Source organism: Diadema antillarum, unplaced genomic scaffold (assembly GCF_040938485.1).
Source record: "Diadema antillarum isolate AM-2024a unplaced genomic scaffold, OU_Dant_1.0 seq00000678_RagTag, whole genome shotgun sequence".
Taxonomy (NCBI): domain Eukaryota; kingdom Metazoa; phylum Echinodermata; class Echinoidea; order Diadematoida; family Diadematidae; genus Diadema; species Diadema antillarum.
In genome coordinates, this window is record NW_027271583.1 from 691164 (window position 1) to 833447 (window position 142284).

At 38.2% G+C, this 142284-nt stretch overlaps 3 protein-coding genes across 3 annotated transcripts in view; 1 reads left to right on the forward strand and 2 right to left on the reverse strand.

Moving 5' to 3' along the window:
• The window catches only part of LOC139737050 (uncharacterized), a 9832-nt gene extending 2663 nt beyond the window's left edge, over positions 1-7169 (reverse strand). The window contains exons 1-3 of the mRNA XM_071647728.1: positions 5175-7169; positions 2623-2686; positions 1-1038 (exon numbers count right to left, since the gene is read on the reverse strand). The exon at positions 1-1038 is cut by the window's left edge and continues 1736 nt beyond it. Of these exons, the coding sequence (XP_071503829.1) occupies positions 1-1038; positions 2623-2686; positions 5175-7169 (3097 nt within the window). The remainder of the gene's footprint in view (positions 1039-2622; positions 2687-5174) is intronic.
• Positions 7170-15576: 8407 nt separating this feature from the next.
• On the forward strand, positions 15577-121573 carry LOC139737045 (multiple C2 and transmembrane domain-containing protein 1-like). Its single transcript, XM_071647722.1, has 22 exons — positions 15577-15918; positions 42351-42931; positions 76087-76510; positions 77037-77259; positions 82799-82907; positions 98916-99104; positions 100628-100758; positions 101828-102014; positions 104045-104099; positions 106754-106792; positions 107818-107920; positions 108707-108809; positions 110038-110139; positions 110861-110935; positions 111876-111995; positions 113016-113141; positions 113956-114006; positions 114827-114844; positions 117850-117956; positions 119543-119652; positions 120801-120898; positions 121265-121573. The coding sequence occupies exons 2-22, from the start codon at positions 42368-42370 to the stop codon at positions 121325-121327; spliced, it is 2997 nt and encodes a 998-aa protein (XP_071503823.1). The 5' UTR covers positions 15577-15918; positions 42351-42367; the 3' UTR covers positions 121328-121573.
• Positions 121574-132093: 10520 nt separating this feature from the next.
• LOC139737068 (large ribosomal subunit protein eL36-like) lies at positions 132094-137314 on the reverse strand. Its single transcript, XM_071647745.1, has 4 exons — positions 137286-137314; positions 134877-134968; positions 133264-133395; positions 132094-132471 (listed from the first exon to the last, which is right to left on the reverse strand). The coding sequence occupies exons 2-4, from the start codon at positions 134964-134966 to the stop codon at positions 132352-132354; spliced, it is 342 nt and encodes a 113-aa protein (XP_071503846.1). The 5' UTR covers positions 134967-134968; positions 137286-137314; the 3' UTR covers positions 132094-132351.
• Between the last annotated feature and the right edge of the window lie 4970 nt (positions 137315-142284).

Below are 142284 nucleotides of genomic sequence, written 5' to 3' on the forward strand. Positions count from 1 at the left end.
CTAACATAGATGATTTCTCAGAAACCTCATGACATGGTGACAAAATTCTCTTCCTAGACTTTGACATTCCTGAGCGTTCAAGCACCTTGGGCATACAATCTGAGCACAATTTATATGATTTATTTGATTTGGCATGACTTTGAATCAATTCCACTGAATGCCTTCCCCAAATCTGGCAGTTCTCCTGTGATGTTGCTACAATGTTCTCTGGTAGGTCTGTAACTTTCTCCAGCACTGATGACCTTTTTTTCTTCTTAATTTTCTTATGCTTACGTTTTGGAGCAGCTGAATGTTCTAAATGCTTACACTTCATTTTTCCGAAACTTACAGATGGCCCATTAATTTTTTTCTGAGATACTTTTAATTTGTGTTCCTCCACCATCTGCGTGTCCTTCCAATCAGAAGGGCATACCTCTGCATGTCTTGCCAACTCCTTAAAAGTGTAAAATTTCTGCTTGCACTTTCCGCACATCTCCGTATGACCCTTACACCTAGCCCTGTGTCTCATCATCTTGTGCAAGTCCAGCTTGATGCATCTACACTTTGCGCAACGATATTTGAACACTTTGTGACGCTTCTTGCCAAAGCAGCGCTGCTGGTGCAGGTCAAGCAATGTGCTGAAGAAGACGTTGCACTTGGAGCAGTGGACAGGGTACTTCTTGTGCATCATTTCATGGTACGGCCCCATTGTCGGGTCGGGAAATGTCCGTTCGCAGATGCTGCACCTCGAGGCTTCACTGTTTGCATTTGGTTCACTGTCGACACTTTGAGAATCCTCCCGAACACACCCTTGAGGCTCTGGTGAGCACGTCTCCTGCATCTTCTGAGCATTACGAGCCAGTACTTCATGGATGCTGAGGTGAATGGTAAGATCCTCCTTCTTGTAGAAGTCAACCCCACACTCAGGACATGTACAGGTTGCTTCCACAAAGCCGGTGTCAAGATCACTGCTCTGTGTGCAGGTGAGCTTGTGCTCTTCCATCCTACAGGTGCATGTCAGTTTCTTACAATCTGGACATCGGACAGCAGCACAGAATTCTGTATGAAAAGAGGATGCGCACACAAAATACATCAGTCTAAAAAAATACTGTTTGTAAAGCATATTTGCAAATACTGAACATCAAGGTCTCACCATTTTGAGACAATTTTGCACTTTTTTTTTTACTGGATTTTAGTCAAAGCTTTATTCACGTGTGATTTGATTGTAACAGAATCGCAATCCACAATCTGCTGGAAAAATCTCAGGATTGAAACTACCTGCCCAGATAACTTGGCTGCCGCTTCCAGTTCTTTGCAATCAAAAGTGTTTCACTCCAGCCACACACAATTAAATATGTTCTTTCAGTGAGATCTTCTAAGAGATAGGCCACTTCACTTCTTTCCTGCAGTCTCTTCTTGTACTGTACATCTGTTTGACTTGGTTTTTCCTCTACATGTACCTCTTCACCACTATGACCCATTCATGACGATATTGTTACATGATTTAAAAGGTAATTACAAGAAAATGCCCCCCCCCAATACAATGATTAAGAACTGAAGCACTACTTAATACTACACAAATTCTCACATTTATTTTAGTCACATATGTAAGTACGTAGTAACACTCAGATACATGAGATCAGCGTTAATGACATTTCAACTACCTAGCTGAATTTGACAGATTATGGGCAAAGAGAGTGCTAAAAACTGCACAATGTTGAATCGCAACAGGCTTCATACTCCACACATTTCAAAATTCATTCCCATTGCCTTCAAAATGTTCTGCAAAAGATACAACTAGTGCTAGGCTGCATAAAGTCTATGTGTTTTTTCAGTGTGTCTCATTAAACATCTCAGTCTCTCTGCCAGCAGCATGAAGTTTGTCTATGAAACTGCTTCAACTTCTTCTTTTCAAACCATCAGCAAAGTATAATATGAGCGGACATAACATGCTGTGGAACTTGTACACGATACATTGTGCGCCATATATTTCGCGGGTCTAAATTTTCATGAATCGGGACTTCCCAACGATTTTGCCAGTGGTTAACCCGTTGAGGACGATTTGATTTTGCTACAACACGCATTTCCCATAGACGCTTGCCCGAGTATACGCGGGACTCGTCCTCAACGGGTTAAATTCCCGATCGTGGAGTCCTGTATTAAACAGAGAAGTGTACACGCATTCGTCACATTCACATTATTGGGATCATCAGAGTCAATATTTTCATGTGTCTTTAATTTCGCGAATAGCACCTGACCCGCAAAATTTGCAAAATAAAACCTCGCGAAATATTCAGCGTATACAGTACTAATTGTTTAAAATTTCAAGAAGTCACATAAGTTACACCATGTGCAAATGAGGTAATTATTTTCTTAAGCACAAGAATAGTCTTTAACTTTGTGTTTTCCAACATCAATGCATTCTATTTGTGTGTAAATCAGTTTGATTTTTCAACAGAACACAGTATGGAAACTTTCTTGTGGTAATTTGCCTCTGTGTTGGCCTACATGTCTGCTAAAAATTCAAAATATGTCTACGGTAATCTTTTGGTATGGGTAACTTTCAAATTATGATGACACGGCACTGATACTGAAGTAGAATTCTCACAAACCAACAAAACACGCAAACCCAAATAATCTTACTTTTACCACAAGAAATCCCATCATCACTCTCATCTCTCTGCAGTGTTGAAGTTGTGCTTTTTTCCTGGAAGCAGAAAAACAAACAAACAGAGGCATCCTGCTTTATTCCTGAAGGGCAAATGTTGCACTTTAAACATGTCTTTGACCAATAATGCTGAATCAGGTTGAGGTGATGTACATTTGTCTCTAAATTTGAGACGATTAAATGATTTTTAAAACAATTTCCTTCAAACGTAAATCAAATTACCACTCAGTTTCTAGAGTATATGAGGACAATTAACTTAAAAGATACTTATTATCAAATTGCTCTGTTCCTTCTCTGTGGATGGAAAGGATTGTACAGACTATTAACTCGTTGAGGACGGACTGATTTTGCTACAACACGCATTTCCCATAGACACCTGCCCGAGTATACTCGGGACTTGTCCTCAACGGGTTAAAATACAAATTTTGTACTTGAGCAAACTGTATTTATTTATTATGTGAGGATTCCATTGGGGTAAATATGATACAGGGAGGAAGAGATACAAGTTAAATTTGAGAAACAATGTCTACATAAAGGACAAATTCCAGTCACCAGTATAGATATTTCTGGCATATCATATTCATAAGTCATAAAAATGAGCGCATGATGAAAGAGTATGATCAAGGGGTATTCTAAAACTTTTAATATCTTAAAACAGTACTGAGTAAATGTACAATGTATTATGGTATATTTTTTCCCATTATGGAAACAGTATACAAACTTGCTCAGGGTCTTTGCAAAAGACTATCAGGAGTTTATAAGTTCAGAAGTATTGTTAAAGCTACACTTCAATTAATTGGTGCTAGAAGGGGTGAGTAAGGGTTTAAATTTGTCTGTTCATTGGTAAGTGATGGCTGACAAACATTTCATGGTGCTCATGATGAGTTACAAAAAAAAAACAAGGCAATCGCCAAATTGTGTCTCGCCCATTCGCGCACAAGGAATTAATATTTTTATAACTCCCAGAAGTTAATTGACCTGCTTATGACCTTTGACCTTGTGGTGACCTTCAACACCCTAAGGGACATTTACCATCCAAGTTTGGTCACAAACGGACAAAGGGATCAAAAGTAACGAGCCATAAGCGAAACGCGCCATTAAAAACTTAACATTGGTCCCTAAAAATATGTTGACCCCCTTTCTGTGACCTTTGACCTTGTGATGACCTTCAACTTCCCAAGGGACATCTACCGTCCAAGTTTGGTCACAAACGGACATAGGGATCAAAAGTTATGAGCCACAATCAAAACGCGCCCTAAAAACATAACATTGGGCCCTTAAAGTTTGTTGACCCTTGTCTGTGACCTTTGACCTTGTGACGACCTTCACCTCCCCAAGGGGCATGTATCTTCCATCCAAGTTTGGTCACAAACGGACAAAGGGATCAAAAGTCATGAGCCATAAACGAAATGCGCCCTAAAAACTTAACATTGGGCCCTAAAAGTTCGTTGACCCCCGTCTGTCACCTTTGACCTTGTGGTTACCTTCAACTTCCCAAGAGACATCTACCATCACCCAAGTTTGATTGCCATTGTAGCAACACGTGCTGAGTTACGTGTGATAAGAGTCTTGCAAGTAAACTTTAACGTATGACCTCAAATGACCTTTGACCTTATCATGTGACCTCTTACGGCACCATAACATGAAGGTACCCCCAGTGCATCCATCACCCAAGTTTGATTGCCATTGTAGCAACATGTGTGGAGTTTCATGTGATAAGAGAGTCTTGCAAGTAAACTTTAACGTATGACCTCAAATGACCTTTGACCTTATCCTGTGATCTCCAACAGCACCATAACATGAAGGTACCCCCAGTTCATCTATGACCCAAGTTAGGTTGTAATCCAAGCAACTTATGTGAAGTTATTTGTCAAAAGAGAATCTTGCAGGTAAACTTTAACATAGAAAAGAGAGTCTTGCACATACTCTTTAATATATGACCTCAAATGACCTTTGACATCATCACATGACCTCTGACAACACCATAACATGAAGATACCCCTAGTGCTTCTATCACCCAAGTGTGGCTGCCATTGCTGTAACAGTTGCCAAGTTATGCATCATAAGAGAGTCTTGCAGGTAAACTTTAACATTTGTGACGGACGACGGACGGACGACGGACGACGGACGACGGACGGACGCCATTTGGATCCCTTAGTCTCGCCTTCACCTCCGGTGGGCGAGACAAAAAGGATTGTACACCAAAGTAAAACTTGAAGTCCCAAAATCATTATCTTAAAACCTGTAAAATTCCTTTTGGATATAACAAAATTTCAATTAAAAAAAAAAACTGTTCCTCCAAAAGATTATTATAACTGAAGTTGCCTGCAATTCGACTTCCTACCCATAAGTACAGATGCATATTGGCTTATGTTTCACCTTCCTCGGAGTGAAATCATAATCTTTTGATTCTAATGTTTCAATTGGACATTTCCCATTTCTTTAACTCTGGCGCATATTGCTTTCAGGGTAGCAGTCTAGTCCCAATTTGATAATGAAGTTAAGCATATACTGACAGCTCACTTACCTGTCCATCGTCAGAGCCAAGTTGCCATCCTTCACTGTCATATTCGCAGCTGGATTGGCCATCAGTGGCAGCTTCCCTCTCCATGGAACCTGGAATCAAACTGCTCCCACTACTGTCTGTTTCAGGGGAGAACAAAGTCCCTGCCTTGTCCGCACCAGTTTGTGAAAGGTCCGAGTCGGTCCTCTCTGGACTTTGTTGCAATGCAGGGCCTCCAAAGGACTGGGAACCTTCCGCAGTCTCAGCTGAAGGAGCTTCTACTTTCAGATGTCTTTGAATGTGGATGAGGTCCATGTCAGCATGCTTCTCATCATTTCCTCTGGTGTTGCTGCAATAGAAGGAATCCTCTTCATCGCTAACTGGTTCGTCTTTGATGTACTTGCAGGTGCCGTTGGCGAACTTAACCATGGTACACATATGTGTCTCATGCCCCAACTCTATATCAGTTCTCAGTGTTCCTGAATATTTGTCACACTTCTCATCTGTGTGGCCATCATGTTGACTGTTTGTATGAGCAGCTCCTTTTTCTCCCTCAAATTGCACACTTCCCTTTTCATCCTTCTTCAGATGCCCATCCAGTCCTACCTCCATTTCAACTTGTGTTGTCTCTTCCGTTTCCTTGACTTGACTCTGACTGAAGTCTATCTCATTTTCTGCTCCTTTTTGTGACACGTATGGAGAATTCTCAGTGTCTATCTCACAACCGACTTGACTGCCTACGTTTCCTGAGCGGTCATGAGAATGCTCTGAATTCATCCTCCCTTTAGTCCTCTCAATTTCACCTGTCTGCTTGATAACAGTATCCCCTACTGAATGTTCAGATTCATTTGCGCTTTTGACAAGCCCCTCTCCTGCTAATGTCTCTTCATAATACTCCCCAAGTGCTGCTCCTGATGCAAATTTTTCAGCAGACACATTTTCAACTGCTCCTTCATCATTATTCCTGGGGAGACTCATGGTCCCTTTACTTGGTAGAGCACCCTCAATGTGCTGGCTCTCGAATGCTGGTGACCTTTCTGCTGCACTATCTCTGACAACTTGATCCAGACACCTGGTTTGTACTACTTTTGTAATTGTGGGATCTGTCTTTTTCTGCTCATTGGTATGGGTTTCTTCACTGGGAATAGCAAGATATGGAAAATCTTTGTGGCGAGTGGTACCAATGCCCTCATCTACAATACAATGATCAGAAGTTCTCTCTCTTGTCACATCACTAGAGGTACCCATGGGGTCAGGTATTTTAAGATGCTCCTTAACAGCTCGAGAAGATAGTGGTTCACAAGGTTGTAATCCTCCCCACACTGACTGCTCCACTAAGTCTGCTATTGTACAGGCACTCTCTACGTCACTGCATCGGTTTGATCCATAAATGGCCGAGAATGAGTCTGAAATAAGAGAATTGCTACTGCTGGCAGTTCTTTGACTATCAAGTGGAGGAAGATTGTTGCTTTGATGATGACCTGATTGCCCCTGGTCTTCTGACAAGACCAAACTCCCATCATTAAAATTCTCAGTTGACTTCATAGACATTGGTTCCAGTTGGCAAAGAGGTTGTTGTCCAGTGTCATCACTTTGTGGTGAGTTCATCCCTGGAGATGAGGAGCATGCATCACTGATGCCAGACAAGAATCTTGAGCCTTGTCTTGAATGTTCTGTGACCACATGGCTTGCCTGCATTGAAGTTGGTTTCTCAGACTCATCTGCCAGGGTAGGAGTGTCACAAATGTTGGAGAAGCCTACTTCGGTGGCACCCTCTGGTTGCTGTTCATCACTTGGTTCCAAGACCCTGTTTGAGCCATCACTTGACTTTGGGGGATCACAGCCACAGCTGTTCTGGTACTGGTGGTCATCAAAATTTGAGACCCCATTACGGTACAAGTTCCCAACTGCTACTCCATCTCCAATTCCTTTCAGCTCTGGCCTACATTGCTGTAATGATGAGCGACAATCCTGGCTTTGGCAGCTATTTATTTCCGTCATGATGACAGAGTCCCCCATGTCAGCAGTAGGTTGGGTATCTGTCACTCAAGAGTAAGGACGCATAATGATGTAGATCACTCCGTTGAGGAGCCAAGAATAGCTCATCCCTAAAACCTTCCATGGCAGGCTGAAATTTCTCGGCCTCTTGTCTGCTCACACATGTACCCGGACTAAAATTATCAGTGTCAAGGAGACAGGAAACTTGAATGTACAAGGGATGTCAACGGTATGTGTTCGTCAAAACTATTCTGACAGTTAGAAGCAAGCCCAAGTCTCATTTGCAGATTGCCTGTTCCATTTTGCTCAAGTATGGGTAGTAGATTGTGTCACGTTAATAGTAAACATGTAGACTCACACTGCAGCTGAACTTACATCAGTACAGCAATGAACCTAACAGTTCTGCAGATCGGCCTGAAAATCCATGGCTGTTACCGGTTAAAAAAAAGTATACAGACGTCAAATATGGTCACTGTTCCGAGTAACGTTCACGGCAGTGCACTGGTTGTGTCTCAGTTATAGGGAGCAGCATTCACTACTCGCAGGCCTAGAGAAAAACAAAACAATAAAGACAAACACCTCCAGTAAGTTATGTGTATGGATTACAGGTTAGCATTATCTCATTGACTTCATATTTTCATATTATTTTCAGAAAGTCTCATGCAATGTACTGTGAAGTGCTCAAAAGTTTAGCAGAATATTTTTCCTCCTCTTCCTCTCTCTCTCTCTCTCTCTCTCTTTGGGATGGGAGCAGCTACATGTAGAAAAGGCTTAATAACAGTTAATTTGCCCAATGCTCTGCTTGGTAAACAAGCCTCCAGGGTGATTTGCTCAAATACCAAAGTGCATGCACCCATATTCTTTGTTGTGTTTTTTTGGCAAAGTACTGACAATGGGATAATTAATATCCTTTGTGTTATAATCATTCATATATTGACCCGGTCACTTTGAAGGGGAAACATGTTGCAGTACCTACATCATAAACCACCAAAGGTTTTGAAATCATACATCAGTGCATTCAAAAGAAATTAGCAGTAATAACATCATTGCTTGACTATTCTTATTGTTCCTCAAAAATCACAGACAAACCATACAATAACAAAACTCTCTTTGTTTTAGCTTCAAAGTAACTTTTTTTTTCACTTTGTCTGTTTGAAAGAATTCATCAAAGTTCAATGGTTAAACTGCATTCTTTCTGTCAATTTCAATAGCATCAGATGAACAGGCATTCATTTAATATATTGACCTTGGAGCGATATGACATGTACTCCTATATTCACAGGTTAAGTGGGGTGTGGGGGAGGTGCTCCTTGAAAAAGAAAAATCATCTTGTCTTCTAATTTTGTGGACAATTAGAGCAAATATGAGACCACATAATTATTTTTGTCTTGATCCACTGGGGTTGGGTCCAGTTCATACATAATGTATGAACTGGACCCAAATGCATCTACTATACATGCAGCATAAATATGAATATGTGGGACTACAATTTTTTTCTAACAGACAAGAATGGTCCAAAAGGGCAGTGATATGGCTCAGTCGGTAGTGCGTCTGCATTCCTATTCGATTGACCTGGGTTTGATTTCCAAGTCTCAATGTTGTGTGGAATCATACCGTCCCATCTAAAGAGGCAAAAACAGTGTCCCTCGGATATGACAAAAAATGGAGGTCCCATGTGTGAGAGAGTCACAAACTATGCACGTAAAAGATCACACTTTATTCATTCATAATTGCAGAGCAGGCCGGGTTAACCCAGTGAATGGAGTGGCCAACACCTGCCCACACAAAAACAGTGTTGTTTTATTAATTTCTTTGATAAACTATGAGGCCTGCTTCGAAAAAATAATGAAAGAAGAATCAAAGAATTGTGCAGTATCTTCTTAATCTTTTGCTGTGGGATCCCAGCATTGTGTGCATGTGTGTTGGTGTTTGAACAAAGTTATACCTAACTTTAGTCAAATGTGGTGATGTCATCGTCTCATACTCCTTCCGGCATACAACAAATCTTGTACCGGTACCTAGAATCTATTTCCAGGGTGTCGGAGAGTCATGAATAATAATTTGAACTTCAGATTATTATAACAATGCAAAGTCTGAATTCACAGTTGTATTATATTATACAGAACCTAACGCTATCATAGCTAGTTCAGCCTAGGTTGTACTGTTGTAAGTAGGGGTTGAATTGCAATTGGAAACAATGATGTTAGAAGCTACATGAATGGTTATTTTGATGAGATCTCATCTCATCTGGCTCAGCTGAACATTTTCCTGAAAACTCAAAATAAATTAATTCGATATGTCACAGCTATGAGCATACAACAAAGGAAGAGCTGAGACAGCCATTTCAGTGTGTGGTACAGGTTTGTCATTGTAGCCAAGATCCTACAGTGTGTAGGATCTTGACTTTGGATTGAGTGTACTGTATACTACTATCTATATCGACAGCTAGCTAGCTAGCTAGCTCCACAGCCGCTGCCTTTTCCTTTCGTACGTGTTGTGACCGTGGCAGTGTGTAGGTAAGCGGCTACAGACAGCAACAAGGCTGTGTATGCGACGTGCTCTCTGAGAAACCTTTCAAAATATAATGCACTTAGAATTAATCATGGATACTAGTACTCCCTAACAATGTTTGCATCTCATGAAGAAATAACTCTGCCAAATCTCCCCCGTAAAATACTCACCTGATGACCCGATATGCCTGCCTAGCCATGTAAACAAAGAATGTCCGCATCAACAGACGAGCCACAGCACAGCTCAGCTAGCGAGCTAGCTAGCGGGGTCAGCAGACAACACGGATTCAATGCATAAAGAGCAGCTCGCAAATGACCTACTAGTATCCTGAGCAGTCTACTACTACTACTAGAAATAGTAGTGTACTACCGGTAGTACTTTGCGCTGCGCAATATTTATGAGTACATTGTCCATATCTCAAGTAAAGACTCAATCATATAAACAGTCATATAAATAATCAACTTTGTATTGTGGATGAGAAAATAGTACACTGTATTTAACTTAGTAAGTTTTTGTCACGTTCAGTGGGGCAATCACAGCCACAACTTTACTTCACTTGGATTCGACTAATTTTATATCGAGTATTAAAATTATGTTGTACTGCTTTCTAATAGTCATATCAGTCACAGGGCTGATCTTAACTTGTGTTTTGTTTTTCCAACATTTCAAAAATAACTGTTTTGTTGATGTGTGTGTGTGTGTGGAAGGGGGGGGGGAGAGCAAATGTACTTGTACCAGTCATCGCAACCTTCCCCGTTTATATCATGAAATTGGTGAGAGATGGTGTAGAGACCCTGTATGGGCCGGAAAATCGTCAGATACCTCTTTTTGTTTTGTCTATCAATCCGCATCCTGCATTGATCTCAATCCATCATCAAACAGGTATAATTAGAGGGTTTTTTTTTCTCTCAGAAAGCTAAACCTTCTCTAATTTTGTATCTTCGTGATCTGTGTAACTTTCTGGTTCACTAGGGTGCATGATACGTCACACTCAGCTGGAATGTCTTTATTTATATTTTGGATCAAAAATTTATCCTCCAGTGATTTTAAGACCTTCATGTGATACAGTAATAGGTATTTTCAACTTGAATTGTCAGTGTTGGTATGTTTGACACTCCATGAAGTACTATATTTGCAAAACTAGAGAATCACTCTGAGAGCGCGGCATCAGACCTCCAAGCTCCAAGCAGCTCATTTTCGACACGATCTTGTTCTCCCATATAGGCCTAGAAAAGTAGTTTTCTCCCATACGTAGGCCTATGCATGCTGAAAATCGCCCGATTTCACAATGTACTTCAGTAGTTCAAGCCTTTTGTTACGTCATCAACTTCCGCTGGGCGGCGCGCCTCACCTTTTCAGAAACTAGAGCACGCACTTTAGTGCGCGTATGCAAACCTCAAAAAATGCGCAGATTGAACTCCGAATTTCATTGACCCCTACCTGCCAAAACATAAAAACTCCGTGATAAAATCCATAAAAATTCCCGTATCACTACAAAAGAAATTATAATCTTTTCCTTGTGTCATTCTTAATCTTTCCTGTAAGTTTCATCCAAATCCGTTCACAACTTTTTGAGTTATTTCGCACACAAACAAACCAACGCCGATGAAAACAAAACCTCCTCCCTTGGCGGAGGAAATGATGTCACAAAGCAATCAGGAAATGATGTCACAAAGCAATCAGCAAATTTTGGCGCAGCTTTGTACCGTCACTCTCTGAAATGTAACATTTTTCTTTTCTTTTTCTTTTTTTTTTTTTGTAAACAAAACAATTGTGACATCACAAAGCAATTCTGACATCGGGCACTGCACGTACCGTCACTCTGTGAAAATGTAACAATAAATTTCTCACAAACAATTGTGACGCCACAAAGCAATTTTGACATTTCGCACAACTTCGTATCGTCACTCTGCGAAATGTGTATAATTTTCTAACAAAACAGTTGTGACCTCATAAAGCAATTCTGGCATGTCTGGCATTGCTCACTGGTTCGCACCGTCACTCTGTACTGTGAAATGTACTACGAAGTAGTAACATTTATGAACAAAATGATTGTAACATCACAAAGCAGTTCTGACATCGTGTGCTGCTTCTGACCCTTTACAACCCGTATCGCATCCATTACATGACTTCTCGCCTCATATATTTCTTTTCCATTTCCCCCTTTTTTCTAATCTTTTGATCTAAAATATGAAACAAATAGACTTTGCCTAATTTTAAGCCTCTGGTTAAAACTATGTATAGGCCTCGGTTCCTCTAAAATAACTATTCATTTCGAGGCTACGCTCCCGTTGGTGAACAGTTCTTTTGGAGTTCCTTCTGCCCATAGTTTTAGCCAGAAACTCTCAGGGCAAAGTATAATTGTATACTAATATATGCTTTGTTTGTCTGTCAGGCAATCCATCCATGAATCAATTAAACAATCTCTCCTCTATATTTCTTTAGTAATCCATTAATTTTTCATCAAGTAATTAATTAATACATTCATTCATTTTATTTTATTTTATGCATGGTGATTTCAAATCTTTCCATGAATACATCAACCAATAGGCATCTTGCAACGTTGTAATGTTCTCGATCTCTACAGAGAGCGAGGGATTATTTGGTCCAAATAGTTCACGGAAACCGTCTCCTTCAGAAAAATAAAGGAGCAAAAGATATTTCCCTCTAATGTTAGTTTTCCCCTTCCCTCTCTCTCTCCTTGCATGTTATTGAAGAAAGAGAAACCATGGCACACACAATAAGAACAATTTGGTTATTCTTTCTTTTTTGCATAGTATTTGGAATACATAGGGTCTTTCGGAGCTTCAACTTTTTTTTTTTTTACCCCGGAAGTGGTACCAGAAAAATGTGGGTAAGCTCTTAAAGGGACTGTACAGTACTGGTTGAGGTAGGGATTCATGTTTTGAACATTCCTAAGCGAGATAATGAAAAGCCTCTTATGAAATATGAAAGAGCATGTAAGTTTAAGAAGGATTCAACGTTTATTTGATGAAAATTGGTTTTCAAATGGCTGAGATATCCAAAAAAGTGCTAATAATAAAAGGCGACATGCCCCAACTTTATTAGTATCTCTTTGTTTCACCTTGTTTTTGGATATCTCAGCCATTTCAAAACCGATTTTCATCGAATAAAATTTTGATACCCCTTAGAACCGCATGCTCTTTGACATCTCATAGAGTGGTTTCTGAATATCTCACAAAACTTTAAAAGCTAAATCTTCACCTCGACCAGAACTGTACACACCCTTTAAACTTTTTCTGTTTTTGCTTGTGATCTGATTACTGTACCATCGGAAGTTGTATATACGAGAAAATTGCGCTCAGCTGATGAAACCCAGAAATGGCACCAAAAATATAAACTCCCCCACCCCCACAACCAACACACACACACACACACACACACACACACACACACACACACACACACACACACACACACACACACACACACACACACACACACACACACACACACACACACACACATACACACTTATGAATATGCAGCACCGGCCCTGAATTATGTAAAATGTTGATAATTTGACAATGACAAATACGATCATGTTTAACATCAATAATGTTTCCACAATCGACAGTTGCAACCGTTGGAACGTGAACCCTAGTATGGGTGTAGGATCCGTGGTTGGATTTACTGAATCTGTCAGTACCCCATCTATGGCCAGTGACAGAAAGACGACCACCTTGACAAGCACTGTTTACCGTCGGATCGTCAAATACCTGAATGTATAAATTTGTGGTGACTCTCTCTCTTAGTGTTATGTTTTGAACATGGAATGTGTATGCATTATATGTTCTTATCAATGACTAACCCTTTGTCATAGCATGCGTTTTTGTTTCGATCATAGTTAGCTTTAGGTCATTATCATGATTGGAATGAACGGTTGGAAAAACGGCGGCGCTTAGTATTTGAGGAATTTCCGAGTAGAAATAAAAGCAACGCCACAATCAAAACCAAACAATCAGTATAATTTTATGAAGGCCCTAGACTCAAAAGGAGAGGGTCAGTTGAACGTAAAGTTTCGATTTGCTGACATGGTGTCTGGTTTCCGCCAATAAAGACTTTCTTTACAGATATCGAGTATACTTTTCTAGTTATGATTTACTGAGTATAGGTCGATGCCATATGATTTTGCTAGCAAATGAAAATGATTGACATTAATGGTTTTATTTTGTGCTACATGACTTACGAGGTCTAAAAGTTTTCTCAACAGTTTATGAACTGTATGCAAAATGATTGCACAACACTACATGTTAAATTTTTATTATGTGATGTATACGACAACATGAAATCGCAACTCTGATAGTATCACATTGAATAAGGATCTGGTTGGTGAGGAATGAGGCCACTAATTGAAGAGTGAAGCAAGGTTAATCTGGTGCACAATTCTGGTGGAATCTTCGGAAAACTTTCAATCAGGGAAGTGAGAAAAATAGATCCGTTTTATGTGAGCAATAAAAATAGTTTTTAAAGCGCTCACGCCCGCCGCACTGGCATCTATATAGGCGCACGCTTACTGTGTGTCCAGGAGGTATACATAGAATCCTTCCACCCCCCCCCCCCATGTGCCATTATATAAGATCATATCTTGTAATGCTAGTAATAATACGAACAGTTCTAAGGCGTAATAACGACAATAGAAGTAAAGATTTCATGTTTTACCCCATCGCCTATAAGTCTCCTGTTAAACGTTGAAAGACATCATCCCACGCAGAGGCAGAAAAAACGATTGTTATTAGGGCTCAGAAATATGGGGAAAAAAAGACAAGGTAACGGCGATGATGTGATGATGATGTTAAAGTAGAAGATACAAACTGTAGTAATGATAATGATGATGATGATGATGATGATGATGATGATGATAAAACAATGATAATAACAAAATAATAATAACAATAATAATAATAACAATGATAATAATAATAATAACAATAATAACAATAATAACAATGATAATGATAAATTAATAACTATAAATATAATAATGATAAGCAGGAGAAGAAGTGTTTACACACTGGCATACAAAAATAATACTTAAAAAATTGTCTCCCCGAAACGGGGGGGGGGGGGGGATGTTTGTACATGCCATTCCCCATCTTGTGATAATGTAAGCTGGGACATAGAGATGCATCCACCACCCCCTACTCCTCCCTCCCACCCCCAGTTTACGCCCCTGGGACGACACATCAGGCATTGTATGAGGGCAGTCAACCATTACCTGGCACACGTACACAGGTGTGAAGGAATAATCGCAAATCACTGCAAAATGGGTGATGAACCTTGAGCCCTAATGATGGTAATTAACGCTTCATGTGCGATGTGGCTGTTGCCGTTTGCCTGGCCAAGAGCCCTGTTGATGTTGGGGTGCACACTACTACATGTCAGATCCGATAAGTGTTATTTACGTCATTGTACCTGTATTTCAATCTAAATGTGTATATTTACGAAGCTTTTTCATCATACATCAGGTACTCATCGTTGAAGGGAAGGGAAGCAAGCGCAAAGAGCCGCTCTGTCACTAGTGTCAGGGATGAACAATAAAGAGACAACAACAACACAAAAACACACAAAACAGCCGGGTTTGTTTGTTTTTCTGTTTGTGGGTTTTAAAAGTTATTTTGTGCCGCTGCACTGACACTGTGAGGCCTGGCTTTAGCCATATGACTGTAAAATTGGTTAGGAAGAGGAGGAAAGAAGACGACGATCCTCTCCCTTTCACCTCCCTACCAGTACCTCCATAAAACTGTCCATTCACCATCATCCATCAGTCACCAGCCGTCGCCGTGTGTCCAAACACCCTTGCCCTTGGATTACTCAGTACAACACTCGTGTACACGCTCGATCGCTCCCCTCCGATCCGGCAGCAGGTGCTCTGTATAGGGCCCCGACGACCCTGTCAATAGTCCGGTACGTGCACAATCGGTGGGGTAAACGAGGTACACGGACGTTGAGCGGAAGATGGGTGCATCGCAACAGCAATAACCTACCACGAGCTACTTGTAATCTGCACAGCGAGTATCGGCACTTCCGACCTACCGTAATCTAGACCTACTCTGCTAAAAAGTTTCCATTCAACAATTGGATTACTAGGCCAACGAGTGAGTGTAGATATCCAACCAACTGATTCTCAACTGACGCAAGCAGTGATGATACTAGCGGGATCAACAAAGACAGTTTCGTAGACGTTTTGTCTGTGGGCGTTCCCAAGATCAGATCCATCTTTCACCGCAGAATCGAGGTAAATACACTTTGTTTTGTTATTTATATTATTAAACTACTGGCTGCTGCAGTAGCCACTTGTTTCGAGATCGACAACGGAATAAAATACTATATTTTACAGGGACTTCGCGACGGGTTAAACAAAAGCAAATCATCGACTCCGAGGGCGATCGCCGAGGTGATCAGTCCGCGAGATGTCTATCACTCAGGCCGAGCCGAAGGCGAGGGCTGATATTCATAGACACCTCAAGGATCCCCTAAGCGATGTTAGACCATTGCCCGAAACAGTCATAGGAGATGATTATTTGCTTTAGTTTATTTCCCACATCAATTTACAAACTTGAGATTTGATAAAAATGTATTCCATCAACTATGCAGATATTTATTTTATAATCTAGCTGAACGTTTACAACAGGGATTACAGTCTGTAGATCTATTTCTGCCTTCCTAGTTATTTCAGGATTGCATCAATCAATATTTACTGGTAGATTATCTAGAAATAACTTATTCTAACCCGTTGAGGGTGGGCTGATTTTGCTACAAGTACAACATACATTTCCCATAGACACTTGCCCGTGTATACTTTGGATACGTCCTCAACGGGTTAAACCTCTGCGTGCCACCTTCATTACCTATTCATAGATTTGATTTGATTCATGAATGGATTTGTGTGCAATATTTGTGAACATTTAGCACAGAAAGGTTTAATAGACTCACTTGCTCTCAGATACATGTACCTCTTCATACACTGATTAAAGTAAACTCTGCTATTGATGTGATACCCAAATCATGCAGAACAGCCCAAAAATTATTTATTTGTGCAGTGTGGAATTAATTTTCCACCAGACAGGTTTAGGTTTTATCCCATTGAGGACGGGCTGGTTTTGTAACAACATGCATTTCCCATAAAACTCTTGCCCGAGTAGTCTGGACTCATCCTCAACGGGTTAATGTGACAATACAGTTGTCTAGCACAACAAAGATAATATTTCAGAGTACAGCTAAGAAATGAATTGAAATGTCATGAAATGTTATGTAATTTTTTGCCGTGCTTCCATTTTCTCCAAAGCTACTAAAAAGTTGGCACACTGTATGCAGATGCGAGGCTTTGTGTATATGTACAATCAACTACACAGTGCAGTTTAAAGGGATGGTATTGATGGAGATGAGGATTGAGCTTTTAACTTTTTTGCAGGATGCCAGAAACTATAGAATAGTACAGAACATGCCATGCCCATTCTATAAGGGGAATTCAAAGTTTAATTGATGAAATCGTTTACGGAATGACTGAGACATGTTAACAACGAAGTAAAGCAAAGTGATCGTGATAAAAAGGGGGTCCTAAATTTTATTAGGATCAGTTTGTTTTGGATATCTCAACCATTTCATAACTAATTTTCATCAAATAAAAGTTGAATTCCTCTGGAAATCACATGCTCTTTCATATTTCAGAGGAGGTTTCTTATCTCATTAAAAAATGTTAGAAACATGAAGTAAGGCCTAAGGTCACAACCAAAACTATGCAATCCCTTAATAACCAGCCCAAACAGCTCCCACACTGTGATTGTGTACAAAGGAGCACCCTGGGGTTAAGTCAGGGAGGTGGGAAGGTTTCCCACCTCCCTGGTTAAGTGCAGTTATAACTTAATTAAACAGGAAGATCACAAAATTCATTAAAAAAAAACAAAAAACAAAAAACGAGCACAGTTGTAGAGAAATTCAAAGTGCCAAGCTTTGCTATGATGTGCAATTGTAAATGGTATGACAAATCTATGATTATATCATTGTCCGCATCTTGGAGGCATGACTTTCTCATACACAATCATGGCAAAAAAAATCTAAACGAGATATGAAACTCGTCACACTGAAGACGAGTTAGGTGATACGCTTGGGGTCATCAGATGTCGGTCATCCGTGATCGACAAAAAAAAAGAATGTAATATAGCACCTTGAAATTATAATGAAATACTTAGTTGAACTTTCTTGGGCCTACATTATTCAGATCACATTTGTTTTTCTGTCACACAAACTAAGTGGAAATTCTGTGCGTGTGCGACTAAGTCGATTTACGGACTTTTTGAGTACGTACAGTGCATAAACTTAGACCCCGTTTACGGTGCGGGGCTGGGCCGAGCCGCGGCCGAGCTGCGGCCAAGGCCAACCTCAATTGCGAGGCCGAGCCCCGCAATTTAGTCCGTTTACACTGCCAGGCTCGGCCGCGCTTTTGATTCAAGCCTTTCAATATTTTGTCGTAGTGGCGCTCTACTTGTAAACAAACGCAATTTGGTATTGTCTGGTTTTCAGATTGTCTGGTTTTCAGATCCTTTGCCAACTGAATTCCGTGGCGACGAAGTCGCCGTTCGGGCAAAGGCCTATGCCGAAGGAGAAAATCCTTTGCAGGACAAAACCACCTTAAACTATACTAGTTTTCGACGTTGAAGTGGTTAATATCCTGAATAGCGAAATAGTACAGGCGAGGGTTTGGAAGCCAGACTAAAATTGGCCGCGCATTTAGCCCAGTTTGCGTTTACACTGAGAAAAAGGCCGGGCGCGACCGCGGCTCGGCCGCGACCGAGACCACCTCCAGAGCGTGGCCTAATGCGAAGCCAATTTTGGCCCCGCATTTGGCCTTTTGCGCGTTTACACCGAAATGAAGGTGGGCTCGGCGCGGCCCAGCCGAGGCCGAGCCTCGCACTGTAAACGGGGTCCAAGTGATCCTCGGCACGTACAAATAAAACATGACAATTAAGTGTTTATAACCATCCTGGCTTTAACAGTGGCCTTTTAAAACATGACCTTTGACCATTATTTACATAACCAATATGACTCCCTCTAATCTCGCTATAACAATGATCAGTTCAGAGAGCTCTTACAGCTATATACAAGCTTGTGAGATTTACCAGCAGTAAAACCAATGAAGCCTCCGATACAAAACAAAGGATATAGAGCAAGTGAGTCTGTTTACATGAGAATGTGATTTATCCTGGACGAAAGTGATACCTCAATTAAAGAGAAAAGGGCAAAAGAAAAACGGGCCAAACGTACGGCTCTAGCGAAAGAGACATCACCTTTAACCATGTAACTATAGGTCTCCTCCAACTAAGAGTACACTTTGAACGTAAGCGTATACGTGAATGATAATTTATGACGATCTCACGTGAATGATAATTTATGACAATCTCACGTGATCGACACACATTCAAAGGGGACAGTTAGAAGTGGAAAGAGTGCTTAATCGTGTCATTAATTCCTAATCAATGACACCGCTACTATAGGCATATCATAATTTCTCATCTAAAATCAATGGCCTATAGGACTCATGCACCATTACTTGTATCGTGCATAAACTTTGTTTTTTAAGCTTTGAGTGAAACGTGTCATAATATAATTCTGTAATTCCATCAACAGTGATTGATATAATAAAGAAGAAAGATATATCACCGTATTGAACGCTTAGAACCTAACGGGGGGGGGGGGGGGGGGGGGGGGGTATTATAGCATGATACTCGGTTCTTTACTGCCCAGATGCCAACAACACCCATCACCCACGGCTACGAATAGAGAAACAGCCATGGTGAAAATAAAACTTTGCTTTCTCGTAGGCAGAATGACACAGAATCCCGTCAAACACACTTTTATTGGCAGGGATGGACATGAAAAAGTTCATTACTAATACTAAACAGCGTATGCATTCTATTCATGTGGCGCGAGATACCTCTATAGCAACATAAAGCCTGTCTTCAACTCCGTTGGTCGAACAATGACAACCTGAAATTTCAAAGAGATGAGCGAGACGCTGTATACACCTGGCCTAGAGTTAATTTATTCAGTTCTCATTCCTACTTCAAGTTGGGTTATGTTATTGTAATCATTCCCATCTGCAGTATAACAAAACCAAAGTGAGGGAAAAGGGGAGAGAAAAACGAGAGGTGGCAAAAGGAAAACTGCATGCACAACTGCAATCCATATCATTGCATGTGACAAGTGAAGCAAATGTATTAGTTGTTATAGCAGTGTTTTATGAGCATAAACAGGCAAATAGACAGACAATGTCAAATATAAAAACCATCAATTTAATGTCAGAGAAGATGGTAAACAAGATGCATTGAAACTGTAACTAAATCGCTGCTCTTCTACTCGGTCACGGAATGTCCAACTTTATATTCAACAACAACAAAAAAATGTTAGGGGAAAGAAACAAATTTAGATATAACATTCTTAAATTAAAAACAAGAAAAAGGAAATGTCCACGTCAGGATTTAAAAAAAAAACGCCGCAGGAACATGCATTATATTCTAGATGGGAATACGGTCTTGATGCAAAGGTCCAATGATTGTCCAATAGATTACTTTAAAAGCAATCTATGGTTCCCTTACCATCACCAGTACGACACCACAATGACGTCTCTAAAATCAATGGTAGCACATTTATCATTGCATCGTGCATTAACTCCCTTTTCCTAAACTACCAGTGGAACGTGTCATATTATAATCATTGTGTATTTCGATGAGTAGTAATTGACTTTAAAGAAGAAAGATAATGCAAAAAATTGAACGCTTACCACATTGCTTATAGGGCTATTCCAGTTTGGTACTGATCTGTTCTATTCTCCCAGATGCCAGCAACATATATCACCTATGGCTAACTAGTGAAACAGCCATGACAAAAATAAACGACAGAGAACCCCGTCATAATCACTACACTTGGAAAGGTGTTGCCCGAAATTCCTCATTATGAAGCAATATCAAGTCACTTCCTTCCCTGCCTGTCTTTAACTCCGTTATTTGGTCAAACAATAACAACCTGGAATTCCAAAGAGATAAGCGAGACGCCATGCACCTGGACTAGACTAGTTAATTAATTCAGTTCCCATTCCTGTTAGTTATGTAAACGTACACGCTCCTAAATATCCTGCTACAGTATAACAAGAACACTATGAAGAGAAAGGGAAAGAGAAAACGAATGGTGGCAAGCGGGGTACTGTTTCAAGGGGCAATTTACAACATTACGTGTGACAAAATTAATGAAGCAAACCCAACCTCCAAACTCCAATACAAAACAAGGGAAATAGAGTAGCTTTGTTCATGACATCAGAGTGAAGCTGAACTGCAGAAAAAAAGAAAAAAGAAATAAAAGGAAAAAGTCCTGCGGGACTCGATTAACTTCTCTCCTTCCGGTAGGGCATTATAAACACGCAGCGTGCTAAGCGATTCTGCCACACGGAAGATCCGAAGATCTTGTGCGAAACTTAAATCTATCTATGTATGCTATACACAACACAAATTTACATTGATATTCAGTAGGGATATTGTGTGTGTGTGTGTGTGTGTGTGTGTGTGCCTGTGTGTGCCTGTGTGTGTGTACGTTTACATGAAAACGTGATTTCTACATGGACGAAGGTGAATACTCCATAAAACAAAAAAAGCAAAAGATATTTTGTTTCGTGCTCTCATGGGGTTCGAACCCGTACGTGTGCAACCTCACGTCTTTTGTGACGTCGCCTTTATCCTCTCGGCCATGTACGTCTTGACGAGAAAATATGAGGAACGTAAGCTTATATGTGAAAGATGATTCAGGAATCGTTTGGTCCACATTCCATTCTCATTTTCAGTTTTTAGCTGCAAAATTATCAACCTGATGAGGAGATTTGAAAAAAATAAAATGCATGATTACTGCAGCTTATTGTCTGAGCTACCACATACTTAAGTTTCAGAGGAAATGGAGCAAAATCAGCTGAGATAAATGTGCTTAAACGTTGTCAAGTCAATGCATGGTTTAAAAAAACAATCACCTTCCATAGACATAACACGTCAACTTGTCTGATTTTGAGTCTTTACCTTTAATCACAATTTGAAGTATGATGGTAAGAGTGTGGAACGGAAGCTTCTACGTGAAAGATGAATCATGACGATCAACCGTGACTGACACATCTTCAAAGGGATCAGTTATTACAGGTGGAAGCCCTCGTGCCAAGATATTGTCTCAGCAATTCCAAAGCAATGATACCCTTACATTTAGGTATACCATAATTTCCCTCTGAAATCATTGGTATTATTCATGTACAATTGCTTGCCTTGTCCATAAACTTTGCTTTACAAACTTTCAGTGAAACGTGTCATAACATAATTCTGTAACTCCATTAGCAGTGATTAACTACATAAATAAAGATATATCAAATTGAACGCTTAGCGCGTATAACTAAGGGGGATTTTAGCCTGATGCTGTGTTATTCACTGCTCAGATACCAACAACACTCATCACCTACAGTTACGTATAGAGAAATAGCCATGACGAAAATAAGGTTTTCCTTTTCTTTGGCAGATAGACACACAACCCCTTTGAACACACTATAATTGACATGGAGGGACATGAAAAAGTTCATTACTACTACTAAACAGTGATGCCTTCTACTCATGTGGCACAAGATACCTCTATAGCAACATAAAACCTGTCTACAATTCCGTTATTGGGTCAAACAATAACAACCTGGAATTTCAAAGAGACGAGCGAGACGCCATACACCTGGCCTAGAGTTAATTTATTCAGTTGCCATTCCTGCTCCAGTTGAGTTATGTAAATTATTTTCCGACCTGTCTTGTGCAGTGTAACAGGAACAAACGTAGAGAAAAGGAAAGAGGAAACGAAAGGTGGCAAGCGGGGCACTGTATACCAAGGGCAATTTACAACATTACGTATGATAAATTTAGCAAATTCAACCTCCAGCCTCCGACAAAAAAAAGGGGGGAACTTGAGTGTCTGTGTGTCGTGGGGTAATGACATCGGAATGAAGCTGAACTGCCAAAAGAAAAACAAAGAAAGAGAGGGAGAGAAAAAAAATAATAGCGTCCTGCGGGTCCCGAACATCTCGTCCTAAGGTAGTGCATAATGACCATGCAGCGCGCCAAGCGACTATAAAGCCACACGGCTGTCCCGAAGATTGGATGTGAAATTTATATCTTTATACCATAATAATATATACAACATGAAAAAGTTCATTACTACTACTAAACAGTGATGCCTTCCACTCATGTGGCACAAGATACCTCTAGAGCAACATAAAACCTGTCTACAACTCCGTTATTGGGTCAAACAATAACAACCTGGAATTTCAAAGAGATGAGCGAGACGCCATACACCTGGACTAGAGTTAATCAATTCAGCTCCCATTCCTGCAAGTTATCTAAACGTACATGTTCCTACCTATCCTGTTACAATATAACAAGAACCAATGAAGAGAAAAGGAAAGAGCAAACGAAAGGTGGCAAGCGGGACACTGTAACAAGGGGCAATTTACAACATTAAGTGTGACAAAATTAATGAAGCAAACCCAATCTCCAAACTCCAATAAAAAACAAGGGAAATAGAGCAGCCGTGTTCACGGGTTACGTATACTTGATAAAATAATACGATAAATGACATCGGAGTAAAGCTGAACTGCCGATAAAAAAAAGAAAAAGAAAGAAAGAGAAAACTCCTGCGGGAGTCGAACTTCTCGCCTTCCGGTATGGCGTTATGAACACCCAGCGCGCTAAGCGATTACGCCACACGGCTGTCCTGAAGATCCTATGCGAAACTTAAATGTATGATAAAACTATCGTCACAGTGCTGACTGAGATGGCGCTATTCAACTTCCCACAAGTGGCCGCGTGGATTCGACCAATATACAGTTGCAAAGAACAATCGGGAATCGTTCCGTACAGATTGCATTCTCATTTTCAGTTTTTAACTACAAAATTGTCGACCTAATGAGGAGATTTGAAAATATAAAATGCATGATTACTGCAGCTTATTGTCTGAGCTACAACATACTTAAGTTTCAGAGGAAATGGAGCAAAATCAGCTGAGATAAAGGTGCTTAAACGTTGTCAAGTCAATGTATGGTTTAAGAGAAAATCACCTCCCATAGACATTACACGTAAACTTGTCCGATTTTGAGTCTTTACCTGTAATCACAATTTAAAGTATGATGACGTCATCAAATTCCAAAACCATGACATGGACTTGAAAGGCAAATGTTCAAATTACAACATATCCGAATTTGGGATAATATTGAGCTTAAACAACAGAGATACGAGCAAATGAATGTCAGAAACAGTACCTCAAAAAAATCAATTCCACTTTTTTTATTTAAAATGACGATATGATCACGTCATCGAGTTTTCCTGGCAATATTGATACTTGGAATGTTATTTACAATTCATATGCTTTTGTAATATGCAATAGAAATATAGGGTCAATGGACGATTTAAAGAGCTATGCCGAAATAAACAAAGACATGTTTTTTCACTATATTTGCAGAAAGACGCGCGCGCGGAATTTCAACTTTGACGCCAGTGCATTTCTTTGTTATAGGTCAACATCGATCGGAAATCAATGGATATTGTTACTCAAAGTATCAGGAACCCAAATCAGTCAAAAAAAAATGCATTTTCATGTTGCTTACGCCCTCTGCGCGCGAAATTGCGCGGACGGACGCGCACGCGAGAAAATGTTTGAAACGCTTAAAATTGTCTGAAACTTCGAGATTTCCCATTGGGAAGTCGTTTTGAGCCTTTTAAAATTTTGACGCGCGCAAACGCGCGCGTAATGAAGACCTGGGTAACTAGCGTTAAAAAGTAAGATAGAGCGTGACCTGAACTTTATGTCCACCGAAAATGATACAGAAATGATATCCAGTTATGAAGTTATGATCGATCATGTGACAAGGTCCGAAAATCACAAAATGGCGCCTAGATGACGTCATAGATATGTTACTGTCATGAAAACCTTATTGTGGCTAGATTTTGTCATGAGACATGTTGACTGAAAATGTCATGTTATTCCGTAATGTCATTGTTGAGATATTGACGACACAAAATGTGGCAGAAAGAAAGAAGAATAAAAAACGAGACATGAAAACTCGTCACATTGAGGACGAGTTAGGTGATACGCTTGTGGTCATCAGATGACGGTCATCTGTGATGGACAAGAAAAGAATGTGATATAGGCACCTTGAAATTATATTGAGCGTGCATGCGAAACCGTTTCTCTAACCACTCGGCCACGGGTCATCCACGGAAATGGTAAGACAAAAAAAAACAACAACAATGTATAGATGTAACAGGGGGAAAGTCAATGCCCACTCAACCAACGTGGCCGTGTGAACATCTATTGCATTGCTAGACGGAAAAGCGGCCTTGTAACGACTGAGGTCGCTATGCCATTTCTGGCAACTTGGGAAAAATACGTCCCGCAGACATAAAACCTATAATCGGCTGGTTTTGATACCTTGCCTTTAATCACAATTTTCAGTGTAATGACGTCATCAAATTACAAAACAATGACATCGTCTTGAAAGACAATTGTTCAAAGTACAACACCTCAGTCGTCGTCATTACATACTATGATCGGTTTGACAAAGTCAGCCTGCAAAATTGTGCTGCAGTCGAAGCAATGTGGTCTCCAACACACAAAAAGAGGGATATGGCGTGTGTGTGTGTGTCTGTGTGTGTGTATAGGTGCGTTTATATACGTACGTGATTTCTACATGGACGAATATGTAATAAAAAATTGAAGAAAAAAAAGTAAAATAGCTAAGTATTTTGTTTCGTGATCTTGTGGGGTTCCAACCCGCAACCTTACGTCTCTGAGACGTCGCCTTTAGCCACTCGGCCATACGTCTCGACGAGAAAATATGGGGAACGTAAACTTATGTATGTGAAAGATACATGAGGAATCGTTTTGTCCACATTCCATTTTCATTTTCAGTTTTAAACTGCAAAATTGTCAATCTGATGAGGAGATTTCAAAGAATAAAATGCATGATTACTGCAGCTTATTGTCTCAGCTACAACGTACTAAAGTTTCAGAGGAAATGAAGCAAAATCAGCTGAGATAGAGGTGCTTAAACGTTGTCAAGTCAATGCATGGTTTAAAAAAAAATCACCTCCCATAGACATAACACGTATACTTGTCCGATTTTGTGTCTTTACTTTTATCACAATTTAAAGTATGATGACGTCATCAAACTAGAAAACATCGATATGGATTTGAAAGACAGTTGTTTAATGTATAATATATTAATCGTACGTTGTCAGTTTGCTATTGACATGACGATCAATCACATGAATATGAGGCAGCTATTAGTACCTGTATGAAATTATTATAGGCATGGTTATCAAATTCCCTTAAAATTTCCTTATTATTGCTTTATTTTTACACACAGTTAAGCTATCTCTTTAAACTCGTCACAGTTTAATGAGAATCATGAACATCATACATTAGTACCATATTCAGTTCCATAGCTGATCGCGTGTGCTAATTAATTAAGATTTATTGTCTAGAATGTGCCATATGGCCAACCTGTATACACACGTGGACACACAAACACAATGCTAAATGTATGTATCAAACCTCTGTAACACAACTTTGAACTAACTGTAGAAAGTATCGCTGCACTTATCATACATACTTTTTATCATTATCTGAAACTCCACAAAAACCACTAATTGACAAATAATCATCAATACAGAAGGCTGACTTAAAGGAACAATTCAAATACCTTTTTTTACAATGTATAGCTTCTTACATGTATAAAATCAGCACAAAGTAACCACGACTACATTGTGTTACTGAATTGATATGAACAAATTTCATTTTGTTACAATATACCATGATCAGCTTGAAAAGCCCAGCCTGCAACATTTTGCAGCAGTAGAAGCAATGCAGTCTCCAACGATAAACAAAGGGATACTGTGTGAGTGTGTGCGTATAGGTGTGTTTACAAGCGAACGTGACTTCTACATGGACGAAGGTGTAGTACTCCATTGAAGAAAAAAAGTAAAAAAAAAATTATTATTTTCTTTCGTGCTCTTGTGAGGTTCGAACCCGTACGTGTGCAACCTCACGTTTCTGTGACGACACCTCTAACCACTCGGCCATACGTCTTGACGAGAAAATTAGAGGAACGTAAACTTATGTACGTGAAAGATGAATCAGGAATCGTTTCGTCCGCATTCCATTCTCATTTTCAGTTTTAAATTGCAAAATTGTCAACCTGATGAGGAGATTTCAAAGAATAAAATGCATGATTACTGCAGCTTATTGTCACAGCTACAACATACTTAATTTTCAGAGGAAATGAAGCAAAATCATCTGAGATAAAGGTGCTTAAACGTTGTCAAGTCAATGTATGGTTTTTAAAAAAATCACCTCCCATAGACATAACACGTAAACTTGTCCGATTTTGCGTCTTTACCTTTAATCACAATTTAAAGTATGATGACGTCATCAAATTTCAAAACCATGACATGGACTTGAAAGGCAAATGTTCAAAGTAAAACATATCTGAATTTGGGGTGATATTCAGCTTAAACAATAGAGATACGAGTAAATGAATGTCAGAAAGAGTACCTCAAAAAAATTAATTCCACTTTTTTGATTTCAGATGATGATATGATGACGTCATGAGTTTTCCTGGCAATATTGGTACTTGAAACGTTATTTCCAATTCATATGCTTTTGTAATATGCAATAGAAATATAGGGTCAATGGACGATTTAAAGAGCTATGGCGACATAAACAAAAACATGTTTTTTCACTATATTTGCAGAAAGACGCGCGCGCGGAATTTCAACTTTGACGCCAGTGCATTCCTTTGTTATAGGTCAAAATCGATCGGAAATCAATGGATATTGTTACTCAAAGTATCAGAAATCCAAATCAGTCAAAAAAATTGCATTTTCATGTTGGTTACGCCCTCTGCGCGCGAAATTGCGCGGACGGACGCGCACGCGAGAAAATGTTTGAAACGCTTAGAATTGTCTGAAACTTCGAGATTTCCCATTGGGAAGTCGTTTTGAGCCTTTTAAAATTTTGACGCGCGCAAACGCGCGCGTAATGATGACCTTGGTAACTAGCGTTAAAACGTAAGATAGAGCCTGACCTGAACTTTATGTCCACCGAAAATGATACAGAAATGATATCTAGTTATGAAGTTATGATCGATCATGTGACAAGGTCCGAAAATCACAAAATGGCGCCTAGATGACGTCATAGATATGTTACTGTCATGAAAACCTTATTGTGGCTAGATATTGTTATGAGACATGTTGACTGAAAATGTTATGTTATTCCGTAATGTCATTGTTGAGATATTGACGACACAAAATGTGGCAGAAAGAAAGAAGAATAAAAAAAAAGAGAAATTTTGGCAATCACAATAGGTGATACGCTGATAGCGTATCACCTAAAAAGAGAAATTTTGACAATCACAATAGGTGATACGCTGATAGCGTATCACCTAAAAAAAACAACCAAACAAACTCTAGGCAACACTGCGTGACATTCTATCACCGTGCAATGTGAGAGTAACAGAATTGCAAGCGAAGCTGTCATTGTTCTTTAGCATTTGGCGATTTATCAGTCAGTTTTGGCGGGTTTGTGTGTTTGGACAAAATATATGCAAACGTGGCACACCGTCGTCTGAGTCAGGCATTTAAAAAGAGTTAGTCAATATTCAACTGCTGGTGCGTTGACTTTTAAGAAATAAGTTGTAAAAGAAAACGCAAGCACCATGACAGAAGTGAATAAAGGAGCTATGTAAGTAACTGTAACTCCTCCATCATGCAGTAGAAAAAACTGCTATTAAATCCTAATTAAATCAGAAGATGCCAAGTAGCAATCAGAACCTGATCATGCAATGCACCTGATTATGATTGGTCCTACATGATTCTAGAGCACATTGTGGGAGAAACGACCTTCAAGTGGTTTTCATTTCATACTTGCAAAAATTACTCAACAAGAGCTCATTGCAAGTTTTGGAGTGTGAAGAGTGAGTGTATCATAAATTCAGTGAATGATGTGTGAACGAAAGTGACAGTGATACTGGTAATGCTAAGGAAATGCTCAAGGATGTGGACTTTGTTTGTGGCAGTTATCTCTATGCTGATTTTCAACAGATATGATAAACTGTGTGAAGGTATTGTCAAATGCTTTGTGGTTTTAGTACCATTGGGGGTTATTTTTTATTCGATTAAAGATTAAAGTGATTCATAAAATGAAGTTTACACTGTATTAACAGGCAGTTTCTTTATAGACAGTGATATGGACATTTGTTGCCTGCCTTGCAGCATTTGCATCAAAATTCTCTCTCTCTCTCTCTCACCCATGCACTTACAGCTCAGAGTTTTGTGAGGGAAGCACTTTATAAAAAGAACCCATAGAAGAAAACCTTGCCTCTATATCTTTGGTTGGAAAGCCTTTAAAGTTGTGATGTATGCATCTTTTGTTATTCCAAACTGAAGGAGTTTCATGGCCCAAGTAGCAGAGACAAGCTGCAAACAAGATGAATGGCCACAGAGGAATGCATGTGTGTTAGTATGAATTGAGGTAACTTTAGCAGGGAAGAGCTACAAGGTATTCTCAGGTGAAAAAGAGCAAGAACAAGCATTAGAAACTAAACCAAATCTGTCTGTAAGGATTTGTCATGAAAGGATGTACAATTGTAGATGATGTTTTTATTTTCAGCCGTAGTTCTTAGTCTTCAATTAATATACTATGTATGGATAAAAGGGAATTTTCATCCAGCACTGTTACGTAGTACTGTGTTTAGGGTCACCAAGGAGGTACATGTATGAGCTCTCATACCTCCTTGGGGTCACTCAATGATTTTGATTCTAAACTCGCTGTGGAAAATGTATACAATGTAAAAGCTGATGGATTAAAGCTGCATTAATAAAGTTTCCACTTTGCAAACAAGGTAGGGTATGTTCTGTCATTGACATTGGCCATTTGAGGTACAATGTAGATTCTGTGTCAGCATCATAAATGTTTGCTGCTGCTGTTGGAGCTGCATAAAACAACATTTAGGTAACGCTCTGAATAAGATTCATATTCCACCTGTTCAATCTGACCTATTTACATGAAGGAACAAGGTCACTCTAAAACCTAGCCATATTGTGGTGTCTGCAGTTACGAGATTGTGAAATCATCTCTGTTAACACTCTTCATTTTGTATTCATACAAAATCTGTCGTACCTTTGCTTTCTGAGGATCTGTTCATGTAATTAATGGGCTTGAATACCACCAAATGAGGAACAAGACTAAAAACCTCAAGTCCGGTTGATCTTGAAATTTACCAGGTATAACTTCCAGTGTCACTGCGAAGTACATTGACACAAAAGGGTTATCCTTGTACAAATTATTGCCCTACAGTTGTACAATGCAGTTCCTGTGCACTCAGAACATGATATACTGTATACGCTGAATATTTCACAAGGCTTTTATTTTCGCAAAATCTCGCAAGTCAGCTGCTATTCACGAAATTAAAGACATGCGAAAATATTGACTCTAATTCCGATATGAGTGTGACGTACGCGTATTCTCCGTTCAGTACAGGACTCCACGTTCGCGAATTTAACCTCTCGTGATATTGTCGGGAAGTCCCGATTCGTGAAAATTTAGACTCGTGAAATATATGGCGTATACAGTAGTCCTACAGTGGAAACTTTTCCACCATAAATTATAACAGTTCACTGATTCTAAACCGGGATTCTTTCTTTTTTATGGTAAAGATTAGGACTGAAGATCTGTATATTGAGTCTGTACAGGTTAATCTTGACTTCAGCATTTCAACTAAGCTCAATTTGGACGTGACAACATTGAGTAGCTGCTACATTGCATCTCTTGGACATTCATTCCTTTCTTTGGTGATAGCCCAGTCATGGTGCTGTGTGCAATCTCGTCATCAGTTCCCCCTCCTGCTCCCCCTACCACCACCCCCATTGATGCATCATCATACAAATGTATTGTATCTCTTTGTATTCTTTTTGGTTGCCTATTTACTTTGTTCAGGTTTGTTGTTATGCTGATTTGGTCCCTGTTGTTTGGGAATAAGGTCTCATGCTTGGTCACAGTAAGAGCTCATTCTTTGTAAATCAAAGAACTTTACCAGCTTTTTGCATCTTTTACAGAGTGTACTTGATGCCTCTCAGACAGCTTTTTGAGTATACCAAGATGACAACACCACCATCACCATGTTGGCTTTGGTAGTGAAGTTGTGTTGCAAGGTAGCGAGTCTGTTAGGGTGTACAATGTATTTACGAACTCAATTCTGGTGCAGAATTAAGGTTTCCAAGCAACTTTCAGGGAGTTTTGGTCAATTGATTTGAATGCAAGGCTGTTTTGATTTTTGGGTTTTTAACAGAAACACGTTTTTGAAGTGCCGAAAAAGTGCCATCGCATAATGTACATGAGTCAGAAATGTGTGTGTTTTTCTTTAGAGTTAATAGACACAAAGTTGTTTTGAAATGCCTTATTAGCTTGGACCTGCCCATGCCAACCACTGCTAAACTACACATCTCTGCTTCTCGGGTCAAGCTGTACAATGGAGCTGCGCAGTGACAAATCGACTCATGACAGTGTTGAAAAACACAACAACTTGAGAAACACAATCCAAGAAGTGTCTGCAGGCATCTTTTGATAGTGGGTATTGAAACATGTTTGAAACATATTGAAAGGTGATAAATGCGATCAGTGATCAGTGTAATCTTGACAGTGTGTTGATAAACCAAGATACCATTACCAATTAAATTAGTTGAAATTACTATTTCTACAAATGTTGGTAGTACAGCAGTTCTACTATTTTTGCATTAGAGCATTCCACTCTGTGCTCAAGTTGACTCAAACAGATCACTATAAAACTCCCTGACAAAACGATGAGCAAGTTACAAGAATTTTAAAGCTCAACATGTTGTTTTCAACATTGCTAATTTAATGTACCAGGGAATGATGCAAGGTGACAATAATGACAGCACCCTGTGGGAAGTTAGCATTGATATATCCTATCAATTCATTCAATTCAATTTGCTGCAAAACTTAAAAAAGTATTGGGGGTACTGATTCGGTCAGAATAGTGCAAGTTTGCTGATTTTTTTAAAAATAATATTTTGTCACAAGGGGGGGAGGGTTGTCACTTATGATTTTGCGTTGTGCATTTTTGCAAAATACACAGTGTATGAGCAATATTGGTTTTTAAAGCCCTAATTGTCGGAGGCTGTGAAATTACATCGCACATGAGCCTTTCCCATGATTCATTCTCAAGTGGCAGCGATCACTCAGGCAGTGATAATGACCTTCCGCTGGTAAGTAATCAGCCAACTTTCCATGGTAATTTCCTGTAATAGCTTCCTGCATATCTGCAGCTCAGAGTTATATCCTCTTCTACTCTCCCCCACCCCTCTCTCTGTCTGTCTGTCTGCTTTGAAGCCCAAAACTGTGGACTTTCTACATCGATAAAAGTAAGAAATTGATGTGAAGTATAAAAAGTTTTTACATTAGTTTACAGTTTTTTAGAATATGACTACAACCGTGGTCATACTGGCAAAAGATTGTGAAGTTTAGAGATCATGATCTTTAACCCGTTGAGGATGGACTGATTTTACTACAACACACATTTCGCATAGACCCCTGCTCGAGTATACTTGGGACTCGTCTTCAACGGGTTAAGATCTTAAAATTTTGCCAGTGTGACCCCGAACTTTTCGCGAAACTTCTTGCAAAACTTCTCATTCAAACTAGGGAAATTTCACGGATTCCTGCCAATCTTCTCGATATTTAGGCACTATGAATGCTTGCAACTGAAACTTTGTGAAGTTTTGTCATGTGACCAGTCAACCACCTGTTTGCGGCAGAGATCCATAGTTTTCTTGCAGGTGGTACCTCATTGGGATGCGCCTGAGTGCATTCTTGTGTCACAATCATTAGCTGTCAGATGGTGCACTCTTTCATCATCTTCTTTCTTGCACATGCGCACCTGCAAGTCACCATTCATTGAGAAATTAAAAGTTTGGCTGCCAGTGTGGATGGATGACCAAAGGTCACGAAGACATTGTGATTTTAAAGGGATTATATAGTCTTGGTTGAGACCTAATTTCAGGTTTCTTTTTGGTGAGATAATGAGAAACCTCTTGTGCAATATTTGAAAGAGCATATAATTCCACAAGGATTTCAATTTTTATTTGATGAAAATTGGTTTTGAAATGGCTGAGATATCCAAAACAGAGCGATTCTAGTAAAGTGTGGGACCCAAACTTTATTACAATCGCTTTGGTTTTCTTTGTTTTTGGATGTTTCAGTCATTCCAAACCCGATATTCCTCAAATAATCTTTGAATTCCTCCTAAAATGGTATGCACTGTACTATTTCGTAAGTGTTTTCTTGGTATCTTGCAAAAAGTTGAAAGCCCGATTCTCATCTCCACCAATACTGTACCATCCCTTTAAGCTTTGCGATCTTTGCTAGTGTGACAATGGCCAATGAAGAAATTCAAGTATTCATAATAGAGTGTGAGATTTGCATGATCATTAGTTTTCTGTGAGTTTCTCACCTGAAGTAATCTAGCAGCTAGTGATGAAAAATAAAATCATTAAATTTCCCTATTTTACTTACCAGGTAGTTATGGTCTTATTTCTTATCATTGTGTTCATTTGATGTTACTCTCCAATAGTGACAAAAGTAACAAGGTCTGTAGTTACACTTTCCAGGTAAAAACTCCAACTGGAGGTGCTTCATGCTGGTAGCGGAGAGTCTTGTCAACTCTCCTAATGCATTGCCTGTCAAGCTGCTAGGGGTTTTTCCTGTTGCTGTATCCTGTTCTTTCTTGTGCCAGACCTCACATGTGTCACCCAGGTGCCATCACAAAGATCAGCATTGTAAATTCCTTGACCTGCATTGTTGATTATATTGCCTATCAAATGTGCAAATTGCACACAGGCATGTAATAGTGTCTGCTTCAAATTTCTACACTACATGTATGACGTGCCATCAGAAGTTACAAACATGCTAGTAATGTATGCTGGAGTTTTTATTAGGTGAAGGTAATTTTTATTGTCTGTGAGAGAGTACAGACAGTTTTTCACCAGTCCTGTATTCATACCTGTCTTGTCTGGCCTCTGAAAAGACAATTGCAATTGCAATACAATTATAGTCTTGTAATGCCCTCCCACTTTCATCAAGCTTTCAAGAGTGAAAGAGTTCTTCATATAAAGGTAAAGGTTAAAATAGTTTGGAATGGGCATTTTAAAGGAATCACAAGCAAGATTTTATTTGTTCTCTGTCTAAACTGTTGAAGACTATAGTCCCAAGTATACTCAGGCAGGTGTCTATGGAAACTGCATGTTGTAGGAAAATCAGCTCGTCCTCAACGGGTAAATGATGGCAGTAAGATATTTCAGCTTCTTGCCTCCTCAGAGAACTGTTTTGCTTCAAGGGTGATAAACTCTTACACTGTGTTTTATTTGATGTGATTTCTTCAGCTCACCCATTAGCTTGGATGGTAAATGCTTCCAATGAGCATAAATTATTAAATCCATATAATCCTTTCCATGTCACTACCGTTGGACTGAAGCACATTTTTGCACCTGCTTGGGCTGGCTAACTTACAATTAAAGGAAACCACAGCCCAAATACGAATTTAGAAAGCAGCAATATTAGCAAAACACATCAGTCAAAGTTTGAAGAAAATTGGACAATCCATTCAAAAGTTATGCATTTTTAAAGTTTTAGTGCCGTCATCGCTGGATAAAGAGATGCACTTCCTGACGTCATCATGGACAACAATACAAACCAAATTCAACATATTTCCACTTTTCAAGCATGATGAAAGAGCTGTTGCCTTTCATGTACCTCTTTCAGTAAGCAGGAAGATTTAAATTATCCATAAACACATTTAATGCCAAGAACAACTTGACAGAATATTTACTTCTCATAAAAAATACATTTTGTGGAATTCTCGTTATATTCTCTTTATGTGAGCGATGGACATTTCCCATTGCACGCTGCTTATCAAACTCTTTTCTGAATATGTGTGCTTGTGCCTAGCAGGGAATACTGTAATGTCAATACAATATAATCTAAGAGCTATACATGCAGATGTACTGGAATAATAAGAGAGGGGCGAACATTTCCCCATTGCACGCTGCAAATTCAATTGTATCACTTCTAAAAATAGCTCCCATCCATGCCCAATGCTTGTTCTCCCAGTCAGCATCATTTCCTCGTGGCATTCCATCATTCATTTCGGATCAAATCCGTTTGCTTCTGCTGACAGTATAGCCTTTATAGGACTAGGAGGTGAAAGGTGGAAGACATCCGGCTTCCACGGTAACACAGTGATTCAGTAGAGGACGTGGAGTGCTAACAGTGAGTGGGAGGCTGGCAGTCAGCCAGGGTCAGCGGTTTACATCAAGATGATGTAAGGACGGAACAAGCTTTGTGAAATATAGGACTACTCCCTGAGCCATGTGCGAACGCGATTATTATTGGTGTTTCAGCTTTATGCAATACTGAGGTGAAAGGGAGATTTACTGTTCCATTATCAACAGGCTGGCGTTTTGCATGATGGCTTTTTGTCATGATGATGATGACTTTTTGCAACAGTGATAACATTTGAACCAATGCCCTGCCTGCTTTGATGTCATCGTTAGGCATGCAGACATTTGCTTTGTATTTATATCACAGTAGGAACTTCTTTCAGCATCTGAAGTCAAAGCATGGCCGTGCCTCTTGGTAAGAAATCATTTTTGAGTGTCAGCCTGGTCAACTGCATTTCTACACACCACCACTCACAGAGACCAGGCATGAATAGACTTCAAGGTAAGATCTACCCCATACAGTAACTGGCCTATATCCTCCAAGTCTGCACAGAGCACTATTAATGTACAGTAGTACATTATGTGCTTCATGTTTCTCACTCTTGCCTGGCTAATGGAAGACAAGGTCAGAGTTTATCATCAGGCGCATTCCTGTTGGGAAATATTGTGACATTAAAGGTACTTGATGTTTACGCTTTCCATTTACACTGTAAGTTGGAAAAAAAAGGGGGCACAGTTAGGGGAAATAGCAGGTTTGGCAGCATGTTGCATTTGAGCAATTTTTTGGCATGGAAAATAACAATATAGCCTTGGTGGCTAGCTGTACATTCAGTGCAGTATGCAAGGAGGATTTTAGACATCCAGTGGAAATTTGTGTGACAAAAATCATCGAATTCCTGTGGCAAGCATTCTTATTGTAAATTATAACAGTACTCTTCATGCAAATTTTGAAAAAGCACATTCCAATGTGCAGTTTTTGTTTTTTTGTGTTTTTTTTTGCTTAATAAATTGCAAGTCGCAGTTGGGCTGCAAATTCAACAACACACGAAAAAACAGATAGACAGATAAACACAAGCAGACAGGCAATTGTGTACTTACAATGGCCTTAGAGTCAAAATTGCAAAACACATCTTGCAAAAATGTCATTGACCTCTTCATTTCTCAAAATATTGGTATACATGCAATAACAACAGCTTTTACAGTATATGTAGTACTTATCATCCCTAGGGTGACAATATCTCATATCCCAACTGAAATATTTTCAAACACTGCCTTACTTACTTCTGAATTTCAATATGTGGATTTGAGATTTAAAACATTGAAACCATGAATGTAGTCCAGACAATGTTCCTATAGTATTTGATGTCATCATTGATGTTATTTGCAAAATTTGGAAAAATTATAAAGTTTTTTTTTTTTTTTGCCTGAAATCAATGATTTTGAAATATGAGGCCTTGTTACCCCTGGACAGATATAATCAAATATGTGCTCTAGCTCTGTTTGTTGGGTGATTTCGAGAACCATTTCTTTAAGCGATTTGAGGAGCGCAGGTTTTTTGCACAAGTGGTCGAAAGGTAACAGAAAGCTCCATCCCAAAAAACACGATTTGGAGGTCAGTCCGTACATATGACTGTTTTGTTTCATAATTCTAGTGAATCTTCATTGGAAACCACCTCTCGACCGTTATTTGAAACGTGGATTGGAATTCTGATTTAATTCACCATCCGTGATTTCAGTGTGCCTTCACATGGCAAAAAATGTGTAATTTGAATCATGAGTCTATTTATAGCAATGCATCATTACAATTATGTTTGAAAGTGTGCATTCCTGGTACATGTGAAAAAATCTATTGAAAGCGTACTGTATATGTGGAATATTTCGTGAATTTCGCGAGTCAGGTGCTACTTGCAAAATTAAAGACACACAAAAATATTGACTGTGATCCTGATGTACATTGTAGAGTGTGATGTACGCATGTGCATTTCTCCATTCAGTACTAGCACTCCAAGATCGCGAAATTTTCCACTTGCGAAATTGTCAAGCATTCCAGATTTGCGAAAATTTTCATGGGAAATATATGGCATATACAGTATTTGATATGTCTGATCATGACATAAGAATTTCATGCCAAAACATAGTACCGGTATCTCCAGGAAATGAAGGAAATACCAGTGATGCAAGTTTTTGCTGCTTAGAACAGACAGCCTGAGAAGTTAAACATAACATTACTCTCAAAGAATTGGTAGAACATATCCCATTTTTTTTTTTTTTTTTGGTGTGTACTCTTAGGCAGTGGGTTATTGTAGTGTGTAATCATCCCTTTCTTTGCTGCTTATAAATATATTTCCTCGGCCATTTGAGACCATAATCCTGTCACATCAATTAACATCCAAGCGAGGATTTGATATACGACATATGTGCCATCAGCATATATAATTGGTGCTCAGAGAGCAGTTATCCCATGAATACTGATACAAGTGTACCTCCATTATGAATTTACACAAAATTGAATGATAGGAGGTAAATGATAGATATAGAAACATGAACATTACATGTATATTCATCCGTGTAAAGAAAGGAAAACTAACAAATTTGTGAATTGAAAAACAAAATCATAAACAGAAACCTACTTTTTGATGAATTCCCCTGTGTAAAAAGCAGTGTTAATTCCATTGTTCTGTAATATACACTGTGAGAACATCTTGATAAAGGAAAGTGTTTTTCATTGCTCATCATATTGATGGGCAAGAGCTTCGTACACCATATGTCTTTATGTTGTAATATATACATATTTTTACACAGCAGCAAGTTATCAGAGTAGGGATTGGAAGATAGAGTATATTGTTAAGATTTGTCCCGAAAGATTAACCCAATGCTAAAAAGAGTAACCTTTGAGAGTTTGATAAGAGGAAGAGCTGCAGTAGTATAAAGAAGTGAAACCACCCCCTAAAAAAAAAAGAGAGAGATACCGTATCTCTAAAAGTTTGCTTGATATTAATGATAATAGACTTGAGGTTTATTAATGTTGTTGGCCACCAGGCTGTGTACGCCCTGTGTGTTAGATTTGAGATTTCTCACGATACGGCAGAATCCCTTTGGCAAAAAAAATGGGACTATTACAGAGCTGTGAATGAGGTTACAAGCCATATGGAGTGACATAGACATTGTGCATGTCTCCTTTTTAGAATTAAAATTTTTAATGATGCATTGTTGTATCGTAATACATTAAATTAAAAAAAAAACAAGAAAAAAAGAAATTGAAGAGGTAGAACTGGTTGAAATTTTTGTAGGATAATTACAAAGTGTTTTAATTTAGGGATGAGTAATAACATTGCTCATTTTAAAGAACTTTGCATTTTGGTATCAATGTGCTGGCACATTATTAAAGCTTGAATGGCATAATTATGTGCCAGTGAAATAGCCTTGCTAATACAGAAAAGCCACTGCATGTTCAAGTTGACTAAGATAATGATAGAAAGTGAATCAAGCAAGGGTAAAACTATCATTGATCTCTGCAACCCCAAAAACAAAGCAAACAAAAACAAGTTTTGAAATTTCTAGTTTTGCATCTGATCACGTACAGGTAGCATACTGTATTTGTAAATCCTCATTGTAACCAGGCACTTACTATAGCATAGCTCTGTGAGCTTTTACATCAGCTTTTAGTAATAACACAAAACTTGACCCAGTTACATTTGTAAGCCCACTTCCATGTGTAGCATTGTTCCTCAGTCCAACAGGAAGGCCATGGTGACACAGTTGGGATTAGGGGATTAGGCAATCTGTATTCTTTGACAATTAGTGTACGGATGTATGTATCTGTGCTGACTGGTAAAGAACATACGACAGCATGCATGCCTATCAAAAACAAATCTCTGTAAAGATTGGAGTAAATTAATTGATATGTATCAGGGAATATAATGAAAAGAAATATGATGACTTTTAAAGAAAAATATAAAATTGCAACATTAATCAATATATGAAAAGTCTTAGTTGAAGTTATCAATTCAAAAAATTCACACCCCATATTTCATGTTACAAATAAGATTTTATTGCAAAAATCCTCCAATGTTTTCATGAAAACTTAGAATATTGTGTGATCTAACTTTGATTTGCATCCCTACGTCTGTCGTTAATGGAGTATGCGTGTTTAATACTTCCGTATTTTTTTTGTGCACAGATTTGTTATGTAATATATTACCTGAACTGAGCAAAGGTTTGCACAAGAACTTGTAGTCTGACAAAATAAGCAGGGAAAAATGGTGTATTAACTTATTTATGCATTGCTCAGTGAATTAAAAGAGAGAAATGCCCCAAACATTACCTCTTGCGATAATTTGTCACAAACCGTACTCTAATCGTAATGTAATTGAATTTTATGGCATATCCAGTCCCGAATGAAAATTCTGTTTCAGTGACAACAGTACAGTGGAGAGAAGTGATGATTTAATTTGAAATGGAGTGGACAGGAGATAATTGAATTCTCAGTTACACCTTGTGTTCTGTGTGGCTGCCTTTCTAATTTGATAATAAAGTAAAGTGCTTTATGAGGAACTTTGCCTATTTCGTCGTAATTCATTCATTCCGATATGACAGCTTCAGTTGCCAGTAATCCTTTCTCAGTAGGCCTACATACATTATAAAAACTTGCTGAAACCACAATTTGACGTGAGTGCTTAACTGTGCGGTATATCAATTTCATGATACAATGTACTGATATTTTCTTTTGCCTTCAGACAACATTAAAAGAGCTGCTTCCACCACTTTTGAGAGGGGTATTAACTTTTTGATAAAAGTCATACTGCAAGTTATATAGCATAATTTAGGGCCTGTTATCAAGCATTAAATGAAGTTACTGTTAGTTACCGTCACAATGCTACCATGATAAACTGGGTTCAGCGTGCAGACGTATGTGAAATCAGAGACCAAAATCTGTAACACGAAAGGTTCTGGTTATTAAAGAAAGAAGAGATGTGATTTCTATTTTCCTTCCAAAAAGTATAGATAATATCTTGTCCAAATTCCAGTCTCATGCCCCTTTCAGGTTGTCATGTGGGTAGGTAATGTTTGTGCTATGAGCCCTGTATATATTGCAGTCATTCCACTTTTCACCCAGGTTTACCCCAAAAATGCATATTGGGGCCCTATATACGCTATATATTTTTGATTCTTTATGTATATACCATAGTTGAAATCTCCTGTGTGCCACGTTATTCTGAGACACCAACGCTGTTATGCTTTGAGAAAGCATTCTGTTTTTCAAATCGATGTTAGTTTAATACTTACACACGTGTGTAGCCCCCCTCCCCCCCAAAAAAAAATTAACACTTCTCTTGTTTTTTTCCCACTCAATCTTTCAGCATGTGCATTGATTCAGCTCGAGATAGTACTCCTTTAATACTTAATAGCAAATTTCACTGGGATGCACTTGGGCGAACCCAGGAGAACTCGTAGCGTGAAAGACATCACGGGTAAACTCCTGCATAAAATGCTGAGTGACTTTTCAGAAATGTTACCCCCAAACTGTCCCTGGTGAACCCCCTAGTACCCACCCACCTCCCCCCCCCCCCAAAAAAAAAAAACTCTTGAGGCATATGGTATGGGTAAACTCTCAGGTGAAAAGCCAAAGGCCAGTACATGCCAACCATGTTAATATATATATGCAAGCTGTTTCCTGCATTTTATATGGAAAACTTGCACTTCCACTGCAGTTGAGTGAACATGAGATATAAAAGTAGTCAGCTTTTAGGTAGTTTGAAAGATTTTTTTTTTTTTTTTTTTGGGGGGGGGGGGGAATGTTCCACATTTGGTTCCTGTTGAATCTCTTGAGTGATCCCCAGACAGCAAAAAAAAAAAAGTGTTCATGAAAGTCTAGTATTTGGCAATATTAACAGGAAAGGTTATGCATTCAACTAAATACATGCAAATCATTAAAATGGTGCTTCACAGAGTGTAAATTAGTGGGACATTCCAGTCACCTGGTGTATGCATTTCGTTTTCATTCTACATGTATGTTAGAACATTAATTCCATTAATTGTTTGTTGGGCAAGGTTATGCATTACATCACTTTGACAATGAGTGAAGTGCATATAAACCAAATGAGAAAAAAGAAAGGTCATTAGTCCAAATGTGTACATGAACAAATTACAAACTGGCTTATTGCCACTGCTGCCATCTGATTAGAAATGGGGACCTTAGGATTGAGAGTAGCAGCTACTCAGTGGCTTCTCGCTTCATCAGCGATAGTGATGGGGAAAGAATGATAATGGCAATAGTGATGACTGTAAAGATGATCATGTTTCCGTGATAATGGACACAACTGAAGACTAAACAGAAAAAGCATTTGTAATTCTATATATGCATAGTGGTAGTGGCATTCAGTACATTATAGATATGAAATATTCCAAACGCTATGCTGGAAGGTAAAATTGCGATCAGGTACAGTATGCATTCGAGTGCATCATCGACATGTCTTGTCATTTGCAATTGACATTGCCATTGTGAGTAATTAGCAAAGTGTGCCATACATGTGATGAATTAGTAACAGTCAACCAATAGGGTAATGGTTTCCCGTTGTTCCCGATAGAAGGTTGTGTTCTTGCTTGTGCCTCAACATTTGAGGGCCTAATTACCCTAAAAGTCTGTCTGGTTGGCTTACTGAGCTGCCTCTATTTGACTTGATGCCTCACTGACCATCCCGGTTGAAGCACGGATATTGCCTCTTCTATATTGGCGTTGGAATTCGCTGGACACAGACGCGTGCACACACGATGACTTGTTGTGAGTTTGATGCATTTTCTCATGCTGCACCTTCCTACTGGAGGATTTTCCTACTGCAGGCGCTATACAATGCACATGAGTGACATTCGAAAGCAATGTAGTTATCAATCCTACAAAGATTAGATGAGTGTATCCTACAAGTTTAGCTTGGACTGATGAGTTGTTTTAGTGTGCACGGCATATCTTCCTTGAGCAGTTATGAGAATAATCGGCATGAATACTCTTGATTGCACCTCCTTGTGAAAAGATGGTTTCTGGCTGACCGTGAGATGTTACAGGAGTCAGGGAATTCTTCAAGCATGCGCCGATGTCATGTGCAAAATCACTGGTCTCATCTTGGCATGCATTCTATATTGGCAGGAAAAATTGATATTAACATGTTTATGTTGAGGCATGATGGTCAAGCAAATTAATTCATCAATTAAATTTGCAGTTTATGCTTTTAGTCGGCATACAGTGAAAGATTGTGTAAAGTTTATGCTTCATTCAGTATGTTTTGATTTTAAAAGTAGTCTTGTTTGATTTCTCTTACACATACAGGTGCATCTCATTTATCAATGGACAGCGACTCGGATGAGCATGATGGCGAATATGATACGGACCCACCTAGAGGCACAGCGGAAGGTGAAGGAATTCTCATTCCCGCGCCGGCCACTGTCCCGAAAAAGAAGCGGCACGGGCTGTGGAAGCGCTTCAAGCACAAAACGAAACCCATGCGCAAGATCAGTGCACAGGTCAAGGAGCGCATGCACCACAAGTCTGCGCATCACTTTGACGAGGACTCGCATGGCCCGCAGTCGCGACTCTTCCCGTCGGGATCGGACACTTACCTCACCAAATCAGACAACTACCACTCGCTTCCGCGCTCTCACCGCTTCAGCGCCTCGCAAATAGATCGTAGACGACTTCATGTGGAAGTGGATGGCAGACAGCAATACTCGAGTGATTCCGACAGTAACGCTCTGATAAACAATGGCGTAAAAGTCGTTAGTCGCAGAAGAGCAAGCTCATCCTCTTCCGCACATAGAACTTCACCTTTCAGTGACAATAAAGACTACAGACTCTCAAAGAGTTTACAGCAAGCAAGCTTAGAAATTGATGTGCCTCCTCTTTCAGCTTCAGTAAGTACTTCTCTCGTTATTAAAACATTCCTCCTTTCTTTCCTTCTTTTTTTTACTCAAAATTATCTTTATTTCACCAAGTCTGTATTCAAGAAAGAAGATGGGGTCTTTTTTTGTAGTTGTTGTCATAATACACTTTCAAATCCTGGAGATTAATTCTATGGAGTGAAGTGAATTTGGTGAAATGTCTGGTCAAGTGGAAAGAAAAGTTGTTCTTATTGTTATGAAAACTCGACGTGCTTGCTGTGGAGTGTACAATGTATGTCAATGGGGGCTAATACTCTAAAATGAGGAATGTTTGTGTACATTTTAATTTCGCGAGAGCCAAGAATCGCAAAATTAAAATGCACATGAAAGTTCTTGTCTACACTATACACATTGAATGTTAGAGGCAAGTCGTGAAAAATTCATGTCGCAAAAAAGGCCGTCAGCTCCAATTCGTGAAAATTTCGTGAAAATATGATGTTTTGCAGTATTCTGCAATGCAGATAGCCATCAGTGACAGATTTTTGAGGACATACTTCTGCTGATTGTCTACCATCCAGGGCATTCTAAAATTTCGGAAAAGATTCCTGGTAGCATGGGTCATCATGTTTTTGAGGATTTGGTGTTACCCCTATCCACACTGATGCAAAAACAGTTTTGGATCACGCTCCATTTCCCATACATTCATTAAACCGCCATAGAGCCCAGTTATTTCTAAGTGAATGAGCATGACTAATTTAACATTTGCCATCTAAGTCAATACATTGTATGAGTGTGTCACGCCTGTACCCTACATGGTAAACAGAGGTAGTGCCCAAATTGTTGAATTGGGTTGTTTACAGATCTCTGTTGATTGATACACAGTCAGAATGTATACAACAGTACAAGCAGGTGATGGAGATTTGTCAGGCAGGTGGTGTTACAATGTGGCTTTCTACTGACTTTTGCAATTAACCTGTTGAAGATGAATGCCGAGTATACTCGTGCAGGTGTCTATGGGAAATGTGTGTTATAGCAAAATCAGTCCGTCCTCAACGGGTTAAGGTTTGTGATGAGAAGCAAAGGCCCGTATGCATGAAATCATGGTCTTGAATTAATTCATGTGTGCAGTCATTGTGCTAGAAATGCACTGTGAATTTATAGTGCACCGTCAGATTGAGTACTGTATATGCCAATATTTTCGCGAATCACGGTATCAGTGGCATTTTCGCGTGTTGTTAAATTCGCGATTGACAGTAGTAGTAGGGTCTACTGCCAAGCCCGAGAAACACGTTCAAACACTTGCCAACGTACTCGTAATGTTTTTCCATTTGCATTGTGACTCCCAAACATGACAACAGAAACGACACAGTAGAAGATTTATACAATCAAACAATAACGGCATTCACAAGTACTCAGTACCTACCAAATGAAATACACTGTAGACGACAAAGTTTCAGAGCTGCGCTAGCGCTAGGGAAAGTTTTACATGCATCCTATATACACGGACCTGTCGCTGTACACAAGTGTCGCGCTAGCTACACCTAGCTGCACATGGCGTCTGCACGGCCCTGCGCACACAGCGTCTGGTCGGGCTACAGTACATGCATCCCTAGGCCTCACCCGTGTACCCAACCACGTCGAGCCGGTGTTTGTTTGCGTAGGGTAACGTAGCACGGAGATTGCACATTTTAATGCACGTTTAGCATCGTACTGCACTTCCACAATCGGTTGCACCGTAGCGTACGTACTAGTAATATAGTATATGTACACAAGTACGTACTGGCCGATGTAACAGCCGCGTTCTGGTCCGGCCAACGTTGGATGCATTTTGTCATCAATTTGCACATAAGGTATGACGCGGTAATATTTTCGCGTGTCTTTAATTTCGCGATCAGCCCTAAGATTGCAAAATTCGCGAAAATAAAACCCTCGCGAAAATAACGGCGTATACAGTATTAAAATGATAATTTTGAGAATTTCTCAGTTGAGAAGCTTTGGAATTTGAAGGCATCACCTTTATCCAAGTATGGTTCTTCTCATCCACTTTCTTTCTCCATTTTAATTTCGAAGATGTTCTTGTAGTGTTGTAGGTTATGTCCTGCTAGTGAGTCAACTAAACTTTGACCTTATTGTACCTCTGGGGCAATGTTTATGTTCTGTTTTGGGCTATGATGTGACCCTTCAGTCCTGTTATTAGAGAGTTCAAGAAAATTCTTCACTACAAATTGAATTGTCTTTGTTTTAATCATAGATGAACGTCTTGTACTAAGCCTCAGTCTGAAGGTAACTGATCACTGCTCTTTGTAATTCACAACTTGTAAACGTGTTTCTTTGGCTCTGGAACAACCTAGATGTAAGCTTTGTCTGGGATCTCTGCCCCACTAATCGTCACGCTCCAAGTCCTGGCAGTATACTTTTCTGTTGTACGTTTATACACAAAAGTCTTGTGTGTGGTGCAATGTTATTGCTGACAAAGATCATGAAGAGTGATGTTCTTGCATGGTGTCTGATCTTTGTGAATGACAACTTGAAATTGGGGCTAGAGAAACAAAAGAGGTAGCGGAAATCAAAGACCGAACAGACAAACACAAGAGGAAGGGGAAATCACAGATCAAACAAGGTACACTAATGGCGTCTGCTAACAGCTGAAATTAGGCAGTGAAAATGCTGAGTAGTGCAATACAGCAGTGAAGCAAACATGTAGTACCAGGAAGACATACAAATCCCAAGAGATATATGTACATGTATCGTAACCCCCCCCCCAAAAAAAAAACAAACAAAAACAAAAAACAAAAAACCAAAGCAAAACACCCAAAAACAACAAAAAACAAAACAAACAAACAAACAACTGTCTGTCTTCAACTGCTAGAGTCAGCAAAGGTCATAGGTTGTTTTCAAATGCATTGAGAATGCATAATGCAGATCATGATTCTAGTGATGCATCACTAGAATCATAAAGTCAATTGACACACTTAAGATGTGTGTATCATGCAAATTGGATGGCGGAGGGTGTTTGAATCACGACTGATATCGTGATTCATATGACCGTCTGGAGGTGTTTTGTAGTGACATTTCTGATCTGCAAAACTGATGGAATGAAACAGTCATGTGTACAGATAGACCTCCAAATTGTGTTTTTTGGGGGTGTACAATGTAGCTTATTATGACCCTTCAACCACAGCGGCAAAAATACGGCACTCCATACCGCTTGAGAGTGATTGATAGGGACTTACAGTACAAAGAAGCCCTCCTGTCCTCGTTGTGAAATTAAAAAACGGCAAAATCTACAAAGCCTTCCCAAGAAGTATGTAGGCCTACAGATGTAATTTTTACAAATCTCTGCACAAGATAACGTGAAGGATGGGGGAGGGGGGTTGAGATGCTATGATTGAAAAGGTAAACGTACCAAATGAGTTTGTAGTTTTTAAACACATTCTCATCAATTGTTAACCACTGTCATCATCATCATCATCATATTTCACAAATTTGCCGACATGATTATGCCATTTCCATATTTATTTATTTTTTTTTTGGCCCAAGCTAAAACCTGCAGCAAGTGCTGTTACAATTCATTCAGTTCTTTTATTTATTTGTGTATACACAGTGTATATAGTTCTGTATTTTTGTCCCCGCCGAACGAGTTCGAGCAGGGGACTATGAAACGGGCTCCGTACGTGTGTGTGTCCGTGTGTGTGTCCGTCCGTGTGTCCGTCCGTGTGTCCGTCCGTGTGTCCGTGCGTCCGTGCGTCCGTGTGTGATCAAAATGTTCAATTTGCTACTTCTCTGTCATTTATGAGCCGATTTTGATTCTGTTTGCTTTATATGATAGCACTATGTGGGAGCTTTGAAACTCCTACACAGAATTTCAGTTGTGACCTTTGACCTTGACCTTTGACCTATATTGTATATTTTGCTACAAAATGCTACTCCTTCGCCATTTCTAACCCGATTTCGATTCTGTTTGCTTTATGTGATGGCACTAGGTGAGGGCTTCAAAACTTCTACACAGAATTTTGACCCTTGACTTCTTTGACCTTTGACCTTGATTTTTGACCTATATTGTACATTGGCTACAAAATGCTACTCCTTCACCATTTCTAACCCGATTTCGATTCTGTTTGCTTTATGTGATGGCACTAGGTAAGGGCTTCAAAAGTTCTACACAGAATTTTGACCTTTGACTTCTTTGACCTTTGACCTTGATTTTTGACCTGTATTGTACATTTTGCTACAAAATGCTACTCCTTCGCCATTTCTAACCCGATTTCGATTCTGTTTGCTTTATGTGATGGCACTAGGTAAGGGCTTCAAAAGTTCTACACAGAATTTTGACCTTTGACATCTTTGACCTTTGACCTTGATTTTTGACCTGTATTGTACATTTTGCTACAAAATGCTACTCCTTCGCCATTTCTAACCCGATTTCGATTCCGTTTGATTTATGTGATGGCACTAGGTGAGGGCTTCAAAACTTTTACACAGAATTTTGACCTTTGACTTCTTTGACCTTTGACCTTGATTTTTGACCTATATTGTACAATGGCTACAAAATGCTACTCCGCCATTTCTAACCCGATTTCGATTCCGTTTGCTTTATGTGATGGCAGCAGGTGAGGGCTTCAAAACTTTCTGCACAGAATTTTGACCTTTGACTTCTTTGACCTTTGACCTTGATTTTTGACCTGTATTGTACATTTTGCTACAAAATGCTACTTCCGGCGGGGACATATATTACGCACCGCGTAATTTCTACTTTTCCTTGTTTTTTTTTTTTAGAAAACCATTTGAGTAATTTTAGAGTACTCTACATGTACAACTGTAGTTATAAAATGTAAGGTTTAACACTCCAGCCACAGTTCTGATGAGTTGCCTTTAGAAGTCCGCATTCATGTGTCTATTACTACAACTGTATGTTGAAGAAGATGTTCCTAAGCTGTGTACATTGTACTGTACATTGAAACAAAGTTAATACTGTATGGCGACTATCTGTCATTTGAATGGTATTTAACAGGTTGGGCTGCTTGGCTGACGTACAACAATTTTAATAATTGAAACATTGATTGATATCATGTTCCCAGAGTTTCAAGTTTGAGAATTTTGCTCTTTTGTGTAGAAACTCACATGATTAATTTTAATTAAGAACAAGTTGTGACAATTAGAGTGATCAGCATTCATGATAGTAATCACCAATTGTTTTCTACAAATTCAGTGATGAGAACTTCAAATGAAAAATGGCTGAAAGAGCATTGGCCTTCCAACAACAAAATCATTCAGATTCATTTCTTGAACACAAAACACAGAACCAGACATACGTATGTACAAGCACATAATGGGAGTACATGTTTTCTTTCTGAGAAAGAACAATAGAGACTACCATTATGCATATGTGGAAGTACAAAGTTTTTTTCCAGAAAATCCAGTATTACACTCCCCCCCCCCCCCAAAGAAAAAAAGAAAGAAAGAAAGAAAGAAAGAACATGTGTTGTAAATTATTAAAACTCTGGAACATTGCAACTTTACAATGCACAGAACAGTCATCCGCACATAAAGTCTGCACAGTGATCATGCAACCAACTCAAAGAAATTGTTTTAGATATATTGAATCTCTACTGTATAAATCAAATAATGTATGATGAGGTTTTTCAAATTTGAATTGCCATAAGATTTACATTCAGTTTGAAATGAATAGAAATTATTGGAGAAAAACACCTTTTTTTCTGTTAAATTATTTCCTATTTCAGGTCAGTGATGTCAAACCAATCTCAAAATACATGTAGATGAAATGAATTGAACTGAAAAAAAAAGGAGATATTTTTTAGACTGCAATGTCCACAGATACTCCCTTCTAGACACATACTGATCAAATACCATTCCCATGTATTGTTGGGCCTACAGTCTTCATTACGTGTGATGAGTATGACCAGGTTTAGTGTATTGATTTGTTGTTAAAGGACGAGTTGATATTGGACAGGCGATCGAGCCGCATGACAACGTGAGAACTGGCAGTCGTGATGTGTTCATGTGTGTTGAGCAATCAATGGCCTTGCAATTAATGATTGTATTTCATCCACACGTGTGAAATTTTCACGTATCGATTGCAGTACACATGTACACCAGCTTCACAGATGAGTGTATGATGTGATGTTCAGTGCTGGGTGTCAAGATATGACAGCCAATCAATTAATAGGAGACTGCTGTCTATAGTATTTCATTCTTTCCTCTTTTTACTGGTACTGATGGCATAGCAGTGTTTCTGTTTTTAAGATCTTTCATATCTGTGATACTAAATATAGATCTTTAATAGTAACACTTAGAATAGATGTGGCACATGTATAAAGTGTATGATCAAATCAGCTCAGGAACTATTTTGGAATTTTGCAGTAAAACATGCTATAGGACCAAATGAGCATATGGGGTACAAGGTCATAGGATAATTCATGAATTACAGTTCAAGTACAACACTGAACCAACAAAATCCATAAAAAATGATGTGGTACATGAATGACATCCCAACGATTTGAAATGAGACTAGACCAAGCTGTGAAGGTTGAAACTGAATTTCATATCACAATGAATTTCCTACAATATTGATATGAAGGATGTCATATTGATTTAAATCAGTAAGTTTAACAGTGTACAGTTTTGTAGGTGAAACGGATAAACAGTGACAGACATATTACCAGTCATTTGGTTTCAGGCTCGCTATTCCAAGCTCTGAGATAAAAATTTACATAAAGTTAAAGCCACTCCACTGGCACACAGGGAAAATCTAATTGGGATAAACAGGCTTGTGAAAATGAAACATGCATGAAATGGGATAAGCAAAATACAAGACTGATGATGGAAAAGCTCTGGAGAAATGAAAGGCATTACAAATGCTGTCAAGATGAATTAAAGGTGGGTCAGGAGATATCTACTCAGACATTTTTTGATAGCTCATGAGTTTTTGATAGCTCATGCTCATAGCTCAGTTTTTGATGGCTCATGTTTACATGTTTATCATGAAGCCATCATTGTTTATTAAGTGCTGATAAGTTATCAGTCAATCATTATCACATCCTATATTATGTCATCACAGCCTACATGTCATCGCCCAAAGTCTCGCGCCCAAGTTTGGCTTGTAATCAGACAGCTAGTGTTTTAATTATGCGAGTGACAATATGTCTGGATATACTACCCCCACAGTTTGTAAACATTGAGATGCTTCACTGAGCATTATGAACATCCATCCTTGTTCCACACAATGTCACTTTGTCTCAATCTGGCATAATGTTATTTAAAAGCCCTTTATCTTCATAACCCATCCATCCATGACTTGATTCAGGAAGGAAAGTTTGTGCTCAGTACTTTATGTAATGTTTTGAAAAATTACATTGACCAATTGTACACATTTGCAGACAACAGCAAGAAGTCGGTCAGTTACCTTTGAGGATCACTGACTAATTGATGGGTGAATTTGTTAGTGTTACTGGTATTTGGGGATTATATATAGTGTGCCAGTCTCTAGAAACCATGAGGGACAAAAAGAGGTTTACAGAAGTGGGATTTCAAATGTCACTAACACCGAATGATGGGTCCAGGAAATTCTGCAATATGTTTGATTTACTGTAGCTATCCAGCACAATCAGTCTTTAAAGCAAACTTCAAATGTGAAAGATATCTTTGAATACATGAACATTCTTGTACTCAAGCTTTACTTTGACTTAAAATACTCTCATAGATTGATTTAACTTCGACTGGGTTTCCTTTAAGTTGTAGTTTATTATTTCCATCTAAAGAGAGAAATATATGTGACCTGCTACAACAAAAGGATCCTAAAGTCGCTGACAGCCGAGCCGAGAAAATCGAGTTTGAAGTCACTTTATCAAAATTGGTCAAAATAATCAGATTTCTGCTTTTTGCATAATTTTGTAGTCTAATGTGTTGTCCATCATCTGCCGAAATTTCGAAGCTAAATGATCAAAGGAAAGGCAAGAAATCAGCATTTTTCTGGGTCATGATTTTCAGACTTTCAATGTAAGAGAAACGTGTCCGAAAGATTTGGATTAAGCGCCGCAGCTAGACTCCGCCCCTAGCAACGAGGGAGTGATCTTATTGGTCAGTGCGTGGCATCCCGATTACCGATTGGTCATGCATAGACCGCTGGTGCTAAGCTTGACTGAATATGGCAGAGGTCACTAGGAGCGTGCCTTCTATTGTCAAGCGGTGAAAACTGTCTCGCCTCCCCTTGACCATGATAGCGTCGGAAGGACAACTTTAAAGGCGCTTTTCTTGAAAGTCTGATTTCCTCAACCACTTGACATGTGCTGATAAATCATCGATATCTCCGCAGCCGAGTACTTTTATGAGTTGTGCTGTATATGGAATTAAGGTAGAAGAGTAAGGGAATAATATCATGCCATTTTCAGAAAATTGTCCTCCCTGACTTTCAGATCCTTTTGTTGCAGCGGGTCACATATGCTGCTTCAATATTTCCTTATGGATTACTAATCATCTGTCATGCCATTGATTGTTTGTTGTGTAGATTGAAGTTCAAAACAATATCTTATATGCAAATTGAGGGAAGTATACAGAGACAATAGTTACGTTCAGACGGAAGCCCTTAACCTCGAAGTTAGGAAACTTCGAGGTTAGAGCTTGTAGTTAGGGACCGTGAAGATGCACTCGTAGTTAGCAAACCTCGAGGTTTGCTCGATGTTTCGAGCCACGAGAAGTCTTATGGTTAGCGCTCTAACCACGAGCCGCGGGGGGTCCCCACTCGTAGTTAAGCACCGTGTGGACACAAAAAACAACGAACTCGAAGTTAAGAGTGACCTCGCCGTAAACTCCAGCCCCCACAATTTCCCTTTGCTTCCGGGTCAACCTCCCAAACGTACACCACAAATACACTACACGTGAAGAACCTATGACGCACGACACAACAACATCATCTTTTCCCTCCATGCGCTTGATCTCTGAAACTGAAAACGTCGAACTCGCTACTGTATTCTATATTCTTCTCCGACGCTAAAAAAAAAAAATGTTTTCGACGAATATCTTCATAAAGGCATAAAGTCATCAGTGCAGTGCTATCTCTGCAGTGTAAGCGAGTCCGACAGGGTTGGGGGGGGGGGGGGGGGGGGGGTGGGGGGGGGGGCAGAAGCTTAACCTCGAGGTTTCGTAACCTCAAGGTTAAGATTTGTCGTGTGGACACACGTCTAGGGGGCAAGAGCTAAACGTCGAGGTTTCCTAACCTCGAGGTTAGGGCCTGCCGTCTGAACGTAACTATTATAAAGTTGCTTACAAGTGACAAATGTGTGGCTCAGACATTCATGTAATTTGATAGGACAACATATGTAACCATAGGCATTGATAGATGAGTAGAATCTACCATATTGGTCCTTGAAAGCATTCGATTACTTTTCCGTGCATGGTTTGCAAACATGTAGTGTAGGCCTACGTGCTTATCTACACGGTCAACAGGCAATGGATGAAGTCAATATCAACCTGAAAGTCTTGGGGGCATTTTGCTGCAGAAATTAATCCTCTTGTCATTACCAACCAGGAAACTCTGACTCTCAGCAAATAAAATTGAACCTCCTATTTCACCATGCACAAAACTACAATTGTACTGCTCTTTTGTGACTGATCCACATCAAATATGAGATTATCTAGATTAAATAATGTTGGAAGTATATTTTATCAAGAACATTGTGCATAGGGAAAAGGCAAAAGTCTATGTGAGAATGAAGCCATCAGATACAGATAATGCAAGCTATTTTTCTTTAATGAATATCGTACAGTGACATACAATATGGCAAAGTTTTTAGGCATGGAAAATACTTACATTCCAGCTACACGAGGACAAGTACATATTATGCTACTGTGTACGCCAAATATTTTGCAAGGTTTTTATTTTTGCGAATTTCGCGAGTCAGGTGCTATTCGCAAAATTAAAGACACATGAAAATGATGACTCTGATCCTGATATGAATGTGACGCACACGTATACATTTCTCTGTTCAGTACAGTACTCTATGATCGCGAATTTAACCACTTGCGAAATCGTCGGGAAGTCCCGATTCGCGAAAATTTATACTCGCTATTCAAGTATTCAGTATTAGATGATAATTTGAAATAAGTGTTGAAATGTGATTGAAAAATAGTGTCAATTAGACCTGCAGGAATATTATGTTGCAGCACGCCGTACCCTGTGGAACTGTCATAGCCCTTGTTACGGCATTGTGAAGCGCCATCTCATTTTCGGAAGATGGCAGTTTCACATGGCTAGTATGGCAGCCAAATTTCAGCAATCGGCAATAACATCCCAGTGCCATTTCACCACTTTCATGATGTGTTTGCTATAGTATCAGTATGATAATAATAATCCCTTTTCCCATAATTATTCAGAGAATAATATGGAAAAAGTATTCAGGTTGGCTCATTTAATCTGTGCAAGAAGTGATAGGTAATTTCTCATCATTTCCTATCACTGACTTCAAACCATTGATTTGATGTAAATTATTTTTGTGAGTTTATGGCATGGTTATTTGATTATGCACCACATATTATTTTGCTTCGATACGATGAAGTTTCCCCTGAAAGTAAATAAGTGGGTAATTACAGTGTTGTACATAACAATACAAGGGGATGTCGTTACTTCAACTACAAGGCGTAAGTGGCTAAGGGCAACAGTATAATGCTTGATTTCTGAGAGCTCTGACTCACATGTTCCACCATTCCTCTTTCATTACATTGTTATAATTTTCTATCCTTGTATTATATACTTATATTGCAATTTGTTTGTCTTTTTTTATTTAGACAAATAGATGAATAGTAAGTAATTATAAGAATGATAGTAGAAATAATAATGGTACTGGTAAATTTAAAACTCACTCGTTTGAGATACGTTATTGTTACAAATCACTGGCTTACTTTTTAATTACAATGCTGTATCTAAACAGTCATCACTACTTTATAGGACAACTTTGGAAGTATTGTCTTTGCCCTGAGTTTGCTATTCAACGTGACTTTCTCCAATTACAAGAGGGCTAACATGAATGTGCCTTGGAAACAGTGCTGTTATTCTTGCCCTGTTAGAATTTCCATTCATCCAAGTCCCTGGTATAATGGTGCTTGCTGTTGTACGTACAGGAATTCACACGACAGTTTTTCCTGGTGGAGCAACATGCTGACAAGTTGAAAAATGAACAGCTCCCTCTTGTGGTTGTAGTGGTTACTGAGTTCAGTTTGTATCACCGGTACAGTGGAAGATTTTCACATGCCATTGCCAAATATCGCAATAGATATTGGTTAAATTCTGAAATGACAAAAGAGAAAAAAAAAACCTGATAAATTTAATTTGCTAGTGTGATTGAAAGCAGATAATCTATAGCATAGTGGCATCAGGTATGTTTTATTGGAGAATTAGTCCTCAACAGACTCCATTCAACCTTATAGTCAATGTGCTTTTATTTGATATCATACTGAGCACTCATTTAAAGCCCTTTTCTCAATCTATTCTCTAAGCTCTGTGCCATCCTGAATCCCTATCCCCTCCTCTAAGGCTGCGTTCACATAGAAGTATACTATTCGGGTATTCGGGGCTCGTTTTTTGAGGGCGCGCGAATAGCTTGAACCGAACGATAGGATTTCCTCACACCGGTTCACATAAGAGGGCACTATTCGAAAGTACCGAATAGCTGCGAATAGTATAGCAAAGTGGGAATCGAGCTTGTTCGATTTTCTTGCAGCGTATACCGTCTCTCGTTTATGAAATAATGACAATTTTGGTCTGGATTTGCCCTTTAGCAAAAATAAGCATGTAGACTGACATTCTGATGCAGTTTAGAAATTGTTAATTAGATTTGCTGGGATGTAGGAGGAAGAAATCCTCACTGCATGGGATGGTGAGTTGACGGTGCGGGTGATGGTGTACTCAGTGCCCGAATAGCGAATAGCGCATGGCGGATACCGAATACAGAATACCGAATACTTCTATGTGAACGCTGCCTAATGGTACACGTTTAAATGCAACAACGAGGGCTAAGAAAACTTGGACCTCCTCTTGTTGTGAACCCTGGACTATTGAGGCTTTGTGAATATTCATGACTGCACACCTGAGCAGTTTTATAAACAAAATTCGGCTTCACGTTGTCGCAATCATGTTGTGGAATTGAATATATGTTCATCACCATTTTGCCTCAGATTGGATCCAGTGCAACCTATTTTTGTTGGCTTCCTTCACCCCGGTTTATTTCTGTTCTTGTTCTCAAACTCTTGTAGCACTGCGATTTGGTGCTCAGCATCATAATTGCGATGGTAACCTCACCACGTTGCCATGCTAGGTAGTCCAGTAACAAAAGATCTTTTGTTTACAAGCAAGAGTTTTGTTTTAGTTTCTGTTTTTGAATTGTGTTTGAAGTACTTGATGCAGCAGTTACCAGTTTCATGAAGTGTGCATGCAACTTATACACAAACTGAAACTCAATACCAGCAGTTACCGCAGTAGGGGATACAAACTGTAGGTAAAAACTGATCAACTGCGAGCATTGTTGGTGTCAGAACAATGCACTACTAACATTGGTTTAAAAAAAGAAATCAAATGTTAGACCTCTAGTACATGTAATATACCTCATATCTATTCATGAGAGTGCATCAAAAAATGAATTGGTATTTAACCCTGTATTTGCCCATATACTTTTGTAGCTGTAACTTGCAACTTTATTTCAATGACCCAGGCTATCCCATAAATTCCGAGGGTAAGTATGCTGCAGAAAATGTGATCATGTGTTCATCAAATTGGCAACACTGCATTTTAACTGTGTATCCAAAATTTAAGAGACAGATGAAATAAAACTTTCTGAACGATTTTGTGTTAGTCGTTCCAAAATTATAGGGAATACATCAAATTTGACAACTCTTGAAAAAAGTGGAGTGAATCTTCAAAATGTGTCTTGCCAATTTGAGAATCAGTGATACAGATTATGTGATTTAATTGAAGTAATGAAAATTGTATGATTTCAATGCCAAAAATGAAAAACATAATATGACTAATCACTAAAAGAGAAGTTTTAATACTACCTTGTGACTTGCTAGGAAATGTTAATGATAAAGATTTTGATGAAAAGATGCAGCAAAAAATCACAGAAATGTATGCTTCTTGAACTTTGATGGGTCAAAGTTGTGACAGTTGTGCATGATTTAAATGATACTTTTTTATAATGGGATTAGGAGAATTACTGTATAGGCTGATATTTGGTCTGTTAACTTTAAATTGTGTTATTTATTCATTTTTTTTCTTTGCACTTTACAACACATGTCAACATCTTGATGTACATCAGTACAGTATTTGTTCAATCATTTCCGCATTGCTATACAAGTATCATGTTTGTTTTTTTTTTACTGAAGTGTAGCACACACATACTAAATGCAGATACCAGTACATTGATGAAATGTGATAGTGTTGAGCTGTTTGAATCAGAGGTAGGTATACAACTTAAAGTATGATATTCTTGCCTTTGTAGCAGCAGCACTGTACTTTTGCTATAGGCCTTTTTTACGATCAGTGGTGTAACTTTTGTACTCAGAGGGTCAAAATTTCAAACAAAATATTTTTTCGTTATTCTGTTTGATTCCTGTTGGAAAGTATTCAAATTTTTGAAAAAATAACATTTCAGACCTTAAAGCTGAAGAGTTATTGGTGTAATTTAAGGAAAACCCTGGCACCTGAAGTAAATTTAAGCAAAATTTTGTTTTCATAAATTGCACCATAATGACAAAACTCTGTAGTCATATTTCACCATGCAAAGTTTATATGGTTAACAACAATATATAGTTTGTGAATCAAAACTATTTGGGGTTGAATATAAAGTGAATAAAAAAAAAATACATGAGATTTATAAATTTTTGGTAAAAATACCAATTGACATGCAATTTTTAAGATTTTAACTATTTATTGGAGGGCAAGCCAGGTCAAACTCTATACTATAACAAGTCTTTAAGAAGGGCTACCTTCCTATGTAGGTTAAATGAAATTCCAATCATTTCTTTAAATCTTAGATTTTTCACACATGGATGTTTCGGAGGTGACAGTTAACATAATAGAATGTTTCGGAGGTGACATTAATATTAACACTCAGTTTTTTTGAGAATAAGTGACAATAACACAAAACTTCTGCTTTTTATCAATGTTTTTAATAATTATAACTCGAGAACAAGAAATTAACTCCTGTTTCAAGCAGATAAACCACACAAAACAAGTGTTTGTTTTTTTTTACACTTCATTAATTAGCATGGGTACCGGTAGTTTGCCTTCCATTTGGACGAAGGTTGTAAGCTAAATATTGTAATCTGAAGAAACATGGCATTCCATTTTCTACCTTAAATTGAGATGAGGGTGTGAGATCATTTTAGTATTAATGTTTCTTTGCTCTCAGAACATTTTATTCCACAACACCAGGGAAGAATCACTTCGTTTCGGAGGTGACATTCAATGTTAACATTGTGTTGAAATATATTTACAGTAAGAATATGAAAGGATGTCAGGAATCTGATTCTTCCAAGTTTAGCACTTGGATGCTCTTGGAACTGCATATTAATGTGTAAGCACAACAGAACTTGGAGGGAAGGGATTCCTGACATGCTCTACAAAAATCCTCATTTCTCTTTGACCTCTGAAGCAAATTGAATGGGGTTTTCTGTAAGATGTGGGCAATGAGTTATAGTTTCAATCCCTCAAATTGTATTTTAGATTGATTCACTATCTTTAAAGTTATCGTTGCGGAGGGTACCATTGTAATTTTTTGGTGGGGACATAGGTTATGAATGCCAACAGCAAAAATTCTTATTTGACTTGTATTATGTTTTTGTTTGCACATAGTATTATAAATAGATTAATTCAAGGATGTTCATGAATTTTTCATCATTCTTGATAGCCACCATACAAATGTTATAATACTGGTGAAAGGTGTTTGGTTCATCTCGGATAAATTTTCTATATACCAGATTCATTTAAACTGTTGACATTACTAAAATATATTTTAAGTATCTTTCTGAATTACTTGAAAATTACCAGCAAATCATATATATTAGTCACTTTTGAGAGTAAAAAGTATAAGATAAGAAAAAATCATTTTATTGTTTTGGAGGTGACACAACACAGAGACAACCCAACTTCTCAGGTGTTAACTAATATATTGTGAACATTCATGTCTTTCCTCATGGCTTTAATTTTCAAATATAAGCTCTTTCTTTCAGTTCTTACTTGTTATTTTGTTTAGTTATTCTCTTTCATGATAATGGATACCAGCTCATATTTTGTTTTAGATTGTAATTCATACTAATCTTTAGCAAGTTTTTACAGTTTGGTTAAGACAACAGTTTGTGTTTCCCAGCTGAAGAGAGCAGCATAATGCTTTTGTGTGAACTTATGGGGAATTTTTTTTTTTTGTTCAGTAATTTTACCCATCAACTTCACAGAAGGTCCCGGACACAAACTGGTCTCAAATAACCCTATAAGGGACCGAAAAAGGACAAGTTCACCTCAATAGACACGAGGGTTGAGTAAATACAGCATATATAGTAAAACACATCAGTGAGAGTTTGAGGAAAATAAGGCAATCCGTTCCAGAGTTATGAATTTTTGAAGTTTCTGCTCAGTCAAAGCTGAATGAGAAGACTCCTATAGCTTGTGATGTCACACGTGTACAAGGGTATAGAGAAAGTATCAAGAAAATTCAACATATTTTCACTTTTCTTGCATAACAAAAGAACACTTGACTTCTCTCTTTTGGAAGGCAGGGTGAATAATATTGCCCTAACATACATCAGTAGCAAGTTGAAGAAATGTGCACTTTTTTCTAAAAGTAAAGTTTTGTGAAATTCACTTATATTTTCTTTATATCGTTGTATGCATGTGACATCATACACTGTCGTAGTCGTCTCATCCAGCAGTGATTGCATAGATACTTTAAAAAACCCATAACTTTTGAATGGATTGTCCAATTTCCCAAACTCTCAATGATGTGTTCTACTAATGTTGTTGCATTCACTCAATCCACATGTATATGAAGGTGGACAGTTTGTCCTTTAAGAAACCATTTTCTTTTCCTTGAAATTCCAGTACTTAAAGCCAAATTCTAAGATAAAACATAATAACAAAACAAGGTAAACACGTCATCAAAATTATATTGAGATAGAACTACAAATCTTGTTTTTGGATCTTTCCCTTTTCAGTCCTGGGGACTTGTTCCTCTGTTCACTTTAGTTGTCACATAACTTCAATAATCTTAAAAAATACAATGTCATAAACAGTTGGTTCAACTTGGAAAATGTAATAATTATTGTTATATTTAAAAAAAAAAATCACATAATTTTGTTTATGATTACCACGTTGTACATGGAAAAACAACAACTAAGAATTCAAGAACAAGTTGTGCACCAGCTATAGGCATGTGGCCTTTTTGTGGAGTTTGATTATTTTATGATTTTTTTTTTAAGATTGTGGACTAGGGCATGCATGAACTGCCACATGTATCACTTTGGTATCAAGGGAATTCTGGTGAGCTAGGTATACAAAAGTCGCTTCTATTGTGACGATTTTTTTAGATATTAAATGTATTTGAAAATGTTAATAGATAGTGAAAAGGAACTGAAGTCTTGCCTTTCACTATCTCATAACAATATGGTGTTAACAAACAATGTCACCTCCGAAACACAAGAAAAAGCAACCTACATGGAAAGCTGTGATTGGTAAATCTTCACAACTGAATTGCTTAAATTGGAAATCAAGCTGCTAAGATGAAAGCATCTATATGTTTACTTAACTAAAGTAGGAGAATTGATCTTGATTACAATATTATATATACAACAGATGGGTGTATTTTGTGCATTCTCTTTGTTAAAAAAGTGAGAAAATGTAAATTTGCCCTAAAATGTACAGTATAGTAATGAAAATAAGTGTGAGAGTGTGTTAGTTGATTTCTCCACTTTGAGACTTATGTTTCTAAAATAAATGAAACCATTGGTGTACATGATATGGTTTCTCTTCAATAGAAATGAGCAAAAACTCTTGTTAACAGTGTTTTGTCACCTCCGAAACAGTAATTCTTAGTTTTTATTAGATCTTTTATTAATCTCTAGAAAATTCTCACTTCCTGTTGCCATATTACTATTTTCATCCAAAAGAGATTCCTGTCAATTGGACAGAATCAAACAAAATTGCTTTGTCTTCGAGAAATTATCAAATATAATACGCTTGTTGTTTCGGAGGTGACGATTGTTTCGGAGGTGACAAGTGTTAACGAAAAATTGTAAATTGCTCCGAAATGAAAACAACAGGCTATATTTCTACTACCTTCCTTCAGAGATAATGTGAGGGGATATGTTACATTTTTGTAAATGTAATGTATAACTGATGTCAAGAATAAAAAAATCAAATACATAAATTTGTTGTCTCGGAGGTGACAGAAAAGTTAACGGAAAAGTTGCATAAATTTATAAACACTCACCAAAAAAATAATAAGCCATTTGAATCAAATAATCTTTGGATTGAAGTTAAGTCATATTGATTACTATTCTATTTTGATGGAAATTAGCAAAGTTGAATTTCATAATTGTGAGCAAGAGCTAACTCAAAAGAGGGGTTAATTGTTAACGGAAAATGTCACCTCCGAAACATAAAGTTTGGACAATTTCAGTCTTTAAAGAAGACAAAGCAGAACCTGGTAAACATAATAGTTCTTAATGTTGGATACCTGTCTATCACCACAACAACAAAAATAATGAAAAGGAATAAACAATTTAATATGCTAGGTCTGACAAAAAAACCATGTCAGAGTGCATACACCAAAAGTGTTGGATTTCAAGCATGTAAGTGCATGCCACATCTGAAAGAAAAAGAGAGGAAAGTTCATTAAGGTACCCAAGGTAGACACTGTGGGTGGTAAGTTTATGAGAAAAAATAATGCATTTAATCTGTCGGTGTATAAGAAAGTTATACACCAATTAGTGCCAAAACTGTGTTTTACACCACTGATTGTAAAAATGGCCTATATATAGATCAGGGTGGTCCACGAGGGGTTTTAGCATGTCGCTGCAACATGCTAAAATTCTTGTGCAACATCCTAAAAAGCCAGCAACATGCTATGCAACATCCTCAAGAATTTGCAACAAGCTCAAAGTAAAAGTATTCAAAAATGTGCAAAACATGTGCATAACATAAGAAACATCAAACTACCAGGTACTTTAGATATTTGTGTGCAAAACATGAGAGAGAATATTGAATGTAAGCTGCACAAAGAGAGATAAGCAGCAAAATATTGCGTACTATGTACTCATTGTGTGCGCTCCGCGCATATTCAATTTCTGCAATTTTCTCAGATTCTGAGCTTGCAACATGCTAAAATTTCAAGTTGTGGACTACCCTGTAGATGCTATAAAATTTCATACTGCTGTTCTGTACATTGATGAAAAGTGCAGATCAGAACCATGTGGGTGTACAACTGTAATTTTTGCCTATGTTTCAAATAATTTTTTTTTTTACCCTTACCTTGCTTCGTTTCTGATTGTAACGCCAGCTGGAGTACTTTTTTTTTTTACAGATTGGCCCAAAGTCTGGAAAGTAATTGTCATTGAATCGAGATTACTAAATTCCTTTAATCCCACTTGTGTAAGCATATGTGAAAACATGGGAGGTCATATAACAGAACAAATTGATCATGTGAAATAGTTTCCACGTGGGAGCTCATGGATTACCTATTCTTCATCTTCCAAACATGTGAATACAATACCTAACACATGCGCGCATGTCCTCACCAGCACATACATGCACATATAATTGTATAAAAACACACATGCAAACTCCTGGAGGATCAGCAAAAGAAAAAATATTTTGAAATCATATACATTTGTACACCACAGCACAGGAATCAATTTACTTTCACCATCATGAAATTACAAATTGTTGCAATTTTACCCAGATTAACTTGACCACTTGTTTATCGAAACAAGTCACACAGTGATCGGAAGATATGATAATGATATTGATCTCAATGAGGAGCTATTACAGTATAAGGTGATAGGCAAATTTAATGTATCCTTAAAAAAGAATTGGTTTCTATTTCTAGTTTCTATTTCATGAGATGGTGGAAGTATCGTAGAAACTTGTTTTTGAAAGAGAAGAAAAGAAATATGATATTTTCTGTATCATAGCATTGTGGAAATATTGATGTAGCTTAAAAAATGAATGAGATGCATGCAGGCTACAAACGCTGTGTGTGTGTGAGTGCGTGTGTGTCTGTGTGTGTGCTTTTCACTTCCAGCATAACAATATTTTTGAAGTCATACTCACGGTTTTCTTTTGGAATTCATGTAACTTGAGGAAGTACACTTGTATGTTCACATAGTCTCAGTTTACGTACAATTTGTAGTCGGAGTTGGAGAAGTGATCGTAGTGTTAGTTGCTTTGAAGTGCAAGGGTTTCTGTAGTGAGCAGAGCTCTCTCGATCTAACTATTGTTGGTTTCACTGTCAGTAGCGTGTTGGTTGCAGTGTATCATCATCCGCGATGCCAGGCACTCACATCATCAAATAGAGTACATCTTATCACAGAGGACACTCACTTTACTCAGGAGATGTCAACTTCAGTGCATCGCGCATGTTGCCAACTCTTGCAGTTTGTGTGTATTCTTGTATTACCCGTCTATGATTGGCCAATTCAATCAGGCGGAGAAGAGGGACGGAAGGATGACGTCTCCCTCCAAGTTTCTCTCGCCGCCATGTGACATCCATCGCCTCGTTTGCGGGAAGACGGGCGAGAGATGATGATTAGCGGCTGAAGGAAAGAGGAGGGCATTAGTCACCGGAGTGAGCGCCGGCATCCTCCTCGAAGGTTTGGGAGCCCCGACTGTGTGGCTTCCTAGAGCAAGACGAAGCATCCAGTAATACCCGTAGCTCATCTGCATTGTGTGGGACACAGATATTGTTATGAGAGGGATATGTATCTGGACGCAATCAACAAGATATGACCTTTAATTGGTGAACTGTGAATCCATTATATGATTTCTCACGGGCTACATACCATCATTACCATGCAAAGGGAGATGGTTGGAATGTCTCTATAAACTCATAAATCGAAGATATCCAGTATTGATTATTTGTGACTATTGTCATGTGGTGAATTGATCTATTCAACACTACATGTAACATTAGCCTCAGGAAAACATCATGCCCAAGGTAAGGCTTTTTTATTTTACTGCTGTATTTTGGGAAGATTTGGAGAGAGAGCCAGTGAAAGACTGTTGTCTGAGACTAACTTTAAGTGAGTGAGCTACCTTTAAGAATGATGGACACAGCAGTGCCGTGCATTGTCATTTTGAGTGCACTGTACTTTATATTGCAGATTACAGTGTATTTCATGTGCAGTGCTGCAGGTGCATAAAGAGCATCAACTATTTTGTTCACATGAGTATATTGGCTGTTTGAACAGTGTACTTTCAGGTCAAATTATAAGAGTTAACAAACACACAATAGAGTTTTCTAGTAAAATACATGTTTGGTCAAGACATGTAGTAGCAACTACTAGCAACTACACAAAAAAAAAATCACAAATCAATTTATCAAATTTTTAAAGATTACCATCACAATGTGCTTTTTAGTTGCAATGAAGATTTCATTGATGCACAAATCTGTAAGTTTCTTCACTAAATTTTCTTTTTGTTTATCAAGTCAGAAATGATACATAGTATAGAAAGATGAAATTCCCCACCCCCCCCCCCCCCAAAAAAAAAAAAAACAAACCCCAAAACAGCCATATGATTTGTATTACTGGCAATATTGCCAAAGCAATTGGGAAAAGGTATTGTATTTGCCAGATGAATCGCCAAAACCATAATTATTTTGCCACTAATTGTATACATTTTACATACATGTATAAACAAAAATCAATCAAATAGATGAAAAATTGGACATAATCTAATGTACTTATATTGTACGATGCATGTGGTTGTGCCCAGTATCACTTTTTATGAACATACTAAATTTTCAAATTCTGTAAGCTATGGTACAATGTATGTCTGATGGTTAGAAAAACATTCTAGGCACTGTTCTGTGTATTTGATTTTGCTTAAATTGATTCCGTAAGTCAGTGTGATCATTGAGTGGCGTTTTACTCTAACCCATAATAATGAAAGACTTGCTTTATATATTATATGTAAATATCAAGCTACTAATAGTTTGGTGATGGGGAGTTAAACGCTCGCTCTACTTTTTTGACCAATTTTAGCACAGATGTCCAGAAACTAATGGTCAATGACTAGGGATTATCCGTTCTTATTAGTCCCTATTGTGTCACCATGGTCTGCATCTCAGACTGAGTCATATTATAGCCACACTTGAAAGGGATTCCTAATCCACAACTAGGTTAAGTTTGGATGCTTCATTAAAATAAGTGATGACAGAGCCTGGCAAGTTCAGCTATTGAAGTACCTTGCTATGCAAAGGGTTAATAGTAGTTCCCCTCCTTTCATTGTGCATGTACACATTGCTCAATTGCATAGGAAAAATCAAAGACTTGCATAATTGCATTATGCAGGTGTGCTTCCGTGTGTTTCCTCCATCCATCCTGTGAGGTTTCTCCTCTTATGGCAACACACTGATAACCACAGGTAGACAGCTAACAGCGGGAGATGCACGCCATCGATGTGGAAAGAGAGCGTAGCTTTCAGAAGGGTAGATAGGAGAGCTGCATCTGTCCTGTCATTCAAATTTTTGGCAGATTACACAGCTTGTTCTCTCTCCCAGAAAAGTGAAAGCATACTGTAAAATGAGGAATTTTCGCGTGCATTTTAATTTCGCGAATTTCGCGAGTGCCAAGATTCGCGAAATTAAAATGCACGCGAAAGTCCTTGTTTACACTATACGCATTGAACGCGAGTGGCATTTTGCGAAAATTTCATGCCACGAAAAAGGCTGTCGGCTCCAATTCTCGAAAAATTCATGCCGGGAATATATCATGTTTTACAGTACATAGTTCATGTAATCTTAATTGTTGTATCTATTCAAACATTCTCAAAACTAGCTGTACCGTCTTCTTTCCTCGTTCTTTCTCATCATCGCTAAGAGATTTTGTTGTTGTTGTGATAAGCGCTTTGTAAATATTATGAATTATCATCATTAATTTTTGAAGAATGCTCAGCAGCATTACAGTATTAGTATACAATTCAGATGATGAGTACTACAGACTAGTCTCTTCATTAGGATATAGTTTTTTTTTTCTTTTTATTGATATGGTCACAAAATATTTTGCCTTTTGGTAATTCCCCACCCAGTCATCTAGCATAGAATGGGGGGGGGGGGGGGACGAGATAATCATGATTCTAATTTTAAAAAAAATGTAATATTTGATATTTTACACATAGTTTAGTGAAGACCCTGTATAGAAAAAAAAAGTGTTTGTGAAATTGTTAAGGGGAATCTTCTCCCAAAAAGGAAATCTCTTTTGAGGAATTTATGAAATAAAAGATCTTTGATAGAATAGAAGACTAAAAAGGATGACAAGAATGATGACTGATGAGTAAAAATTGGAGGAATTTCTGTTGAAATTTCCTTTCCTTGAAAGGCCATTCTAGTTGGTAATGTGAACATTTTAGCTCTGAGTAGTCCATGAAGATATCGGCATTGGCTTATGATTAGTCCATTAAATTAAATAATCAGTCCTATTGACTCACAGTTTATAGAAGCACTATTACGACTTCAACAATTCTTAATTTGATGAAATTCACGAAATACCATTCTTGCACTTTAAAATAGATCAAATTATTCTTTGCAGATTAAATACAATATTAGATAATCTTGAGATGATGTGACTGTTTGGAAAAATACTCAGAAACAATTTTCTATAGTTTGATTTCATTATTATTTTCTGTTTTAAGTATACCTCTGATTGGCTCATAGTCTTTCAAATTTGGTGTTAAAGAGGGCTGATGTAAGATGATTTTTTCCCTTTAAGATGAGAGTAATTAGAATCATCACCAACAATTATCTGTTAATTTAGGTAGGGGAAGGATGAAGGTGAGGGATGGTTGGGTTTAGCAGCAAAAGCCTCCGAGAGAGAGAGCTTAGGAGAGCAAGACAAAGTGCGGCTAACCCCATTCCATTGCTGCGCAAACTTTAGCCATACCTCATCCTGGTTAGAGCACTATTTAGGAATGTTGTTCTCACAAATTTAAAGGGAATGTCTCCCTTTCAACACTCATGTCAACTAGAGTTTAGATTTGTAATTTTTTCGTAGTACGAAAAAATAATTCAAATCTTAATGGTCAATTTAACTGAACAAATAAAGACCCTCTTGAGTTCAAAATTTACAAGAGGTTTCCACGTAGTGTTTTCTTCAATACCTATTTAGTAAGTTATTCTCACCAATTTTTCAAAAATTTGCATGCAAAAGGTATTGGCTGTCTTTCAAGGGAATGTCTCCCTTTAAACATCATGTCAATTTGATAGGGAATGTTGAAAAGTCAGTTGTGAACACTCAGTGCAAAAGGAAGGAGCTTGGTAAAAGAGAAGAAAATTGGATAATCCATATCAAAAGTTTTTGAATTTTAAACCTACTCAGGGTATTAAATTCCATGTGCTGTCCTGCCTTGATTGAAACTGTATGATGTCACAGTAATAGAACAATATGAGTAAGATAGAGAGGGACATTTAAAAAGTCATTTTTTCCAGAACACTGAAAAAGGACTTATACCTCACCCTCTCCAAAAGCATGGAGGACAAGATTTGCCTTAACATTTCCCAGTCATAGATGAAGGGAATGCTTACCTTTCATAAAACATGGAGCTAAGAGAAATTCGTCATACAGTTTTCTCTATTATCACTCTACAGTTGTGACATCATGATTGTTCTAGAGTTTACATCTCTCCCTATAACACACTGACACAAATCCAGATAAATGTTTGGGAGAAACTTTCCCTTTAAGATTCAAACCCGAAAGAGTGAAATTGAGAGGTAGTATGCATGCATCGTGTGTGTTCTACTGCTCATAGGTCTCAATCTGGTGATTGACTTCTCAAAAGCACTTTTGTTGATTCTTTATAGGCCCTTTTACATAGCCATCAATAGTCATGATTATATGGGTCGTGATTTCAATCGCGACACAAAATACATTTTTTTTTTTTAAATGTGTGTTCACATGATAATCTTGACTTAATAAGAATCAAATCGTGATTTGTGCACCAATAAAAGTGTGATGTTTGTGAAATGGTCATGCTTTTTCCTGAAAAGTCGTGATTATTTGTTGTGTGAAATGAGTAGAGTGTTATGCTAAATTGTACCAGTTTGTTACATCCCATAATGCAAGGTGCCCTGGACAGTCAGTTCAAAGTCAGGTCAAGCTCCAAGGCTCACCCATGCACAGTTTGGCCTTGTTCAAACTGGTGCGATTTTAGTTGCAATTTTTTCTTTGTGAACCACTGCGATTCAGACTGCAGACTCTTTTCTTGCGCTTGTATGCGTGAACCAGAGTGCAAAAATGGGCAAGCTGAGTTGCGATCAAACTCATACTTTTTCATTGTGTGTGAATGAGCCATATACTGTATGTGTCCAGGCTTAGCTTGTCAAGCTTGTCAAGCTTGTCAAGCTTGTTCATCAGCTACTGTATGCTCGGTAATCTATTCAGACAAGTATGCTCAGTAATCCATTCAGACAACATAGCTGTAAAGATTAGCAAGCCCACTCATGTGTTGCAATGTGTCTCAGTCCAATAGGAAGACCATTAGGACACAAAAGGGATTAGGGGGATTCAGTAATCTCTATTCATTGATAATTAGTTTCCAGACATCTGTGCCAATTGGTAAAAAAAGCAATCCAGTGTGCATGTCAATCTGCAAACAAAGCACAGCAAAGGTTAAAGCAGTGATAGTATACAAATAATGAATGTTTATGAGGTGCAGTGGACAGAATATTTCATGAGATGAAAGTTGAAATGATCCATTCAACGAGGCGCAGCCGAGTTGAATGGATCAAACATTTCATCTTTCACCGAACGAAATATTCTGTCCATCGCACGAATGAAAAACATTTATTATTTGTTTTATATAACGCCTAAAATAGATCCTTGTCATTTGATGTTTTATTAATTTAGAAACAAAGAGAGAATCTAAGATCGCGAGAGTGCTCGCTGAGCGCTTTACGCTAGCGCGCTGTCGCATACACACACTGCAAACGCAAGCTTCAGCCGCGCTGTCGATGTAGCACACTACACACACTGCAAACACAAGTGTTTTACACGCGTGTATGTCGGGCTCTCAGCGAGAGTGCAATGGACCAAATTGTATGGATCCAAAATTGGACGGTAAATGGAGCCACAATTGCACGGATGATGATGTCATAGTGAAATGGGCCGAATGATCATTGTCAAACCACCAATCAAATGACAAGAATCTCTCCAGGCGTTATATAAAAGCTTTTATACAAACAAACTACCAATCTCCAAATTGTAAAATGCATGCAAAACTTGAGAATCATGTCTGCTATTCATGTAATACCAGCTCATTTCATAGTATTCCACATTTTGTATGGACCTTGCAGGTTAGATTTTTAACCCACTGAAGATGGACTGATTTTCCTATATAACACACATTTCTCGTTTACCCCAGCCCGAAAATACTTGGGGAAATGGGAATAGTCTTCAGTGGGTTAAAACTTCAATATTAAACTGTACCCATTGTTTAACAGTGCCTTGAAGAGGCGGATCATATGATTTAAACTACATGTACATTGATAGTGGCATCTTCGCACTAATCTCTTTCAATGTTTGGACCATTTTGGGGAAAAATATACATGTGGTATATATTGCACTAGAAAAGCATAGCAGTTCCTTGATCTTTGAATGATTTTAAACTAAACATTCATATCATTTTGCCACTGGCAGGTTGACCATCTCCGTGATATCATTCCGATATTTGTGACTCGAATATTATGTCGTATTTACCAGTACCTAAAAAGTATGGCTTCAAGTGATGCCAATAGCAAGTGCTTTAGCAAATTAACCACTGGTTTCATTCTCGTCAAATGAAGGCCAGCCTCTTTAATATATAAGTGCATTGCTCGTATAATGGATAGCTTGATGTTGTATGCATCATCAGTCAATGACCCTCCTGGCATCATCAGCTTGCTATCAATCAAATATTAAACAATTTGAATTTTGCCATAGCACACATTTTCTGTGGAAGAGACCTACCAGTAATCAGTTTGATTACATTGTAGTTTAACCCATACAGCCCCATGGACAACATATTTAATACAGTGTATATAGCATGTTGAGATATTGGTTCTGGGCTGGTTTTTGTGGTTTATAGAGCTGTATTAAATGAGGCTTTTTGAAGGGGGCTCTATATTATAAGTGCTGGCAGCATTTTATCATGCAAATAGTGTTCTCATTGGGCCATTCTGTTTGCACGCAGTATGTTTTAATTCTCACATGTACAGGAACATGCTGATGAAAAATCAATGATGTGATGTTAGAGCAATATTACCGCAGGCAGTAGTGGGTAGTAGGCAGGATGGGTGTGTACAGTATATGCTGGGAATTGCTTGAGAAAACATCTCTGGGGAAATTATTGTTTGTATAGTATTGTTTGTTTATGAAATCCAGGCTATGCCAAGAGCTATGTAGAGGGTGTGTGTGTGTTTTGTGTATGTATGTGTCTGTGTGTGTGTGTGTTACAGGCCTCGAAATAGGATTTTGGAGGGGCACGGCCATTTAGAAAAGGGCACTTTTTCCAAGAGGCCAGGGCACTTAAGTCAGTCAGAGGGGCACCAAGGCCACATTGGAAAGGGCATGTTTGGTGTTTATGAAAAAAGAAAGAAGAAAAACAAACCGAGAAAAACAAACAAACACACACACACACACACACACAAAGTGCAACACACAACAAAAACCTCTTCCCTACAGCTGTAACACATTCCCGATCTCCGCGTTTCTATCAGTGAAACAACATTTTTTTTAAACAGGAATAAAACAACAGTAGGTATTGATTGAAACTCGACACCCTTTCAGGCCAGCCAGGCTGCCATGAAACTTCAAAGCACATTCCGACAGCTGGCTGGCAAAACCACAAGGCAAAGGAATTTGCGTGCGCGTGTAGATTGCTATGATTAGTCTGTGACAGACAGTTCATGACCTCCAAGAATGCGCCAAGTACGCGCGGTTTCTTCTGTTGATTGGTCTCTCTCTCTCTCCACCCCTCCCCATTCCCCAGTCTGGCACACCTTGGCATCGTGGGATTTTTCTTTTTTTCTTGGTGAACTTGGGAGTTCACTCTTCACTACTCTATCTGAATATGCGCTGCCTAGCTAGTACATACTCGCGGCCGCTGCGCTGCGGAGGCAGTCCACTAGTCGGGACGGTAAAAGCCGGTCGGGCGTACATGTAGGTACACGTCGTCTCGTATCTCGGAAAGATACTTTGAGTTTGAATCAGATATATCGGGACGCGAGTGAACTGAAGGTATGATATTTGAGATCAGGAAAGTTGTTCAAGCTTATTAAAGAGACTTTGAGAAAGGGCATATCATACGTCATAAATAATAACTTTCATTCTAAAAGGGCACCACGGCCCCAAGAAAAAGGGCACATTTTTTTTTGGCCGTAACTTTGATCAAAAAACAAAAGGCATTGCGGCCAACGAGAGGGGCACCGACGGCCATGGCCGTCGGTGGCCGTCGGTTAATTCGAGGCCTGGTGTTATATTTGATGTGCAAAATTGGTGTGTGTACATACATGTAGAATTGAGTGTGTGTTTGCGTGTGTGTGCACACCTGGTGTTAAGAGCCCTAGGTATAGCTTAACCTCTTTTATGCCCACCTAAAATGTCCCCTTAGAATTTGCCATTCCTGAATATCGATCACAGTGATGGTTATGCTAAGCAGTCACTTGTCATGCATACCTATGTCAGCAGGAAGCTGGTGATGTTGCAAACTAAACTGGATGCCAATTTTTCTTCCTGTTTTCTTTTGTTACAATCTCGGCATTGTCAGAATCATGCCAAAGTATAGAGAAAGGATATGTTTCTGAAAAGCAAGTGTGCAGGGCTGCCAACCTTGAGTGAGAGTTTGGCGTGAGACACTGCGAGGGAGCGGAGTGACCTCCTGGCTAGCACCTGGCTGGCAGCCTGCTGTGCGGCCGTACGTACGTACACAGTCAGTGTATGTAAAGCGATGTAAAGCACACGTCATAGCCATAATGTACTGTAATTTGCCAAAAGCCGTACAAGCTACGCTCACGTGGTAAAGGTAGAAACCAATCGTAATCCAATAGCTCGTCTTTGCGCGTGAAGCGGAAGTGATTATTATTGGTTAAGCTTTACACCCGCGTGGGAAAATCTCGAAATTTTGGGCTTGGGCATATCGATATTCCAAATATCAGAGAATTCAGAGAAATATTTATTTTTGTAGTCATGTACATTCCATTTTGGGGGTTTAGCGTGAGATTTCGTTTATCAGAGTGAGACAGTCAAAATTGATTGAATTGCGTGAGTCTCACGCTCAATGCGTGAGAGTTGGCAGCCCTGAAGTGTGTGGTGGCTCTTTAAAGCGCTGTGCATTTGTACACCTTTATGTGTGGGAACATGTATTCATATCAACATACGGGCCCCTTGAAATGACCTTGAATTATGATAGGCATAGATATGATATTTATAGGCCTATCCCTATTTTTACTATACTGTACTGCTACTATTACTACTTCCACTGCCGCCACTACCACTACTATTATTACTACTACTACTTCTACTTCTACTTCTACTGGTGATGGCAATGATGATTATGATAATGATAATCCAAAAGGTTTTATTTGCCCAGGAAAGCAGCTTTCATATGGTCTCCCAGATAACTCTGCCATGTATCGTTTGGTCTACACCAGAATTGCAAGGTGCCCCTTTAGTACATTTGGCCTGAGAGGGACAAAGTTGATGAAAACATCTTGTCCGAGAATATGCAGTACACACAGGGCAGGGATTTGAACCAAAAACACTTCCATTTGTATGAATCCAGTGTCTTATTCACTTGAATAGAGTGCTCCCTCAAGCCCCCGTTCCACTATCACGATTTGGACCCCGATCTGTCCCGATCTAGCAGATCGGGAGAGAGCGGCAAAAGCGTACGGGGATCGGAAGCATCGTAGCAGCAGCGTGTGGAGGTCGGGGTTGGAGCGGGCAGTTTTTCAGATCGGGAAGAAATTTTGAACCGGTTCAAAATTTCTTCCCGATCTCCCCGATCAAAATTGACATATTTTTGATCGTACGGCAAGCAGGGAGAGCGTAGTGACAGCGTAAACGCAGCGGGGAGAGCGTAATGACGGCGTAAACGCAGCGGGATGAGCGTAACAAGGTCTTTCTGAGCGTAGTAACATCGGCACAAGAACGGGAAGTAATTTTAGCTGTAATTTTCGAAGAAGAAGAAGAGATGAAGAAAAAAAGAGAAGAAAGCAGCGAAGCAGCTACCCAAAAGGCGAAGAAAGAGAGACTGCACGTGATGCTGAAAGAGGAGGAAGAGGACATAGCAGAATTTTGAAGAATATGAAATCATCTACAACTGGAGGAAGACGGACTATAAAAGCAAGGACATCAAGAAAAATCCTTTGAAAAATCAGCACGTCTTTGTTTATACAACGCATTGCTGCAAAAGAACCGTGAGTTGAGGAGGCTCTTCAAGTTCAAGTTCAAGTTGATTTATTTCACTTCCAACAAACAAATAATAAAAAATACAAAGAAACGCTCATATACACAGACGTCATGAAATCAGTACCACAATGCGATGAACAAAATAACATTGTAAAAGAGATACAGGCAAATTATCAACAGAGATACAAATAACAGTTACGTCACTGTGGTAAATGCATACAAAATATTGCTGGAAATGGAGGGGACTGCTAAAAAGCAGAGCTTGTAGTATTAGAATGCAGTCCCCTCATAGAGAAAAATATATAATTGCAAAAAGCAACAACAACAAATTTCCCTAAGCGGTAGCAAAAAAAAAAGACAGACAGAGTAATACACACATACATGCACACATACGGACGCACATTAACAAACACATGGCGGCTCTCTTGTAAGGAAAAAATTGATGAGGGGATAGAAAGATATAGTAGTGAAGAAGGTAGTAAGTCCGAGGTGGACAAGGGGGGAGGAGGGGAGAGGAGAGGGAAATGGTGGGTCATAACCAGGGCACTGGAGGCACAGAAGCACGGGCTCGCTGATGAAGAAAGAGTAGTGAGAATAACGAAGCAACAACAACTTTGAAAATCAAAAGTAAAAAAAGAAGAATGAATCTTCGAGGTCCACAGTATATTTCTTCGGTTCTGCATGCTAATAAGTTGACTGACTGCTGACCCACAGTCGAATCGGGGTACATCGGGGCACATCGGGCACTTTTCAGCTCTCTGAACGGGGGTAACAGCGTGATAAGATTGTATAGATCGTTCAGAGCGTAGATACATCGTGCATTGATCGGATAACATCGGCAACATCGCACTAACAGCGTAGCTACATCGTTCTAAAGCGTACCGGCAGCAGCAGAGATCGTAATGTCTAATTCCCGATCATCGTAGTAAGAGCGTAGTAAGAGCGTAGCAAGCACTTGGTAGTCGTAACTGCAGCGTACTTAGAGCGTTCTAACATCGTACTGTGTCCAGATCGGCTCAGGTTTTACCCGATCCTTCCCGACCTGAGAAAATTGTCAAATCGTAGCGAGAACGGCATAGTGGAACGGGGGCTTCAAAGAAGATTCACACAGGCTATAGTCCATGAGGGTGTCTCGCAAAGAAATAAATGAGACTCCGCTCATGCGTAAGTCCCCAAGTCATGCATAACTTTTAATCCACACAACTTTTAAGTCCTGTCACACAACGCTTTTAAGTTGTGCGTAGCCCTGACACATCAGGCAGTGCTTAACACATGATTTGTAAAAGTAAAACCATGTGTAAGTTTGTAAGTTAGACATTATAGGTTATTTCAGAAAAGTGGAACTTCACTCTTAAGATGTTAGGACTCAACACCATTGGCCAAGTTGCGAGAGATCATAACATAGTGTAATTACCCTGTTGTTCATATTAATTGGCAGATGGATGTACATACACTCAAGTTTAAGTCAGAGGTCCAAAGCCAATGTAGCTCAGCACAGACATCACATTAATGTCAAAGACCACTCACACAAGTGTATTGAAGTCCATGAAAGAGTATGATTAAGTTTGGATTTGTGTTGTGTAAGTAAGTCAAAAGCATCAAATGGTGTCTTCATATATTCTGTGATGTATGTGTGTAAGATTTAAGGCTATATTATCCTGTGTTAGGCAGGGGTGACATTGTGGTTCAGTAATCTAAAATATTCTTCAGCTGGCATATAGTTTATTTACTTTTACACAGAATATTATTTGAACATCATGTTGGCAAAGACTCAATGCATATAGACTTCAGTAACATCAGACTGCTGTGAAGCAGTTAAAAGATTCTCAAAAAAAAAAAAAAAGTTGATTAATGCCAAGGCACACGGTACCAGCACTTTTCCATGAATGAGGCACTTATTTAGAATTTCAATTGATACAATTTTGCTCACTTGCCTTATATATGATGTTAAAGGTTGACATGTACGATGTAGTTGTATTCCCTATTGCAGTGTCTTTTGAATTTCCCAGCAGTTAACTACTCAGTGTATGTATTTGACCTCCTGTATCGAGAGACTCCAACCCCACAAGCACCTTCTGATCTGGAGATTCTCCCGCCTGAAACCCTAGCAAACGGAAGACTCCAACTTAATGTGCGCGTCAAGAACGCAAAGTCCCTTGCGGTCTCGATGCTCTCTCGCTTATTTTCAACCTACAATGAAATTAAGTAAGAAATCATTTTAAGCGGGAGAACGGGAGATTCTGCAAAAATGGGCTTTCGGCGGGAGATCTCCCGTCGAAAGCAGGAGAGTTGGAGTCTCTGTGTATCTACATGTATGCTGATGGCTTGTCAGATTTTGGCTTCAACTATCATCATTCAACAGTCAGAAATGTTTGAAAGCTTGAAAGCATGTGGCAATGTTCGTTAATTGCAGTGATTCACTGATAATGGCTGTCTTGAAAATCATAATCATTTGCTACTCATTTTACTGTATGTTCTGTGTACACGTGTATCTCAGTCTGTTTCCTAGTGTAGAATTCATGAAAATGTTTGTTTTTAAATCAGCATTTTATAACTCCTCACTCTGGTGTCCATAACTGGCAGATATCTGATGAGTGTTGTGCTTTCAAGGCATTCTCTTTGCCAACTGCGAAGCATGGCTCTTTGAATTTTGTTGAAGTTAAGTAGCAATGCTGTCATTCGAGCCGGGGGATCAAGTTTAATAGGCCTCAGTGATATCTTCTCCTGCTGGCGTATGATTTACAGCAAAGTTCCTGTTTTTTTGTGAGGGCATGGTACTGTGGTACATGTACATGATAGTCATTGTCCCACATTCACACAAGGTTAGCCAATGTATTATACATCAGCAGAAGAACGGCACAAGATATACACTACCACACCTGTCTGTATAGAGCTATTCTGGGTAATATGTGAATAGAATTGTTATAACCCAGTGGATATTGCTAATGAGCTGTAATAATTATATAGTGGTCACAGATATCTCTGGACTGTGAACATCGGTAATGGTGCATGTTAAAAGCTCTACCAGTACCTCTGTGAAGAGAAATGCATCAGCCGTCACCATACTGCAAATGGACTTTCTCTAATATTGTCAGTGCTCGGTCATTTTGAGTCATGCTGCAAAATGTGTGTATTCACTGGTGACGATGAGGAAACTTTCATGGATTTTTTTGCGAATTTGCAGTTTGTGGTGAGTAGTAAAGTAGTATGTCAATGGTGGCTTTCATGTATTTTATATTGCTATACATGTGTGTTATCTTTCTTTTCAAATACCTTGTTCTACCTCACCAGTTTTTTACCATTCATGGAGAATTGAAATCTGTTTGATGCATCCTGCTTTTATGCACAATTCACCAAGCTTGATTGGTCATTTTGACTACAATATATCACATAGCAAACTGGTGAGGTAGTGTTAATTTTGTGACCTTTTGATACACAGTATACTATCTGTGTTTTGTAAACTTTATGAAATTGCTGATGAATGCTTACCGACATAAGATTTTTGTTCTCTTCATTGTTTCTTCTACCAGCCAACCTCAGTCAGAAAACGCCTCCTTGAGAAAAGGCATGGCGGAGATGACCACCACCATTCACAGCAGAATGCGACCACCTCAGACAGTTCCGGCACGCCCTCGGCACCTGTTGCCGGCGGCAACCAGAACAACAACCAGCAGATATCGGGCAGTGAGGAGGACCCCTACCAGGGCCGGCGAAGTCGTGAATCTTCCCTGGGGGCGGGACTTGTGGAGACGGGCCTGGGCCTTGTGGATGGGCTCAATGGGTCCGTGGCGGTCGACGCCCAGTATGCAGTGTTGGGCGGTGCCGGTATCAATCTCCAGGAAATGGAGGAGCGAGGCATGGCGAGCCTCATCGGCCTCCCCCAGCCAGGTCACTTCTACCGGTTGGAGGTACACCTGAAAGAGGGTAGAGAGCTTGCTGTAAGGGATTGGAGTGGTGAGTATCAAAAAATACATTCAACTTTAATTCAATACTTTTGGAAATACCCCTACATTTTTACCTCTTCTCTGCTTCTTCCAAAAACCAGACTGATTCTGTTTTGAACATGACTTGTTTTTGAACAAGCATTGGGCCTAAATAAGGAGATTTATTGTGGAAACAGCCCAGTTCAGTGTACATATCCCATATTTGAAGGATTGTAACTTTTGTAATTTGGTTGCAGCATTCCGTTGTTACAACAGAAATGTGAATTTATGGAGTAGATATAATTGTAGTGAATATCTGACTTGCTACGAGGAAAGCACAAATACTGCTTGGGCAGATTAAGGACACCTGCTTTTACCACTTCGTATCACAATAATATAACCCTAATATTTCAAACACTTGAAGTGTATGATTTCACTGAATTCTGTGGAAACTGAAATAAAAACTTATTTTAAATGAAAAACCTAATTAAACAGATTTCTGCCAATTTTCTGACTCTCCACTTTAAAAAAAAATATTAAAAAATAAAAAAATGCAGGTTCTTCCGACCCCTACGTACGCTTCAAGATAAACGGCAAGCAGGTGTACAAGTCCAAGACCATTGTGCACAATCTGAACCCCCGCTGGAACGAGTTCTTCTCAGTGGCCATCGAGGACGTCACCAAGCCGCTGCAGATCTGTGTATTTGACTATGACATCGGCACATCCGATGACCCCATGGGCAATGCCAAGTTTGACCTGATGCAGCTCAGGACCAATGAGTGAGTATGACACCATGCAACCCAACCTCCCACCTCCCTTTGAGGTCCAACAAAATTTCTGTTACATTGATCTAGGACCAGTTGGGAGCTGCATTTAACCAGTGCTACTTGCCTAGGAGGGCAATTCATAACATTGGGCAGTAAAAGCAAATGATTGCTAGGAAATTGCTCTCTCACATGCTATATATATATTGTTTTTTTGTCATGATAGCTTGATTTTAAGAGTTTCCAGAGTCTAGTGGTATTTATGTGTAAGTTGGAAACATGCCGATATGAAAGCCCCTCTAACTCAATTTTATGCAATATGTGGGGATGAAAATATTTTGCTTCTTAGAAAGAGATAGCACTCATTTCTCTTTCCCTCACAGTGATTCTCGATCCCGAATTTAACCACTGGCAGTATTGTCTTACAAGTTCCAAAGCATTATGCCCACAAAATAAAGGATGTACACAGTATTTATCTCCCAGATGATTGTGAATTGAGTACAACAAGAATTAGATTAATAGCTCAAGGAGTTTTTGAGCTAAGGCAGAGACATTGCATCCTTCTGTTTGACTATTTGAAATGAAGAGGTTGATCCATATGGCGATCTGGGACATCTATAATTGCAGATGTGGTCACTGCGACCCTCCCTAATAATTTGTGGGGGACGTTTCCAAAACAACAACAGGCATGAAAAAAAAAAAACCAATCCGTCATTTTTCCACATAGATAAAATATACCAGCTTCTTCTGGCCCATTACAAACACCACACAAAGTATTTTCAGGTTATTTGATGACAAAGGCTTGAAGTCTTCCAAAAGAGTATTTGCTTCCCTAGGCAGTAGAGATATTATATTAAGTACTTGTGAAAAAGCATATCAGTACAAGAAAACATATGTACTGACATTTAGAGAATAGCAAAAGCAATTAGACATGACCCCCAAAATTGAAAACAGATGAAATTGAATGTGATCTCATAAACAAGACATGGAAACAAGCACAAATTTCTAAAGCTTTTTAGCTCACCTGAGCCAAAGGCTCAAGTGAGCTGTTGCGATCGCCCTTCGTCCGGCGTCCGTCGTGCGTCGTCCGTCGTCCGTCGTCCGTCGTCCGTCGTCCGTCGTCCGTCGTCCGTCGTGCGTCGTGCGTAAACTTTTTACATTTTCATCTTCTTCTTGAAAACCCCAAGACCGATTTTCATCAAACTTGGCAGGTAGCATCCCTAGGGGGTTAGGAACTCAATTTGTTAAAATGGGCACCATGCCCCACCCAGGGGGCCCCCAGGGGGGCCCAAACCCCCAAAATTAAGGAATCTGTAAAAATCTTCTTCTCTAGAACCAGAAGTGATAGAGCTAAGTTAATACTATGAGTTAGTACATTGATGACTGTAGTTTCAAGTTTGTTCATGGCAGAATCAGGGGTGCCCCCCTTGGGACCCAGGGGAGGGGGGTGGGGAAGGGTTCTAATGGGGCCTAAATTGTACATTTTCATCTTCTTCTTGAGAACCCCATGACCCATTTTCACCAAACTTGGCAGGTAGCATCCCTAGGGGGTTAGGAACTCAATTTGTTAAAATGGGCACCATGCCCCACCTAGGGGGCCCCCAGGGGGCCCAAACCCCCCAAAATTAAGGAATCCGCAAAAATCTTCTTCTCTAGAACCAGAAGTGATAGAGCTAAGTTAATACTATGAGTTAGTACATTGATGACTGTAGTTTCAAGTTTGTTCATGGCAGAATCAGGGGTGCCCCCCTTGGGACCCAGGGGAGGGGGTGAGGAGGGGTCCTAATGGGGCCTAAATTGTACATTTTTATCTTATTCTTGAAAACCCCATGACCCATTTTCACCAAACTTGGCAGGTAGCATCCCTAGGGGGTTAGGATCTCAATTTGTTAAAATGGGCACCATGCCCAACCCAGGGGGCCCCCAGGGGTCCCAAACCCCCCAAATGAAGGAATCTTTATAAATCTTCTCTAGAATCAGAAGTTATAGAGCTGAGATAATATTATGAGTGAGTACATTAATGACTGTAGTTTGAAGTTTGTTCATAGGAGATCCAGGGGTGCCCCTCTTGGGTAGGGGGGGGGGGGGTGGTTGGAAGGGTCCAAATGGGGGCCTGAATTGTACATTTTCATCTTCTTCCTGAAAACCTCATGATGGATTTTTGTCAAACTTGGCAGGTAGCATCCCTAGGGGGTCAGGATCTCAATTTATCAAAATGGGCACCATGCCCCACCCAGAGGGCCCCAGGGGGCCCCAATCCCCCCAAATTAAGGAATCTTTAAAAAATTGGGCCCTTATTGTACATTTTCATCTTCTACTTGAGAATGCCTGGTCAAATTTTAATTTAGATTAGTGACTGCGTGAAAGGTGAACTTGCGATACTCAGGTGAGCGCTAGACCCGCGGGTCTCTTGTTTTTTTTTGGCTCTTTTCTTTCTTCATATCTTCTTTCAAATTGATGTTATGATCCATTTTCATGTTCTTTTTACAGTTAGTCTTCACTTTGTCATTTTGAAGAATCTGTAGAACATGCTTGGATGGTTGTACTTGACTATTCAATTAATTTGTATTTTATGAAAAAAAAAACCTCAATAATTTGCAGTCAGGAATGAATTGATGATAAGTTGATATGATATATCAAATATATATATTCAAGATATATTCAGTTATATATTATAGTTATAGTGTAGCACAAAGTTGATAAAAAGGAAAATCACAGTCAAGCAGGTATATTTTTCTGCACAATCTTTAAATAGGGGTATCAAATTGACAATCCCTGCTATTGCATAACTCAAGTTTTCAACAAGATTTATATGAGAAGGGTCAAGGCAATTACATATCAAATGTCTCAGTCTATATTCACAGATTCTCATGGTAGTATATAATGCAAGCATGGTGTGTTAACTACCAGCAAGCACTGGCCTATATATTTCGGGAGATATAAATTAAAAATCAGAGCATCCTTGCACACCTTACATAACAGGGTTATGCTGGCATCAACTTAACATGCCAATGCCTTGAGTGTGCTGGCATTGAAAATTCCATGTGACTATTGCCCAGGGTCAGACTTATTTTATTTTGATTTTTTAACAATGGAAATTCAGGCAACTTTGATGATATAGAGTTCAGCAGGAAAGGATGTACCCTGTTCTCCTTTGAAAGAAATTTTGTGGCAGATGAATTCATACAATATAGCAGCATAAAGTACTGTTTGTACCATATTGTGTAATAGGGACTACACTTTGATAGATGTTATTGAATATTTGGTTGAATTCATGATCTGGGACCACAGGCGACATTGGGAAATATAAGTATTATCCCTTTCAAAGAGTAAAGTTGGAAATGATATATACGTTACATTTCTGTCACTAGAGGCAATATCTCTTAAGTTTGCGTGTATCAGTCAACCACAAAATTTTCACAAAAAAAAAGAAGAAAACTCTATGAAACATACTGATTATATTAAAAATAATTGGATGTTTCAGTCATTTCTGACCTGTCACCCTGTTATGTCCAGTGATAAGGTTCCAGACATACCAGGGCATTTCCTTTGGTGGGGGCCCCCGTACTCTAATAATTGCCAGCTACCTGCCCTTTTATTTCATGTGGCAGACAGTGAGGATTAGTTTCCCCTGGAAAGAAGGCAAGCAGATTTGTATGGCATTGCAATGTAGAGTATATGAAATTGATTTCAAAGAGGTGATTTGGGAGGAAAACAAAAAGATGCTTCCGTGCAAAATTAACTGCCACATGTCCAATTTTGCAGCATCTACAATGTTTGAAATTCATTTTTCGTTTTAAATCATGCAGCTTGTTACAATATTTTGAACAGACCTGCAATGTTTACATTTCTTATCTCATATGCGATTGGATGCAGCTAAGCCTCAGAGCTTATTCTCCAAGTACTGTAAGTCACTATAGTACCCAGCTTTCCTACCACTCTATTTGTAGTAGGATTGCGTGCATGTATAGTGAAACCAAAATATGCATCATTGAAGCTTGAAATCTGTAGGGGGTAAAAGTGCCAAATTTAGCCACTTCTGACGATTTTTTGTGGCGACAGATCTCATTTGCCTACGAGGTGTGCCAGAGACTGCAGTGATGCAGATATTAAATGCACTTCCTTGAATCCCCCACCAATGAATCATTGCAAATATTAAAGTCATTGCATAAACAAGAAAGGGTCAATTAACCCACAGAATGCCAAGAAATGTGTGTGCTGTGCCCGATCCACATGCAACACAGAAAAATTTGATGTGTTGTGGGGTGATTACAGACTAGTGAGCTGATCGATTAAACAGCAGATGCTCATCAACTGCGGCAAATTGGCTCGACGCTCGAAGAGACGTCTTACCCCGGGTGCCAGTATTTGCTGTTGCCATGGTTTCGACTCATCTCCACAGTCTACATGATTTCAGGAGACAGATGAATATCATGATCATGGGAGGTGAAGCAGTAGAGCATGAAGGAAGGGGGAGGGACGAGGATGGAGATGAAGATGGAGATGAAAAGGAGGAGGAGGAGGAGGAGGAGGAGGAGGAGGAGGAGGGGAGAACTGAAAAGGATAACAAGAAGAGAGCTAGGAAGATGATGAAGAAGAGGAAAGAGTAAAGAAAAGAGATAGAAAAGAAGGGAGACAATGAGGGAAGAATAAAATGGAGGAGTAGAATTGAGACGGGAAAAAGGAGAACGGAATGTTATGACATGTGCATCATTAGTTTTGGGAAAACTTGAAACTAGAAAGTAAATTCTCAACTTTGAAAGGAAGGCAAGATCTGATCTGTAACCTGTTGAGGACGAGTCCCAAGTATACTTGAGCAAGTGTTTATGGGAAATGCGTGTTGCAGGGAAATGCGTGTTGCAGCAAAATCAGTCCGTCCTCAAGGGGTTAAAAGATTAGTCATGACTGGAAAAGAGGTACTGGTACAATGTACATTTTATAGAAATACCAAAGTGCATATTGTACAGGTGTTATGGAGAGAGAAAAAAAATCTCATGCAGATTCATGCTACAACATCATACTAGTGAAGACTGGAGTCAGCCAATTCTGATCTAGTTTAAGTCATGTGACCAAACTTTGTGTACTCTGTCAACCACTACTTCATTCTATGGAATTAATGTGATTCTGTATGTTGCTCTAAACCAACAGGATGAATGTGCAAGTCATAGTCTGTCCATTCTTCCTTTAGATGCAATGCAGAGGCATGATCGTTTTGAAAAATCTGTCAATTTCAGGGATCATTTCAGTCGGATTTGTCTGTTATGGTGCAGCTACATTTTGATGGAGAGTTCATGTCCAATTGCTGGAATATCTATTATTGAAGCAGTTATTAGGGAAATTGGTCTGAAACCTCCAATTTACTTGATTGCCTGTCCGTCATATGATTTTTTTTTGGGGGGGGGGGGGGGGTAGGAGAGGTTAGAAGGGAAAATGATACCCAAGTATTGATATTACTGAAATATGCAGAACTTAATATTGTGCATATCTAGATTAATGTGTCTCTCTCATGGGAATTCTGTGTTGTAATGATGAAGTGGTTGTGCTTACATTTCAGGCCCCTTGAAGCCAAGTTGGACCTTGCGGACGACACTACTGACGAATATCTTGGCTACGTCATCATAGTATTCACATTGATTCCAGTGAATGAGGGCGAGTTTGCAGCAGTAAGTGAATAATCACATTAATCATCACAAAATGTATATGATACATGTATCTATATATCGTCGCTGGGGTGACAAGACCTTGTATCTGAAATTTTTGTAAAAATTACTTTTTTTGATTAATGGTCAAATAATACTGTAGGTCAAGTGATGTCCTGGCAAAATCCCAACTGTCTTACCCCAAAAATGAAGCCACCATGGCATGTCAAAGGAAAGGCTATCCCATTCACTATAGTGCTTTGGCCACCATGTTTTTTGGCTCTCCTGAACATTTGACATTTTGTAGATTCGAGGTCTTGTCGCCCCAGCGACGATATATATTTGTGTGTGTGTGTGTGTGTGTGTGTGTGTGTGTGTGTGTGTGTGTGTGTGTGTGTGTGTGTGTGTGCGTGCACACTTGTGTGTGTATGTGTGTGTTAGTAAACTGAAATGGAGTAATCTATTGGTGAAAAAACTGTATTGATTTTAATAACATAGCACATGCAATTTATATGTGACAGTTCTTCAACTTCAGCATACTGTCATAAGTTTAAAAAGTATGCAAAACAAAACATTTCTGCCAATTGGGGGAAGGAACTAAAGCCATTGAAACCAGATGTGGTGATACTGATTACCCTCATAAATCATGAACTAGATATTCTGTGGCTGCTGCCACAAAGAAGATAAATTTTGAGAAATAAGCATGTTTGTGATGGTGGTTTATCATGGTTGCTAGCCCAGGGGAGAGTGTAAAATACATTAATATTCCTTCTTTTTGTAAATATCAAATGTGTGTGTGCACGCATCACAGAATGCATGGTGCCGCTAGCAAATTCATCATTCCATCGTGATAACTCTTTATTTTCGCACCATGCATATTTCCAGCGGATGATACGGGCTTGTTTTGGCTCGTGATACTGGTGTTTCGTCACAAATCCTTCACCACACGGCTAAATCCACCTATGCATAAGGTATCAGGCAGTTGCTAGATTTATTGTAAGCAAAGGAACTGTCTGGTATGGATTTGAAATGCATGGACTTGCGGCAGTGGTACAAGCCCCCAAATCCCAAGGCTTTCTGTTTTCGCCTTTGTTTCTGCCTCAGAATTTTGTACTTGATGATAAATCAGTGCTACTCCAGGGGACTATGTCAGCAGTGATATTACATTAAAACCGTCGTGTCAGATGTGGTGTTAGTCAATCCATCTGTGGATTCATTTGTCCCAGTCTGGTTTTCCACCGCAGTGTGATTTTGAGGATCATTTTTCTTGATGCCTTATTTTGGTTGGTGTTGTCTTTTCAGTAAGGTGCCAGCAGGGTGGTTGCATTGCGTGTGTTTTTGTTTGTATTATCTATATATATTTTAAGGAGTATCCCAATATTGAGTGAACTTTCCAGCTAAAACCCGTGTGATAAAGTGTGCCTAGAGTGGTCTGCATTGGGATGAAAGAATTGCGTGCATTGAAGTCCGTTTATAGCTCCAAATGAATGATATCTCTCAGGCGTGAATTGCATTTTAAAGGCAAACTTCTTATTCTGGGGTTTTTTGTCAGTGTTATATATGCAAGTGAAAAAGTTTAAGTTATTGCTTGTGATTGCAAGTGTCATCACATGTTGACCAGTGCACAACCAGCCCTAGCTGTATTCCTAGGCTGATGAATGCTCAACCTTAATATCATAATTTTTCTTCCATATACTCTAAAAATTTAGCAAAAGTTGTATGACTAATGGTAGTAATGATTATGACATTGGAAATGATGATAATAATAATACAAATTGATGCAGTAGAAGGTTTTTTTTTAAATTTTCAAAGGGAATGTCGATATAAAAAATGAATGCATTCGAAATTAAAGTCGTAAGAGCATAATAGTGTTGTACAAGAAACGTTTACGTACAACTTAATGTGATACAAATTTGTATAATACACTGCCTTTGGCAGTCTCAGACATTAAGCATACAATATGTGATAAAACAAACAATAAGAGAAACAGATCCGTTAAACTGCTCAAAAACACCATGTTTGGTGTTGTTAACAGGAGAGCTATGGGGGGGGGGGGGGGGGGGGAGGTGAGGGGAGCATTCAGAGACCGCCTTACTATACCTACAAAATATCAGGTGATGGATACGGGGGTGATAGGGGTTGCTTGCACACCTCAAGTCTGTAGAGACTTGAATTTTCTGTCACCCTGCTCGATGTTATTTTTCGTATCAGGGGTAGTTGGCTGTAAGAGCTAGTCAATATGTACTGTATGTCCTTATTCATACCCACTGGAGGCGCGTGGACAGGGATGAAAAATCCTGTTCCATCATTCGAAGTGAAATATCAGCTTCAAATGTGTGAATGTTGGAGATCTCTTGGGAGAAGCGAATGACAGTTTTTCAGGTGAGAAAAATCCCCATGCAGCAATGTGTAATATCAGTGTGAAAAGTACCCCCCCCCCCCTTCCCCCGAGAATCCACCAAGGTGTAGTTAATGACACTCTCCGCACCACTTTGTGTATCATACCTGTTGCAGAAACAGAGAACTTGTTGGATCCTGCGGGATCCGATGGGATCAGTACTTGGAGGGTGATTGGAATTGGGGGTAGGATGGGGAGAGAGATTGCCATCACTGTTGTGCTGTTCAATCCAAATTTATGTCTTTAAAGCTTTATGAGTGTGGATGTTAAAGTTGCTTGTGCAAAACGAGCTTCATTTTTTTAGTTTCTTCTTGGCAAGATCAAATAGTTGCACTTTTGAATAACTTCAAGCTCCAGATCTTTTTCCAGTGAGGGTGTAATATTTATTGACTGGCTGTTATGCTACTGCTCAAGTAATTTCTCTTTTAAATGGTACAAAAGTTTAAAATGTTCTTTGAGTTAGAGCAAAGAGTTGTACTGTTGAAAGAAATAAAGTTATATATAATGACCTTTTTCTGTAAAGGAAGTAATAATCTGTGACCAGTTCTGAAATCATTACTCCATAAACTGTGTGTGTACTAAATAAGTAATTTCTTCTGCATGGCAAAGATAATATAGAATTAGAATTGTATTAAATAAAGAGACTAGAATTAAATTCTATTAGGGAATAGGGAGAATTATAAGAGTACCACCAATTGAGTAGGTCTAGAATCAATAGTGGTAGTGTTCAGGGGTCATAAGCATAGGTCATAAAGCCAAATTGTGTCATAATGTGGCAATCTACAGAGGTCAGTATCTGACCAACTAACCTCTTGCTTGACTTCGGCACAAGCTTGCCAGAGATCATGCGAGTGAGGTGTGCATCATTTTGCAGGATGATTGTTTGTATTTCATCAAGGGCTTTTCTTATCATTCGGTCAGGAGTATAAAGAAAGCTATTAAATTCTATGTATATATAATAGAATTAAAATTATGATAGAGGTCACTTTATAGTTTTTACTATCAACAATTTAAATACTTTAGAAATATTTATTCTTTTGATTAATGATGTTTAATTTAATCATAAGTAAATCAAGTTTGGACTGAACACCTTTTACTAGATTCTGACCAGTTGCACATGACTGTACCTGATAGGCACATGTCGACGAGGGTTCAAATTTGATGCATGAAATGCAGCAGGAATCCCTTCAATTCTATTTTTATTTTATTCATTTATTTTATTCATTTATATATGAATATATATATATATATATATATATATATGTGTATCTTTTTTTCTTTCTCTTTTCAGGGGGAGGGGCAATTAGTGTGATGCTTTATACTTCAGGCTTTGTGTATGATTCCTGATTGAGTGGCATATTTATTTCATTCATCTTGTTTTCGTTCAGTGACAGGGCATTGTCATTTAGGTAGAGAATGATTGAGATGTGGTCTGAAAGAGTAATCTTTGCCTCTCCTATAGTCTGGATTCTGCTCTTCTATTTTGTGGAAATTGTTTTCTGTTAGCATCGGGACAGGCAACCTTAACCCATTGAGGACAAGCTGAATTTGCTATGACACGTTTTTTATTGACATCTGCCCTTCAATGTCTTCAGTGGGTTAAATCCGTACTGGATGCTCCATCAGTTTGGTCTCCATGGAGTTAAGCTGTTTTGAAATTGAGCTGCCTTCAAGGGAATCATAGGTTGAATGAATGGGTTTTAATTTTCCGCAGGACTGTCAGTATAACTTCTCCCCTCATTCATATTTCTGCATCATTTTTGCGGTGGTGCTGGAGTGTTTACGCAAATCATGTTTGGTATAGGGTTGGTTGCATCATAGATGTAGACAAGGTAATCAACTTTTCTCCGGACCATCTCATCTTGGTCTTGCTCCATTTGCAGTGTGTGGGGTAGGAAAAGGTGAATTCTTCGGTCTATTTAAATGTGAAGGAATGTGAATAAATTAACAGGTGTGTAATCTCATTGGTTTGCTGATAAAGAGTTCTCGCAGGTCTATCACTGACTGCCACCTGGGTGACGCTAGCTGCTAAAGGGAGCTCAAGAGCTTCTGTCAGAGTTTGCAAATTGGCAACTCCATGAATTTCAGAGAAATTGTTTGTTTTATTGAAATACACCCACTATCAGCCTCGGGGCTGTTTTTCAGTGAGTCCATTTATCAGTTTACAGCAAATGGTCGTATGGTTTCATATACCATTTGAAGGTGCGCCAAGTTTTTATGGGACTCGGTTTCAGATGTCTGTTGGAAATAAATGTTTTCTGAAGGATGTTTTAGCATGTTTGTCTTATTCTGCTGATAAAGTTGGTAGATAGTCCATATGCATGCCTTCATGTTGTTGTGATGCACTTTGTAGTTTATGTCAGATGGAAAAATAAAATAAAGATGGAGACTTGGGTATATGTGTCATGCAAAATTAATCTCATTGTTACTTGAATATCAGGGAGTGACACAATGTGATGCAAATTTAAAGAGGAAGACAACTTAACCATAATGATTATGTGGGATTCTGAGTACTGTAATGAGCATCTTGAGTGGCATAATGCTTGGAGGTGTATTCTTCCCCTCCCCCTTGTTTTACATCAAGTTCTGATGTGGCAAAAAAAACCAAACAAACAAACAAACAAAAGTTCCAGAACAAAGCTTTTCAAATGTTTTTACAGAGCAATCTATCGGTCTCAGTTATGTCTGTAGATTAGTTGACGTGACAAATTTTAGAGTTCGGTATATCCCTCAGTGACCTATACACTGACCTATAACAGATTTCCTCTGTTTAAATAAGATGAAACAAAAAGTGTTGTATTCCTTGCATTAGCGTATGCTAAATGTTAAACCATTATTGGGGTGTTTTGTTTTGTTTTTCTTATTTTTGTTTCATTTGGCTGATAGGGCTGATAGTGAGGGTTTCTATTTTTAATTTTTTTTTTCTCTTTGGCTGATAGGGCTGCAGTTGGTGTGCTTATTCAAAGCATGTAATTTTGTAATCTTGTCATGTACAAGCTAATTTGATGTTATATATCAGTGATATGATCACCTAGTCTTCTTTGCTTACAAATGTACATGATTGCAACCAGTACACAGTACTGATGACAGGGTGACAAATTGTCCCATTGAAGACGAGTCCTGAGTATTCTCAGGCAGGCATCTATGGGAAATGCATGTTGTAGCAAAATCAGCTTGTCCTCAACGGGTTAAAGATAACATGACAGGCTAATTTCATATTCAATTTTGATTTGTCAGACTTAACATGCTTTCTCAAAAGCAAGACTAGTAGTGGCAAAGACTCTCCTTGGTGCGTACATGTATGTATGTCTTGGAATAGGTGGAATAGGTCAACATCTTCTGTAGATTACGGCAGACTGATGCCGGTACCTATGGCAAGGTCTTATGTAGTGTAGCTGGGTTACGAGTGCTGAAGGACGCCATTAAGAGCTGTCCGACGAACTTAAATGCCAAGGGCTGGGTCTCTTACCACACATGCTGGATTAACTGTTCGTCTTTACATTCGCTCACTTATGCACCTAATTTGACTGGCCTTAGGCAATTATGAGGTTGAGTGACTTCAGTGGTTTCCTAACGATAAAACGTGTGTGTACAAGTATACATATAAGTATACAGTATACATATCAAGACCACAAAGATGAAGTAAGGGACAACTGCTGTCACTGTCTCTCTGTTTTACATAAAAAAGATGTACTCTAAATATCTGTTTTTCCCCTTCATGTTATACATATCAAGCAACACTCTTTTGAATTTTTATGTTTTTTGTTTTTTCTGGTTTTCATTTAATTGATTTCTTAAAGATGATTTGTACCCATTGTACACATTTTACTCTAAGGCATTAAGTCTGTTGTCGTACGTGCTGTAATATATGTTGGTTTTATTGTGATTTGGGGTCAAATGTCGGTGTCCTGTGACAGGGCAATGGCTGTTTCACTCTCGGTTTATTGGATACATGTGGTGTTCTTTCCGTTTCTGTTCGTGCACCAGGATTAAATCACAAAGTTAAAATAAGAGTAAGTTAAAAGGCAAATACAGGCAAATTGACATCAGGTTCTTTCAGTTTCCAGAACAGTTACTTCATTCCGCAGACCAAGACTGAGCGCTGAGTCACCACATTGTCTGCAAGTTATTTAAACTGATCCTAGTTCTTCGATACTGAGAAGTAATGTGATGCCTTGCATGACTTGTACCACATCACAATTCTCAATCTGTGGAGTGATTTATATATATCCTTCACGTTCTGATCATTGCATGTAACCATTAAGGCAACAGCAACTTTCTAGAGAATGATATACATGTAATTGATTCCTATCAAACTGTGACCCAACAGAGGAGTGGTCTGTAGACTCTGTGATTTCACCTCTTTTTATGTCGGACATCATCCTTTGTCCTGTGTCTCATTTAATAAATGATTTACGATAGCAATTATTGATAGAATGGCAACTTCTTGTAGCAACAGCCAATCAGGAAGCAGAATTCTTGTCGTTACGATGACACTTGACATTGCAGTAGTTGCTGTAATCATAGCAACTTTTTATGAAATGGGGCCCTGGTAAATTCCTTCCTTTACCAGACGCTACGCAATATTGTATTCTCAGAAATCAGAGTAGTCATCATAGTAATGATGCTTTATGTCAACGCTACAAGGAAGAGATGACTCCTTGACAATTCCAAGTGCAAAATTACATTATTTCTGATTCTTGATGTGATTTAGGATATTTTATCAGTTGTTTGTCAATGTGTTTTTAGAAACAAAACAGTGGGAAATAAATTTGAATAGCACCCCCACCCCATAATGCATCATGGGAAATCATCACTGAGAATGGGCTATGTAATGGCAGTTGAGTGATGACAGAACATGCATTTCTGCACTTCTGATAAATTGTATGAACGTCCAAAATATGCATAGAGGTCACCTTTTCTTGACAGGAAGATGCTTTGCATTTGTGTGTGTGTGTGTGTGTGTGTGTGTGTGTGTGTGTGTGTGTGTGTGTGTGTGTGTGTGTGTGTGTGTGTGTGTGTGTAAAAAGAATTACAGAAAGTTTCTGCTTTTTGTTTGGTTGTTAAAAAAATGAAGAAGCAGTCTGGTACGAGGTGTAAAACGTTACTGTACCTTACATGAAATAAAACAAAGTTAAGTGGAAAGAGAATTGCTTGCACAAGACTGCTACTGTCATCTGTAGGTAGAGTAGCACTTGCACAAAGACTTTCAGAAATATCAGTGATGATGATGATGAATGCATACCTGCAGGACAAAGAGTATGTATTTATTTCAGACTAGTCGTAAATCTAGAAAAATACTTCCTAAAATCCTGATAGGTTCTCAGGATTTGCAAAAGCCTGCTATCCATATGTCAAATCACACTGACCATGGCTCTTTTCTCTCCCTCTCCATGCACACAGCTCAGTCAAAATGAGTCAAAACCTAAGGTACAGTTGCAATACAAATTTGGTTCCCATCCCTCCCATACCTGTGAGACCATGTATATGGGTTGGATGTGGTCTCCCCTGAATCTCCTTTGTCAAAAATTATGTTGCAGCATTGAAACCTATCTTCTTGCAAAGTTCGATTCAGAATGTGTACACTATGCTTTTTGTACCCTCATACATGTATACACCCTTGCATTTTCAGGTCTCTGGGCTCTGCAAAGTATGCTAGATGCTGTAATGAGATCATCTGAAAACCCATATTTATTTTTAGATTATCATTATTATCAATTTTTTGCAGACTGGTTTGGTTGAAGCAGGCAGCCTTCAAACTTGGTGATAAGGGAATAAAAATTATCTTTGAATGTGAAAGCGGCCTTTGCATGGAAAGTAAGAACTTTGAATGCTGATGCTGTGAAAACAATGTTTGGTAATTAGAGGACAGATAATATTGATGCTGGTGATATGGATTTTAGCAAGAATTGATGATAGACATAACAATGATGATTGATAAAAATAATGGTAATATTGCTGATAATGAAATAGATGCTGATAATGGTAATGATGAGCACACATTTCAGTGAACAAAATTGGCCAATCAAGTCTGCTGGTGTTAAGAGCCCTTCCTCCCATGTCTCCTCACCCCCCCCCCCCCAAAAAAAAAAAAAAAAAAAAAGAAGGGGAAAAAGGTGCTACACTGCATGCTCAGATAGTCTTGGGATATAGCTGATTATTACTTATAAGCGAGTTATTATACCCATTAATGCATGCAGCTCTCATGCTTTCTCCCACACTTTCTCTCTCTCTCTCTCTCTCTCTCTTTCTTTCTTGTGTTTCTGATGCAAACACATGAGGGGTAACAGCTGTGTTAGCAATCAATATCAGACTTTGAGTAATTGCAGGGCTTATTGGTGGTAATTATTTAGCCAAAGCAATTATGCCACATAGCCAGTTTTTTTTTTCCCCCACCCATGTCATAGTTAGGTAGTGGTACTGATGTGACTTCCACCCCCACTAACTACCACTACCACCACCGCCACCGCCCTGACAGAAGCTTGCGTCTTTCCATAAATCTTGATTTGTCACAAATTAGGCTTGGACTTGTCACCCTCTGCTGTGAAACTTGAAAGGCATCTGGAATGTTTTTAACTGTCATGCGAAGGGATGTGAAAGGATTGGATTGATGTTTGCTGAAAATTGTCAGTTTGGCCGTGGGCATGTCGGCTTGATGCTGGAGACGGAATCATTGGATTGTGATTTTGTCACTAGCATATGTTGCAAAGGAATGTTTTTGCTTTCAGCCACGGCGCTGAACAGGAACAGAGGATGCTGTGTCCGTGTTAATTGGATTTGTGCATGGTATCACACATTGTTATTTCAATGGCATTGACTTCAATTGCACCTTTAAGAAAAATCTGATTGAATTCTGCATTTTGTCTTTTTTATATATAAAAAAGGCATACGTTTTCAGTACGTGTGGAATTTAATCACTTTTGAGCAACCTGGACCTTCAGCCAACATTCTGTGAACTTTTCTCAGTCTGTGTGTACTGCTCGTCAAACAGTTCTATTTGCCTACCAATGTGAGTGCCGTGTCGTCACTTTTTGAAGCTGAATTGACAATCGTATGCCTCCTTTTTTCTTGCGCACAAACTTTTTTGTTATACTCAGTCTGAATGAAAAGTTTGCAGGTATTAACATCGACAGATGTTGAACCTTGCAATATATGTGATGAGAACAACCATTCAGATGTACTTGAGTACTTAAATGCGCAGTTTCATCCGCATTGGTCATATTAAAAACAGATATTATTTAGCACATTCTACAGTCTCCATGGAGTGTGGTCATCCTTCTACGTAATGATGAGAGAACACTCTTCCACGAGTGTGCTTACCTACATTTCTGTTGTTGCCAAGCTCTAAAGTGAGCCGTTTTCTGTAGAGGAAACTTATCACTGATTCTGTGACAAAGAGAGTGAACGTGTTCAACTGAACTTCTGAGCTGTGCATAAAAAGTTTATACTTTTTTCGAAACAATGTCTGAGCCGAGCCCGTCATCGGACGAGATGCCGGAGGGCAGTCCCTCCACGGCAACAAATTCTTCCGTCCCCATTTCTACTCCTCCCGCGTCTCCACCCCCTCTCTCCCCCACTGCTGCTCTGGCCACTGCCGCAGCCGCCGGGACGAGCAGCTCGACCACATCTCACTCAAGTTCCTGGGTGAGTTTTGGGGATAAAAATGCGTCTGCTCCTTCTGTGACATTAGCTGATGTTGACTCGGTCGCTCACCTCACCTCTTTTTCTCTTTCTTTTTCTTTTTTCAAATTGACAAGGTATATACCAGGTTTTATGTCTTCTCCCATCTTGAGCCACCTCGTTTTGCCCCATCTTAATTATTGACTTGAAGGAGACAGTATAATCTCACTTGTATTAAACATTTGTAGAGGAAGACAGACTGAGCATGTTGCTCATTTGGCAGCTGTGTTGTAGCACTCAAGAGCTCTGAAAATGTGGGAATTCATGTAGCATGGGGAAGTAGTCTGTCATGGATAGTTTTCTAGACTGCTTGGAAATGATGAAAGAAATAAATGTTTTGTTTCTTTTTATCATGTCTGTGTACATTTTGAGTATTATATACTATGTATTTTTAATTCATGTGTGTGTGTGTGTGTGTGTGCATTTGTGCATATGTAAATACAAGTATGTTCTCATACTTTGTTTTTCATATGATATTGAATGTTGAAGTAGTGCAAATTTAACCCCAAACTTTTAATGAAAGGCCAAAGAATAGCTATTCATACCTTGATTCCCCCTACAGTACGAGCAAAAAAGAAAAAAAAAATCCTTGTCTGCTTGTAATCCAGATGCTGACAGGCAAGAGATGCATTCATTTAAATTCCATTTTTTTTTTTTTTTTCATAATCAGAGCTTGCTGGGCAAGCCTGACAGAAATGTACAGAAGTTTTTCTTTATCTCTGTACTAAATTCTTTTCACATGAAGAAGAAGGAAAAACAACAAAAATCCAGCTATCATTTCTTTTTTAACCCATTGAGGACGAGTCCCGAGTATACTCGGGCAAATGTCTATAGATAGCAAAATCAGCCCATCCTCAACAGGTGAAAACCAATTTTGTAGGTAAAACCTCAGTCCTCTTGCATGAAAAGAAGAAAAACAGAGAGCCCACATTGTAGTTTTTTTGGGGGGTTATCACTCTTATGAGATGCTTTCCATGATGACTGATAATGTGATTATACACTGTACTGATTATCACATAGTTATCACTTCACTGCCATGAAATGCAATTAGCCGGGGATGTGTGTTTTGAGAGAAATTAGTGGAAATCAGAATTCTCCAGGATGCCACGTGATTGGAATATTGTAGATTGGTGCTCATGATATATTAGTTTGTTTGCAGTCTTTATCCACTGTTTGATGACCTCTTTAGTAGAATGAATGTGATGAGATGTGTTTGATATAAACTGTCAGATGTCATTCACAGGTATCACAAGTGTATCCTGCAAAATTAGCAAATTTTCGATAATCAAACACATATATCACTATCATGTCACGCTTCCTCTTGCTTTGAAAAGCCCTTTAAGCTACATGAAGATATGATGACTCAGATGACATGAGCTTTTATGATGTTGTAACGTACTAGATATTCATATCTTCAGGAAAAATTTAAAGGACAATTTCTAATTTAGTCCCTTTGGAAAGCCCTGTTTGCCACATGTAAATACAATGACTCAGATGATCACAAGCCAATAATGTTGTAATGTATTCATATCTTCCAGAAAAATCTACAGGACAGTTTTTAATTGTAGCCCATTTGGAAAGCCCTATAAGCCACATGGAAATATGATGACTCAGTTGACCACAAGCTATTATAAAGTTGTAATATATTCATGCCTTCCAGGAAAACTTGGAATGGCAAAATATAATTCCAAGTCCTTTGTGGTGCAGTGATGAAGTCATAAATGTGACATGTCATTTCAAATGAAGCATAGAATGAGCCAATGAATATATGTGACCCTGCACCTCAGAACAAACAAAAAGTCGCCAGACATGAATTTTTAGTTAAGACCATATTCTGAAAGAGCAGACTTTAAGCTTTAAAATGATGTATAACTCAAATTAAATGGACTCTCCTAACCTATCTAAATATTGGAAAGAAAGCACAAACTCAGAAAAAGACAGTTAGTGTGAACTGAGAAAAGAGGCTCTGAAGTACAGTGTCTATTCAAGCGCTTAATCTTTACCAAACCGTGCTGGCTGTGCGATGAATGGGACAAAAAACAGGAAGTAAACCACCAAAGTAACAACAATGAAGGGATTATCAGATTAAACTGAAATTAAGCATGCCTCATTAACACATTCTGTCCATAATTAATGCCAACTTTCAAATCAGTAGCCCTATCCTTTCAAAAGTTATTAGAGTTGAAAGTGAAGAGTGTGGACAAGGTTTTTCAGAAATGAAAAAGGGATTCTAAAAACACACCTCATCACACTATTCTACCAAAAACGTTCGAGATAAACTGCTAAAAAACACACTTTCCTGCCCGTTTTATGATACCAAATTTTGCAGAATGTAAAAGAAGACCCGCTCTTTCAGACAATATGAAAAAGTCAAGTTCGGCTAGGTTGACCCATTTCACTTTATATTTTCAGTCCTCACGCAAAATTAGTTTGTGCGACTTTATGTTCGTTTTGAGGTAAACGGTCACATATGACAGAATAGAGAAAAAATATTAATCATTTTGGATGAATGATTCAGTGGGTTTATTGCTTTTCATCTTTCGAAAGAATAGAACAATTACAAATGTTACAGTGGTAGATATGAAAACAATATGTTACAGTCATACCTAGTCATAGTCGTAGTCATACAGTCATATCAGTCATACAAAGTAGAAAAAGAAACAAAAAGGAAATACAGTGAAAAGCATACAATTTAAGTTCATGGAAATGTGAGTCAAATGGAAAGAGCGTGGAGCTTTGCAAAATCATATTTTGGTGTAACTGTACAAAATACAGTTAACCAGAAAGGCAGTACTTACAATTTTACTGTTAGTTACTTACTAATTATGGAATGAGTAAATTAGTGATGAAGCAAGTTCATTGTTACCATTCGTGTTGTTAGGCTCAAGTGACTGAATGACAGACAGACAGACTGACTGACTGACTGACTGACTGACTGACTGACTGAATGAATGAATGAATGAATGAATGAATGAATGAATAAATAAATAAATGAATGAGTAAATGAATTAATGAATGAGTAAATGAATAAATGAATGAATGAGTAAATGAATGAATGAGTAAATGAATGAATGAATAAATGAATGAATGAATAAATGAATGAATGAGTAAATGAATGAATGAATGAATAAATGAATGAGTAAATGAATGAATGAATAAATGAATGAATGAGTAAATGAATGAATGAATAAATGAATGAATGAGTAAATGAATGAATGAATAAATAAATGAATGAGTAAATGAATGAATGAGTAAATGAATGAATGAATGAGTAAATGAATGAATGAATAAATAAATGAATGAGCAAATGAATGAATGAGTAAATGAATGAATGAATGAATAAATGAATGAGTAAATGAATGAATGAATAAATGAATGAATGAGTAAATGAATGAATGAATAAATAAATGAATGAGTAAATGAATGAATAAATGAATGAATAAATAAGTGAATGAGTAAATGAATTAATGAATGAGTAAATGAATAAATGAATGAATGAGTAAATGAATGAATGAGTAAATGAATGAATGAATAAATGAATGAATGAGTAAATGAATGAATGAATGAATAAATGAATGAGTAAATGAATGAATGAATAAATGAATGAATGAGTAAATGAATGAATGAATAAATGAATGAATGAGTAAATGAATGAATGAGTAAATGAATGAATGAAGGAGTAAATGAATGAGTAAATGAATGAATGAATAAATGAATGAATGAGTAAATGAATGAATGAATAAATAAGTGACTGAGTAAATGAATGAATGAATAAATAAATGACTGAGTAAATGAATGAATGAATAAATGAATGAATTAGTAAATGAATGAATGAATAAATGAATGAAGGAGTAAATGAATGAATGAATGAATGAATAAATGAATGAATAAATGAATGAAAGAAAGCTATGGAGAGAAAAGAAGTACCAGTTTATGTTATCAACCAGTCATAGATTATGTATGTCATGGAAGTGATAATGAATTCATGAAATGACTGCCAAAATAAAGAGATGTGAATATGAATTTGAAGAAATGCTGCAAATGGATAAAGTGGTGCTATTTAGGAAAGCATGATAAATATACTATTTAGAAAATAGCCCCATTTATACTTTGACTGGTAATATCATCAATAAAAGAAAGTGGCATTCAGGCAGTATATGGGAGAGGGAGAGAGAGTTAAAACAGAAATCTATACAAATAGAAATAGAAAAAAAAAATGCCTTTGACTTTTAGGGGTAGTCTATTTTGAAGTATCTTATGATTCCCGTTTTGGAAATCAATTGTGAATTAATTACTTTAACTGGTTGGATTGTTCTATTAAGGTTTGAGGCTTACCAGTGGATGGACAAAAAGTAAAGAGAATAAATTCATATAGTTGTTTTGAGTTGTGGATATGCCATCTGGCAGGTCACCTCATATTAGAGAGAGAGAGAGAGGTTTTGTAAGTAATATGTCTCTATACCACAAATATATAGCTAAATATAGGAGCAAGAGACATCAATCGCAGATCGTATAACAAGAATCTGTTGGTACTCAACTCACAGACATACACACACACACACACACACACACACACACACACACACACACACACACACACACACACACACACACACACACACACAACAACAACAACAACAACAACAACAAAGTGCAAGTGGTTTGTTTTGAATTGCAGAGTGAGTTTGCTAGGCATATATTCCACTTTCACCCTCAATTTGCACATGGAATGTGGAAAGTTGTATGCCCTCTCCAAACCCTTGACTTGCCGAGGATGAGATGGACTAGGATCAAGTGGCCCTTGTATCCGCCCCGTAGAGGGAGGCTCGATTCACATGAGAACACTTGAGTACGTTGGAGAAGGCTAATTATTTACATATATATGCACGATGGTGTATTGTATTTGTGGTGTCTCGGCTGACCCTCTTCAGAAATTCAGTCTCTCTCTCTCTCTTTCCTTTTTCTCTTTATCCATCTGTTGTTGTTTTTTTCCCATTTTATTTCGTACACGTAACTTGCTTAATATTTTCTCCACCAGACATTTTCTGTGTCAGAGTGGAAATTTTATTGGCTTGCCTGTTTGGGAAGTTGTCTCAGTCTTGGGGACAACCCTGTCATTCTACTTTTTTTTTCCCTGTTGTACATATTCAGAATCTACCAAAGGTCAGGGACTAGGGATGAGGCCTAATTTTGAGTTTTCTGTTGTTCGTGCAGTAATTGGAGGATTTCATTGTATCAAATTTTGATGAATGTCGGACTTGAAATTTCATCATGAATGTAATATTTTCTTTCAAGCAATAGAATTGAATCTTGAGAAAATGTAATGATTGGCAGAACCCTGTATGTAGTACAATGTGGTGCTGTACATTAAAGTATAGTCAGCAATATTGTGTTGAGTGCTGGGAGGTCTGGCTTTTTTCATATTTTTGCATTTTTTAGTTTGAATTTAAATGTAGTTCTAAGTACTGGTATGTCAAAAATATGAAAGACTAGATTTAAGAGCTCTCTTCATCACCACCATACAGGAAGAAGAACTTAGAACCGTACAAACTTTCAGAAAAATAAATTACTACCATTTATGTAAACAAGCTTTTCAAAATGTCAAATCATACCAGAAAAAAGGCACTGCCATCTTGAAACAGTAATTCCTGTTGATACAATAACAGATGTAATCGTGCTGATTGTACTGTTACACTGTGCTCTAATATATACATAGTATTTGGTGCTTGTATTGGCCTGTGCCTTGCTAGTGAATAATCTTCTCACTAGTCGACAATCCATTTCATAGCATGAAGTTTGATCATATTATGGTGCTGCTTTTCCAGGGAAGATTCCAATTAATTTAGTCAGGAGGAGCATGGACATTGTAAAAGTATGAAAACTAGAATATTCCAAAGAATGACCCCTGTGCAATGCTATTCACCCTCCCTCCTCCCCATCCCTATTTAATGCAGTTCAGCCTCAGACTCAGGAGAGACAGCGAGATGCGGTCAGCCACCCAGCGGAAGGGCAAGTCCCAAACCTGGGTAGGGGTGGTCACCATCACGCTGCTGGAGGGACGGAACATGATCCCCATGGATGACAATGGCTTCAGCGATCCCTACGTCAAGTTCAAACTGGGCGGGGAGAAGTGGAAGAGCAGGGTGAGTGATCCTTGACTGCAAACATCTACTCTTTTCCCAGACATCTAAATTGGGAAATGCTCAGTATGTGTGTACGTGTATACATACATAATGTTTATAAAGTACATGCTAATACAGTATACCGGTAATTATTATGCACATGCATAGAATATTGCAGGGACTCTTGTGGGGAAAAGAAAAATCATACTTTAAGCTCTATTTGTGCAACTGTTGTGTGGTAAACATCCATTATCCACTTGAATGCAGAGTCCTATGATAGAGGCAACTTTTCCCAACATTGTTCCTCGAAGATGTAATGTCTACTAGCATGTAGATATAAGTTGCACTTAGTTAGGCTTAGTGCCGCTTTTCACTCGTTGTTTTCCTGTCACTTACAACTTCCCTTGGCTGCATTTCTCTCTGACCCATTCTTTCCAAGAAATGGTTATTTCCCATAATTCAGTGCAAGGCACATCTCGGCCACATGGGTAATGGCTCAAACCCTTTCATTGGTACCATGATCTTTTGAATGTGATCTCCCTGATGAGTCAAACTTAAAGGCATAATTTACAATTTGCAGATGAAAGAAGAACCCAGCATTAGTACTTCAAAATAGTTCTAAAATGTGAGTTAAGGATAGAAACAACATGTAGAAATTTGAACCAGTATATTCGATGTTAAATATTGTTAAATAATATAAAATGTGAACAATAGTTATAATAAAAATGTTCAGGTGCGAGTTTCTTCACTTTGCCTCCCTCTACAAATTAAATTTGTTAAGATGGTAACTGCTGATCTGAATGATATCTTTGTTTCTTTCATTTAATAAAAATGTTTCCAGACTAAGCCATCTACAGTTATAGTTTAATGAGAAAAATAGTGATATCTCCTTATATTTTATTCTTCATTGCAAAAATGTTATATGGTAGGATGTTTTGTGATACAACTGACCTACATATATGCATCAAAAGTGATATCTTGAGCATTTTTTAAAATCACTGCTCCCAAAGGTAAACAGTTCCTTTAACCCTTTCTGTGCCTGGGACTTTGGACAGTTTGTAATACACAGTGGGATATTCTGTGCCCATTGGCACTCAAACACACAAAGGATTTAAGAGATTAAAAGGACTGTACAGTACTGGTTGAGGTAGGGATACATGTTTTGAACATTCAAAGTGAGATAATGAAAAGCCTCTTATGAAATATGAAAGAGCATGTAATTTTAAGAAGGATTCAACGTTTATTTGATGAAAATTGGTTTTCAAATGGCTGAGATATCCCAAAAAGTGATAATAATAAAAGGCGACATGCCCCAACTTTATTAGGATATCTTTGTTTCACCTTGTTTTTGGATATCTCAGCCATTTCAAAACCGATTTTCATCAAATAAACTTTTGATACCCCTTAAAACTGCATGCTCTTTGACATCTCATAGAGTAGTTTCTGAATATCTAGCAAAGCGTTAAAAGCTAAATCTTCACCTCGACCAGAACTGTACACACCCTTTAAGAGTGATCAGTAGACAAAAATGAATTTCTTTGAAGGTGGAGAGCAAGACACTGAACCCGAAATGGATGGAGCGGTTTGACCTGCGCATGTATGAGGAGCAGTCTTCCACTCTCGACATCTCAGTTTGGGACAAAGACCTCGGCTCAAAGGACGACATCATGGGAAGGTGAGGAGAAGGAGACAGGTTTCAGTCCAGTCACTGAAAGCTCTACCGACTTCCGTCATAGTAATGATATTAAAGTTTCTCTTGCAATTTTGTCAATCTGAACTGATGATGATAAGTTTCACTTGCAATATTATGTCATTCTCAATTCTGATTGGTCAGATTGCTGCAGTTCTCAATGCTGATTGGTTGTATCGACTCACAGGCGATGGTTGTTGCTGGCGATTGACTGCTGAGTTGTTGAGGGTTTTTTTTTGCAGCCCTTGTACAAATTGTAGCATTCTAAATGCACGCCCAGAATGGACAGATTACATGAGAAAAGAGAAAATACCTGGAAAAAAAAGACATTAAGCTCTATGGTTCAGAAGAAATTGAACTAATGAGTGTAACAATATCAGTAAAATATGGGGGATTTATTCATAGCACACCCAAAATTTGAGTTGAGTACTATTTGGATGTGGGTGCCGAGCAGTAAATATTTCAAGATTTATTTAGACAGTACTTAGTGGAAGAATGAATTCCAAATAAAATGGTTTTATAACATGAGGGAAATGAGGATAGTGTATAAGCTTTAACAAAATTTAATCAAAATTCACAAACAAGCTCAATTCAGTACAACAATACACAAATTCTCTGTATGTATTGCCTTGTGCAAAATTTGAAGTCTCTGGCATGAGAACTGATAAGGAAGTTTAATGTAGCCATAAATTGATTTTAGAAAAGAAATTCAGGTAAATACCTTGCCAGATGGTAACAAACAGCATTTTTCAAACAATCCATCAAAGCAAATGGAGTACTAATGCACACACATTGTTTACAAGAGTTATGTCTCCAATACTGCCTTTGGTGTATAGAAATGTAAAATAGCATGAGAACTGCACATATTGTGTGAGAATGATATGTGGTATCATAGAACAACAGTAAGTTATATGTCTGCCCAGTCAACCAAGCAGAGACTGTGAATCCGAAATACGTGTTTGAAACCTGTGAACGGATGCTGGGTAGTGAGAGAACATTTTAGGCCAAAGTCTTGTTGATAGTTTTTGTGGTGTCAACCATTTCCCCACTCCAGGGCCCAGATTGACCTGTCGACCCTGGACATGGAACAGACCCACCAACTGACCGTAGAGTTGGAGGACAATGCAGGCACCCTGGACATCCTGCTGACCATCAGTGGGACAGTGGGCACAGAGAATGTGTCGGACCTGGCCAGCTACAAGCAAGACCCCAACCTCAAGCGGGAGCTGTACCTGAAATACGTGAGTTTGGCTCAAACATGTTTCAATCTGATGCCTTACATCTCGGTACGATTGAGCAGTAGCCATTTTGAAAATAGCTGATCATTACAGTCTCCCCCACTTGATCAGATTGATTTGGGCGTAATACCCCGGTTCCACAGAGATTTCTTTTTCTCATCGGTCACTGAAAATTTTTTTTTTTTTTTTGCTTCAGGCCAACTACCGAAGTGCATCACATTACAGTCTGATAAATCCGACTTGTGTTTGTTGACTACCAGGTCAGTGTTAGATGTGTCAGGCATAATTGAATAAACCAAGATTATCTGATGCGGACATGTCTGACACTGACCTTTAAGTCTGATTCATCAGACTGTGATCCGATACACGTTGGTAAGTGGCTGGAAGCAACAAACTTTGCTTCTGACGAGTGACCGATGAGAAAAATATCTTTGGAACCAGGGCTTGATTCTTACACAATCTCCTGAAGAGCTTGCTCCTATCTAGAAAAGGTCAGAAACTGCCATTTGTATACAGTGCAAAGTTCCAAACATGGGAATACACATTTCACTGTATTTGGCACAAATATGAATAATGCATGGTCTGGCACTAAATCCCCTTGCTTCCATTAAATATTCCATCACACATGTTAGTTTCTATGATTAGTAAGCGGGAGAGATATTTTGTATGACAAATTATTCCCCGTCTGATCCAATGTCCCACGCTGTGTGAGCAGAAAAAATAATTTGCCTCAGAAATGTTGCTGTAATATTGCCTCATATAAGTGGAGTTCTCATTTAGCCATGTCTCAGTTAAGCACGGATGCCTGCACTATAGTGAAGAAATGGAGAAATATAAATGTAGATCTCCGTAATATAGAAATGAGTATGAACTAGTTCTTCCTCATCAAAGGCAGTTGTACAAACAGGAAAACTTTCATGTATGTCAAGATTAATTGACTTTCTTACTTTTTTGTCATTTTCTTTGCTATTTGCATCTAGTCCTCCCTCATGAGAGGAAGATGTATGTGTTTGAAAGGACTAATGACAATAAAAAGTTAAATAAATGATAGTTATTGTTAGAGAAGTGATGGAAAGGATGGAGACAGATTAGTCACATTTTCAATAAGCCATTACTGTGGCCAGGTAGTCCATTGAAAAGGCTGTTGAAAATTTGTAATGTTGGAAATAGCTCCCTCGTGGCATTTCAAAAACAAACAAACAAAAAAAGCCATTTTGGTCATATACAGTTGTATTGTAGATATGAATTTTACATGTATTTTGAAATTAGCTTATAAAAAGCTTCTAACCTAATCTCATTACTTCTTAACTAGTGACATTTCATGTCTAAGTGTTCAGTTGTTTTGACTTCAAATAGTTAATCAAATTTACTGGTATACACAGATATTGCAGCATTTAGTCTGTAAACTCAACCATTTGCAAGTCATGTCAAATCTCCTGAGAATTTGTGTAAGGTGATTTATATGTAGAACAACCAACTTATTGCCTTGTATCTAGATCAAATTGGTTCTATTTGTAGAATTATTAAACAACATATGTCAGCCAAGCACGAATACCTGGATGAATATGTGGGTTTATTGCATACAGAGTAGATGTAAGATGTGCTGGTGATTATAGTCTCCTTAGTATCATGAAATGCCAAGGAGATGATATTTAGGCGGACACTAGGTGATATTTGCTTCAAAAGTGTCTGGTGCTGGATCATTTTCCCCGGGGAACCATGATAAACGAAGGGCTGCTATAAATCTTGCCTGATGCTTACATGTACGTGCAGATGATAAAAATTGATATGCCAGAGAATAATTTTCCTGGGATCGCATCGCAATTCGCTATGCATTTTTATACTAGTGCTACACAAACTAACTTTTGTGTAGCAGTTTTCTTCCATAGAAGTGTACAGAATACCTTTTAAAATATTATTTGTCAGCTGAAATTGCTAATCAAATTTGAGTTGGAAAATTATTCCCTGTATGCCAAGGAAATAATGCAAATAAAAAGTGACCTTCCTTGTTGTGGTTTTTTTTTGTTTATCAGGGACTCCTGAATTCACTGAAGGATATCAAAGATGTTGGCTGGCTGCAAGTTAAAGGTATATTTGATATACAATATCTTTATATGTTTGTGATATTTGTTCCCCATCACAGTGGAAACCCTGATTAGGTTGCAGTCTATAGATATGAGAAAATTGCAATACCAAGTAATGTTGCTGAAAACTAAAGAAGCTTCATACATTTGTATTTGTTCCCTAAATGTGAACCTTGGAGCATCAGCCACACTGTACTTCCCATCCAAATATCACAGCAGCCTATGTAATGCTTTGAATTAGGATATTTGCAGTTTTTTACAAAGCATGTTACCATAGCATTTTTAGTTGACCTTGTGTGTTTAAATTTTTGATCTCATGCATGTTTCACTGTATCCTCAAGGCCAGTGACATCATTAACTTACCTTTTGCACATTCGTATTGACTGCGTAAGAACTGTTTTGTGAAAATAAGCAAATCCTCATAATATTTCATAGGATAGGTTCCTTATTATGCCTCCGCAACGAAGTGGCCGGAGGCATTATGTTTTCGGGTCGTCCGTCCGTCCGTCCGTACGTCCGTACGTCCGTCCGTACGTCCGTCCGTCCCGTTTTGTTTTTGTCGATATCTCAAGAACCGTGTGGTGGTTTTACATCAAAATTGGTATGAGGGTATATCCTTGGGGGATAATACTTTGTGTGGATTTTAGGGTCACAGGGTCAAAGGTCAAAGGTCACAGGTTATTTTGTGAAAAAAATTGAAATTTCATGTTTTTCTCCATATCTCGCAAATGGTTCAAGGTATCTTCATGAAACTTAGTATATATGCTTGTACCGATGGGCAGTGATTATCTAGGGAAGTTGGGGGTCATGGGTCAAAGGTCAGGGGGTCAAAGGTCAAGGTCAACTCCTCAAAATATCACTACTTTCCTTAAAATGCAGTATGCCTGAAGGTTTTTTTTTAAAAACTTGATGTATGGCATATATATTTTTGGGGAAGTTTCTTGCCAAAAGGTCAAAGGTCAAAAGGTCAAAGGTCAAGTGAAAGTGCTAAATTGCACTTTTTCCTCCATATCTCGAAAGTAACTCAAGGTATCATCATGAAACTTACATATTTATGCATGTTCAACCTAACAGTGATTCTCTTTGGAACTGTGAGGTCAAAGGTCAAAGGCCAGGTTTAGATAATGTCATTTAATATTTTGCCAATTGTGTGAAACTGTCATCACACATTGTCAAGACATTGTACTATAGCCCTATTAGGAGAACCATGCATTATGGCGGAGGCATATCAGTAGCCGTAGCGATATATCTAGTTTTTCATCTGGTTTTGATCAAATTTTCACTGTTGTACGTATAGATTGTTACTCTCTCTTTTTATGCCTCCGCAACGAAGTGGCCGGAGGCATTATGTTTTCGGGTCGTCCGTCCGTCCGTCCGTCCGTCCGTACGTCCGTACGTCCGTCCGTACGTCCGTCCGTACGTCCGTCCGTACGTCCGTCCGTACGTCCGTCCGTCCCGTTTTGTTTTTGTCGATATCTCAAGAACCGTGTTGTGGTTTTACATCAAACTTGGTATGAGGGTATATCCTTGGGGGATAATACTTTGTGTGGATTTTAGGGTCACAGGGTCAAAGGTCAAAGGTCACAGGTTATTTTGTGAAAAAAAATTTGAAATTTCATGTTTTTCTCCATATCTCGCAAATGGTTCAAGGTATCTTCATGGAACTTAGTATATATGCTTGTACCGATGGGCAGTGATTATCTAGGGAAGTTGGGGGTCATGGGTCAAAGGTCATGGGTCAAAGGTCAAGGTCAACTCCTCAAAATATCACTACTTTCCTTATATTTATGCGATGAATGAAGGTTTTTTTTTTTTTAAACTTGATGTATACATGTATCACCCAATATATATTCTGTGGGAAGTTTCTTGCCAAAAGGTCAAAGGTCAAAAGGTCAAAGGTCAAGTGAAAGTGCTGAATTGCACTTTTTCCTCCATATCTCAAAAGTAACTCAAGGTATCATCATGAAACTTACATATTTTAGCATGTTCAACCTAACAGTGATTCTCTTTGGAACTGTGAGGTCAAAGGTCAAAGGCCAGGTTTAGATAATGCTATTTTCCCATTTGATACTGAAATTATACTTTTTCTCAATACCTTGAAAAATTACTCAATGCATAAACTTATAAAAGAGTCAAAAGTCAAGTAAAAATCATCAGTTCCCCAAATACCTGCGCTCTGACATTTTAATCATTCATCCAATTGAACCTAGTTCTAGGAAAGTGAACATTCAGCACATTTGTGTCAAACCTGTCATTTTAATATTTTGCCAATTGTTTGAAACTGTCATCACACATTGTCAAGACATTGTACTATAGACCTATTAGGAGAACCATGCATTATGGCGGAGGCATATCAGTCGCCGTAGCGATATATCTAGTTTCTCTTTTTTTTTTGTGATGATTTTTTGACTAGTCCAGAATCCCCCTTTAGCATGCCAGCCTCATGTTTACTCATTTGCACTGGAGTGCTATGTTCACAGTTAACTAGCACATGGTCCAATCCCACATGAACATTTTCACGCAATCAACACAACCCTTGTCTTTACCTATTGATCGACACTTCTAATGTTCTTGCCATTCGATATGCCTTAGTGAAATGATTGATTACTTGTTTGTTCCATTATTTATCTTATGTTCTGCTTTTGTTATTTCAAATAGTCATTAAGGCCCAGAATCTACAAGCAGCTGACATTGGAGGTATGTGTGAACTATGTAACATGTTTTATAAATGTTTTATGCACCCCTTCTGGGCTTTGTTTTTGGCCAAAATTCTATTAATGCAAGAATGGATAGTGGGATTGTTCTGATTAATGTGTTGCAGCTGCTGGTAATAGTGAAGTATTGTATGTACAACTGTACAATGAGGTGATGCATAGTGTGGGACATCTGCTTATACAGGCAGGCATAAGGAGGGATTATGCTCAGTGGTTTAACCCATTAGCTCCTTGGGTAATTCTTCAGCAGAAATGATCACGGTATACTCATTAAATTGGCAATGCTGCATTTAACTGGTTATCCAATATTGGTGTAATTCACTAAATCTGTACAAAATCAGGAGAGAAAGTTACACAAAGTTGCCAATTTGAGACAAATATTAACTTTCATCTGCTTAAATGTGTTGCCAATGTAAGGATCACTTTTAGATAAAGCAATTTGATTGTATTTAACCAAAATATGTGTGCAATCAAAGCGATATTGTTATTCTGTGAAATACTGGCAGTGAATTAAAAAGATCGTAACAATGAGTTAAAACAACAACATCTTCACCCTATCAAGCATAGTGTTTTGCAACTATTCCCTTTTTCTTCTTGTGTGAGTATTTCATAGTTTTTAAAACATATTACTATTACTGTATTTGTTTATAACTAGTTTTGTCCTCCCTTGCTTTGATGATTATGTGACAATTGGGCTGTGATCATCAATATCATCATTTGTTATCTATTTTTCGTGTGTCTAATCAGTAACAATGTCAGGAGCTCTGTTACATCACAGCGCAGTAATATATTTACATAGTAGCTGCGCTATACAAATTTGTCTAATCATTATCGACTAGATTCTTTCTAGAAAGGTCAATCTCCCTCTCGATCGATATTTTCCGGAGTGTTCTGATGAATTTAAGACATAGTGAACTGTGAATCTCCAGAGTCCAAGATTGGTGTGGTTTAATCCCATCTGGTAGATATGGAGTTGTCTATTTATTTTCTCTCTGGTCTTTGCTGCAGGAAAGAGTGACCCGTTCTGTGTTCTGGAGCTTGTCAATGCCAGACTACAGACGCAGACCGTCTACAAGACGTTACATCCAGAGTGGGGCAAGGTGTTCACATTGTGAGTTTAAAACTGAGACTAAATCCTGCAGTGATACAGTGTATGTGCCCAATGCTGTACATGACATGCTGTAGAGAACTACCCTCATTTATGATTTTGCAGATAAGAATAATTTTTCACAAAAGTTGATATGTCCAAAATCATTCACATGTCGTTATTTTTGCAATAGAAAGTTGAACTTGAAATTGTGAGAATTTCTGCACTGCGAAATATTTCACTTTTACAGTGCATGTACATGATCGTCTTAAAATTGAGTTATGACATCACGCAGAAGTTTGAGGAAGGAGTGGCTATATATTTTATGTGTTGTTTAAATATCCCACTACAACTAGGTCTACACATTTAGTATCTATTGGGTATTTAAAAGTCTTCACAGTTTACAAGGCAAGAGTGCATTTATTGTGAGGTATTTTGGAAAGAATTGCCTTGTGAATTGATATTCTGAAATGCATTTTTACATCTGTTAAAGATTGAAGCTTAAGATTTAGTAGTCAGAGTGTTTGTGGCTGTTCTAAATGCACTCATTGTGAGAAAGGGGATATATTGTGAATGATTTATGAGGAAATAACCCACTGTATTTGAATAATGTGTACATTAAAATAAGAGTGATTAGATCAGATTAAAGTAAAATAATCCAGGTAGATTGAAGAAAAAAAAAGTGTTCATGCTTCATTAGAAGATATTTGTTGGCATGTCATGTGTGCCATGTAGAAGGCTTAAAATATTGTAATGCCTTGCCTTAAATTCATGCGTGTTTTATCCACATTTTGTCTCTGTATCTTAAAGCCAAGTGAAAGACATTCATTCTGTCTTAGAGGTGACGGTCTTTGACGAAGACAAACACGGCAGCCCAGAATTCCTCGGAAAGGTCGCCATTCCTCTCCTAAGGGTAATTATGCAAAGAAATTAATTTCACCAGAACCATAAAAGTGATTAATTGCATAAGCTACTTCTGACCTGTGAAGAGCCATGTTTGAACTCACCTGCATAAAAGAGCAAGTGTGAGTGGTTGTATGCTGGAATAATGATGGATCAAAGTCCAATTCTTTGGCAGATTTGTGATGCATTTCACATGCAACTTTTCATGCGACATGATGCAATGTGAGGGAACATGTGGTCATGTGTTTGACCTTGGTGTTTAATTGCATAGTCTTAGAAACCTTCAGAAATACACAAAGGCAAAGCTCTGCTTCTCTGTCACACTTGTAATAAAGAACAAATTCTACAACTCGTGGGAGTAAGCACTGCATAAGAAACATGACAGAAAAAGCCTTATACCTTCTACCTAGCAGTTCTTTGACATTATAAAAATGTGATGATTTACATTGAATTATGAGTTTTATGGGTTCCCTATTAAAAGGGAACAACTATCAACTACTGACTGGCAGACTGGGTTCTACATGTCCCCTGTAAAGGACTGGAGAGTGAGGATATAGTGCCTAGGGGCTGTGGCACAACTGCTATAGCCAAGGAACTTGAACCAGTGACCTAGTGATTGATGGTTTGTGGTTTTATCCACTAAGCCACAATGGCTCCTCATGCACTTATAATGCACAAAAGCCTGTAGTGAATAATTCTAACCCATTTTGAATTCACACATCTATTATTAAATAGAATATATGCATAGAGATGGTGTACTCAACCACTCCACAGAATATTCAGCCGGTTTCTTCTGAAGTAGATTTTCATTGCCAAAACTTTACCTGGGCTTTAAATAATACAATAGAAGTCCTGTGCTTCTTGAGGGCAACATTATGACAGGTTCGGGGATAAAAACTACAAACCGTAACTGAGGAAAAAGAAATTGGGAAATAGTCTGGGACATCAACTATATCTCTGTAGAAGTTTTAATTCAGAAAAGTGACAGTTTGAGAAGGGATTTCAAAAATGTATTGTTAATGTTTTCTTTTAAAGTGCATTTAGTCATTTTCTTTTCTGACTGTCTACCAATTTTCATTTCTCTTGTGTCTCACTGGTTTGTTGCTTTGATTTCTTGTGTGGTTTTAAGATTTATTTGCTATCTGTATTTTGTTTTCAACTTCTACTTTAAGGTGGTTTTTGGTGGTAGTTTATACCCTATAGTACACTATTATTTTCTGCCCTTGTGTCTATGTCAGGCAAGGTGTAGTGAGAGGAGGTCGTACACTCTGAAGGACAAGAAGCTGAAGAGGAGAGCTAAGGGAATCATTCTTCTTGAGCTGGACTTCATCTACAATGATGTAAGTTTTTTAACCCTTGAGGACGGACTGATTTTGCTACAAAATGCATTTCCCATAGACACTTGCCCGAGTATACTCGCGACTCATCCTCAACGAGTTCATACAACAAAGGCTTGTTATGCAGTAACTCCTACCAGCTTTATATGAGAGTGCAATGTAGATTTGGAATGCAGCACAAGCCCTACTCCTTTGCTTTATAGGGATGGTATAGTTTTGATTGAGATGGGGATTCAGGTTTTAACTTTTTTTTTTCCTTTTTTTTTGCGAGATGATTAGAAACCACTTATATGAATTGTTAAAGAGAATACAATTCTAAGAGGCATTAAAAATTTATTTGATGAAAATCGGTTGTGAAATGGCTGAGACATCCAAAAACAAAGCAAAACAAAGTCCTAATAGAAGGTAGGTCCCAACTTTTGTTGAGTTGCAGTAACCTTGTGGTGATAAGGAGTTTGAATGTGCTGTTTGTACTATCTGGTGTTATTGTTTGGCAATGCCTATCCCGGTATTTAAAGCCTATCCCAGTATTCAAAGCCTAAAGCCAGTGGAACATAGTGAATTTTCCATCAATGCAATTCAGTAGTGCCCACATATCAGGAAAGATTATACAGGTAGTTGCATGTAGTGACAGGTTTGGGTTGTTTGTTGTTGTTGTTGTGGGTTTTTTTTTTTAATGTGAGGTCAGCTGATTGGTCATGTGACTGGCTTCCTTGCATTTCAGGTCAAGGCTGCTGTACGGACGTTCAACCCACGGGAAAACAAATACATGGAGCAGGACCAGAGGTTTAAGATTGCAGTAAGAATATTATCATTATTTTATCTTAGGGAGGAACAAAATGGAAGTAGTATTTAAAGATATACTGTACATGTACTGTATGAATGACTTCTACCTGTCAATTTGTCATGAAAGTCTACTATGTAGTACCAAAGATACTAAGTTTTAAAAAAAACGCATCTGTACGACAGTAATTTTCCATTTCCAAGAACTTGCCTGTAGTGTAACATTTCTCATCAACTTCTGGTACTGTATAAGCTGTTATTTTCGGGAGATGTTGTTTTCACAAACCGACACAACGGTATCAAGAATGCAGTATACCTTAGCGCAACGCGACATCTTCGCTTGCTGTTAAATTTGCGATCTGACTGTGATTCGCAAAATTTGCAAAAATTAAACCCTCGTGAAAATAACAGCCTATGCAGTATTGATGAAATATACAGCTTGTATGAGTAGTGAAATAGTGGTTATATTTCCATCAGATATACTTTGTAATAACTTTATCTTGCATGATCTGATGGGAGTATAGAGACATAAATGTCTTCTTGTAAGGATCTCACATTTGTTGTGGTAATTTAAAAGAAAATAAAAGAGTGTACAAGGTACATTTGCCTTTATAATCTGTGCAGACAGTATTGCTGGATGCAGTCAAATTTGAGGTATACTGAATTGGACAATTCTGTGACCATGTAGCTGGTTTCAAAGGGAGCATTATCCTGGAATTTCTTCTTTCTTTTTTTTATCTTGTTCATCTTAATATATCTTCTTCCTGTTCTTCTCCTTCCTTGTGTACTCTCCCTCTTTCTCTTTCTTCTTCATCTTCTGCTTCCTCTTTGATTTTTCATTCTTCTCCTCTCCTTTTTTTTTTCTTTCTGCAGCAAGAGATCTCGCTCATGTCAAGAAAGATTGTGATTTACTCGCATGTGTTTATGTATGTGGTCTTGCTTGGCGTTTGTTACAGGTACTACAGAACAATCTGTCCCGAGTGAGCAACATGATAACGGCTATCGTGGACGTAGGTCGGTTCATCAACAGCTGCTTCCAGTGGGAGAGTAAAGTGCGCACCATTATCGCCTTCGCTGTGAGTACAGCCTCAAGATGATGTCTAGATATTAATCTATGAATCTGCAATGTACAATAAAAGCGGAAATTTCCATGCAAGTAATTTGCGTACTCAGTCTGGTAAGATGGACTTTGTGGCTGGTCAAGCAGCTCATTGCAGCCACAGTGATTAAGGACTTTGGTTGGACATATTACGATAAATGTAACAGGTGTGCATTACGACAGGCAATTCACTCATGCTGCAGGGCTAGTGAATGTGAAGAAAACTTGCAAATAGCAATCATACCTTGAAGTCAAAGATGTAAAATATAACAAGCAAAAAATGGGCATATGTTTCATTTCACTCGAGTTTCATGTTGCACAAAATGCACACTCCAGAAAATTTCCATTTGTACATTAATACAATCCTAGTGGAGCGTGATCATAATATGTATTTCATGTTCTTTATCATTTAGAATTGATCTGCATAATTTCATTTTACCTTCATAATTTTCATTTGCAGTCCTGTAATCACTTTTCTGCTGGGGGTCAGAGATAAAACAAAAAGTATGATTTCTCTGTTTCTTTTGCTGCAGCACTAGATATAATAAAGTTGATGCCATCCACATCCTTTATAGTAGAATAATATAATGTCTCTTTCCGTGGGATTCATCTTCATCAAAGTTGTAAGACCTGCAGCATCTTTGAGTTTTGCTCCTTTTGGTTTTGTGGAGAAAGTTTCACTTTTGTACACATGATATAGAGTCATAGTTACTTGATACATCTATATCAAGTTTGGTAATAGCTGTTACATATAATTTGAAGGGGTAGGACTAGGAGGAGGAGGAGGAGGAGGAGGAGGAAGGTGGGTACGGTGTTACCTCTTATGGATGAATGTGCTTCTTACCTCTGATACTTTGTGTCTTCGATGTTAATCACTTTCCAGCGTGTTCTTTGCTTTCTCTTTTTCTCCCCCTCTCTGTATTTGCCCCCCCCTTCTCTCTATCTCTCTGTCTCTGTCTCCGTCTTTGCTTCTGCCCGTCTCCGACCTCAACACCAGGCCTTCCTGATCATCGTGTGGAACTTCCAGCTTTACATGGCGCCTCTGTCCATCCTGATGCTCTTTGCCTGGAAGTACGTCGAGCAGTGGATCCTCAGCTCCTACTCCAGACCACCAGATGAAGATGTAAGTCACTGTCCTGACCTCAACCCCTTCCTCAAGAGAGACTGGGGGTATGTGGTTTCCCTCAACCCTCTCCCCAAGTGGCAACAACACAAATAGAATGTAAATTCTAGTACACCCTTCTTCCAAAGCTAGCTAGCATTAAAGTAAAAAAGAAAAATACATAACTTTGCATTATCATCTGAGCAGGATGTACCCCAAAACTCAGCATGGTTCCCTTTAAACTTTGGTGTAGTAGTTGCTGGTTGTTGATGTTAGGATCACTGGAGCCATAACACAATTCCATGCATCATTGGACGTATATATTTGACAAGAAATAATGGCCAAGCTTTTCATCATAGATCCTTAAGCAAACTGCCATCAAGAATCCGGGGTACGATTTCAAACCGATCTATTAAATGAAACAAACATTTGTCCATGTTATCGACCAAACGAGTATTTTTACTTTCGGTCATGTGATACTGGATTCCATATGTCAGTGTTTCAAGAAGAAGAGGAAGATGCGTCTAATGTTACGCTTCAATGCTGGTAGTGATACCATTATGGGATGAAGTTTCAGGACATGTTTTCTTTATGGCAGTGTATCTTATCACATCGCCGTGTTTTATTAGTGAAATATCACTCTTCTGTTGATAGTTTTGGAGTCTGCTTTTTTGTTTATTAGTTTGTACTATTTTGATCTTTGAATGCAAACGCAAAGTGGATAAATGTTTGAAATTACATGCCGAACATCATCATGAAAGCTTACACAAAACTCAAAATGTCTTCCAATTAATGAATGTGTACATTTTATGTTTGATCTGTTTCTCTACCCCAGGACTATGATGACAGTGAGGAAGATGAAGAAGAAGCTGAAGATAAAGACAAGGTAAATATATATCTGCATGTAAGGAAAAAAGAGAGAGAAAGAAGGGAAAATACTTTTTTCCCCATTATTTTGTGATGCTGTTATGGTTGGATAGTATCTGGGACTAGTTTGCATGATTGACTCACAGTTTTTGTGTTTTGCTCGTGTTTGGTTTTATTTGTTTGATGGAGCACTTTAAAGCTGAAGTTTCTTTTGAAGACATGTCAACCAGGATTTGTACCTTCACAGTGACTTTGCTCTATAGAATTGGCAGTGATAAATGATTTGTTGTTTTTTTGTCGTTGTTGTTGTTTCTGCATGCTGTGTGATCATATGACCCAGACAAGAAAGATAAAAGACATACCACTTGAAAATGTGTACAGACAAGACAAAGAATTACCAGAAAAAAAAAATGAATCTATTTTGTACATGTATTGGGAAACTCTTGTAGTGTTTGTATCAGCTTTACCTGTGATTAAAGGTTTTCTCCACCCAAAAAAAGTTTGGAAACCTCTCATTTACTTTTACAGTCAAGCTAGAGAATGGATGTTGTGTTTTGTTCAGACTAGATGTATACAGTAGTGGAGAAGGCATATTGTATTCAACAGTTTGACAATACTTGTTATGGGCTGTGTTTGCTTTGTTTTTGTTTTCTACACCTTAGTAAGAATTAATGGAGTTTGATTTTGCCCCCCCCCCCCCCACCTTGCACCTGAAATTAATTTTGTTCATCGTGTTTATGCTCCCAATCCACAAATTTCCTCGTCCCCCTTTTTGTTGCCCCCGTAACACGCTTCTGATTGTTTGATCCCCTCTGTTTACTGCCATTGTTGCTCCGTAGAAAAAGGAAAAAAAGACGGTAAGTAAAGAGTGGTCCCATTTGTGACGTGAGAGATAATTTTCTTCTTCATACGCCCTTTATTGTATACACCTGTCCCTGCCTTTCCCAAGTGTGCTGTTCAAGAGGAGTGGTCTGTTTCCTCATCCATCTATCCCTCAAAGCTTCATTGTGTTTGTATCAAATTGTGTTTTTAATCATAAGCAGGTTAAGAGAGAATTCATGACAATATTCTTTTGCCAATGTGCAAAACATGATATTTTCAGAACTTTTATACAAGGTCACTAGAATTAGGAAAATAAATATACAGTGCTAGCCTCTCAGAAAAATTGAGAGTGTCTTAATTCAAGTTCATCTTTTGAGAGTGTTGCAGTGAATATGTTGCTGTGTAATCACCTATTCACACATGCACACACACACACACACACACACACACACACACACACACACACACACACACACACACACACAAATGATAATGAAATGACTGTAGAATTTGAACTAATACCTTTATATAAGAAAGATATCCAAGATATGCCAATTTCTTTGTACCAAATGTCAGTTATCAAAGAAAAATATTCAATGCAGGACTTGCTGATATTGATTCAAATTTCTTTCATGATTTCCATCAACTGACAAAATCAGCGAAAGATGTTGAGATAGATAACTTAAGACCAAATGACTTGAAATGTAACAACTATCAGGTAATGTTGTATTAGCTTATTGTTTAAGAGGGAAATGGTCATTTAGGGTGTAGAATTGAATTGAAAAAAAAAATAGCAATTGCACGATTTGTAATTACATTTGTCAAAGATTTGGGTATTATTGAAAATTGTTTCTATGACAATGTGACAAAGTGAGGCAAAGTGAGGCCATTTAAGACAGAAACCATGCAGAATTCATAAAAAGAAATCATGGCACTGCACAATGTCTGTTGGGGTGAGAAAACCTTGTAGGAAATGGCTGAGGAAATAAACGAAAAATTGGAAGTTGATTCATAGTAGATTTTTTTTTTTTTTTTAAACTGTATTCAATGTTGACTATCTTATGTATGTTTGCAATTGCTGCTGATTCCTGAAAAATGAAATCAAATGTGCCATGCCTTTACTTTCCATCATCTGTTGAAGTGGATACTGTGTTACCATGAAAGTAGTATGTTTCTGTCAATATTATGATACAGCCTTTTAATAGCTACCTTTCCTGTTCTGTCTTTGCTTAGATTTCTTTTCTGGCATTTCCCCCAACCATGGCAGCATGTACTAGAAGTAGCTGTATACTGATGTAGTTTAAATATCCAAGCCAGCACAGCAGAAGATATTGAAGGCAGTTCAGTTCTGAATAGTGAAGACTGTATCTGAGTTTCTTTCCTTTGACTGAATGATTGTACACCGTATTCAAAAGCTGGCAAAACAAAAAACAAAAACATAACAGAAAATCAAGCGTGAGTATGCAAAAAGTAGTTTACCTTGATTATTGCAGTGAAACATTTCCATTTGGTACTTGCTGTAATGTTGATGATACTTGTTTTGAGGCCCCCCCCCAAAAAAAAACAAACAAACAAACAAACAAACAAAAATAACAAAAATAACAAAAAAAAATAAATAATAAATATATATATTCTTCAGTGGTTCTTGATATGATATAAACAACTTTGGTTGTCAAACTTTGCTCCTCTACACATGTCAACTTTGAGTAGAATCATGCTGAGTAGCTTATAGAAACGATAGTATATCATAGATCAGTGTAGTAAATTAGTTTAGATATTTCGTATAATCATTTCTATCCCTTTTCCTTTGAAATTCTACTGCAGTGCTACTTTAACAAATACTTTCTTGTACTGGAATTTTGCTTGATGTGTAAATGCATATTGCGACATTGGAGATGATATCGTATAATTTCATATAATTCCAGATAGTATATCATATTTCCATTGGAATGTGTTGTGTAACTTATTTCAATAGATAATCCTCCCTTACAATGATGTGATGTCATTTCAAAAGTGTGAAAGACGTGAAGACATGTTGAAGGACAGATAATTAGTATGACTAATCCAAATTTTGTGGTGGAAGCTGCAAGTTATGTCATATTTACTGATCATTTACAGTTCAAGTTCAGGTTTATTTTTTTTTCTCTGCCTCTAACATAATCCTCAGTGCATAATGTACAATGTACAAAGTTACCAAAGACTTATGACAGTTGATTATTTTGTGTTGCAATCAGTTGTATATTTTCTCTTTTCTTCCTTCATTGGGAACCATCCTTACAGTGATAGCTAGAAAGGCAATTTGAGATGAGCTCTACGTTTCTTGTACCTGTTCTCCACCACACAGTAAAATTTCCGTAGATTTTGTACACGATTTACCAGTTCCAGTAGACCGTGAGGTAAATGCCCAGCTGCAGCTATTAAATGCAGCTCCAGTCCATTACGTCCGCTGTCTTTAGTGCATAACGATGACATCTACTTTGCCAGCACTCACTGCATTTCATCACAATTAATTGAAAAAAAAAAGTAAATATGGAAATTCAGAAGAGTAGGATTACTATCAGACACTTCAAACATGCAATATTTTCTGTTTGCTTCCCTTGCAACTTTGACTGGGAGTTTAGTCCTCATGAAGGAAGGTAGAGGACTACAAAAAAAAATTGAAAAAAAAAATCAACAAGCCAACTATGAAAATGCAAAGCAAAATAAGAAATCACATGATGAGACCTGAATTCATGTAGACCAAAAGCAACACTGGTGGGGTCAATACTGATTTGATAAAGCAACAACAGAGTGGAAGTTGTCTTTTAAAGATTGCATGTTTGAATATACGAATATACCCACAAAATGATGTAGCATGAAGTAGCATGAACGTTTTGACACTTCAAGACATGATATCCATGTCTGTGAGTTTGTGCATCAGCATCTTACGATTTACTTTTTTTCAGTGTCAAAATTGAGCAATGAATATTTTGTAATAGAGTGGTTCAAAAGTTGATGCGGGTTTTCTTTCTTCTCATTTTTTTATTCTTTTAAATCCCAGGAAAGCAAGAAGAGTTTCAAGGAGAAGCTCCAGGCCATCGAGCGAGTCTGTCAAACCATCCAGAACACCTTGGACCAAGTGGCCTGTCTGGGAGAAAGAATCAAAAAGTGAGACATTTCATGAAACCCTCTTCCCCCTCTTGATCACCTGTGGCCCTGGCCATGGTATCAGAGAGTATCTAGTATCTTTAACTCTTTATGTGCCATGGTGGAATCCCCTCCCCCCCCCCCCCATGTAGTCATATGTTGAGAAGACAATCTGTTTTTCAAATCAATATAACATTCATAAATTTCTGTTAAATTGTAGACGAAGTTAGCAGAGTTGTGGAGAAAATGCCAAGCTTTGCATTGATGTAAATTCTATGACAAATCTATAATCGCTTTTCTTTCAAATGCCCGGTAGATACATTACTGTAAATGTATGACTTCTGCACACAAAGCAGTGATAGAAACTTAGAATTTGCACGCAAATCCAGTATGAAACACTGCGTGTTAGTCATTCACCACATAAGATACAAGCTATAGACGAAAGGAATGGAATCACGTTAAACGCTTTTATTGTACTGTGGTATTTGGCAATTTATTGATGGGTTTGGGCGGGTTTGTGCGTTTGAGCAGAATTATTGCGAAGTTGGCACGCCGTTGACCGTCGGACGTGGGAACGTGGCACATGAAGAGTTAATACATACATGTATTTCATAGTTAAGAAGACCGTTGGGGGCGCCACAGAAGACCTCACAGCCATCTTCCTCCATCCTTCCCTCTTCTCTGCCTTCCTTAGTGCCTCTCTCAACCTTAGGCCTGTCCAGTCTCGTATGTTGGCTTCCCATCTCTTCTTAGGTCTTCCTCTTGCTCTCTTTCCTCTAACTGCGCCTTGCAAGGTTGTTTTGGCGAGTACCGAATGGTCTCACTGAGTGCCTGTACGATTTAGATTTACGTTTTCTCATAGGAGTCAGGTTTTCAAATGTAGACAACTTAGAGAAATGACTGAAGCAATGATGCAGCACATGTAATAAGTGTTATGTGGACACTGTATTACTGTGCCAGATTAAATGTGCGTAGACCCGGTAGTTGCGGGGACGCTGTTGGATGATAGTGCCGATCACTGTTAGCATTGATACGAAGATTGCTGAAGTTAAGCTGTCATCAAGAGTAAAGCGCGTAGGTGTTACTAGGTAACGTTGCCTTTGTTGTCTTCTCTGCGCATCATGCAGTCTGTAGTGATGCTAGGGTGCGTGCTTCTTAGTATGACGTCACAGGAGAAGTTTGCTAAAGCTGTCATTATCAGCCGAATCATGAGCTGAACTGTGATTGGACCACTGACTCGAGTAGATCGGACTTCTTAGGACTCATGGAAATGGGTCAAAGCGTAAGCGCTAAAGAGGAGTTGATAGCATAGGTCTTTGTAGGAAACTTGCGCCTTGCGCCCTCCGCGTACGCATTCGACTAAACCACCGGGTCTATGTGCCTTTAAGGCATATGCAAGCAAACCAAGAGTACTGCAAAACAAGGTCATTTAGCTGAAAGATGATACCAGATTCGAAATGGTAATGTAAAGCGACAGAGAAAACTTTGCTTCATCTTTTTTTCACTTGAATATTTTATATACAACTCTATATGTATAGTGTATATTGTATAGTACCGGGAATGTGTACACACTCTTGATTCTCCTCCTCGTTATCTCTCCTACTCAGCACATTCAACTTCACAGTACCATGGCTGTCTTTCCTGGCAATCATAGTCTTGATTGTAGCCACCATTATCCTGTACTTCATTCCGTTGAGGTACCTCATCTTGGCTTGGGGTAAGTCTTTCCAATATGCCTCAAATATACCTCATTTCCCTTGGGGTGCCTCATGTTGGCATGGGGTCAAGTCTTTTTATTGAAATACATGTACCTCATTCCTTCTCAGTGCACGTAATACCTATGCAGAGACTCCAACTCTCCCGCTTTTGACGGGAGATCTCCCGCCGAAAGCCCATTTTTGCAAAATCTCCCGTTCTCCCGCTTGAGATTTAATTTCTCCCGCCCTGGCTCTGTATCTCCCGCTTGAAATGATTTCTTACTTACTGCCATCGTATGTTTAAAAATAGGCCTTAGATAGCATGAGAGAGCATCTAGAGCCCTAGAGCTTCCAGGGCCCTGGACCCCATGATGTGCGCTTTGCGCACATCAAGTTGGAGTCTCCCGTTTGCAAGGGGTTGCAGGCGGGTGAATCTCCAGATCAGAAGGTGGTTGGGGTTGGAGTCTCTGCCTATGAGATATAATGTCTTGTCATTTGGTTAAAGTCTTCTCAGAATATTATATTCTGTTTCAGTAGACATCTTCTTAGTTTCATTTTGAACATAGTTTTAAACCTGCATCAGATACTCATCTCCCCTTTGAATATTCCTCATTTTCGCCTTGGATCAACCCTTTCAGCAGTCTGTGAACATCAATATTTTCATGCTGAGTGGTTCAAAAAGATATTTGCAGGTTCTTTAATTCATGCTACACAGTTCCTTCATACTCGTATGTTTTCATCCATTCACAGAAAAGTCGTGCTGCCCAAACCATTCAAATGTATGGTCTGCACAGAAACTACAATTACCTGGTACATGGTTCTAGAACTCATGCCCGCTAAAAGTAGTGTAAAATGTGCAAAATTTAATGTACTGCAAAAATCTCAGCATGTACAGTATTCTTTCCTTTCTAATATATATCGTATTACTTCATATGCCATGACCTCCATATGTTGAGAAACCTCATTTGGGCATAATAATACTTTTCTTGAAAAAGTCTTATTGAGACAGTTCTCCCCATCATAATGTAAATTGCATCTCACTGTGGCCATGTTGAGTTGGCATACAAGTCTCTTCAAATGAGACCATTACCAGTATGGAAAGTATGAATTCTGTTAAAGCGTGCCATGACCTTTTCTTTGTTTCATGCATTTCCCCCCTGTTCTGCAGGCATCAATAAGTTCACCAAGAAGATCCGAAAGCCTCATGCCATTCCCAACAACGAACTTCTAGATTTCTTATCCAGGATACCATCCGACACTCAACTGGTCAGTGGATCTTTGTTTGTTTGTTTGTTTGTTTGTTTGATTGATTGTTTGTTTTTTAATCAAATTCTTCATCTTTGATTTATTCAGCCAAGACTCTGCAAGAAGAATAAACGATATACCCAGGAGCATAGACAATACTAATAAAATTATATTCTACTTTATGATAAATTGGTTTGCCGAAGCCTGTTTCTTTCTTTCTTTCTTTTTTCTGTCTGAGAGTCCTAATAATAACAGAGAGCGAGACATAATGTTATATAAGAGAAAACAACTAAGAAGAGAAAAAAAAAGTCAGTATTTCTTTAGTTTTATGCCAGCTTAGTCTGTTTTCACCCCTTTCAAATCTTTATTTCCTATCACCATCCGCAGAAGCAATACAGAGAGCTGAGGCCAGATATGACGAGAACAGACTCGCCCAAGAAGAAGAAATGAGGTCAGAGAGAGATGGAGAAAGATGAAGGGCCATCTTTTCCTACGAAAAGCAAGGAAATCATCTGAAGTTGTGGGGAGGGGTTTTTTTTCCATCTCTTTATTTTTCTGCACAACACTGGCAGTTCTGACAGGAAGAGATTCTTGCCACGCAGACGATGCAGAAATCATCTCAAGGACCGAAATCAAGTCTTTGTTGGAGTGTCGCTGCCTTCTCTGGACATTTTCACACATGACTGTCTAACCAGCACAGAGAGGCATCACATCTCTCTTTGTGCTTGCTGTGTTCTGTAGGACACGTGACGACCTTCAGTTTTCCGTCTTTTGACTTTCCATGTGAGCGGGAAACTGGTGGCACAAGCGCGAAAGTGTGGATGCAGAGTTATGGGAATCATGCCGCGTACCAGAATGGAGTAGATATGTATCAGACTGACTGACATAACGTGCATTATATTGTTATAAATACGCATTATATTTTGACCTAGGTTGAACTGTATGTATTTTGTGTTGTTTGGAGGATTTGCAGATGGTCAGATTCAAACGATGTGAACACAGCTCAAAGTCTCGACACCCTTTGAGTATTAGCAGTTATTAAATAAGAAATGTTGTAATATGTGTTGTAATGTATGTTGGTAACAGACAAGTAAAAGCTTTTTATACATATATATTCTACAATCACTATGGAAAGTTTATATGTATATTTAGATTAAGATATAACCAGAAATTTGTAATATATTGTAAGAATGAATTCACCCTGTATATTGATCGTTTTCATGTACAGTTAATGCACCCTTTCTTTCAGAGAAATTATGAATAAAATTGACATATTGTAGAGCAAATTCATTAAAAATTAAGGTATGTTAATAGAAAATCATCAACATGTGACTCTTTGTCCTTGTCAAGACACTCTTAAAATATCTTTGAAGATTTCCCATCATACCTGAACTGTATTTTTCTTACTTCAATCATCCAAATGTACTGTGGTCAGTTGACCAATTCTTGTATGCTTTAACTCATTTTGTAGTCTTGATTCTCATTCAGAATTCACAGAAGTGCCAAATCAAATGTGTGAGAATGTTTCCCTCAGTCTTGGAGGGAAAACTTGAAGTACTTCTTAAGATGAGGTGGCTCCCTGCCACAACTTCTTCCAACTACCCCCCCCCCCCCCCCAACATCAGTATGATGGCATGTGAACAAACTCAGGCTGTGTTTATCATCTTTCCCACGTTTGAAATGCGCCACTATCAAAACGTGTTGGCAAACACCTTTCAGATAGCATTTCTCAAATTGTTGGGTTTATCAACTCTGTTGTGAGTCGATTGGGAGGCCTTGTCACTGCATAGCTCCATTGCACAGTTTGACCTGAGGAGGGCAGATGTGTAGTTGGCTGTGGTTGGCGTTCAAACCAAAACCAAAACACGTTCAAAACGATTTTCTCTTTATCAACTCTACTGAAACACATTTCTGGCTCAAATGCGTTTGCGATCACACTTTATTTTCGGTGTGTCAAAAGTGTTTTTTCTGACCCCATAATAAAAATAAAAACAGCTTTGCATTTACCAACTTCCCGAAACTCCCTGAAAGTTGTTTGGTAACCTTAATTCTGTGCCAGAAGTTAGTGATAAACGCACCTGTTGACATGATATGATGTACAATTCATACATTCCTTCATGCATCATACAGAGAGGATTTCATGCTTTCAATTATTGTGAATAGTCTTAGTGGTGATGGTGAAATTCCTGATTGTATACAATCGATTGTCCCTCTCAATTGAATGTCACTGTAACGCAGAAGCATTTTGATAGAAAAGTTGTAAATCATGAAAACATAATTTTTAGAAATCGATTTGCAGTTGAGATACGGTCAAGTGTCCAAGATATTTTTAGGCAAACACAACTGGTTTGTTTGAGCAGAAAGCCAAAGAAATGTTGGGGATGGGAATGGTAATATGTTGCCACAATAAATCGTTATACCCTGTCATATACAATGCAAAACTCTCTGACAGTGTTTACAATTGAATAAAATAATACTACATGTATGTCTGGTACCCTGACTAATTAAGGGACATAAAAAGAATAATACAATTTATGCCCATTCATAATGAGGTATTGTTGGTAATAAGGCAAGACACCACTACGTGAGGAAACACTTATCTCAATCATTGGGCAATTCCTTCAGATTATCTCAAAAAGTGATACATTTCATTTGTACTGTGAGATCATTGTTGTGATATAGTACAACAAAGTCCAGTAGGCCTACAGTGTGAGCCTCTGGTGTTTTGTTTTATTTTGTTTTGTTTTTGTTTTGTTAAGATTTAGATGGTAAAATATAATTATCATTGGTGGAAATACAACTTCATTCAGCAGTACAAGACGAGTATATATGAAGATATATACCCCGATCATTTTCATGATTCTTTGTAGCTTCACATATTATATCAAGTTGAATGATTCTCCCCCCCCCCCCCCCCCCCCCCCCCCCCCCCTCTCTTGAATTCTTGTTTATTCCCCATCTTCTATGCAGGTGTATATATACATCAGATTTGATATGTTTCATTCACAAATTTACCCCATCCTTTCAAACATTAAAAGATCAATCAGGGAATAAAAAAACATGCAAAGGAAAGATTCTGGAGCATAGGATATAGATGGCAATCCATTCTAAATATTTGATCCAGATGATTATATTTATGAGTATATCTGATCACTATTTGAATAGAGTCTGAAATGAGGACACCACTGAAGTGAAGATATGGCAACAATGCAACAATTTTTAACAGCCTGTATATCTTTAAAAGCTGAATTTGTTTCTCGAGGGATACACCATACTTTTTTGTCTTTGTTTTTATGTTTAAAAAATGCATTATATGTAGATAAAAACTCAACTGTATACACTGTATGTTCTAATTATTTATACACATGCATAAACCAAAATATATGTCTTCTTGAAGTATTCATTAGGTGATCATGAGTACATGATAATGGTGTTAGCACTGTTTATTTTTCACTCACAGCATGAAAGCCATTTGTACTATTTATACAAGTGCTTGCTATTTTGCAGTCAGGTGTTTTTCACATATTTTGTTTTCTGCCACATGCAGTAGGCAGATTTCCAACTCAAATGCAGGTCTATCACATCACCAAATGAGTTTTTCCCGATTCGGCATATTAAAGTAGGTAGCGATTTTTTTTTTCCCCTTTTCATTGTTGTAGGCACTGTGGGGTGATTAGCAGTAACCACTGTCAGAGACAAGCCAAGATTATGCCAGGGAAATAAACATATTACTACCTATGTTGCCTAGTAACTGCCTCAACAACAAAAAAAAATACAAAGAAAAAAAATCTACCACTAGGGGTAGAGGTATACAATGTAGCGCTTTTTACTCACCAGTGTGTGACAAGGATTAACAGACATCTTATATTTGCCTCATTTTAATCTGTATCATATTTTGTAGTTGATATTTATCACACAAGTTTAGTATAGTCATAGGGTTTTCCCAGAGTTTATTACTGAAGCTGTTTCTAATTTGAGGATGATATATATGTTCATATTTGTATAATTTTTGTATAAAGCAAAGCATATAGATTCAATCCTCACAGTCAAGTCATTGACAGTGGAAGGTGATTTCTTGTTTGTGTGCAGCTTTGCATTTGAAACCAACTTATTTGAATATGTATCTCTTCATGATTTTGTAACTTTCATTTTCAAACATTCCATGATTTGATTTCATCATTACGAGAGAAGATACAGCAGAAGGTTACCCGCAGAAAGAGAGAAAAAAAAATGATATGAATAAACAGCAATCCAAAGAATAAGCTAGAGGAAGACAGTGAACTCTTCCTCACAGGACAGTGTGCTTGCAGTTGATATCAGTTTTCTTTAATACCCATTTTAGTCTCCAAAGGGCAAGCCTTCCGGGGGTCAGCGTCATTCCTGTGGCCCATTTTCTAGAGTGTGTGCTGTGGGGTGAACCAATTCATTGGATTGCACACCCGGCTGTTTGCCCAGAGAAGTAAAGTGGTAGCAACTCTTGCTCCCGCACTTTACCTCTGTTTATGTTCCATTAGAGGGCAGATTTCTGAGCCTGCTTCACATAGAGGAGAGAAGCAGTACTATGACAATGAAACATGGCGACAAATTAGTCTCGCCGGACTTCCAAACCTTGGACCTCTTGATGGCAGTAGTGCAGACATCAAACTTAATGAACCAGCCGGCTTCCGTATCAGCTCTGTAGTATCCTATCTCCCGTCATATAGGAGTAAATAGTATGGTGTGGTGAGGGAAAATTAACTACTGTATATGCCATGTATTTAGTGAGTCTAATTTTTCACAAATCAAAACTTCTCTATTTATTCGCTAGTGGTTAAGTTCGCTATCATGGAGTACAGTAATGAAGAGAGACTTGTACAGGTGAACATCTCATTCAATATCAGAGTTAATAAATTTGCGAGTCGGTAAATTCGCGAATAGCACGCGACTCGCAAAATTCAAGAAAATACATCCGCGTGAATTAACGGCATAGACAGTGAACACAAAAAGAGAAACATTCTTGAGCTGCAAGCTGTAAATATTTGGTCCAAGTGTGCTACCTTCATTTGATAAAGGGATACAAATGTATTACGTTATGTGCGACTTTTAAGAAAGAGCTGAATGCTTATAAGCAGGCAACCATGGTACCAACGGCTTTGAGGTCTTCTCCAAAGGGAGGGCACAATCGCTGCAGCCAGGGGACTTGAACCAGGGACCTTGTGATTGATAGTCCTTGGTCTAATCCACTGAGCTGTCACATCTTCTCGATCATATTGCTATGCTGCACTGCCACTGTCATGGCTACAGGTTGCAATCATTCAGAGTATGAAATCAAAGATGAACATGTACATTAGAAACCCTAGGAAGAAAAAAAAAAACCATTTGAGATTATAGAGCAAGAATTTCTGAACCTACAGTGAAAGTTGCAAAAATCAAATTTAATTTTTGTCTTTTTGTATTTCTTTATTGCTATATCATTTTTTTTATGCCTCCACCTCAAAATGATCAGAGGCATTATTTTTTTATGACCACCCTGCTGCCCTCCCGGTTTGTGAATACAATGTTAATTTTTTTTTTTTTTTTTTTTTTTTTTTTTTTTTTTTTTTTTTTTTTATTAAAGGGTATAGGGACTTTCTGTTATCGTCTATTTTGTGATATGGTGGTATTAAAGATGGGAAGATTTATTGGCCATGTATTTGTAAGTGCACAAATATTAATTCATATGCTGATGTAAATGACATGAGATCTTTTTAAAAAATACGCTCGACATTCCCAGATATTTCATTTATATATTTTTTTTTTTCTACCTACCAGGCTGGGTTGCCTTGGTTATACCATTCTTCCTCTTGTATATAAATTTCATCACTTGTTATTTATATTTCAGGGTAATTTTCATTCCATATTATGACCATCCATGATTTACAAAATAGGTACATGTGTGTTTTGTGTATTTAAGAAATCTGCATCTGTTTTTATGAAGGAAGCTATTTCTGAACACTATCTCATTTATGTCAAAGACTTGCAGTAGTCACATTAATCACTTTTTGTTTCTAAACTCAATTGCAAATTGATTTCTCAAACTTCATGCCTGACTGGGATTGTGCCTAGATCGTGGACCACGTTTGTAGAAATACATGTATCATTCTGAAGTTCTTGTGACCTTTGTACTGCAGATATGAGATGTGTACCTCAGTTTGCATTTGATACCAGTAAGAAACTCTTTGTACCACTTCTGTTTGAGAATATACCTGTGACATTTCTCATTTCAGTTCCATGTCAGAATCAAGGGGAGGGGGAGGGGGAGGGGGAGGGGGATAGCTCTAGTATATTCCATTATTGAAAGTTACTGTTTTACGTGTGTGTTACACTGTACAGGTGTGTAGGCTGAAAATTCCGAGTATGCAAAAGGCTTTGATAGAGTTCTGCTATGGAACCATTCCCATTAAACACATATCCTTGTCAATTTCTGTGTAATGCAGCTAGGGCAAGCCTCCCAGAGTTAATGTTATACAACTTGTATTTACATTTTATATTTTTTATAAGATGGAAAAAAAAAATAACCTCAAACAGCTCGTGTATAGAATTTGTCTGTATACAATATCGCGTAATAAGATAGACTGTATCATTACTGGTAATATTTTATTTTTGCCATATTTATTGGAACTCTTGTAGAATTGTACATTTAAGTTTTCTTGACATCGTCAATGGAGGTTAGGCAGTTGTGTCGAGTCAAATGAGAGGTTTTTCAGTCTTTTTTGCAAGGTATCCTGGAAACATTTTGTCTTGAAACTGAGATAATTTACAACTCCCAAAAGATATTGCCTCCTGCTCACAGAAATGCACCATTGTCTTAACAGTGGGAAATCATTAACTTTCGTGTGGAAAAGAGAAAATACTTGATCATTTCTCATTCCCAAATTGTGGTTCTCAGTTTCGAATTCCAACAACTCATGGATTCATCTTACAATTACAAGAATATGTGTCACTTGTAGTACATACTTTCTCACTCTTTTTTAGTGCCAGTAAATGAAAACTCGCACTCAGTTATTTAGTCTTGAATTTTGCCTGTACAATATTTGGATATTGTGCAACCAAAAATGATGACAAGTCATAGCACAATTTTTGAATTTCCACTTTTCTTTCTGCAAAATTAGCAATTGGGGAAATAAACCCCCACAATTTCCATCAAACATGGCATTTGGTTTAAAATATGGGGATATCGGCTCCCTCTTGTGGCTATAAAAAGAGATGAATAACTTTGTTTGAAGATCTTTTGTGTGGTAAAATGCTTTATAATTTTGTGATCATGAAATCTGTAATCTCATTGGTCAATCATCCACTGAATATTTCCCATATTTTGTGACTAGAGTTCCGTGCCCTGTATATTGTTTTTCATGTTTTGCATTGCTGTTGATATTTGTGTGCGTTATGGCTGCACACACTTGAGATGTTTAAATACACTACCAGCTTGCAGCACTGCAGCAGTTATCAAAGACAAGAAAACACAAGAAGTGAGTAGACCAAAGTTTCTGAAATATGAAAGTTTACCAATTAAACTGCAGAATTGATCTAGAATTAGATCTACACAATGAAGATAAAATGGTTATTTAACTCGTACTTGTTCTCATGAAATACGGGAATATAATCTGATACCATATTCTGTTTGGCCTGGGGCCTCGTAGAATACGGCACCAAACCACATGTATTTGCCCGTTCATTGTATTTTGTGAACAAGTAGGGGTAACTTGTAGTATTGAATGCGAGACAATCTTGGTTTTCATTGTACTCGTCTTGACATGGCCATGGACAGTACAGATGCACTGTAGTGTACTGACGACCAACAATTATGTTGGGACATTTGTTGTTACAGGTACTTTGCAGAGATGTGTAGCCTGTTCTGATGAAAAAGTTGGGAGAATTTTGGGATTAATTTCAAATGCTCCAGTGTTGATGCCCCCATCTGACAGAACTGTTTCTTAAAGGAGACCTCCGGATGATTTTCAGATTTTTACATTTGAACAACTCTATAATTAGTCATACTGAGGACAGAGTTTCAGAATTTGTGATAATTGGGATGAAGAATAAGGATATTTTCAAAATTTATAACAAATTGCAATGAATAAGGATGATGACATGGCAGAGTCACCATAAGAATGCATGAGTTGGGGCACAAGGAAGCAGAACAAAAGAAGAAGGCATGCATAGATTATCCACAGGTGAACTCGCAAGCAAGCGGTATTGTAATGGAATGACACTGCTACATTTCTGAAATATGTGAACCTCCTATGTCATCATCCTTGTGCAGTGTAATTTGTTTAAGGTTTTTCAAACTATTGTTTCTCTGCTCAAGAACCACAATAAATTCACAAATCTATGTATGGAGTTGTCGATTTATGTACTACATGATGTGAAATTATGAAAATTGTCTGGAATGTCCCTTTAACTGACCGAGACAATCTGTATCTACACATGTGTGCTCACTATTTATTCCGCTGGGACACATGTCAGCCTGCCATGATACTGTACACTGTAATTGTTTTTTTACTATATGCTGGCACACTTAGGAAGTGTGCAACAAAGAAAACAAGGTTGCATGGGCCATTCTGTTCTCACTTTCTACATTGTACGAGTACTGTGTAAATTTGGAGATGAAATTGCCGATTTCTTGACGTCAGATATGTGTGTATGTTACAGGCAACCCTGTACAAGAATAACAACCCTGCAACCTGTTTCTGCAGGAAAATAAAGATTTGTGCCTCTTTATAAAGGTGAATGTAGAACATGCTTGTGTCATTTCATTGCATGGTCTAAAGTCCTGTCAAAAATTATGTGAAGCTACAGTGTATATGCTATCACTCACACACACACACACACACACACACACACACACACACTCACTCACTCACTCATCACAGGCTTCAACTAGGGATATGATAGTTTGCTCAAGGCAACTGGCACATCCCATTATTTGTTTCTGAAAAAAAAAAAGTTGATTTGATAAACTGAATTGGAAATGGAAAACCATCAAATGTAATACAAATGTAATTCAGTTAAGTTTGCAAAAAATTAGGCTTCGTGTCGGGTATTTGTGCATACACAACAATCGAGGATGTGTGTAAAAATGTCCCCATTAGGACATCATTCGCTTACATGCAGGCACTAAAATGATGATGCAGCTAGGGCCTCGAGAGCGCTTTTTCACTTGTAACTTCTCTGAACAAATAGACATATACCCATGTATCCCCTGTTGAAGCTGCTTTACAACGATGGGACCTACCCTTTCTTCGGATTGCTTTTTCACTTGTAACTTCTCTGAACAAACAGACATATGCCCACATATCCCCTGTTGAAGCTGCTTGCAACACATACACACCTGGTTTCACATCTAACCACGTCATCATAGCCACAACAATTTGTACTATACGGATTAGTTAAAGCGCAGGAATATTATGCGCTATATAGGCAGCTATTATTATTATTATTATCAAAGGGTGTGTACAGTTCTAGTCGAGGTGAAGATTTAGCTTTTAACCTTTTGTGAGATATTCAGAAACCACTCTATGAGATGTCAAAGAGCATGCGGTTCTAATGGGTATCAAAAGTTTATTCGATGAAAATCGGTTTTGAAATGGCCGACATATCAACAAACAAGGTGAAACAAAGAGATACTAATAAAGTTGGGGCATGTCGTCTTTTATTATTAGCACTTTTGGGGATATCTCAGCCATTTGAAAACCAATTTTCATCAAATAAACATTGAATCCTTCTTAACCCTAAAAAGACTGGGGGGGCCTAAAAGGCCCCCCCCCCCCCCTCGACATTTCGCGGGATTACTCTGCAACACGCAATGCTCTCGCCGCGATGCTCTATGACTTTTTTCATTCAAGTTTCCCGCACATTTTGACACCAAATTTGTGACGCCCGGGGGTACGGTTCTGAAGTTACATAACATTTTGTACACGCATGTGAGGCCGAAAATGGCTCAAAAATGTGATTTTGTGTACAAAGTCAATGCAAATTGAGTTTTTTCACATGGTTCATATAAATATGCTTATTTTTACTCTCAATGGCTAAAATTAATTTGTTTTAGGAGTATTATGCTTAAAAAAGTGTCTGCCACAAGTTTTGTTTAAAAAAATCACCGAAAACAAGAAGTCGAAAAAACAAAGAAATACATAAGAAATTTATGAAACAATAAAATAAATAAGAAATTAATTTTGATACCGAATTTTTTTTCAAGTGCATTTGCTAAGAATGCCACAAAGAATAATTAGACCAAAAATGAGCACTTTTGGAGCTATATTTACTGGTTTAGATCAAAGAGTCTGATTTCTCGCATAAATTAGCATAATTAATCAAAATAAAATAAAAGAAGACTCTTTTGGAAAATTTAGATATACGATCTTGTAGATTACATCGCACACTACCCCTGTGCAAATTTTCGCGGCGATCGCGCGATCCATGGCCGAGATCTTAAGGGGGGGCCCTTTAGGCCCCCCCCCCCCCCACACACACACATTTAGCCCCCCCCCCCCCGTCTTTCGAGCTACCAAAATAGCCCAGTCTTTTTAGGGTTAAAATTACATGCCCTTTCATATTTCATAAGAGGTTTTTCATCATCTCACTTAGGAATGTTCAAAACATGAATCCCTACCTCAACCAGTACTGTACAGTCCCTTTAAATACCAGTCTATGGTCGGACAAACTTTATTGCATTTGCATGATAAATTTTGTAACTTCTCCAATGGAAGAACATGTTCACATTAAAGGGATTGTATAGTTCCAATTGAGATGGGGCTACAGGTTTCCAAAGTTTTTTGATGATGATTTTTTTTTTCCAGTTAATTAGAAAACTCTTATGAAATATGAAAGAGCATATAATTCTAAGAGGAATTCAGAGTTTATTTGATAAAAGTTGGGTTTGAAATGGCTGAGATATCAAAAACAAAGCCATCCGAATAAAAGATGGGACCTACCCTTTATTAGGATCGCTTTGTTTTACTTTGTTTTTGAATATCTCGGCCATTTCAAAACTACAGATGAAAAGTAAATGTGTGTGTGTGTCAGTACGATGCACATCATGATGCTCAAGCAATGGAACTGAGACATGAACTGTTTACTCATCCTTTCACCTTATTGCCAAATAAGACCCTCACAACAGCACCTTGTCATGACATCTTTAAAAAAAAAACAAAAAAAAGAACACACACACATAACAAACCATAAAATGAAATGCTCGATTCTGCAAATATCTAGATAGATTTATTCACAAGATGCTGACCACAAAAAGAGCCTTGATCATGCGGTGTTGTTTCCTGTCGTCGTCCTATGCTGAAGTGGGATATGAAGGTGGCTTTCCTGCTTATGCACTGGCAAGCACTTTCAATGAGTTTCGCTCCATAAACTGACGCCAACCGTGCCGTGATCTCATCGTTGGGAATGGAGTGTATCCAGATGTTTACAGAGATTATTGTGTGCTATGAGTTCGAAGATGAAGTCTACTTGCTGGACTGGGCAGCGGCAGCAGCCTGTGCAGCGGCCGAGGCAGCCTTCCTCTGGGCAGCCAGGATGCCAGTGAGCTCCTCACGCTTTCTGCGGCCACGTCCCAGGGTTCCCAGCTGTATATGTGGAGGACATTGACATATGAATGTTGGCTAGAATTAATAAACTAATGATATCACATGACCTGATAAAATGACTTGATTATAGGTTAGGCATTTTCTCAGATAACTGATTTCAGGTTTGTAGAAACATGAGAAACTTTTCACATTCCAAAACATTATTCTAGTGCTGATTATGATGAAACGTCAAGCACTGCTGTTCATTTGACTTTAATCTATCTATAGAAACCAAATTTAATATGAAGCAGCATATCACCTGACATGATACCAGACTTAAATAAGGAGTATTTGAATTCAACAAATAAGTACATAATAGAGCAGCTACATGCATTTCTGCAGTTTCCAAAATTCTGAATATGTTGGTGCACAAAGGTGAACGACAGGTACTTTTGGGTGTCAAACCTCATCTGTCTACAAAATTCATGCATGGGTCTTATAGTGCCTATAATCCTTGTCACTTTGGTCATATTTTTTTGCCCCTTCATATCAATGTCCATCACATAATCTTGATCACTCTTAAGGGCATAAAACTTCTCATTGGAATAAAAAAAATGTATGTAATTTACAAAGTTGTTATTTTTTTTCTACAATGTAATTTCTGCATGGCATCCTCACAAGAAGATTTACAAAATAAAAAAATGTAGTCAATTATTCCAGCCAAAAAATTTGAATCCTGTTTGTAGTTCACAAGTGTGCACAAATTATTCCATGGACTAAAAGTGTGTAAGTTATGTTCATCTGCATTAATATGATAAAACGAAACAACACGTGGTGAAAAAGTACACTTACCCTCTTCTTGCAGAACTTGAGGGCTTTCTTGTCCTTGCCAACCTTCAGCAACTCCATGCAGCGCCTCTCGTATGGCGAAAATCCGGTGACCTCTCTGACTACATCACGCACAAATTTGGCATGCTTGTTGATCTGCAAACGACAATGAACCCCACAATTTTGATGGTAAGGGACAGTGATGAAGAACAATAAAACAACCAATTATATGTATAAAAGAGGTATGCCTCCTTTGGCAATGCAGAAAGACCATATGAAAAAGAGTCTTTCATGATTGTATTACGGTACCACAGTATGAACAACTTTTATGCAAGGTTCAGAAATCTCCTGATTTCTAAAGGCAGGATTGTTTCTTTTTTTTTAATCTCATGTTGTACATATATTCATTTTCTCTCTCAAAATATTGCCTCTGTTTAGTTTTGAGGATAATTTTAAGGACGTCTGCTATTGTTTTAATGCAGGTTACACAAGGTCTGGTGGTTGGACACCACACTGACAATTGCAGCAGCAGCATCTTCAGGATTTTAATTCTTATGTTTCACATTCCGAGTTTTGGATACACCTTCTTGGGTTAATTTTAGGTGCAAAATTTGAGGATGCAGTTCAAATAGTCAAAGGTAGAACTGATATATTTATAACCTCCTTATAAGCGGTTCCTCGTTATAACCGGACTCGTTATAACGGGGTTTCACAGTATCACTAATTAAAGAGAAAATGTGGGAAACCGAGTAACTCCATAGGGCATACCATCGTTTGCACCCGAGATTAACAAAAAGAAATCACTTTTCAGTTTAATAGTTCAGTCGACTCTGTCAAGTACACTTAAAGGGATGATATAGTATTGGTTGAGGTGAGGATTTAGCTTTAAATTTTTTTCGAGATACTAGAAAACCACTCATGAAATGTTACAGAGCATACCATATATCCACAAACAAATTAAAGCAAAGTGCTCCTAATAAAAGGTGGGTCCCACCTTTTATTAGGATTGCTTAATTTGGATATCTCAGTCACTTCAAAACCAAATGTCCTCAAATAAATGTTGAATTCCTCTTAAAATTACATGCCCTTTTATATTTCATAAGAAGTTTCTCATTAGCTCATCCAAAAATGTTAGAAACCTGAAGCCAGGTCTCAACCAAAATTACATCATCCCTTTAATTAATGTAGTGTGATGTTTCTTGTTTGTAATCAAATGCTACTTTATGGAATAATTTCCTGGTATTGTACAGCAATTCACTATGCATTTTGGATATGACTGCTATAAAAAAAAGTCCATTTTTATTGCAATTTCATTATATATATTTATATCAAATTTTGTTCAAAATTTATATCCATCACCTAATAATGATATTGCTATTCAATTTCGAGAAGGGAAATTATTCCCTGTATTCTAATACTGCACAACATTTCATTACACAGTCAACCTTGCTTCCAAGTCGACCTCACATAAGTCGAATAATCACCTTAGTCAAAGGTCTGTTCAAGTCCTCTTTAAATTTTAACGATTTTAATCCCTAATACGTCGTATTTTCTCTAAGTCAAAGCTATTTCCTCAGTCCAAACAGATTTGACTTAGGCACAAGATTGACTGTATATAAAAAACAATAGATTCTCACCCCCTTCCTCTTGGCCTTCTTGACAGCTGTATTCTTGGTCAACTTGTGGCCCTTTGAGAGGCCAACGCACATCTCATGTCGGATTGCCATTTCTGCAGGTAGAGAGATATATAGATCTACTCTGGGTTTGGGCCAGAGCACAGCTAAAATATGAAGGTACATGTCATACAATGGTCAACAGCAATATATATAATTAACATGCTTTCCTTAAATCAGCACTTATACAGGTATCAGGCTTCTTGAATATTTCCATCCCATCAAACTGACCTTTGGAACTATGGCCATTGTAGTGAATACAATAAACAACAGTGACAACCAATGTCACATCATCTTCACTGCAAATGTGATTTGCTCTATTGTAGGAGTGCTACTGTCAAAGTGAACATTTCCATTTACCTTCACATTTGACATAGGCCCTACACTAGTGTACAATAAATATGAAAAATGTCTTAAATGTGTCCATTCTCAACTACAGCTATGCTTGTATATGATGTAGATGAGTAGATGAGGTTCTTATTCAAAGGGGGGGGGGGGATCAAGGGGCTAGGACAATTTTCATTACTGAGGATTTTTTTTTTTTCAATTCTTTTTACTCAGTGTTTCCTCGGGTTATTCACCTGTATCCCCTTAAATTTCTCCTGATTTGTATTCTGTTCCAATGTTCCAGCGTATTGCGCCCCATCAAAATCATACTTTTGAATTAATACACGAAAAAGCCATTGCGCGAGGAAAAATAAATCCCCATGCGCGTTCCAAGCCGCTATCGTACTTGTACTACGATAGAGCGCGTAGAGAATCTACGTCATATTTTGAATACGCACTTGGGAATTCTGAGTATTTTCTAAATATGTGAGTAAAATTTCAGGCAAATTGTGAGATATTTAAAGTTTCTATTGATTAAAAAACCTTTAACTAGTTAGGGTGTCGTGTACTGGGACTACCATGGGCATTGCACCAGGCCAGGGCACTGCACTGTCGAGTTGTTGCTGTTGGCTGGCTTCTCTCACTGACGTACAGACTCTATCTCATTCTCAGTTCAGCTCAACGTGGTTAATTTAAATTACAGCCCAATTTATTGGTGTCATCACGCAGATAACCAATAAATTTCCATGACTAACAATTGTTTAATAGTAATCTATCAGACCTCTTTATAAACTACCCCCCCCCCCCCCAAAAAAAAAGGGTTCAAAATAAAGAATTTGAGTAAACATTGAATAAAGTACGGGTAGTTCTTTACCGACTCTAATTCTGCAAAAAACTTCTCATTTACATAAATAATGACATTGGCTGGGTCAGTTTTTCGCTTCTTTACACAGACACCATTGATAGTAACCCATACCATACGCTATTGCGACGGTTTGAACCGTTCTGGTTCAACGCAACTTCGACCCAGTTCCCCCCGCATAAAAATGGTTATAATTATTCTTTCCAGCTTGGTTTTCAAACCAATCTGGAAAAAATATATACACGATTAATCAGTCAACATTTTATTTTTGACTCACCTCTTCCACTGTTTCCTCCTGTTTTCTGTTTTCCTCCAGTTCTTTGCAGCGCTCCCCAATTCATCGCCGCCTTCGTTTGAAAAATGACCGCACGAACGTCTACAGCAAGCAAAATGCCCAATACAATCACTAGAGGTTCTATATCGGTACACTAACGTTTATTGACTTAAGTACTAGATAGTAAGTTGTTCGAGCGCTAAATTTAACTTCGTAATATTGTGAATGAGCAAAATGCTCATTCAAGTTACTAGTACTTTAGTCAATAAACGTATTAGTGTACCGATATAGTGATTGTATGGAGCATTTGGCTTGCATATAGACGTTCGGAATTCGTGCAGTCATTTTTCAAACGAAGGCGGCGATGAATTGGGGAGCACTGCAAAGAAGTGGAGGAAACAACCAGAAAACAGGAGGAAACAGTGGAAGAGGTGAGTCAAAATGATGACTGATCAACTGCTGATTAATAGTGTATATATTTTTTCCAATACTGCCAATAGCGTTATGTTTCAATGGTGTCTGTCTAAAAAAGTGAAAAACTGACCCAGCAAATACTACAAAAGAGAAGTTTTTCGCGGAATTAGACATAGATAATCTACTTGTCGGTCAAGGGTAGTTCGACAGTAGTGAGTGGTCGTGGTTGCGTGCTGCAGCTGCAAGGCCTGGGGTTGCATACATGTCGGGTTTATAAAACATGGAATTCAATAGGTGGGACCGTTTTGCGTGACGCGACGTTCGAACAAACTATCAATAAATCTTGGGTCATAATCTGAATAACTGCGATAATATATTAATCAAAAGGTAACTGAATAGTCTTTAAATCCTTACAACATTACACAACACTTCGTTTTGTATTTGGTTGAGATCGACACAATGAGATATTTCTGGATTACATTACGGTGTCCAGTACCTGCTGAATATGAAGAGACAGCCAAAGTGAAAAAGAACGAAAAGAATGGATCTGCGAATTGAGATTCTTCCGACTACATACGAGCAAACTCGATATGCTCACCGTCAAATCAGGGATGCTAAAGCAAACGACGCTACTTTGTGAACGTGCGTTCTCTCTCCGTGTTTAGTGTGGGTAGGTGGGTAAAGAAAATAAAATCTATACATAACATCAATTTGTAATCTAGAATTTTGTCAATTACAAACTTTTTTTAAAGGGAAAGTCGCTTCAGATGCTGAAGTCATTTATTTATTTTTTTTTCTCCAAACATTGTTGCTTTTGTAAACCAACACTGGCAACAGCAGACTAACCTACAACCCAGGTGAAGGATGTAGCTTTGTCTTTGCTGTAAAGGTGTACAAGTTGTATCTCTTTTTAATCTTTTTTTTATTTTTTTTAATTTTTTTAATTTTTTTTTTTTTTTTGGGGGGGAGGGGTACAGTAATGAAACAAACCCTCACTGTTTGATATGCCCCTCCCCCCCCCCTTTCAAGCAAGGTCAATTCATAACAGTGGAGTTTACCCTCAGAACACACTGAAGTCGATGAAGGAATGTGTGGATATCTATGTGTATGTTTCCTTATCAGAAACTGATTGATTTCTTAAGACAGTCTTTATCAGTCTGGTGATATATTTTCTACTACATGTACTTTTTCAATGAAGATAATAAAGACATCATTACGCTCAGCAGGTACATGTATAACTAAACTTGACTATGTTATAATGACCAGCTTCAACCACCAAGAAAGAGGAACATATGAAGAGTTTGTTTGCAAAAACCGATAAGTCCATTTTTGAAGATTTTGAAGTACGGTCTCTGTCATAAAGTACAAAATAATACCTTTTAAATGATATATTGGTCACTACATATAAAGGTATATTTTTGAAGTTATGGTCAAAAGAAGCAACAATTTTCTTATTATTCTCTTTATTTTTCTTGACCTTTAATCGCAAATATCTCCATTTGACAAATATGGACTTATCGGTTTTTGCAAGCAAACTCTTCATATAAACACACATATACACAAACACACATACAAACACAAAATAAAGAAAAAAAAGAAAAAAAAACATCTCAGAACCCATCAGTCTTGCTTCATCCCATACAACATCAAGTAAGTTTTGAATACATCACAATTGTTTGATACAGTCTTGCATAATGGCATAAGTTTATTGCAATATTGCAGACACAAGTTTCAACAATTGATTCAAGGTCATTTTACAGTATACAATGAATTTAGCACACAGCACAAATTACTTTCAGTAAAATTCAAACATATGCAATGTACACACACTCATCAAAACAATCAGTCTGCAGCAGCTACACTATAACAAAACTGAAATACACGTCCTGTTCATTGTACAGGGTAAAACACTGGACGCATTACCACAGATGTAGAGGTCAGCATACATGGTGGACCTGCAGGCTAGGCTACTTTGTGAAGCAATGACTGTAGTGCATAGGCTGTGCATAGTGAAAGCTTACTTTTTGTTCGACATGGCACTAGTATACAATACCCACACTGTGGATGTCGAGCAGTATGAACATGACTTATGTACAAAATGTTTTGAAGATAATGGCATGGCTGTTTCTTTCATTGTTTTGTATTTTTGTTAAAAAGAAAGCAGCTCTTCGATAGACAAGAATTTACTGATGCCTCTTATAATGTATGAAATCTAATTCACAGTTGACTCCGTGAGACGATCTTGAAAAGACAGGAAAATGCATCGACTTTGGCAATATGCGACTTTTGCATGTACAGAAAATAACGTGTCCAGTTTTGAATGTCAGTCGGGACTCTTTTGTCATTGTTTTCACTAACTTCGCAAATTATGTGCAGTAGACTTTTACAGTGTTGACTTTACACAACAAAGTGATTATGAGCAGCATGTAATCACATAGGTTTCCAATAAGAATGTCCTCTTATAGGCTTGTCAAAATGGCGCCATACATCACCACTGATGTTGTTGGTGCAATAATGTTGCTTCTCCTTCAGAGGTCACCTTCATCATGTAATGTGAGAATTACTTTCACATTGAAAATTGGTCCTTGTATGTTTTGTTTTCTTCTCTACAATAATATGCTGTAAGGTGTACATGCATGAACTGTATTTGAAATTGAGCACATGAAAAGATTGTAGAAATAAAAGCTACCGATCAGTGCAGTCTGAGAAAATCAGATACGTAAATGAAGAAATGCCAAAGCTCACTATCATATCTGTCGTCTACAACATGGCCTCATTCAAACATTTCAAAGTAATGATTTCATTTATGTAGGAAAGTTAGTTTGCCCTAAATTTGCCATTTACTCCCATTTTTTTACAAGTTCAGTCAAAGAATGTCGTAAATGCACGCAAAACAACTATTTCCTGACCCCACAATATCAAGACAGTTTCATGAGTAAACAGAGAACCACACTGATAGAATAAGAAGTAAGAATTATACACTACAGTTTTGTACACCTTTCAGAGAAGAAAGGATGGTGATTTCCTTTTGGAGATGATGTACATGTACCGGTATGCTGCATTTCCATTATGGGAGGCAATACATTTGCTACTTGTATTTTCCACAAAATTTCTTAAAATTAATACACCACAAAATCTATGGTGCACGCAGTGACGCAGAACTTCTCATCCAGCGATGGCCGCACTGAAATTTTACAAATGTATAACTTTCAGAGGACGGTCCAATTTCCCTCAAACTTTCACTGATATATTCTACTAACCAATACTTGGGTTCCATTCCCCTTGAAATGGTCTCTTGTCCTTTTCACTATTCCATTGTAAACAAAGTTTCATTTCAAACATTCTGAACCAAAGACTCTTAACAAAAGTAGTTGTCACAGCTTTGTACATTATTGATATCTGACACAGTCTTCATGACATCCATCTGGCATTGTATGTGGGAACTGATTAAATTGTCTGAAACCTTGGATAACTCTACAGAAAATAGCATTTTGCATGTCTTGGATACAGTGAATATACTGTGACAGCTTTTCCATATTTGTTTCCAACTTGTACTTATATGGATTAGGACTATGATTTATTCCCATCGCCTTCAGTTTGCATGCTTTGAGCTTCTGTGACTTGCTTTACCATAGAATACAAAGCAGTATTTTGTATTTTTATTTCCAAAGTTACTGTTTACGACCACACTGATTTGGCACATGTCTGTGATAAAGATTACACCATGCCTTGTCGGGTATTCCTGTCCACTGTCAGCATTTACTTGTCATTGATCCAATCATACTTTGCTTCCATTGCCATGCATTAAATGTGGCTTGAAACATAGAATTGGTGACCAGCCGAATATGAAAGTATGATCACCTGTAATGAAAATGGACAATTTCCATCCACACATCATCTTGGCATTCTTCTTGAGTTAACATCAGCTGATGTTTTGTATGCCTGTTAAGCTTTTTCCCTGCTTGAATATAGTTATGTTTATAATATGAGGAGGTATATTATACACTGTACCTCATTTGATGAATCCTCGATTCTGATTGGTCAAAGGTGCAGTCACTAGTTTTGACTATACTGCCTGGCAGTCAGCTAGATGTTTTTCAAGATGCATGTAAGTATATCTTGCGAGCATATCTGTATTTGTGCATTGTGGAATGATATTTTATGTAAAGTCTCCGACCAGCAGCACAATACTTTAATTTCCATGCCTTGGTTTAGCATAAATATCTCTAATTACATGGGATGTGGAATATAAAACAGATATTGACTGCTTCTCTTCAGGTCACCATTAAAAAACTATTTGCCTTTGGTGGTTTCTCACCAGTGCTATGCCCCAAGGAGAAGTTGAGGGGCAAAGCATTGTAGAGAAATTCCCTCTGGGCAAATAGTTTTAACCATGCCCCTGGTAGAGAAATCCCCTCTGGACAAATAGTTTTAACCATGCCCCTCGAAGCAGTCAATATCTGTGCAATATTATATACCTGTATGAACATCTTTCAAATCAAATATGATGCCAGGCAATCACTCCTTGTAATTCCCTTGGTTACTGTTCTGTACACAGCAAACAAATGAAGATGCTGTACTTTGTCCATCCATTGAGGCGGGTGGCATTGATTAAAAATGCACTAAAATCATGTCTGTTCTGTTCCTTCTTTCATTGTCCTTATTCAGGCAACATTTTAGCTCACTCATATGAAAACCTATCATTCCATTCAGGTTTCTTCTTCCTTTGTTCTGCTGACCGTGTCGGTCTTGTTTCCATGTCTTTCTTTGCTGACTTGATCCTGCGTTGGGATGCCTCAATACTCTGTTTAAAAAAAAGGATGACATAAAAAGGAAATGAAAATGAATAAACTTCATGCATAAGAACCCAATCATGAAAATAAACATAGAAGAAGATATCAGTACAATCTATTCATTTTAAACTGAAATTGTGTTTGCCTGTGATATACAATTTTCAGGTTGTTTGCGTTTGTAGCGGAAATCATGGAAAATTAACACATTCTTAGAAGTCATTTCATCATAATAAGGATGACTCTTTCTTCTCCCTCTTTTTTCCGTCATTATCATAATTGCTCTCATTATCATTAGAATACTTATCATAATCATGAATTATTCCTCTACAAACACATGTATACTACTGCTATTAGTAGCAGTAATACATTATTTGTTGATGTATAATTTATGATTATGATATTTTCTTATCATAATCATAACTGATTCTTCTACAAATGCATGTATACTGATAGAAAACTACTACTACCCAAGCACTGTAACCAATATACCACTAACAGATTGCGTCTTACCCCAGCACTGGTTGATATTCTTCCAACTGTGGCATGAGGAGCTGGTGATGATTGGCTGGCACTCTTTTCGCGCTGACCTTGTGACCTTGCAGGCACCCCTTTCCTGTGGCCCCCTGTCCCAGCAGGCTGCCCCTTCCTTGGAGCTATCGGTGGCAAGGGATTAGTCTTCTGGCCTGGCCTTCTGGCTGAAGA

Bases quoted from the DNA above. Each gene is read 5' to 3' on its own strand.
- LOC139737045 (XM_071647722.1), top strand. From the start codon at position 42,368: ATGGACAGCGACTCGGATGAGCATGATGGCGAATATGATACGGACCCA. The intron at 99,105-100,627 runs GTGAGTGATCCT...ATTTCTTTGAAG, and splicing joins GGGAGAAGTGGAAGAGCAGG to GTGGAGAGCAAGACACTGAA. The intron at 110,140-110,860 runs GTAAGTTTTTTA...CTTGCATTTCAG, and splicing joins TGGACTTCATCTACAATGAT to GTCAAGGCTGCTGTACGGAC.
- LOC139737068 (XM_071647745.1), bottom strand. From the start codon at position 134,966: ATGGCAATCCGACATGAGATGTGCGTTGGCCTCTCAAAGGGCCACAAG. The intron at 133,396-134,876 runs GTGAGAATCTAT...TGTCGTTTGCAG, and splicing joins AGAAGGCCAAGAGGAAGGGG to ATCAACAAGCATGCCAAATT. The intron at 132,472-133,263 runs GTAAGTGTACTT...CCACATATACAG, and splicing joins TCAAGTTCTGCAAGAAGAGG to CTGGGAACCCTGGGACGTGG.